At 41.0% G+C, this 144,179-nt stretch overlaps 6 protein-coding genes and 1 non-coding gene across 7 annotated transcripts in view; 3 read left to right on the top strand and 4 right to left on the bottom strand.

Moving 5' to 3' along the window:
* Positions 1-20,064, bottom strand: part of LOC138962246 (small subunit processome component 20 homolog) — a 74,413-nt gene extending 54,349 nt beyond the window's left edge. Inside the window, exons 1-23 of the mRNA XM_070333990.1 lie at positions 19,939-20,064; positions 18,795-18,878; positions 17,670-17,736; positions 15,246-15,310; positions 14,789-14,859; positions 13,549-13,743; positions 12,636-12,720; positions 11,563-11,622; positions 11,005-11,082; positions 10,392-10,553; positions 7,988-8,152; positions 7,557-7,700; positions 6,821-6,898; positions 6,193-6,377; positions 5,010-5,141; positions 4,439-4,530; positions 4,059-4,167; positions 3,009-3,159; positions 2,657-2,731; positions 2,034-2,186; positions 1,558-1,714; positions 911-1,109; positions 248-475 (exon numbers count right to left, since the gene is read on the bottom strand). Coding sequence (XP_070190091.1) covers positions 248-475; positions 911-1,109; positions 1,558-1,714; positions 2,034-2,186; positions 2,657-2,731; positions 3,009-3,159; positions 4,059-4,167; positions 4,439-4,530; positions 5,010-5,141; positions 6,193-6,377; positions 6,821-6,898; positions 7,557-7,700; positions 7,988-8,152; positions 10,392-10,553; positions 11,005-11,082; positions 11,563-11,622; positions 12,636-12,720; positions 13,549-13,743; positions 14,789-14,859; positions 15,246-15,310; positions 17,670-17,736; positions 18,795-18,878; positions 19,939-19,974 — 2,771 coding nt within the window. The 5' untranslated portion in view covers positions 19,975-20,064. The remainder of the gene's footprint in view (positions 1-247; positions 476-910; positions 1,110-1,557; positions 1,715-2,033; positions 2,187-2,656; positions 2,732-3,008; positions 3,160-4,058; positions 4,168-4,438; positions 4,531-5,009; positions 5,142-6,192; positions 6,378-6,820; positions 6,899-7,556; positions 7,701-7,987; positions 8,153-10,391; positions 10,554-11,004; positions 11,083-11,562; positions 11,623-12,635; positions 12,721-13,548; positions 13,744-14,788; positions 14,860-15,245; positions 15,311-17,669; positions 17,737-18,794; positions 18,879-19,938) is intronic.
* Positions 20,065-24,164: 4,100 nt separating this feature from the next.
* LOC138962244 (telomerase protein component 1-like) lies at positions 24,165-48,548 on the top strand. The gene is made up of 19 exons (XM_070333988.1): positions 24,165-24,306; positions 26,310-26,356; positions 27,410-27,658; positions 28,568-28,749; positions 29,502-29,612; positions 30,014-30,131; positions 30,365-30,460; positions 30,798-30,915; positions 32,305-32,427; positions 32,855-32,875; positions 34,060-34,175; positions 35,116-35,221; positions 35,541-35,662; positions 39,103-39,309; positions 40,191-40,403; positions 43,258-43,461; positions 44,072-44,220; positions 44,717-44,789; positions 44,893-48,548. The coding sequence occupies exons 2-19, from the start codon at positions 26,318-26,320 to the stop codon at positions 45,265-45,267; spliced, it is 2,622 nt and encodes an 873-aa protein (XP_070190089.1). The 5' UTR covers positions 24,165-24,306; positions 26,310-26,317; the 3' UTR covers positions 45,268-48,548.
* Positions 48,549-48,697: 149 nt separating this feature from the next.
* Positions 48,698-67,326, bottom strand: LOC138962245 (sialate O-acetylesterase-like). The gene is made up of 10 exons (XM_070333989.1): positions 67,150-67,326; positions 65,187-65,359; positions 64,407-64,604; positions 63,707-63,845; positions 63,033-63,231; positions 62,195-62,328; positions 54,521-54,660; positions 53,709-53,866; positions 53,391-53,577; positions 48,698-52,997 (listed from the first exon to the last, which is right to left on the bottom strand). The coding sequence occupies exons 1-10, from the start codon at positions 67,250-67,252 to the stop codon at positions 52,686-52,688; spliced, it is 1,743 nt and encodes a 580-aa protein (XP_070190090.1). The 5' UTR covers positions 67,253-67,326; the 3' UTR covers positions 48,698-52,685.
* Positions 60,746-60,864, bottom strand: LOC138963332 (5S ribosomal RNA). The gene has a single exon (XR_011454797.1). It is a non-coding gene; the product is annotated as a 5S ribosomal RNA (ribosomal RNA).
* A 2,871-nt stretch (positions 67,327-70,197) lies between the features above and the next one.
* On the top strand, positions 70,198-100,708 carry LOC138962242 (cytochrome b-245 heavy chain-like). Its single transcript, XM_070333985.1, has 16 exons — positions 70,198-71,049; positions 71,883-71,978; positions 72,479-72,589; positions 73,163-73,247; positions 74,266-74,405; positions 74,783-74,883; positions 75,141-75,221; positions 75,634-75,754; positions 76,156-76,248; positions 76,854-76,988; positions 77,593-77,711; positions 93,217-93,253; positions 93,709-93,791; positions 94,048-94,240; positions 95,638-95,765; positions 96,697-100,708. Exons 1-16 carry the CDS (start codon positions 71,005-71,007, stop codon positions 96,815-96,817), a joined length of 1,689 nt encoding a protein of 562 aa, XP_070190086.1. The 5' UTR covers positions 70,198-71,004; the 3' UTR covers positions 96,818-100,708.
* Positions 100,709-101,338: 630 nt separating this feature from the next.
* Positions 101,339-106,112, bottom strand: LOC138962243 (protein starmaker-like). The gene has a single exon (XM_070333986.1). It carries the CDS (start codon positions 105,979-105,981, stop codon positions 104,509-104,511), a length of 1,473 nt encoding a protein of 490 aa, XP_070190087.1. The 5' UTR covers positions 105,982-106,112; the 3' UTR covers positions 101,339-104,508.
* An 89-nt stretch (positions 106,113-106,201) lies between these two features.
* On the top strand, positions 106,202-132,236 carry LOC138962241 (uncharacterized). Its single transcript, XM_070333984.1, has 15 exons — positions 106,202-106,460; positions 107,081-107,177; positions 109,543-109,695; positions 110,269-110,394; positions 110,766-110,896; positions 111,443-111,668; positions 112,807-112,946; positions 113,650-113,796; positions 115,943-116,094; positions 116,971-117,019; positions 117,517-117,989; positions 121,236-121,378; positions 126,702-126,863; positions 128,161-128,317; positions 129,290-132,236. Exons 1-15 carry the CDS (start codon positions 106,317-106,319, stop codon positions 129,411-129,413), a joined length of 2,424 nt encoding a protein of 807 aa, XP_070190085.1. The 5' UTR covers positions 106,202-106,316; the 3' UTR covers positions 129,414-132,236.
* Positions 132,237-144,179: the final 11,943 nt, after the last annotated feature.

Raw genomic sequence — 144,179 nt, 5'->3', positions numbered from 1 at the left:
CCTGTCTTCTCAAGAATTCCCTTGTGTGGGACAATAAACATCATAGCGTAACATCTTGCCGACACATGTGCACAGACACATACACACAGAAAACAGCAGCTTTTTTATACATGCACACACACACACACACACACACAGACAGAGACAGACACACACATTTACCAAGAAGAAACAAGACAGAAAAAAACATTCCCACTTCTCCAGCACTTCAACACTAAAGATTTAGCATCAAAAGCGTAAGACTCACTGCAATCCATATTTCCTGCCAGCTTTTCCTGCAACCTTCTTTGGAGAAGAATGTGCCCTCTTCCTTGGTGTGTTCTCCCCCCTGTTCTCTTCCTGGTTGTCTTCCTGGTTGTCTTCATGGTTCTCTTCCTCTTCATCCTGATCATCTTCATCTTCCTCATCCCCTGTGTTGTCTACTTTGATGCTCTGCGAAGGAGCTAATGAGACGTCAACCAGGTAGTATTCTTTCCTGAAAGAAGTTCACGGTCTGAATCAGCAAGCATTCCATAAACACACAGGGACAATTCTGTGTGACTGTTTGTTTTATAACTAGAAAAAAAAGAGAGCGTAGGCAATGTAGGATCAATGTCTACAGAAAACACTGTCACACAGCAGCAATATCCCACTGCTGTGCTGTTCGTTTGTTTCTTTTCTTTCTAGGCAATTTTCCCCCACAAATGAACATCAAAAAGATCAAAGCGTGTTTTGGATATCTCAATGGTAACTGCAAGATATGGTAACATCCGGGTTCGCTGAGCAACCACTTCAAATCCAAAAGAAGTATTATTTACTGAGTTTTATACTGTCAGATCTGCTTTGCACATTCTAGGGAGCAGAGCTTTCAGAAAACAGTCATTTCCAAAAAATAAAACAACAACTTTAGAAAGCTTTAAAGTACACTTACTGCAGGAAGGTAAATAAGAGTGGCACAAAGTCTCGTGACTTTGGTTCACACTTGTCAGGAAAGAGGCTCATGGCTTTCCACAAGAAGTTGCGAAAAGATGTGAAGTCTGGAGAACGCTCAGAAGTCTTTTCTTTCAAAACCCACTGCTCCAACAGAGTTGCTGGATCTGCGGCATCTTCATGTGAAACTGGTGTCTCCACTGCAGACAAAAGCACTGAATTCTGTTAACACACTGAAAGCTTGAGAATAGTAGTGACATTTTGTGCTTAATATACTGGAAACACAATGGAAAATGACTGGAGCAAGTGGAAACTCTGACTTCTTTCCCTCGGTTTGTCTGTGGATCTTTTTCATATTGTTTTCTCTGCAGATGATTTACGTATCAGTATACAAATACTTAAAAAAGAGAACACACATTCATGTATGAAAACAAGCACCCATAGATATAAACACAGAGGTGAACATACAGACAAACCTATGTGCACAAACACTCAAAAAAGTGTTTCCTCAAATACACATATGCTTACACACATGAGATATATAGTCAAACACAGAACACACATCAGTATTTGTTTTTACACACACATGACACAAAGGCAGATCCCCCCCCCCCCCCCCCCCCCTCTCCTATCCTATCAAACACATACCTGCTTTGGTGGCCGCCACTGTTAATTGCTGAAAGAACGGTTCCCAGAACTCTTCCCTGTTGAGACCGTGAGCATGACCAGCAATCAACTCGCAGACTGGGTCCCACAACAGTGTCATTGGACACAGCAACGTTCCCATCAGGTACATCATGGGCATCTGTTTAAAAGCAAAAAAAATTAACATACAAATATATACACAGATTCTGGTTGTGGTAGAGATATGGGGCACAAATTCAGAACAAAGAATAAACAGTCGGAATTTTATTTTAGCTAATCAAATTATAAATCACAGTTTGCCTTCATTTATTCATTACTGATTATAGATGTATATCTCTGGCAATTTTACATACAATATCTATCCTCTTGTACAACCTGTGCTAAGCAAGTTCTCTGCCAACGAAAACAAAATAACTGAACAAATATATTGCTGAACAGTGCACAGCATGTCACACTTGAAACAAATCTGTGTGAATTACCTTGCTGAATGGTCCTGCAGGCATGATGGCATGCACAATGTTGTGGTCCAGTTTTCGAAGATACATCAGCCTCTGACGATAGTCTCGCATACTCAATGGGACCTTCTCTGCCGCCAGCGCCACTGTAAAAATAGTCCATGGATCCTCCTCAGCCTGAAAAATATTACATTTGGAGTGAATAAATTACTCAGTGATCACAAAGTATCCATTTATTTTGCTATCTCTAACCTTTTCCCTCAATCTTTGCATCGTTTTGCACTCTCTACCCAACACCCCCCCCCCCCCCCCCCCCCCCAGGTCTTAAAAAGGAGGGAGTCTTAAAATGGGGGTAAATTCAAAGAAGTTATGAACAGAAATCTGAGAAAACATGGTCTTATTTTGGACAGTCTTAAATTGGAAGGGGGTGGGGGGGTGGGAGGGGGGGTGGTGGCAGGGGGTTGTCTTAAAAGGGGGGTTCCACTGTTCTACTTGTTAAAAAAGGTGACTCAGGCTTTCATACTGAATATTTCCTCCAGGCTACAGCTCTTTTTTTTAGATCACAGTCCCATCAGTAGATGATCTTGTAAAAACACCAGGTACAACATCGCAACAGGTTCAAAAACAATTTAGAAGTGAAAACTTACTTTGTTGTCTTGTTGCATAGGCACAGGGATGCTGACAGGGAATAGAGTCAGAAGGTGCAAGGTAGACTGTCGTACCTGGAATCAAATGACTCAACTCAGTATGTTGTTCATACCTTGAACAGAACAAAATTCAGCATGTAAACAACTTCAACAATCTTTCAGGACATCTCCTAAAACTATGGAGGCATGCCTACTCTCATACATACACACATGCAAGCTGATAAACCAACATACACAACACATACAATTTTCTAACAAAACACACAGTAGCAAGATAAAATATCTCCAATCATATAAGACTGCTTGCATTTACATCCTGGTCTTTACTTTACATGATATTCTTGTAACTGACCTTGTGAGACCCGGACACTAGGTTAAGCTCCAGCAGTGGATAGAGTTCCACTAGAAGGTCAGGGGTCAAAAAGTCATCTTTGTCAAGGTCAGACATCAAGGTCAAATAAAGGTCAGCAGCATGGAGAACAAAGAAGTTGCTTGGATGAGATCTGAAAACAGCAGAATTTTGATTAGCCAAAAGAAAAGTTCACCAAGGGAGGCAAATTTCAAACAAAATACCTATTAGTCTACTGGTTTAGCACACCCTTATGTTGTGAATAATACAAGCAAAACATTCTAAACAAACGTGAAATGAACGCATTTCATTGAATATCTTGTACATACTGTTTATCCATGTAAATGGCTTTGTTCTGTAAGGAAGCCCTACACAAATGTGTTATTTTCAGTATTATTAATAATTGTAAATGTTGTACAGTGGAACCCCCTCCCCCCCCCCCCCCCCCCCTTGAAGACCCCCCCCCCCCCCCAATTTAAGACTCTCTTCCTTTTAAGACCATGTTTTCTCAGACTTTTTGTTCATAACCTGTAAATGTACCCCCATTTTGTTTGTTCGTTCATGGGCTGAAACTCCCACGGCTTTAACGTGTATGACCGTTTTTACCCCGCCATTTAGGCAGCCATACGCCGCTTTCGGAGGAAGTATGCTGGGTATTTTCATGTTTCTATAACCCACCGAACTCTGACATGGATTACAGGATCTTTTTCGTGCGCACTTGGTCTTGAGCTTGCGTGTACACACGGGGGTGTTCGGACACCGAGGAGAGTCTGCACACAAAGTTGACTCTGAGAAATAAATCTCTCGCCGAACGTGGGGACGAACTCACGCTGACAGCGGCCAACTGGATACAAATCCAGCGCGCTACCGACTGAGCTACATCCCCGCCAACTGGATACAAATCCAGCGCGCTACCGACTGAGCTACATCCCCGCCCCACCCCCATTTTAAGACTCCCTCCTTTTTAAGACCTGATTTTCTCAGATTATTGAAGGTGTTAAAAGGGGGGTTCCACTGTATTCATGTTCACGTGCTGTGGACTCATGCACTCACTTCAGTAGTGTGATGACATCCACTGCAGGCAGAAGTTCTGGAACGCTCACATCGTTTTTCAAAACCAGCAAAGAAATGATGGCCTGGCGCATTACAAACAGCACCATGTCTGTGTAACAAATACCAAAGCATGCACAAGAAATGGGCAAAAGTAACAGAAATTCCCAAAACAAACAAAATACCAAAAAATTCACTGTCCAAAAAACCTAGTCACTGTGCCTGCGGACTATAAAATCTACTAATATTTCAGTCACTGTTTGCATGCATGGTTATAGGCATTTATCCCACACAGGAACACATCAAAATGCAATATTGAGGAATAATCATTAACTTTGTATGAAGGAATTGTTTGCAAAAAATTCTCAGCAAACGCAGCATACCTCTGTGATCTGGTGAGACCTGTAGCAGGGCCGTTTTCAGCTGATCCCAGGCTGTGACAATGCCTTTGGCGCACACACTACTATCCACAGTGCTGCAAATGCAATCAACAACAGATTTTAAAGCAAATAAACAAATAACAAAACAGAAAGAAGCTAAAAGCACTTGAAATTTAGCAAGGCAGAGACAGATGCCAAGCAAAACATGTCATACTCCTGAAGCTTCTACAACCTCTGAAGCTTTCATAAACTGTTAAACATGAATATAATGATATTCTCTATGCTTGTCCTTTTTGGCACGCAATTTCTTTCGCATCTCATAAATCCTGCATCAGGAATATCTTTCTGAACATTTTCAATCTATGAAGCTTTACCAGACTTTCTCAAATCCACAGCAACGGAAGAAACTATATACCAAAGCATAATCACATTTCTTGACCCCTCTTTGTACACACATGTTTATACACTCACTACACAAAGATATGTTAATCCGCCTTTCACATGGAAAGCAATCAATGCTTGATATAAACTCAATCTTCTCTGTTTGACAATTGTTGCTGTGGAAACTCAGTACCCGACTTGTGGCAGACAGACCAAGGCAGACATCAGTTCGCTCAGTCCTTCCGTTCTTGACAACTGTTCAGCTGCCAGGTTCTTATCAAGATCTAGCAGCAACTGCATGTACTGTATCAGTGTACTCTTGCGTCTGAAACAAATAGTACGAATGCCTGCGGCTAACGTCAAATTTCTTTGTGGTTTTGGTTATCCATTGTTATTGACTTTTCTTCAATACACAACTTAAAAATAAAATTAATGAACAGATTTATTTCATTCTAATCCCTAAAATCAGAGAACGTCTTCAAAAGTGCAGAAGTCACGTAATATTTTGTTTCGATTGTTAATGAGACTGCAAAAATTGCCCTGCACAACAAGGACTCATTATGTGTTGGTCTCTACAAATAAAAATGACTAATTCCCTATTTATCCCATCAAAACGATCCCGGAACAGGCGGAGTCAAAATAAACTCAAAATCAATGTACCGTATTTGACGGATTACAAGACACACCGTTTTATAAGCCGCACCCCCGACTTTAAAAAAAAACATTGGGATGAGCCACGTATAGGCCGCGTCACTATATTAGCCGCCGTCGAAAAAAATATAATCAGATCGTGTCAATCAATCAAAACAACCAGGCAAACAAAAGTACGGTATTTGGCGAAATCGGCTCCGAGAATAAACAAGTGAAACAAAGAAGAAAAGTTAAAAAATTGGAGGAAAAATATCACACACACAATTTGTAACCAACACACACATGTAGTCTCGACCGGAATAAGCTTTTTGGGGATGATTTACGACTTTTGCGCACATTTCGAGCAGACGAAAACACAACATGGCGGCTCTCGCTCCTCCAACTATCGTGAGACACAAAAAAACGAAATCTCGCACGCGCAAGATACTGATACATCCGGTGTTTCTCTGTTCACTATCTTGTCACGACGACTTGTTGACAAACGAAAATTCGCGAAAGAAAGAGAAAAGTGCCGAGTCTTGAGTAAAGAGCTAATAAAGTACCGGTAATCGCTAATCGAGCGAAATGAAAATCCGCGGCGACTTGCATTAGGTGAATGCTATTCAAGTTTAGGTAACGTTTTAGCCGCATCTTTTTGTAAGCCGCAATGCGATTTTTTTTTTAAAAAGTCGCGGCTTGTAGTTCGTCAAATTACAGTAACCATGCTTCAATGCCCAGACGCTTACCCTCTCTGTGCTCGCCCAAAGTCAAGGGGGTACTTCTGCAGGGAGCCAAGCTGGCTTCCGTCTTCAGGTATGGAGGATTTCTGTAGGACTATGTCTGCCAACAAGGCCAGCATCTCTTTTTTCACTGTGTCTTTCACTGTGTCAAAATGATGCGACGTGTACGACAAGAGACCTGGCAGCACATCCTGAAACACACATTTGAAACTTTGTTAATGGACTGATTGACAGACTGGAAGTCAAAGTTCATCTCTAGTTGTCTGCCCATTCCCTGCATCGTGTGTACACACAATAACAACATCAGTCACCGTCACAGATAAAGTAGAAAATTGAGCCTACAGCTAACTGCTGCAGGGACAATCTTGTGCTATGCTAAGCTCCTAGCCTGACTTCTCTACTTCACAGAAAGGGGTGGAATCCTCCAAAGTCAGAATGCAAAAACCTCATGATGATCAAATAATCCAACCCAGTCACATACAAAATTTGTTGTCCCTGTAAAATGCAGCTTAATTCGGGTCCATAGACCAGTTAAACCTCAATAGTTTTCAGCTCATTAACACCAACAAGAACAACATGAGATTTAAATAAAAAGAAAAAGTGACATACTCCTGTGCTACTTCAAGTCAGTTACCTTTTCAAACAGTGGGGACTGCAGCATGGTCAGTGAAAACTGTTTCATTTCTTCCAGAGAGAAGTCCGTAGCAAACACCTGGAAAAGCATGCAAGAGGTCAGTGATATCACAATAAGCACACATATATGCGCTGCTTTCATACAAAGAATATCATGCTACCATTCTGTTCATTCAACCAGAGAAATTGCCACTTAAATGTCATCAACATAGAACAAATGTTATAGGAAGGGCAAAATCAACAGTGCTCATTCTCTCTACAAAAGATTCAATTAAAATAAAATATTGAACTTCATAAAATACATGTACAAATAACGATGCAACTGAAAAAAACAACAGTTGCTTAAGGCTACCTTCTACATCCATATGCATACAATGCATGTGCAAGTTACACAAAATGACAGAAATTTAGGCACAAAAAAAAGGCCTGTTTACAGTAACATAGGCAAAACAAATAAGGTCGGTAGGTCGGTATTTTTTTTTTCTTCCCAAAAAATATATTTTGAAGTTATTTTGCCCCAAAAAACAGACTTTTTTTGTTCTTCCCCCAAACGCAAAAAAAAAAGTTTAGGGTCGCGTGAAAAAATAGGGTCGGTTGGGATACCGTAAACAGACTTTTTTTTGTTGTTGGCCTTAGAATGCACCCCTTTTTTCTCTGTCTTCCATGTAAATCATTCACACACAGTACACCATACCAAATCAACCAGAAAGTAATCAGTACAAGCAAATAGGTCTCACCTGTGACATAAGCCTAGCTGTGGTCTCTACAGAAAGGCAGTCACCACTGTTAAGGAGGAGGCTGGAGGCCATGGTCAAGAGGTCAGAGGCCAAGGTCACAGCCAGGTCTCCCTCAGGCAGCTCTTTCAGCATCGCAGAGATCACCTGTAGACAGATTGCAGATAAAACCTGATTTATTACATATTCCTAGTTCGTTTCTAACTGAATAAAGACAGCGCTATTGTTTGGCGCCAAAAGTTTTTTCAGTACGCCAAAACATATTTCAAATCGCAAAACACTTTGCTGTCATTTTAGCAGAACTGCCAAACTTTTTCACAGTAGGAAAAGGTGACACCAATGGCAATATTTAGGGCTATTTCAGCAAATTTGGTCACAGAACATTTTCATTTTAGACTTTTACAACGCCGGCAAAACAAACCACTTTAACCAACCTTTGCTACAGCAGAAGGGTCAGACACAATCCTGCCCTTGTCATGTTTCAGCCAGATGTCTGTCATGCGCAGAAGTCGACACAAATGGTGGACATGCTCCACTCTTTCTTCTGCCTTTCCGTTTTTGTTGCCAATGCACGACTTGTGGACTTCTGTCACAGTATTCTGAAAAAAAAAGATTTGTTAAGATCAGCACACAGTCTGAATCAACCATCTTTGAAGAACACAATGACATGAAGGTGATGCTGCACTTAAAAGCTGACATAGTCCTATTCAATTAGTTTAATTACTTCCAGGGCTTTTCCCATCGTTGCGGGGATGTATAAATTAAGCTTCCTGCAAAGTTTTAGGTTTGAAGTCCTTTCCAATTACGAGAAATAATTAATTCTTTATTGCATTGTTTAGCAACAGTTCTCCAGGACTTGGGCTATTTTTAGACCGTTGACGTCACTTCGTGACATTTCGTAAACCAAAGATGGCGTTTGAGACTGTTATGTTTACATTCGACACTATCAACACCACTTTGCAATACTGAAATAATTTTTTCTGTGTTCGAAAGCTACAGCCAATCGTTATTATATCCCCTTAGGTACAGTTTTATAACATTATTGGCACATGTAAACAATATAAATTAATTAATGAACGCTACGAATATGGCAGCCTTTAACTCTTTCCAGTTCGGGGGTTTTAGGACATATTTTACAGTGCTGTTGGTGCCTACTTGCCGAGTGGCTATCTGGGGTCATATTCTAAATGAAATATAGAAAGTTATATATCAAATGAAATGAAAATGAATAAGATTTTCATATTTGCAAAGAGAATTGTGCTATCTTTAAAAGTAAAAAAGGCTATGGGGGTGACAACATGATTTTTGTTGAAATTTGTACGCCCATTTTTTGGAACACGTGACAAACACAAAGAAGACATTTTTTTTGTGTTCAGTTTATTTTAGATATGCTGCTAACTAGTCTGTTTTGGCATTTATTTTACATAACATAACAAAGTTTTATTGAGTTTTGCTGATAAACAAAAAAGTTATTGTCACCTGAATACCCCCACCCAAATTTCAAAGTTGGACGTTTCATGACATACGCATGCCTAAGGCCAAAAAAAAAAAAAATAGTCTGTTACGGTATCTCGACCGACCCTATTTTTTCGCGCGACCCCAGACTTTTTTTTGGCATTTGGGGGGGGAAAAAAAGTCCTTTGTTTTTGGGCAAAATAACTTAAAATATGGTTTTTGGGAGAGAAAAAAAAAGTCTTTGTTTTTTGGCAAAATAACGTTAAAATGGTTTTTTTGAGAAAAAAAAAAAAAAAGGCCCGACCTACCGACCCTATTTTTTTGGCCTATATTACCGTTAACAGACTATTTATTTTTTTGGCCTAATAATGCATTCCTATAACTTATAACAAGAACCCAGCTTGTTTCTGTCATAAAGTGTGTCTAACATATGAGTTTATCCACTGTCCAACCCATCCAATGTAAAATAACCAATTTTTTTTCGATAATTAGATAATTGGTCAGTGGAAAACTACAGGGGGTGGGCATCGTAAGCTTGCTTACGATGGGTAAGGGAGTGAACTGGTAAGAGTTAAGAATCCATAACTGACATGGGCAATACAAGTACACATTTTAACTTATCTCTTCAGTAGCATCGTCAGAATCAACCCTGCAAGATGATGATTGGTATTACCCTTTTACCCCTAGAGCACCCATTATCGCCTACTTGAGCTCCCATATTTAGATCACTGAACCACCTGCTATACACAACACTACCTATGACGGATATCTGTTTCCATGTCTACTGACTTCAGCAAGGTTTGAGCATTAACAATTTCGGAAAACTGGCAGTAGTTACTTTGGTACGATTTTTTAAAATTGATGGAGTTACTTTCCATGCCAAGGGGGGGAAAAGGTGAACCCGTCACCTCTGAACAGTGAGACAGCAGGTAAAGCACCTGACCTGTTCGCAAAATGCAGTGACTATCTATGTTACCCGATCACATATACACCCTGTTCATTATCAAACATAGAAGCACCATTTTACAAAAAAAATAACTGTTACCATTTGTCAGACAGGATCACTGACCATATACAAAAGTACCAACCAAGCAATTTTAAACTACGATGGTATCTGCAATGTAAGGACACCCCTTTGGACCAACCAAAAGTGTCCCTCCACTGTTGGTGTCCCGTTGTGACAGGTACACTGTAGTGTAGCCATGTTAACGAACCATCAAACCACATAAGATGTCCTTAATAGGGAGGTGTCCTCTCATTGAAGGAGCATCACTCTGCATGAAACGCTGCATTGTAAAGGCATATTACATTCAAGCTTTCTTCCAAAGATGAGAACACTATCTCTATATAAATTGCGTGTTCAGCCAGAACAAATCATCTTACTAGAAGAGTTGTCCACATTTGCCCTGCGTGCTCCTTGCTGGCATAGTCAGCACAAGCTTGCATCAAGCGACCGACCGTCTCCTCCACAAGGTCAACTGGCAGCTGACCGGTCTCCTCCTTCCACGACTGAGTTCCTAGTTTCATGAGAACCAATCCAAACATCTGCACACACAAAATCACAGATGCAGTGTTGATCAGAAACACCAAGCATTTCAGTTATGCAAACAAACCCTATGACACATAGCGTCAAAAAGAAAAAGAATTACCAAAGACTACAGGTAATTTAAAATGAATCAGCACAGACGAGATGTAGCAGTACACACAGAGGGTGTTGAATTTGCTAGAAGGTAACCACGGTTTCCCTCCAGTGACTTTGTAACAAATTAATTCATAATAAAATTCCCTCTGCACAGAAAACTGTCAGTGTGTTGATTTTTAGTATGTGTCCAAGTCAACATATGTTTCTTTCCGCATGTAAAAGCCTGGACACATTTGTGATATTGCACCCAGTCATTTTAACAGGAAGAAAGGTACATTAATGTATTAATTAATACAATTCTGTACCTTCAAAAAGTTCAATGCTTGAGAGTTTAAAAGCAATCGTCCTCCTTACCTGATCGCTGATGGAGTGAAAGTGTTCCTTCACACCTTTCACCACCTCAAACAGTAGCTGACCCAGGCCCTCCGTTTTCTGTCAAGTAAAAATGTAAACAAATGTTTGAAACTGCAAAGTATTGAAAACTAATGTCAGCATCTTCTGGTTGCCTGTTTTCTATGCCTCAAAATGGATGGACACTAATGTATGAAAGTTTTCTGAATGTTGCTGCAAATCTCTGAACTATTTCTTCTGACAGCTATCAAGTGCAGAATACACAAAAAAAACAATATAAGTGGGCTGTCTTATGACCATTGTTAAATGAGAAAGTAGTCAATTTGCTCTGAACCCCCTTGATTGGTCCCAGAGTGGAGCTTCTGAATCTGCGATTAAACAAACGTACATTCCTAATGCATACTTGACATTACTTTCTCATCAAGAGCAGAAGAGAATGATGTCATACTCCCACTTTCCTAGGTGGCTAAAATGACTTTGTATGGGTTTTCTACGGTGTCTACAATTTTTACAACAAACACAAAAATCAAGCAAAAATTAATTGAAATCAACATTGCTTACCTCTGGGTTTTGTTTTAAGTCCTTGAACAGAAAGGTCAGAAGAGCATCTTGGTCTTTCACCTGCAACAAACAGAAAAAATCACTTACAAATATTTGTCAGCCCACTGTGGTTTGTGTCGCTTTTATTTGACATTGTAGCAGCGATACTGAAATGAAAACGACAATGAACACAGGCAGCCAGATTATTTCTTTCACCCCAGCACACACACATCAAAAACTGAGAAAACAAGAAGAGCAAACGCTCGATCGAGTCACTTTCGCAGTTCTGAATATTATATGAGGCATCAGATGGACAGGAAGAAATTGCTATTCACAACACAATGAGTCACGTTCACATAAAATTTGAGCCCGGTCACTTTTATAGTTTCCGAGAAAAGCCCAACGTTAAGTTGTGTGTTGCCGAACAAAAAAGGCTAGTTATCTCCCTTGTTTTTCTGATAACGTTCGTAAAAGGCTACAGATGTAAATACTTTGATGTAAAGAATAATCCTACAAAGTTTCAATCACATCCGATGAACTTTGTCAAAGATATAAAATGTCTAATTTTTCCTTTGACGCTGACCTGTGACCTTGAAAAAGGTCAAAGGTCAACGAAACCATCGTTAAAGTGTAGAGGTCATTGGAGGTCACGACTAAACAAAATATGAGCCCGATCGCTTTGATAGTTTCCGAGAAAAGATATAAAATGTCTAATTTTTCCTTTGACGCTGACCTGTGACCTTGAAAAAGGTCAAAGGTCAACGAAACCATCGTTAAAGTGTAGAGGTCATTGGAGGTCACGACTAAACAAAATATGAGCCCGATCGCTTTGATAGTTTCCGAGAAAAGTCCAACGTTAAAGTGGTGTCTACGGACGGCCGGCCGGACGGCCGGCCGGCCAGCCGGACAGACTAACACTGACCGATTACATAGAGTCACTTTTTCTCAAGTGACTCAAAAAACAATAACACAAAATGATACCACTAATAATAATAGAACTGCCAGAAGAAGGAAACAAACCATATCAGCATACACGTAAAAAATTATTTACAAGCATGTATTCTTTTTAAATTAAAGCTTAGCATAATACTCACCTTTCTCATGAGAAAAGCAAAACTTTCAGCAGCGAATCTCTGGATGTATTCTTTGTTATCCTCCGTCAGAAGTGAAGAGAAGTACCTGAACAACAAGAATTACAAGCACTGTAGAAAGCTTCAGGTGAACACAGAGAAACTTTTACACACATCAAACACTATTTTACTCATTTTCTAAGACAACTTTTCTGGTCTTATCATGTTAGAGGAAACTTCTCTCATTTAATCTATACGGATTCTCTAATACTAACAAGTGCCTTTAAAAAGTCTTCCTACCAATCCGATGCAACCAGGAGAATTTTTGAATATTCATGTGCCCCCCAATAAAATATTCTGTACCAGTACTGATAACATAAAACAATGCTACCCTGTACAGCACCCCCCCCCCCCCCCCAAAAAAAAAAAGTGTATAAGAGACAGTGACAAAAGGTCAGGTGTCATGTCTACTGTCCCGAATGACACACGATTGCTGACATTTCACCATTGCCAAAAGAATAAACAAATAAGAAATAGGTAGAAAATGAATGTGAACACTGACTTTGATTGTTGATCAGTATTTTCTATGCCACTAACAAATAATCTACTTACACATAGCTGTTTGGCAAATGTATGTTGCATGGGACACACTGACATGAAAGTGAAAGATGTTTTTCCCTCTAGAGAAACTACATATCAAGTTACACTTTTTGTGCTCTTCCATTCCAGTTGGCAATCAATTGTTAACGCATGTTATTAGAAAAAATAGAACGAAAACAGATTAGATAGAATGAAAAATGTACTGGTGATGTCATTTGGGACATACTGACATGAAAACGTCACCTTTTGTCATTGTCTCATAAAGCTTTTCTACTATTCCCCCATCCAAATCAACAACATGCACAAACATGCGATTAAACTTGCAATTGTCACTTACCCGTAGACAGTTTCAATGTTCTGCACAAGGTAGCGCCACAAGAACTTGTAGAGGAAAGCCATGGTGACAAACACTTTCTCCAGTGCATCCGGATCTTTGGCATTCACGTTCAGCAGCTTCACCAAGATCTCAAACAGCTCCTTGAAATGCATGTAGAAATCTGGCCCCATGTCTCGCCCCATTTGCACAACTAAGCTAAAATAAATAAATGAAAGAAAACATAAGATTATGATGGTTTTGATTGTTGAAATTCTCCATATTTATTGAGAACTAGAACATTCATGCTATGAAAATGAGGCTAACTTCAACCTCAAGAATAAAATTAAGATATCATATATATTCCTGTTGCTTCTATTATTCCTCCACGTTTAACACATGCTATGACATTATTACATCATACAAACCTGTCAGAAAAGCCCTGACCACTACAAAAAATATTACTAAGATTTCTAGTGATGGGAAACCTTAGATGATTATAACCACTCTTCGCATAAATATTCTTTGTAAACTAAGACATTTCAGCTTTACTAGGCTTTCACTTTCAGCCTTCAAGTCTCAAGACGGGGCAGGGATATAGCTCAGTTGGTAGCGCGCTGGATTTGTATTCAGTTGGCCGCTGTCAGCGTGAGTTCGATCCCAGGTTCGGCGGAAATTTATTTCACAGAGTCAACTTTGTGTGCAGACTCTCTTCGGTGTCCGAACCTCCCCCCGTGTACACTACATTGGGTGTGCACGTTAAAGATCCCACGATTGACAAAAGGGTCTTTCCTGGCAAAATTGCTTAGGCACAGTTAATAATTGTCTACCTATACCCGTGTGACTTGGAATAATATGCCGTGAAAGGTAAATATGCGCCGAAATGGCTGCAATCTACTGGCCGTATAAAATTTCATCTCACACGGCATCACTGCAGAGCGCCTAGAACTGTACCCACGGAATATGCGCGATATAAGACTCATTGATTGATTGATTGAAGACCAGGGGTGTGTGTGTGTGTGTGTGCACCCTGGTGTGTGTGTGTGTGTGTGTGCACAAAAAAGTGCCTAAATGGGTGTAACCTAAGCCCTGGTTTAAAAGGGTTGAAACCTCAAACAAATCCCAACTTGAACCAATGCAACCCCTTGCTTGGTTCCATCTATATGGGCACTTTCCTGTGCACAACCCCTTGAACCAAAAGTGAGAAGAAAGCTAATTTCAGCCAAGAGAAAGCACATCCATTCAAAGGCATTATCCAACATACTCCAACAGTGGCTCCAGCGCAAGTGTGCCTTTGACCAGCAAGTGTTTCTTCAGGGTGGCCACAATGTCTTCCTGAAACAGAAGAATACAGTGAAAATAGAGAAACAACAAAACAAACACATCACCTTCTGCAAGCATTATTTAATCCCCCCCCCCCCCCCCCCAATCCTAAAATTTGTTTAAAAGGAAGCAACGCCCGTGCATATAATGTCATCAAAACAGAAGTATTTTGGCAGTGTCGGCTCAACATCCTTTATTCTTTTCAAATCATGGAGCTTATTGTTCACAGTGACGCGTTTGGCGTGTTTGCAACCGTTAAACCCAGGCAGAGTATTGTATTTCCAGAAAGCTTCCATAACAGTAACAGTTTGATAAAAAGATAAAAGAAACATCCGCATGCCTGTTAATGGTACAGATCTCTGGTGAAAACAGCCCCCAAAAAGGATTGGTTAACTTACAGCATGGTGAACAAGCTGAACAAAGCTGGTACATGGATATTTGGACATGTCCTCATTGAAGTCAGCTGGAATGGAAAACACGCATTCAGTAAATTTACCCCTGATATCATGAGACTCAGGTCTTAAAAATAGAGGTAAATGACACAAAATACGACTCAATCATCAACATTAACAACAAAGACAATGACATAGAGACTATAACTGCTTTACTCCCATTTACTTTTTACAGTTCACCCTGTTATGTCATGGAAATCTATATACAACTGACATACAAAGGATTGCAATTTTATGTTTACCACTAAGAAGATGATATCATGAATGATAGACAATCTTCAAGAAAACAAAGCAAGAAAGAAGGCGCACAGATCTTCCTTCATCTCTCAACTATTCCTTCTCAGAATGGTAAAAAGAGACTGCAGGTGAGAAGAACAAGATAACAATGAAAATGTACTCGCCAAAACAATGGACAATAAAAACAAGTCGCGTAAGGCGAAAATACAATATTTAGTCAAGTAGCTGTCGAAGTCACAGAATGAAACTGAACGCAACGCAACGCAGCAAGACCGTATACTCGTAGCATCGTCACTCCACCGCCCGTGGCAAAGGCAGTGCCCGTGGAATTGACAAGAAGAGCGGGGTATTCGTTGCGCTAAGAAGGATAGCACGCTTTTCTGTACCTCTCTTCGTTTTAACTTTCTGAGCGTGTTTTTTATCCAAACATATCATATCTACATGTTTTTGGAATCAGGAACCGACAAGGAATAAGATGAAAGTGTTTTTAAATTGATTTCAAAAAAACAATTTTGATCATAATTTTTATATTTTTAATTTTCAGAGCTTGTTTTTAATCCGAATATAACATATTTATATGTTTTTGGAATCAGCAAATGATGGAGAATAAGATAAACGTAAATTTGGATCGTTTTATAAATTTTTATTTTTTTTTTACAATTTTCAGATTTTTAATGACCAAAGTCATTAATTAATTTTTAAGCCATCAAGCTGAAATGCAATACCGAACCCCGGGCTTCGTCGAAGATTACTTGACCAAAATTTCAACCAATTTGGTTGAAAAATGAGGGCGTGACAGTGCCGCCTCAACTTTCACGAAAAGCCGGATATGACGTCATCAAAGACATTTATCAAAAAAATGAAAAAAACGTTCGGGGATTTCATACCCAGGAACTCTCATGTCAAATTTCATAAAGATCGGTCCAGTAGTTTAGTCTGAATCGCTCTACACACACACACACACACACGCACAGACAGACAGACAGACAGACAGACACACATACACCATACCCTCGTTTCGATTCCCCCTCGATGTTAAAATATTTAGTCAAAACTTGACTAAATATAAAAACTACATGGACTGTTCCGTGTTTTATTGTCCATTACTTGTCCATGATTCTGGTGAATACATTTTTTTTATTGTTATCATATTCCTTTTTTGTTCTTTTCATTAAACCTTGCTTTTTATATTTAGTCAAGTTTTGACTAAATATTTTAACATCGAGGGGGAATCGAAACGAGGGTCGTGGTGTATGTGCGTGTGTGTGTGTGTGTGTGTCTGTGTGTGTGTGTGTAGAGCGATTCAGACTAAACTACTGGACCGATCTTTATGAAATTTGACATGAGAGTTCCTGGGTATGAAATCCCCGAACGTTTTTTTCATTTTTTTGATAAATGTCTTTGATGACGTCATATCCGGCTTTTCGTGAAAGTTGAGGCGGCACTGTCACGCCCTCATTTTTCAACCAAATTGGTTGAAATTTTGGTCAAGTACTCTTCGACGAAGCCCGGGGTTCGGTATTGCATTTCAGCTTGGTGGCTTAAAAATTAATTAATGACTTTGGTCATTAAAAATCTGAAAATTGTAAAAAAAAAATAAAAATTTATAAAACGATCCAAATTTACGTTTATCTTATTCTCCATCATTTGCTGATTCCAAAAACATATAAATATGTTATATTCGGATTAAAAACAAGCTCTGAAAATTAAATATATAAAAATTATTATCAAAATTAAATTGTCCAAATCAATTTAAAAACACTTTCATCTTATTCCTTGTCGGTTCCTGATTCCAAAAACATATAGATATGATATGTTTGGATTAAAAACACGCTCAGAAAGTTAAAACAAAGAGAGGTACAGAAAAGCGTGCTATCCTTCTTAGCGCAACTGCTACCCCGCTCTTCTTGTCAATTTCACTGCCTTTGCCATGAGCGGTGGACTGACGATGCTACGAGTATACGGTCTTGCTGAAAAATGGCATTGCGTTCAGTTTCATTCTGTGAGTTCGACAGCTACTTGACTAAATATTGTATTTTCGCCTTACGCGACTTGTTGTTGTTGTTGCTTACTACATTCATCTTTTTTAGTTAATTGAACTTTAATGCTTTCTGCGCCTACTGATCAGCTTACCAAAGTGCTGAGTGCAGTTGAGATCCATCCATTTGGCCAAAGCTTCTCCAAAATATGTAGACTGCTCCTAAAAAGAAACATCAACAAATGAAAATTCACACCCACACACATCTGTAATAAGAAAGAAGAAAAACTCCAGACTGGCAAATTACGTTGGAACAAACTTAATTATCAATAAATTTGACCAACCAAATCCTGGGATGGTGAGAATTAATGGTGAGAATTAAATTGGGCAAGAACAATCTGTTCGGACTTGCAGAACATTAAGCAACCAGATGAGGAAAAAGGTGTAATAAGACTTTGAAGAATTTCGGCTCAAATTTGTGATAACTCCCTTCTTATACATATCCGCTTTCTCTCTCTCTCTCTCTCTCTCTCTCTCTCTCTCTCTCCTCTCTCTCTCTCTCTCTCTCTCTCTCTCTCTCTCTCTCTCTCTCTCTCTCTCTCTCTCTCTCTCTCTCTCTCTCTCTCTCTCTCTCTCTCTCTCTCTCTCTCTCACACACCCCAAGTCACACACACACACACACTATCTCACACAAATCTCATACACACAAAACACACAATCATACGCACAGACAGACGGACACACACACCCTTGCAAACACAGACACACACACTCACTCAATCACGCTCACTAACTAACACGCACTCACTCAAAGTTCATACACACACTCATGTATAGACAGATGGGCACATGAACCTTTACAAACACACACACATACACACACACGCACATACACACACCCACTCTCACACACACACATGCATGCACACATAAATAACCACACACTCTCTCTCTCTTACGCACACACACACACTAACACATGTGCACAAAATGTACACACACACAGCGCGCGAGAGAGAAAGACCGCAGAGAGGGGATGACGTGATGATGCATTGACGTCAAAGCCTTCCGACGTCATCTTCTTACGCGAGCTTAATCCATAGACTTGGAAACTACGGAATTTCTACCCGACCAAAAAGAAATAAGCTGTATGTTAGTGTAAGTGTAAACACAACGGTGTTTACCAAAGATTATTGTCTCTTGCTTTGTTTTCAAAGAGTGTTACAGCTAGTACATGGAATAATTTGTGATCGATACATGATCAACTTTAATCATCCTACCTCCAAGTCATCTTCTTTCCTCTTGCGTACTTGGTGAACAACATCAATGTGCATTAACTTCATGCGCTCTGAGAAATTTTGAAACTGAAACAGAGAATCATGAGAATTAAAGCACTGAAAGTCAACACTCACAACAAAAATATGTCATTTTGGTTCAAATGTGCTAATGACAACAAAAAACAAAAGATTCTTTTTCTTCTTCGTTCATGGGCTAAAACATGGATTGCAGGTTCTTTTCCGTGCGCACTTGGTCTTGTGTGTACACACGAAGGGGGATAAGGCACTAGCAGGTCTGTACATAAGTTGACCTGGGAGATCGGAAAAATCTCCACCCTGAACCCACCAGGCGGTAGCGGCCGGGATTTGAACTCACGACCTTCCCATTAGGAGGCAGATGTCTTACCACTACAACCGTCAAAAACAAAGGATAAAAAAGGGGAAACTTGTTGGGGAAAGGATCTGAAGGCTGAGTGGATTTGGGGGGATTGGGTGTGCGTGTGTGACGGGGGGGGGGGGGGGGGGGGGGTAGGGCTAGAATAGAAAGAAGGAGTGCTAAATTAATAATTTGTCGGTGTCACACAAAACTAATCTGTCTGAAAATCATCCAACTGTTCTTCCCCAGATTAATTGAATTGTAATAGATTTATACCAACTGCAGCATTTTCCCAGTGCACATATTGTCAACAAACCAACCAAACTCATTTTAATTTGTTTGCCTCGTGATATATCTTTCTTTTTTTTATGTTTGTGTCTCCATCTTCTTCAATATCCAGAGGAATGCCCTGTGTGTGTGTCTGTTCACTGTGTGTACGCAAATGTGTTGGTGTTTCTTCTTCTTCTTCTTTCCGGTAATGCACGATCTTGAGCCTGTTGAGGATGATCATTCTGGCATGACAGCTAAATAAGGGTTAACTTAATCACATCAAGCCTCAGTCAACTTAAGTTTGGCCTTTTTCCTTGAAACTGACAACTTCGACATCCTATTTAAAGGATCCTCCTGTCATAAAGCACAAGATCAATCTGTTCCGCTGCCCCACTAACAACAGTACTGATGTACGTGAACATGTGGAACAGAACAGAACAGAACAGAGAAATGCTCCTTCACAAACCTATCAACGACTTCCACAGATTATAAATTACTTACGCGGTATGTGTTGGTCTCCTTGTGTGCCCTCCCCATCTTGTCCTGATGATACTGGTAACAATAGTTTTAGTAATACAAATTCAACAATTGTGCACGACGTATGACCGCCATGTGCTTCTGTGGTTGTTTCGGCTAGCCAACCGGAAGTTGTATTCTGAACCCAAACATGATTGGGTCTGACTACTTACTGCGCGACCAAACGCGATCCCGCCGTGCGACCTCAAACTAAAGCGTTTACATGTCATGCATTTGCTGTTCTAGTATATATTCATAGGTTTTTCTCACGTTTGAATCTATAGAAATAAAAATAAGGGTGTTGTCATGCATTTTCGAAGAGCTGTGAGAAAGTAAAACCCCCCGGATCAGTTTCTGTCACATCCGACTATGTCCGACTTGTTTTTAGTATAGTAGTAGTGGTTAGGGACTGGATTGGTATCCATAAGCCTCACGGCTTTTTTCGCGTCCCATATATCTCATTAACAAAATTGTTGCAGGTCAATCATATTAACATGATCAAAGTCGTATTTACTCAATATCAATTATCGTACAAATAAAGTGACTCAGTCATAAGTTTTTGTATGTCCAGCAGTTTTTTGAAAGTGTTAATAGTTTGTGCATTTTTAACATGTATAGATGTAACATTTTTAGGTGTGAGTTTGACAAAAGTAGTTTTCACACGATGTTTCTAAAAATTGATAGGTTTGAGTGTTGACTGACAAATAAATGGTATTGTATTGCTGGCTGAAATATGAAGTTGAGATGCCATTACCGTGCTACTCATGGCCTGGTTGTGATGATAAGCTTATTTACATCATATCTAGAATTTAGATGATAGTAAGCAGGGGCGGAGCAGTTAAGCCAGAGGGGGGGGGGGGGGTTATAACCTGGAGGCTAGGGGGTAGACCCCTTGTGGAGTACATGGGAAGGCCCCGTTGGGAATTTTAATTGAAGAATTTTAGCTATTTTATGAACAATTTATGGCTTATCCTTGATTTTAAACATGATCAACTGGTGTCAGCAGCCACTCGTTATTTCTTTTAAAGTTAGTATTAATTTTATTTTTTTTGACAGCCGGGGGGGGGGGGGTTCCAGAACCCCTGTAACCCCCCCCCCCCCCCTAATCCGCCCCTGGTATGACAACGTACTACAAAGTTTGTTGTGTTTCAACTTTTCAAGGTTCTCTTATGACTGACAATTAGATTAGGTCATGCTGTGTCCAAATTCAGTTAGGCCTTTAAACTGACAAGCAATTATTCAGGCGCCCGAGTCAGTTGACTTTTGAATACCGTGCACGTTTTTTCAGGTCACGTCAGAGACTGGTCACGTTGTCTCTGTTGCCAGTGGTGAGAAAGCTCTCGTCCAGAAAGGCATGTGTTGAATCAGTTTTCTGTTGCAGTCTGCACGCTTTTTACATTTAGTCAAGTTTTGACTAAATGTTTTAACGTAGAGGGGGGAATCGAGACGAGGGTCATGGTGTATGTGTGTGTGTCTGTGTGTGTGTGTGTGTGTAGAGCGGTTCAGACTAAACTACTGGACCGATCTTTATGAAATTTGACATGAGAGTTCCTGGGTATGATATCCTCACACGTTTTTTTCATTTTTTTGATAAATGTCTTTGATGACGTCATATCCGGCTTTTCGTGAAAGTTGAGGCAGCACTGTCACGCCCTCATTTTTCAACCAAATTGGTTGAAATTTTGGTCAAGTAATCTTCGACGAAACCCGGACTTCGGTATTGCATTTCAGCTTGGTGGCTTAAAAATTAATTAATGACTTTGGTCATTAAAAATCTGAAAATTGTAAAAAAAAAAAAATTTTTTTATAAAACGATTCAAATTTATGTTCATTTTATTCTCCATCATTTTCTGATTCCAAAAACATATAAATATATATGTTATATTTGGATTAACAACAAGCTCTGAAAATTAAATATATAAAAATTATAATCAATTTTTTTTTTCGAAATCAATTTAAAAACACTTTCATCTTATTCCTTGTCGGTTCCTGATTCCAAAAACATATAGATATGATATGTTTGGATTAAAAACACGCTCAGAAAGTTAAAACGAAGAGAGGTACAGAAAAGCGTGCTATCCTTCTCAGCGCAACGAATACCCCGCTCTTCTTGTCAATTTCACTGGCACTGCCTTTGCCACGGGCGGTGGAGTGACGATGCTACGAGTATACGGTCTTGCTGCGTTGCGTTGCGTTCAGTTTCATTCTGTGAGTTCGGCAGCTACTTGACTAAATGTTGTATTTTCGCCTTACGCGACTTGTTTTTCGTTTTGCCGATCTGACGCTGTTTCGATTTGTGTTTGAAAACGACATGATTACACGGGCACGCGCGCGTCAGTGTGTGTGGTGTGTCACTGTGTGTATTGAATACCACGGTGAGTGTGTGTGTCGACGGTGTGCGAGAGTGTGTGCAGGGTGTCAGTGTGTGTCAGTGTGTGTGTGTGTAGCCTATGTGACGGTGTGTGTGTGTGTGTGTGTGTGTGTGTGCTGAGAGTGTTTTAGAATCTATACATATATATAAGAACATGAAGAAGAACTTGACTTGAAGATCTTTGGAAGGCTTTCAACACAAACCTTAAATGACAGTAACTATAAGAGTCAGAGAGAGAGAGAGGGGAGGGGGGGGGGAGATACAGACAGACAGACAGAGCCCTGAAAGTCTGATGTGGACAGTTAGACAGAACCTCACGAAAAGAGGCTCAAGGATTAGCTTTCAATGATTTTCTTTTACACATGATTCAGTCAGTGTTGAACTGAGGTGAACCATATTAGGGGACACACATACTTTGAGATTTTGCTATTTTTTTTTCAAATATGATACGATTCAGTGTTTGTAAAGAAAGTATCATGCAGAAAACAAATCATATGTACCAGGTTTGTGTGCGGCGTCTCTCTCTCTCTCTCTCTCTCTACTGAGTCATCATCTCTCAGTCTCTCTCTCTCTCAGTCTCTCTCTCTCTTTTATAATTTTCAAGCATAGCTAAAGAATCCTAATGCATCTTAAAATGTCTTATTGGTTGCTGACATGTTAATGATTATGGTAAATATGTCATTTGTACTTGTAGTAATTGTACTATTGTTAAACTTATCCTTTATTTCTTCTTGTTTGTTACCCCTCAATGGGCGAGGGCCGGATTAAAACAAGCATGTATACATTGCTTATTCTGTCACCCTCGTAAAATAAATTTCAATTAAAAAAAATTCTCTCTCTCTCTCAGGTCTCTCTCTCTCAACTAGTCTCTCTCAGTCTCTCTTTGCGTCACTCTGGCCGATTTAAATCAATTTAGTTGATTAGTGCAGGGACTTCTTGTCTCATACCAATGTGAAAATTTGATATCCCACGGGCCTTCAACACTGAATATCGATCGTGCGCCGGGTGTCGCTACAGTGACATTTAAGAAAATGGGGAAGGCAACAGCCTATAGTTCGGTACGCAGTCTAATTTGTCGGATAGGTCTTGGACTGGTCTCTCAGAAGCCAACAATACAACTTATGATTGCTTTAGTTTGAGGTCGCGCATGCATGCTCTAAAAACAAGTTTGACATGATCGGTTCAGCACGGCCCGGGTGTGACAGAAATCCGCCGGTGCTTTCCGAGTCGGCGAACCGACTCGATTTCGCTCTCTAGCTCTTTCAAAATGCATCATAACTAAACTCCCTCTGTTTTTTCTATGACTTAAAACTTGGTACAACGTGGGAAATGCCGTGAAGATACCAGATCAACACAAATATGACATGTATGTAAATGCTTTAGTTTGAGGTCGCGCAAGTTCTAAAAATAAGTCGGACATGATCGGTTGTGACAGAAATCCGGTGCTTTCACTTTCGCTTGCTCGCTCTTCGAAAATGCATCATAACTCCCTTTATGTTCTTTTCTATGGCTTAAAACTTGGTACAACGCGAGAAAACACCGTGAAGATACTAGACCAACAACAATATTACATGTAAATGATTTAGTTTGAGGTCGCGTGTGTTCTAAAAACAAGTCGAACATAGTCGGACGTGACAGGAATCCGGTGCTTTCACTTTCGTTCGCGAGCTCTTCGAAAATGTATCACATCTTCCTTATTTTTCATTTCTATGGCTTAAAGTGAGAAAATACTGTGAAGATACTAGAACAACAAAAACATTACATATAAATGCTTTAGTTTGAGGTCGCACGTAGTCCCGCGTGGTCGCGTAGTAGTAAGTCAGACGACATAAATTGGACGCACTTGGGTAAAAAGACACAAAGAGGAATTTTTCTGCTCTTACAATACAGAAGATTTAGAGACTTCATACCAACCAGGAAGACAAACCATGTCTTCTGTGTAGTACTATTGTACTTGCTGCATGAATGAGTAATTTTCAATGGTAATAACTTTGAAATTTTGGTGGCTCTGATCGTGTTTTTCTTTTTTTTAGTTCAATAGTTGTTCTGTCTGCAAGTACAGTCTGTCTCGTTAGTTGTCTGCCTTGACACTTTGAACATTCAGACTAAGAGCATCACCATCAAGAAGACAACAAGAAGTCAATATTATTTATTACGTTCTGGGTCCATCGCAATAATCTAATTCCTGTGTCTATTATTGGTCTCACATCCTTGAACTAAAGGGGCTTAGTACCGTAATCCAGGCTGAGGACTGTGATAGTGTGAAACAAGAGTTTCCAACCTAAAGTGTTGATGTAAATTTAAGTTCCATCCAAAATTATTTTGCAGATAATCTAAACTAACTACTTTAGTTTTAGCGAGTACAACTCAAATGGCGGCCCTTCTGTTATGCAATCATTCAAAACCTCACTCAAAACACACCTCTTCCCTCACTAGTCTGTTAATGACCACCCATCCCCCTCTCCTGCTGGTCCTTAATCTGTCTCCTTCTCTCTCCTTCTTCTTCCCTTTCCAGCTCTATTCTTCTTCTCTCAACTAACTTTATGTATCCAATAATTTATTTATTTATTTATGACTGTTTTTCCGTCTTCAGAATGCATGTGCCTGTAGTTGGTATGAGTGAGTGCGTCGCGTTCTCGCTGTGCGTCTGTCTGCGAGTGTATGAGTCCGAGTGTCTTGGTCCTTGTCGATTTGTGTTTTGTATAATGTTCACTATGTATTGTATATTTTGTAAGCGCCTAGGGCTATATTTAGATTAGGCGCACAAATGTTCATAATAATAATAATAATGATCAAATCACAATCAGTATTCAAAGAGGTTAGGTTATTGACCTCACAATCTTCTAGCTTCTTCCTGTTGTGAATTTTTGTTCCCATCTATGTAGGTAGGTATCATTATCATTGATGATCCATCCATCAGCAAATTGATTTATGACCATATCTATGCATCGATCGAGTTATTAATGACTAACCATGTTTGTAATTTGCTCATGGACCTTTTAAAGGCATGTTTTCTGTTGAGGAGATAACTGCTGCTATACTATCAGGTAGTGTGCTGATGAATAATTCCCCTTGGTTAATTATGTATGCAGACATGCGTATGAAGAAAGTACCTTCCTTTTCCTGCTACACACGATGTCGGCTGTCCTTCTGTATGAATGACTATTATCTGCATCCATCTGGCATGTTACGTAAACGAACCCAGACCAACACGTTACATTTTCCCTTTCAAAAATATGTTTACACTGGCAAGCACATGCAGAATTAAGATTGCTGCAGTGAAGTTCAAATCAAATCAAACCAAATCAAATTAACTTTATTATCTCAATCTGAGAAATACATGCAAGGTTTAAACTGTATGTGGAACACATTTGAATGTTCCATGCAGTTTCTAGCCGTTTGAATTTCTAGTATTGATGATTGTAATTAAGAAGAATCAAAAATGTTCTTTGACTGCATGCCTAGCTTGCAGCTGCCTATATATAGCCCCTGTGATATTTGTCCTGACACCATTTGGCTTGTTGATACTTAGTTTAATTGCTTGCTTCTGTGATTCATTTAATGCTTTACTACGAATCCACAAATGTATGCATGTTCCTTAACAATTTAAATCCCCCCCAACCCCCATGTTTGAGACAATATCTTTCTGCTGATAGATTTTTAAAGGTATAACTATAAATGCAGATTTCATCATGTGGATCGTGGAAGTAGAACAGTATTTGTATTTTGCCCACCAAAAGCAAATTGTTTTTTAAATGGGTATTTGTTTCTGATACAATACCTGACGGAGAATTATATAAATGTACAATATCTATTGTCTGTTGTCATTCAAACCCAACTAAATGTTTGGGAGAATTCAAAGTCTTAGTTGAAATTCCTTCTGTAGGTATATTTGGTTGTATTTTTTATTCATTTAAGGTGAGGATAATACACAAATGTTTGGACATGAATGAAGGTTACTTTTTCTTCATCATTACACTTGCAGGCACAGTCATGTATCGACGATTCAAATCTGGGAACAAGCCTGAGGAGGTAAGAATAGTAAACACTAAATTGTACTTGTATTCACATAAATTGTCAATTTTAATATCATTGTTCCAAATATATTACAATTTACAGCATGTTGAAAATGTTTTCTTATGTGACAGACTCATAAAAGCAGTCTGCTCTGTCCTTTCGTGTGCAAGTCTCACCAGATTTTTTCTGGTGACCTCATGTACAGTAGTACCTGCCATATCCGGTCACCCATTAGTCATTGCAAAGGTGACCGCAAATATCAGGTGGCCGTCCATTACAGGCCCCCTCCTCTTCCAAAAAAACCCCCAAAACACGATCAAGTTTTCATGAAGAAAAGAAAGCGATCATCCATGAGCCGCCGATTCATTGTCTCTGTTAGTTTTGCTTTCGTTATACATCTTAATTATTTGCGTGTTTAACTCGATCGTCCTGGCTAAGCTATTGTTTCGTATGTTTCTATGTGTGTTGTTTGGATTATTATATATGTATTTGAGTGTCAGATAAACAAGTGTTTCAAACTCACATCAGCTGTGATCGATCCGGAAGTGACTGCCGTAAATGTACATGTATGCGCATGTCTGTAGTTACAGTTTGCGCATGCGTAAGTATTCATGTCGTCTGCTCGTGCTGTGCCGTCTGTGCACACACCACACACACACACACACCACAGGCGCTCGCCCGCGAAAGTGACAAGTGGCCGTTAAGTGGCCGCTCCTGTCGAGTAAGAGGGGCACCTTAGGGCAAAAATCAGTGACCGTTGACCGCGTCAGACAGGTTAACGGCCATTAAGAGTCAATTATAGAAGGAAAACTCATTAGTCATGGGAAAGCTGGCCGCTCCGGGCAGGTTCACGCCCACGAAAGGGCCGGAAATGAAAGGGACTACTGTAATACTCTATTGACTATTCTGATCAAAACATCTTCCCCCCCCCCCCCCAAGAAAAAACCCCACCTACACCCCACACTTTTCCATCTCCAACCCTCTCATCCCATCCTATCAGCTCATTCCACTCAAATTCAAAGCCACAGTCTTGTGTAAGTTATAACTTGATGTCAATTATAATTTCAGACACAGCATCATGGCAGCCTTTCACAGGCACAGGATCATCCGTCTGACCCAGAAGTAGAGAGGCAGGTAGCAGGGTGCTGGAGAAACATTCACAAGGTCTGCAGTCAGGCTGCCAGTGAAGAAAATGACAGATTCTGCCAGAAGAAAAGTTCCGCTGACTCAGCTTTGGGAGGGTGGCAGACTGTCCGCATCTTCGTGTCCTCTACATTCACTGACTTTTTCAGTGAACGTGAAGTTCTTGTGAAAAAGGTAGATGTATGAAGACTAAGGGATCTCTTGTGTTCTAGCTGCTTTCCTTCCTGATCCCTCACCTCTTGTTCCCCCACTTTTCCTCCTTCTTCTCCAAAGAAAGAAATAGATGTCATTGAGTGTGTCAGTATTCAGCACTAAGCTTGATTTTTTGTTGACAAGAGATTACAATACATACCTAATTTATCACGTTTTTAACAGCTTTGTACCTAAAATCTTACTTTAGGTATACAATGACATAACTATACAGTTTTAACCAAATGACACAGGGTTCGGTTTACTAGCGTGCCCTGCGCCATTGGCGCATTCAATCTGAAAATGTCCCATTAGAATTCTCTTCAACGCGTCAACGGGCGCACTGAGATTATGTACCACTCTACCACAATGTGCACACTTCGCATCAGAGTACTGCATTCGGAATGAGCAAAGCAAATTTATGTAACTGTGATTGGCTGTTAAATATTTAGTGCATTGTTCGCAGCCAATCCGGCGAACTATTTTTTTATTTTTTTAAAATCAAATGTTCAAAAAATATTGACTGAAGGCTTACCCTTTGCTTTGATTCGAAAGGATAAGTTTTGTGAGGTATGTCCAACATTTTGCCTTAGAGCTTTTTGCCTTCGACTATGTCCCATCAGAATTTGGTGGAGGGGGACAAATGTCCTATTGTCTTTTTCTTCCAGGCTGAACCCTGTGACACCTCTGTTGGTGGAGACAATGAAAGTTTGTGTTTGGTCAAGTCAAAGAAGAAGCGTTTAGGAGTTAGTTGTAATAATGTCCTTTAAAATTAACCAATGGCTTTCTCCCTTGTAAGTTTAGTAGGCATGGATACTAATACCTTTCTCCATAATCTGGTTCACCATACTGGATAACTTGCCAACTAAGTACATTCATGATTTGATCCTGCAGGTGTTTCCAGAGTTACGAGAATGGTGCCATGACAGAAAGTTGAAGCTGGTGGAGTGTGACCTGCGATGGGGCGTGCCAAAAGATGCAACGTCCACCCAAGCTCTTCTCACCTGTCTTGAGGAGATTGACCGGTGCTATGAGGCAAATGGGCAGCCTTTCTTTCTCAACATGCTGGGAGAAAGGTGAGTTTTGTTGTTTTTGTTTTTACAAGAACTGAATGCATAAGGTCACTATAAAGTGTAGAATTGTACATTTTGTGGTAAAGTGGAACCCCCCTTTTAAGACCTACAAAAATCTGAGAAAATCTGGTCTTAAGAAGGAGGAAGTCTTAAAATGGGGGTAATTTTACAGACGTAAAGACCAGAAAGTGTGAGAAAATAAGGTCTTAAAAAGGAGGGAGTTTTAAATTAGGGGGTCTTAAAAGGGGGGTTCCACTGTACTGTCAAACCCGGCTCGATGACCAGCTTTCGATAATGACCACCTGCCCATTACGACCGCCCCAAAGAATCCCCGGCGTGTTGTTTTTTCTACGTAATTCACCTTTCCATGGCCACGTACCACATATAGCTATAACGACCACTTTTGGTCGCTCCCTTGGGTGGTCATTATAGACAGGGTCTATTGCATGGTATACAAAGTAGGGTCTGAGAGAGTATTTATGGGGCTATACATACAAAGTGATGCTTTACCCATGTCATTTACTTTGTTGTACAGACAGATATTGAAGTGAAGGATTCTGAATGTTGCAAGAGTCTTTTTTCTCGTTTATTTGCCTTACTATTTTTTTTTTTAATCATTCAGGATTATTTTCATGAAGTTTCAACTCGGATGCATAAGGACCATGATAAAAGTGAGTGCAAGTTTTGGGAAGAAGGGTGGCAGATTATTTTCGCTCAGTGTCTGTGTTAAATGTCTGTTTTTTATGTTGTTGAAGGTATGGCTGGATCCCAGGAAAGGCAGAGGTTCCAGAAGAAGTGTGTGAAAAATACAACTGGGTGGACGGAACATCCATGACATTTATGGAGATTTTGCATGGAACTCTCAGGTTGGTTGTGTACATACATGTGATTTCAGATATATTTAGTATTTGTTTCTTCAAGGATTTTGAGGTTTTGATGAGTCTTTGGGTTCTCTTTGGGCGTACAGACTCTATTTTTACAGCCGTGTAAGATGCACAAAATTAGTCGCATAATAGATTATTGTTGATGGTAGTAAAGTTGTGTGGAAGACGGAGAATTCGGGTTTTGTACCATTTTGTTATTGTTAAGTTGACACATTTTCTTTTAATGACAAAACAGATTTTTTTAGCCCCTTTGAATGCTTTGCTTGTTTGTTTTGCTTGCATGATCGTTGTTTGCTTGATTTCATGGCTGTGTGTGTTAAGATGATTTTGTGTGTGTCATCGGATCAAAAACATTTAATGCCACTGCTGCTCTGGTTTTGCAGAATGTCTAACCCAAACGCAGCATTCTTTTTGCGAGATCCGGGGTTTATTTCTCAACTACCAGATGATCATGCCAGTCGTTTTCAGTGGGAATCTCCCCTTGCCAGGGAACACATGAGGGTGAGAACTCTTTCCTGAACTCTGCCATTTCAGTTTATCTTCTGTAAATGCACATGTTTTTTCTGGTAATTAGTTTGTCTTCTGCGGAGTGTAGATGTCCAGTCTGTGAAAAGTCTGAATTTGTTTTTGTGTTGTGTGTGCAGATGTATATGTGTCTGTGCTCTGTGTGTATGCATGTGTATGCATGTCTGTGTGTGTTCCTCAGTCTGACAAATGATTATTCACTTTTACAGGAACTGAAGTCACAACTACTCAGCAAGTTTCCCCAGCAGGTGTTTCCATACACAGTGGACTATGGTGGTATCAACACTGCCACTGGCAGGGCATTGGTAAATGGCTTAGCTTGTATCTGTGTTTTTGTGTGTGTTTGTATGCCTCTCTCTTTACATGTGTGTGTGTGTGTGTGTCTGTGTCTGTGTCTGTCTAATGTTTGTATGTGTGTGTCTGAGCATGTGTCTCATGTGTGCTTCTGTGTGTGTGTCCTTGTTTGTGTATGCATGAATATCCACATGAATGTAATTTAGTCATTCTCTGCAGATGTTTTGAGGTGTTTTTTTGGCATTTATCTCTGTGTGTGGAGGTGGGGTTGAGGAGGAGAAAAAGTAGAAATCATGACAGCCACATCCACCCCAATCAACTATATATATGTCATCCTCTTTGTTTCAGGTGGATTTAACTGGTATGGACAAGTTTGCTGATCAAGTGAAAGAGTTTTTCAAGGCAGCCATCGAAAAAGCATACCCCCATCAGAGCAACACCTCTGAACTAACTCCCGAAGAAAAGGGTGAGGGATCTCTTGAACCCTTCCATCTCTAGCGTAGCAATTTAGTGACAGTCCCTAGGGTCCCTTGATTAACTTGTCAAATGAAAGAATGGCTTTTTAGCTTTCATCTAATAAATAAGCAAGTCAATTTGTCTACTGGTTCAAAAGACATAATACGTTTTTTGGGGGGCTGGTAGTCATAAAAGAAGAAAAAGAGAAAGGCTTCTGGAAATCTAGAAGTACAACAGATGGGGCTGAAAGGATTCTTCTCTTCTTTTTCTTCTTCGTTCATGGGCTGAAACTCCCACGTTCACTCATACAAAACATGAGTGGGTTTTTACGTGTATGATGTTTTTACCCCGCCATTCAGGCAGCATACATCTATTTTGGGGGACGCATGCTGGGTATTTTCGTGTTTCTATAACCCACCGAATTCTGACATGGATTACAGGATCTTTTACGTGCGCATTTGGCCTTGTGCTTGTGTGTACACACGAAGGGGGATTAGGCACTATTAGGTCTGTACATAAGTTGACCTGGGAGATCGAAAATATCTCCATCCTTAACCCACCAGGCAGCTGTGGCCAGGATTCGAACTCACGACCTTTCGATTAGGAGGCCGATGTCTTACCACTACGCCACAATGCCCGTCGCTGAAAAGATTAACAAAATCTTATTATCAAAATAGCTGGTTTTTGTGTTCAAGGTGACCCCATGAAAATGCTAATTACTTCTGCATCTGTTTAACGAAATACTTCATTATTATTTGGTGTACATTAATTTCAGCTTATGCATGACAATATCACAAAGTATCCAATTTATAGGTCAAGTGGTCTGAATTTTGTGCTCTTTCAAAAAAAATATCCAAATTCAGGAATTGGCTGAAAAGTAGGAGGTTTGACTTTGAGCACTACCCACTCTTACCCAATTTAAACCTTCAAGACTTTTACATTGGAGAATATCTGAAGGACCAAGTATACAAAAACACCCCAGATTATTGGTGATATGAAAAAAAATCAATAATAGCCAATCTGGAAGGTTGAAATTGTGCGAGTGTGTTTACCGCTCAGTGTTAAACCTACTTTTCAGCCGACTCGTGAAGTAGGATATTTTGTTTGAAAAGGCACAAAAATCAAACCAATTGACCGATATATTTAAAACTTAAAGATTTGTTTGTTTGTTTGTTTGCTTAACGCCCAGCCGACCACGAAGGGCCATATCAGGGCGGTAAACTTAAAGATATAATTATATATAAGCTGAAGTTAATGTGCACCAAATATGAAGTAGTGCGTTGAACAGATGCAAAAGTTATTAGAATTTTATGGGTTGCATTTTTGGGGGGTCACCCTGTACATGAAATAAGAAATTATGCCAGCCCATAAAGGATCCATTTTATTATCTTTTTTGTAGAAACTGAGTTACAGTGGACTTTCATTGAGGACAAGGCGGAGACTCTGATCGGGCGTGACAAGGAGCTTCAGCTGCTTCAAAACTACGCAAAGGGGAAACCTGACAATGACCTGGAGATGATAGGTAAGGCGTTACAATGGTACCTGTGATGTTGGGCCCCTCCCAGTTAAGGACACCTTCTTTGGTTGTCAAGACAAGCCACCTTCAATGTAGGGACACGTTTGGTTTATCCCAAGAGTGTCTGTTTGTACCACTAAATCAACATTGCATTTTTGTGCTTGCGTGGATAAGATAAAAGAAATTTGAAATTGGTTACATTTTCTGTGTCTTGACTGGAAAAAATAAAGTCAATGAACATGGTGAAACTAGATGCCTAGGTAATGCATTAGAAAAAATGTTCTTGTTTACATTTTGATACCAGGTTGGCATTACCTTCTGTCTTCCATTGTAACATGTTTTAACACCTCTGTATTGAAGATATGTTGTTACTGGTTTTTACTTTGAGAGCATATTCTTTTTTTCAATTTCTTTTTGCTATTTGTTGTTGCAGATGGAAAAAAGTCAACAATACGTAAGTTTACTTTCACAGTTCTTGAACAAAACAACAAAACTTTGCACTGGAATTGCATTAATTTATTATACTATTCAAAAAGGTCAGAAATATAGCCTTAATTTTTGGTTTGGAAAAAAGGTCCTAAACTGAAATTTTCATGACAGATTCAAAACGTGATTGCATTGTATTCCCTATCATTTCCTCAATCAAAATTATAAAGATATGTTATCTTTACTATGAAAATATGTGCTCAAAATGACAGAAAATCAGTCCTACATTTGCATGCTTTGCTGAGACCAGCACGACCCGTCTAGTCTTTCGGGTTTCGGCTTACCTAAGGCTACTCTCAGTGATGACTGGTCACAGAATTTAAGTGTTGATTGTTTAGTTTCAGTCTGACAGATTGACTTATTGTTTTGAAATCGCTTCAGGAGACTCATTGAGTCACTTGAGAAAAAGTGACTCTATGTAATCGGTCAGTGTTAGTCTGTCCGGCCGGCCGTCCGGCCGGCCGTCCGGCCGGCCGTCCGGCCGGCCGTCCGTAGACACCACCTTAACGTTGGACTTTTCTCGGAAACTATCAAAGCGATCCGGCTCATATTTTGTTTAGTCGTGACCTCCAATGACCTCTACACTTTAACGATGGTTTCGTTGACCTTTGACCTTTTTCAAGGTCACAGGTCAGCGTCAAAGGAAAAATTAGACATTTTATATCTTTGACAAAGTTCATCGGATGTGATTGAAACTTTGTAGGATTATTCTTTACATCAAAGTATTTACATCTGTAGCCTTTTACGAACGTTATCAGAAAAACAAGGGAGATAACTAGCCTTTTCTGTTCGGCAACACACAACTTAACGTTGGGCTTTTCTCGGAAACTATAAAAGTGACCGGGCTCAAATTTTATGTGAACGTGACTCCCAGTGACCTCTACACTTTGACGTCTGCTTTGGTGACCTTTGACCTTTTTCAAGGTCACAGGTATGTCTTGAAGGAAAAAAATTGAAATATCATATCTCTGAAACTATTCATCGGATTTGATTCAAACTTTATAGGATTATTCTTTACATCAAATTATTTACATCTGTATTGTGTTGTGAATAGCAATTTCTTCCTGTCCATCTGATGCCTCATATAATATTCAGAACTGCGAAAGTGACTCGATCGAGCGTTTGCTCTTCTTGTTTTATCTTTGGTGTCAGGCAAGGCAGAGGACTGGGACATGGAGAAAGGAGACAACCTCCTGTGTCTGGTGACGGCGGAGGGAGGGTGGGGCAAAACTGGACTGCTAGCTGGACTGGCGTGTCAGGCTGTCAAGGTGACCTTGTAAATCTTCTTTTTCTTCGTTCATGTGCTGAAACTTCCATGGTTTGTACGTGTATGACTATTTTTATGCAACGTTCAGGCAGCCATGTGCCATTTGTTAGGGATGCATGCTTGTTTTTGTTGTTATGTTTCTTAAACCCACTGAACTCTGACATGGATTATATGATTTTTTTCCGTGCGCACTTGGTCTTGTGCCTGCGTGTACACATGAAGGGGGATAAGGCACTGGCAGGTCTGCACATTCGTTGACCTGGGAGACTAGGCACAGGCGGGATTCGAACCCACGGCCTCTTATCCACTTGGCCATTGCGCCCATCACCTTGAAAATGTTTAAGCTATTATCCCCCTGAGGTATTCAAGTCTTTGTTGATTATTGCTTGATTTGCAGAACTCCTCTGCCTTGAAATGCAGGGGGTGATTTAAAATTAGCTAATGGCTAGTCTGGTAAAGTTTGACTATTTCCCTTTGTACTGATTCGTTTTCAGTCGGTATATGTAGCACGGAATGTCCGTTTGTCCGTGAACCTATTGAAAAGTTTTAGGGTTGGCAGAGAAAATAGGTTCAGTCGAGTTGTCCTAATCTATTTATTTTTTACATGTTAAACCGAAGTGAGGTGGCCTGAGCACAGCTTTTGTTGATTTTTAAATATTTTCTTGTACTTTAAAAATGTTGAATGACTATACATGTACATTTTACCCTGCAGCTTGTTAAACGCTCTAAGTAAAATGTATGCACGAATGCACGCATGCACGCACGCACACACACACGCACGCACACACACATGCACACACACACACACACACACACACACACAAACACACACACACACACAAACACACACACAAACACACACACACACACTCTTCAGAATTGAATTTGCTGATGTTCTGTTACATATACTGCATTCAGTGAACAGTGATATTTTTCAACAGGATGGAAAAGATGTGTTCTACCACTTCGTGGGTGGTACTGCCAGCAGTAGATACCACACCACACTTGTGCAGAGACTGCTTCTAGCACTTGCTCCTGATCCCGCAGGTATGATCATAAAAATGAAGAACTGGTAGAAAGGAGAGGCAGGCGTGGGATGACAGAGCTAGGGAACTGGAGAGCAGGGATGTGTGGACATTTCTTGCTTGTAAGCTGTCAAGGGCCTATAATTAGTTTTTCAAAACTTGTAGCTGATCACAAGTAATTTATTTCAGCTCAAGCAAAGGCAAGTAGAATTTCCTGAAAACAAAAACTTTTTGGTTGCTTCAGTTTTGAACAAATTCTTGAGTGACTTTTTTCTCCAAACTAATTACTCACTATTAATATTATGAGTATTTCTATATTTATTCATTTGTTATGATCACAGGCCCAGAATTGAATGACCCAGAAGCTGACATGGAGGCGAAGAAGAAACTTCTACGCAAGTTGCTTGCTGGTTGGAGAGAGACTGACAAAGAGAAGCTGATTGTTATTGATGGTGTTAACGAGGTGAGCGCAAGTTTCAAGACTGAGTAAATACACATAAAATTGCAGGGGGGGGGGGGGGGGGGGGTAGCGCAACCAGACTGAGTTATAATTTAAACAAAATATATGTGAAATTGTAACCTGCATATATAGCCAACTAGAGGAATACCCGGCTTCGCCGGGGTGAATCGCGAGACAGAGACAGACAGCGTGGCAGTTCACCACAATCACCTTTGAAGGCGAAGTCCTGTCAAACGGGATTGAGAATTTTAGAGCTTATTTCTTAGCCCTATATTATCTGTTGTGGCTTCTCAAACGCCAGAACATACAGACAGACAAAAGCCGCTAGACCCCATCACAAACAGAACTCTAGAATCCACAGGTTTTGCCCACACACACACACAAACACACACACACACAGAGAAGCCGTATATATATATGTATACTAGAGGAATACCCGGCTTCGCCGGGGTGAATCGCGAGACAGAGACAGACAGCGTGGCGGTTCATCACAATCACCTCTGCAGGCGAAGTCCTGTCAAACGGGATTGAGAATTTTAGAGCTTATTTCTTAGCCCTATATTATCTGTTGTGGCTTCTCAAATGCCAGAACATACAGACAGACAAAAGCCGCTAGACCCCATCACAAACAGAACTCTACAATCCACAGGTTTTTGCCCACACACACACACACAAACACACACACAGAGAAGCCGTATATATATATATATGTATATCTATATCTATAAATATATAGAGATAGGTGAGAGTGTATTTTTCGCGTGGCTATAAATTGATTCGACCTTTTCACTTTGACAGTAAGAACAACTTACGGGTGCAAGGGAAGCGTTCTGGACAGCGCAGTGACATTCTAAAAATAGTTACTCAGAAACGGGAATTTGGGGTGAACGGCGCGAGACAGAGACAGACAGCGTGGCGGTTCACCACAATCACCTTTGAAGGCGAAGTCCTGTCAAACGGGATTGAGAATTTTAGAGCTTATTTCTTGGCCCTATATTATCTGCTGTGGCTTCTCACATGCCAGAACATACAGACAGACAAAAGCCGCTAGACCACATCACAAACAGAACTCTACAATACACAGGTTTTTGCCCACACACACACACAAACACCCACACACACAGAGAAGCCGTATATATATATGCATATCTGTATCTATAAATATATAGAGATAGGTGAGAGTGTATTTTTCGCGTGGATATAAATTGATTCGACCTTTTCACTTTGACAGTAAGAACAACTTACGGGTGCAAGGGAAGCGTTGTGGACAGCGCAGTGGACAGCGCGGTGACATTCTAAAAATAGTAATAGTAACTTAGAACTGAACGGGAAAGCCACACGAAGGAAGGGAGATAAACGCCAAACACTGGAGAAGATAAGGAAGAGTTACTTATAATGGTGAAATGAACACAAAAACGAAAATGAGTTCAGCGCTGCGCGCTGAGAGCACGTGTTGAAATATCTCATCGATGATATTGTGTCCGGGGTGTAGCTGAATACGGTGTCCAAATTTGAAAAAGATCCACCGAGAACTTTGGCGTTGTGATGTGGTGTAGCGGCTATGGTGTGTCGGTATGGGGGCCCGGGTAGCTGAGGTGGAACCAAAATAGCTGAGGTGGAACCAAAATCGGTTCCGCGCTGCGCGCTGAGAGCACGTGTTGAAATATCGACCAGGTTGTGTCGTGTCCCGGGTCTACCTGAATATGCCCACCAAATTTGAAGCAGATCCATCAAGAACTTTGGCCGTGCATCGCGCACAGACAGATACACAGACAGATACACAGACACACAGACACACAGACACTAGTCGTATATATATATAGATGTATATCTATAAATATATAGAGATAGGTGACAGTGTATTTTTCGCGTGGCTATAAATTGTTTCGACCTTTTCACTTTGACAGTAAGAACAACTTACGGGTGCAAGGGAAGCGTTCTGGACAGCGCAGTGACATTCTTAAAATAGTAACGTAGAAACGGGAATATGGATTGAAGCCACACGAAGGAAGGGAGATAAACGGGGTGAATCGCGAGACAGAGACAGACAGCGTGGCGGTTCACCACAATCACCTTTGAAGGCGAAGTCCTGTCAAATGGGATTGAGAATTTTAGAGCTTATTTCTTAGCCCTATAATATCTGTTGTGGCTTCTCAAATGCCAGAACATACAGACAGACAAAAGCCGCTAGACCCCATCACAAACAGAACTCTATAATCCACAGGTGTTGCTTACACACACACACAAACACAAACACACACACACACAGAGAAGCCGTATATATATATGTATATCTATATCTATAAATATATAGAGATAGGTGACAGTGTATTTTTCGCGTGGCTATAAATTGATTCGACCTTTTCACTTTGACAGTAAGAACAACTTACGGGTGCAAGGGAAGCGTTCTGGACAGCGCAGTGACATTCTAAAAATAGTAACGTAGAAACGGGGATATGGATTCTTCGAAGCCACACGAAGGAAGGGAGATAAACGCAAAACACTGGAGAAGATAAGGAAGAGTTACTGGGAATGGTGAAATGAACTGAAAAACCAAAATCGGTTCAGCGCTGCGCGCTGAGAGCACATGTTGAAATATCTCATCGATGATATTGTGTCCGGGGTGTAGCTGAATACGGTGTCCAAATTTGAAAAAGATCCACCGAGAACTTTGGCGTTGTGATGTGGTCTAGCGGCTTTGGTGTGTCGGTATGGGGGCCCGGGTAGCTGAGGTGGAAACAAAATCAGTTCAGCGCTGCGCGCTGAGAGCACGTGTTGAAATATCGACCAGATTGTGTCCTGTCCCGGGTGTACCTGAATATGCCCACCAAATTTGAAGCAGATCCATCGAGAACTTTGGCCGTGCATCTCGCACACACACACACACACACACACAGACAGACAGACAGACAGACAGACACAAGTCGTATATATATATAGAGGCTCAGAATTGGTGTCAACAATTGTGACCCCATGTGATTTACTGAAAATATGACTTTTATATGGCATAGCTCAATGAGAGATGGATACCAAATCAAACAAAACAAGTCCCGAAGAAATTGGACACTTATTTGGTACAAAGTGGACAAAAGAGTGTGCATGTGCTGTTCATGACATTTACACCATGTCGCACGATTAAATTGCTGATTTAGAGAAAACAAATGACGCAGTGTGAAAAATAACAGTTGTAGATGTTGAATACCTTAGAAGACCTCCAACAATCTTAAAAAGGAGAGTCTTAGAATTGAGGTAAATTTACAGAGGCTTTGAACAAAAACTCTCAAAAAGATAATGACTTTATAGGGGGATGCCTTAAATTGAGGGGTTTAACCAGGGGGGGGGGGGGGGGGGGGGAAGGGGGAGGGTCCACTGTAATAATCTGACATGAAAATAAAATAAATTGTGCTGTCATTGTCACACACGTTTATACATTATTCTTTCAGCTTGACAACAGTGGCAGTCTAAACCACCTATCATGGCTGCCTCCATCTCTGCCTGCTGGACTGCGATGTGTGATCAGTACCAACGTCACTCATCTTCCCACCACCGCAAGGCTGTATGAGCACCCAGCGTATTGTCTGAAGCTTTCTGCCTTAGATATGTCTGCCCTGCAAGACATTGCTGCAAAATACTTTGGGGATTATGGCAAGGTGTGTGAGCAATATCAACGTGATTGTGTTGCATTTATTTAAAGTTTATTTGTTTTTAAATGTGTATTGTTGCTGTTATTAAGATTATTATATTTAGATTGATTTAAGGCGCTTACGTTGTGTGTTGTTGCTGTTATTAAAATGATTATATTTCAGATTGTAAGGCGCTTAGAACTATTTTAGGATTTGCGCCCCATAAGTACCTTTATTATTATTATTATTATTATTATTGTTATTAATTCCAAACTTTTAGATGTTGTACTGACTCATATTTGTTTGACAGATGTGGTATGTGTATGGAGATAAACATGCAAAGGTTTATGAGCACTTAAGAACTTTTGTAGTGTGCTACGTAAGATTTGTATGAAACATGTGGAGTGTTAAATGGAAAAAAGCTCCCAAAGGTTTGAAACACCTCTGCTGTTTTTAAGAGTGTGAGGAAAGGGTAGGGTATGAACGTCTCTTGGTGGGGTAGAGGGCTTGCTGGTTAAGATTTGTACAAAAGATGTGGTATGTTAATATAGAAAAACACCCCGTTGTTTTGAACACATCACAGATAGTTTTATATGGTGTTTTTAAGACTGTGGGGAAAGGTTAGGGTATGAGATTCTCTGGGGTGAGGTTGGGGTGTGACGGGAAGTCAATCATTTAAAGAAAGATTAAGGCGACAGCATTAATCTGTATCAGTTGCCGGACATTTCTAGTGTAGCATTGTTAGATAAGAGAATACTTGAGTCTGATGTGTGTATCACTGTCATGTCGTATACTGTACCAGCTTCTACACAATTTTCCTTGATGTGTTTCATCCAGATTATTCATTCTATTATAAAAAGATCAAATGGCAATAATTATATTCTTGGCCTTTATCTTAATTTTCAAAGAAACTGGAGGATACCCAAGTGCAGCGAATGGTACAAATGACCAAGGTGAATAACCCATTGTGGATGATTCTGATGTGTGAAGAGTTACGCATCTTTGGAGATTTTCGCATGATGGACAAGAAATTGGAGGATTTGCCGGATACAATGGATGCTTTTCTGAGCACAGTGGTTCACAGGCTGCTGTCTGAGGATGACTCAGGTTATGTGAAAAAGGTATGGTTCACTGTTGTGATTCATATTTTGATGAAACTTGTTGGATTTTGTAAAAATTGTTTTCTTGGTAGTGTTTGTCTTAATGTTACTCTTGAGGCATTTCACATGAATGTTTGTCCTCCCGTCTCTTTTCCTTTATTGGAGTTTATGTTTGTACCTATGTCTGCATTATTCTTATCATTCAACACAGACACACCTCCAAATGCCCTTCTCCACTGCAACCCCATGCTCACACAAAAAAACCACATACGCTATACCTCGCCTCACTTCCACTTTTTCTTATCAGTATGTATGTTGTCAAATGGTGTGTTTGTATGTGTGTGTGCATGAATTTGTGTGAGTACGAGTGTGTGCGTCTGTCTGTCTGTCTTTGTGTCTGTGCATGGTAGTTGTTGTTTAGATGGAATTCAATGCAGAATAAATAAGAATGTGTTCATTACAACTGGATAACAAGAGATGTTTTAATCATACCTGAACTCTATGTTTCTGTAAGATTGTTGTTCTTTAGACAAAGCTCAGAACAGAGTTATGACACAAAATCTGTTCACCTACACTTAGTTAGGAGATTTTATCATCATAGCTGTACACCATAATAAGAAGGTTTTTATCGTCATAGCTGTACACCATAGTAAAAAGGTTTTTATCATCATAGCTGTACACAATAGTAAGAAGATTTTTATCATCATAGCTGTACACCATAATAAGAAGGTTTTTATCGTCATAGCTGTACACCATAGTAAGAAGGTTTTTATCATCATAGCTGTACACCATAATAAGAAGGGTTTTGTCATCATAGCCGTACACCATAATACGAAGGTTTTTATCATCATAGCTGTACACCATAATAAGAAGGTTTTTATCATCATAGCTGTACACCATAGTAAGAAGGTTTTTATCATCATAGCTGTACACCATAGTAAGAAGGTTTTTATCATCATAGCTGTACACCATAATACAGGCCTGGGAATGATACACCTTTCGTCGTAAATACGACGAAGTCCTTTTCTAATTGTGTAAGAAAAGAGCCTCCGTGTGCCCTTAAAAATGCTTAAAACGCAAAATGTTCCCGTCAGTACGCCCGGTAGCTCAGTTGGTAGAGCACTGGACTTGTGATCGAAAGGTCGCAGGTTCGAATTCGGGCCGGGACGGGACGGACACGGGTCAACTTTATGTGCAGACCCAGAGACGGAAGCCATGTCCCACCCCCGTGTCATCACAATGGCACGTAAAAGACCTTGGTCATTCTGCCATAAGTGCAGGTGGCTGAATACACCTAAACACGCAGACACCTGGGTAGCGTGACTCCGTTGCTGCTAGCTTTCCACTGGGAGGAAGCGACCCGAATTTCCCAGCGATGGGACAATAAAGTAATGAAAATGAAAATGAAAAAAATGAAAACCTCCTTTACTCATTCCCAGGCCTGATAATAAGAAGGTTTTTAATCATCATAGCTGTACACCATAGTAAGAAGGTTTTATCATCATAGCTGTACACGATAGTAAGAAGGTTTTTATCATCATAGCTGTACACCATAATAAGAAGGTTTTTATCATCATAGCCCCGTCCCGATATAACCTTGAACGGTTGAAAACGACGTAAAACACCAAATAAAGAAAGAAAGAAAGTACACCATAATAAGAAGGTTTTTATCATCATAGCTGTACACCATAGTAAGAAGATTTTTATCATCATAGCTGTACACCATAGTAAGAAGGTTTTTATCATCATAGCTGTACACCATAGTAAGAAGGTTTTTATCATCATAGCTATAGCTGTACACCATAGTAAGAAGGTTTTATCATCATAGCTGTACACCATAATAAGGTTTTTATCATCATAGCTGTACACCATAATACGAAGGTTTTTATTATCATAGCCTTACACCATAATAAGAAGGTTTTTATCATCATAGCTGTACACCATAAGAAGGTTTTTATCATCATAGCTGTACACCATAATAAGGTTTTTATCATCATAGCTGTACACCATAGTAAGGTCTTTACCATCATAGCTGTACACCATAATAAGAAGGTTTTTATCATCATAGCTGTACACCATAAAAAGGGTTTTATCATCATTTATGATCATACCTGTACACCATAGTAAGAAGGTTTTATCATCATAGCTGTACACCATAATAATAAGGTTTTTATCATCATAGCTGTACACCATAGTAAGAAGGTTTTTATCATCATAGCTGTACACCATAGTAAGAAGGTTTTTATCATCATATCTGTACACCATAGTAAGAAGGTTTTGTCATCATAGCTCTACACCATAGTAAGAAGGTTTTTATCATCATAGCTGTACACCATAATAAGGTTTTTATCATCATAGCCATACACCATAGTAAGAAGATTTTTAGCATCATAGCTGTACACCATAGTAAGAAGGGTTTTATCACCATAGCTGTACACCATAATGACAAGGTTTTTATCATCATAGCTGTACACCATAGTAAGAAGATTTTTATCATCATAGCTGTACACCATAGTAAGAAGGTTTTTATCATCATAGCTGTACACCATAATAAGAAGGTTTTTATCATCATAGCTGTACACCATAATAAGAAGGTTTTTATCATCATAGCTGTACACCATAGTAAGAAGGTTTTTATCGTCATAGCTGTACACCATAGTAAGAAGGTTTTTATCATCATAACTGTACACCATAGTAAGAAGGTTTTGTCATCATAGCTGTACACCATAGTAAGAAGGGTTTTGTCATCATAGCTGTACACCATAGTAAGAAGCTTTTATCATCATAGCTGTACACCATAGTAAGAAGGTTTTTATCATCATAGCTGTACACCATAGTAAGAAGGTTTTATCATCATAGCTGTACACCATTTCAGGTACTTTTCTTGACAGCTTGCTCAACAAGCGGCCTTCCCACAGATTACATCTTGCGACTGCTGGGCGACATTGAGAATAAGACGGAGTGCCCACCTTTGTATTGGGCGCAAGCACGTCGAATTCTGAAACCTTACAGCCGCACAATTCACGCCTCGGGCGATGCTGAGGAGTACTTCACATTTGTCCATGAGGCTATGTGGAAGGTGAGAAATCTGATGTAGTGGTAGATGTATTCATCGTAAAGTTTATTTTTGGTGACTTTCGCTTCATAGTTTATTTTAACATACCTTGTATGAGTAATTTTTACCAACTCAAAATTGTTTGAGTGTTCTTTATTTCTCTTCCTGCCCCCGACACGTATGCACTTCAATTGCCCTCTGCACTAACCCCTCCCGATCTTGCTCCTACTCTTCTTGTCTTTGTTTTTCCATGAAACTGGGCGTGATTAGTTTGTATGATATGTATGTGTTTTGTTTGAAAACCAGTAGTTACTTTCCGAATGGAAAAAATAACAACACACAACTTCCCTCTCCTATGTCAGGGCTGTGGAATGAAAAAGAGCTTGGTTGTTCTGCCAGACATGCAGGTGGAAGATTACACCTGAACATGCACACACCTGGGTAGTACTACTTTTGTTGCTGCTAGATTTTTAGTGGGAGGAAGCAACCTGAATAAAGTACATTTTATTCAAAATGAAAAAAGTGAATTTAAAAGTGGGCGTCTTTTCCCATTTACATTATAATTTTATTTCCTTCGAGGAGATCTGACAGGCACATCGAGCCTGTCACTAACTTATACATTTACATTTTTCAGGCTGTGAGGCAGTGTATGGAGAGTGCAGAAGAGGATTTCAGGGTCTGGCACAAACAACTGGCCGATCTCTACCAGTACAGCTGTGATAACTTCATTCTGCGTATCAACTATCTCCCTTACCAGCTACAGCAAGCAAGACTTCAGAAACGGTGCGTTTATTTTTCTCTTGCCTTTGTTATCTTTTTATGAGAGGTGGAGGAATGGGGGTTAGCACACAGTTTGAGATTGTGCCAGATTGCACAATTTTGCATCGTTTTATCAAAAGAAATGTAGGGGTGGTTTGGTGGTGGAAAGAGAGAATACTTTATGAGCTACAGGCTAAATATATTGCCTCTTAAGGACAAGATATGGGTTATATGATTCGAGTTTTATGCCCTCACGGCTTTTGACGAGATACACAAGTGTATGCGTGTTTAGGTGGTATCAGCCATCTGCACTTATGGCAGAATGACCAAGATCTTTTACGTGCCATTGTGGTGACACGGGGTTGGGACATGGCTTCCATCTCTAGGTCTGCACATAAAGTTGACAGTGTCCGTCCCAACTTTCGGTGTTTGGTGGTGGGCATGCACTCTACCTTTAAAAAAAAAAAGTGTTTTTGTTTTTAACAATTTCATGATCTCATGCCTGTTGTGGTGTGTGCAGGCTGATTGAATTCCTCAGACGAGACCCAGATGCCGTCAGGATGCCAGCTTTTCAGCGAAGTCGATATCTGAATGTAAGTTTTATTTTTCACGAATGTTCCTCCAAGTCTTCATATTTGTTATGCCTAGACAGTGTTTGATGCTTACACAGTGTTCCTTGCTATTCATTTTTCATAGGACATGCGATGCCGGAACCCCTCAGACCCGGTGGTGCCTAACACCAGAGAGCTCATGATGTGTCAGATGTGTCGGCAACGTCGGGGAGGGTTTAACCCCAGCGTCTTATTTCCCAACAATGACGTCTGCTATCTCTGCAGCAACTTCATCACCTTCTCCAGCAACCCCCACCCTGCTCGAATCTGTTTCGTGCACGCCATGAAGAACAGGATGGGTCCCAACATTTCTCCATGCTGCGTGTGTGGGCAGCATGTGTTTTTGACGCACGTTAGGAAGAACAGTTCTGTCGGCCCCACTGCTGCCTCCTTGTGTCATGTCTGTGGGTTTGGATTAATGGGGAAGAGCTGTTGTGAATTCCGGGACTTTGTTGAGTGAGGTGCGTGTTTGGATTTTGCCAAGAGTCTGTCGCTGGATGTTACGAATGGGTTTTTATAAATTTACTTATGATGTACTCACAAATCACTTTTATTATTTTCTGACCCCCTTCCCACTCCCCGAGGTATTTTAGGTCTATTGCTGCCTCCTTGTGTCATTTTGTTGGGTTTGGAATCAGGGGGAAAAGCTGTTGTGAATTCCAGAATTCAGATGCTGCTCCTGAAGTAGGTTTTTTATCGGCATATACAATTTGTTGGACCTATATCACCTTGTTCAGCCTTTTTTCTTTCAGTTTTACTCTAATGTAGCTGCTCAGATAAATTAGATGCTTCTTTATTGAGCAATCATGATGAACATTTTGTGATACTTTACTGCCATAAAACCTCTGTGGGGATCAAGGTTAACACTTATTGTGAAAGTTGCACATCAATTTGACTTGTTGTTTGACATCGTTGAAGTACAAATGTGCAAGTTAGTGTCAATGTTAGGCGCGTTTGATCGATCTGCGCGATCGCGCTGCGCGTTTGGTGGATCGATCAAACGCGCACACATCGATCGATGTGTGCGCGTTTGATCAATACAAAGAATACAAGAATCGTTAAAACGCGCAGCTCTTATATACTTGCGCATTTGGACGATCCGTCTCACAAATCACCATACTACGCACACACACGTCTGCTGGCAATGACCGGAAGTTATGACCGGAAGTAGGCCTAGCTATAAGTGTCTAAACAACAATCTGTAAGACATTTTAAAAAAGAAGAAAAAATGGGATTATATTGTACCAAACACTTAGACTACCTCAAAGACATCACATCACAGGTATATATGCGTCGAGGTTGCACCTGATCATCCATTTCACATGTGTTAGCTCATTGAGTGTTTAATTGTCCTTTAATAGCAAATGATTTAAAAGTTCAGCTGTTTTCATGAGATGTCAGAGGGATGGACAGAGATGAGGAAGGAGGGATTGGGGGGAGAGACACAGAGACTGAGAGAGAGAGAGAAAGTGTGTGTGTGTGAGAGAGAGAGAGAGAGAGAGAGAGAGAGAGAGAGAGAGAGAAGAGAGAGACAGAGAGCAGAGAGGAGAGAGACAGAGGAGAGAGAGAGAGAGAGAGAGAGAGAGAGAGAGAGACAGACTAAGAGAGAGAGAGAGACAGAGAGAGAGAGAGATCCTGAGAGGATCAGCGACTAAGAGAGAGAGAGAGGGGGGAGAGAGAGAGAGAGACTAAGAGAGAGAGAGACAGAGAGAGAGAAGAGAGAGCGATAGAGAGAGAGAGAGAAGAGAGAGAGACTAAGAGAGAGACAGAGAGAGAGAGAGAGAGAGAGAGAGAGAGAGAGAGAGAGAGAGAGAGAGAGAGAGAGAGAGAGAGAGAGACTGAGAGACTAAGAGAGAGAGAGAGAGAGAAACATTGAAACATAGAACTTTATTACAGGAAAGATAGCATTAGGTCCGTAGGACCTTTCTTCCAGCTAGTCCTGATCTAAGCAAAATGGTTATAATCGAAATGGGAATACATAGGAACAAACTTTTTATGATGAAACGCAGACACACGCAATAATAGTAATATAAGAATAAGATCATAAGAGAGAGAGAGAGAGAGAGAGAGAGAGAGAGAGAGAGAGAGAGAGAGAGAGAGAGAGAGAGAGACTGTTTGAAAGATTGAGAGGCCTGACAACAAACAAATCAAAAACATTGTTGGGGTATATTTCGGAACATTCCTGTATTTGAAACTTTTCACTTCCGGCGTGCGATGTGTGTGTGTGTGGTAGGGACTTACTTTGTGACAGATCGTCCAAATGCGCAAGTATAAGAGCTGCGCGTTTTAACGATTCTTGTATTCTTTGTAGCCTATTCTTTGCATCGATCAAATGCGCACACATCGATCGATGTGTGCGCGTTTGATTGATCCACCAAACGCGCAGCGCGATTGCGCGATCGCGCAGATCGATCAAACGCGCCTAACATCAACATGTTATCTGAGTGTTCCTGACATGAGTTTGTACATCACACTGTGAATTCTGGTGTGATTTTTTCACACAAAATAAAGGTATTGTTTTTTTGTTTTGTTTTGATTATTTTAAACATATCATTGTTTTATGCATTGGAGGAATCAAACTTTTGTATTTTAAAATCAAGGGCATCTTGCTATTCCCTTTTTTTTTAATTCAATACTGTATGTACACTCATAGCTGTGATATTTTTTGTAAAAGATTGTGATACAGAGATATTGTGAATTATTATAAATGTGAGAGAGCAGAGTTTATGTAGTTTGAGATATGGATAATCTCGACCTTTTGAACAAATACACATGAAGATCTGAGAACCACACTCGGGGTCTGTTATACACTTATGTTCTCCTTTTTTTCAGGGGTGTAGACTGATGGAGGAGGTAGAAGTTTAATCTCAAAGTTATCTGCACATAATCAATAGTTTGTGGGTATGGAAGATTGTTTGCAGTTATACAGTTTAACCATGATGTGTTTTGGTTGTCCGGTGTCAGATTGTCATAATTCACTGCGAAATGAATTTGTGCAAAAAGTTTAGGTGTAATGAACTCACTTGTGAATTTTTAAATGGTTTCGAACTCAGGCTCAATGTTTTACACAACAAATCTGTCTTTGAACAGTTCTTTTCATGTTTTAATTCTTAAGTCTCTTAGGCAGCACTTTCGTGTTTCCGATGCATTGTTTTGCATTTATCCATTTTCATGAAACGTACTTCATAGCAGCAATAACTGCATGAGGGTGTATGTGTCTTGCAGGCAACTACCTTTCTTTCATATTGAATTGATTTATTACGATGATGCTAACGACTAATTTTGTAAAGATATGCAAAGTTTTACGCCTTGCCTTATGGTGTAAACATAAAAGGATGCTTACATGTACTAGCAATACCACATTGCACTTTTTTCCCTTTTTAATTTTAATCTCAGTTTCTGCCTTCAACGTTATTCCTTCCACATGGATTTTTATCATAGTTTTTGCCTCCACCTTACAATCGCGGTACAGTAAAAATTAATACTTTTGCCATTGAGTACATGTCTACTATACTTTCAAGTTTATTCACAATTTTTTTTGCGTTTGTTGTTTTCTTCATATTTTTATAAGTAGAGTGAAGCCTTATTTTGCCGGTATAGTTCTCTCATCTTTTACCTTTTTGAGAGTATTTTAGGACCGGTTAATCACACTTTTTTCAGCTTAATGAATAATGGTGTTTAAAAATGCTTTGCACATGCTTTGAAATTCTTTTCTTTTGAGGAAAAATGAGACTGCTGATTTCTACTGTGTTTTCTTAATGAATGAATGAATAATCACAACACATGACTAATCCAGAAGTGTTTGTCCAGAGCTTTACTACTGATGTGATATATTATTCTGAACACATACTGATACAACAACAAAACCAAATAATGTAGCACAGCACAGGTTAATCAAAGCAGATGTTTATTATCAAAACAACAAAACTGCTTGGAATGCAAGCTTAAATATCCTTCAACGAAAAAAATCAAAGAGACCGCCTGAGTACCAGTCAAACAACTTGTGATAATGCATGTTTCAGCTAATAGGTACTACCCTGGCCAAGTTTCCTCTCAAGACATCAAAGAGACCGCCCCATAGGTTAAACTCGGTCACTGACCCCGGTGCAGGAAGTGTTTCCTCTCTCAGATCTATGACAGGGGAACCACCTCTCATAGCAAAAACTGGGAAGAAGGTCAGTGTCTAAACAAGGCAACCCAGCTATCACAATGGACCTGCCTTTGATCTCGCGGCACACACAGAGCACACATATTTCCACTCTGTATTCTTCCTTTGATGTGCGTTTGTTACCGGTATACTTTTTTAATTTTGGTGCGCCCTATCGGCCCCCTGCGCCCAATGGGTGACTGGATTACAATTTTGTTTAAAAAGCCTTATGCGCTGTAGCGCCTTGTAACCCGGAAAATACGGTATATTAACTTGACAAACATGAAACCACCAAATTGCAATGCCATGACTTTAAAATGAATGTAAACATAAATTTCATTCCAGAACAGAGAGAACCCTGCAAAAATTCACATTCTTTTCGGTACATTTGAATACTTAATCAACAAATGTTTGTAATATGCAGAAAAGAACACATACATTTGACTTTGAACAGCACAAAAAAAACAAAATAAGTTTTGTTAAATTCAAACTCTAGAGTTTAAGTAAGCGTAGTGGAATACAGCAAGGAAAACGTTTTTTAAAACAGGAAAGAACAAGAAAACTGGTATGATGCAAACGTTGATTCAGTTGTTGCTTTATTTATCATCCTATTTTCTTGTATTCTCATCCAAGTTCTGTTAAAACAATTCAAATTGAGACTATTAAAGGCAGCATAAAGACAGTGTAAATAAACAGCTTTGAACCATATGTCACTGGTCAATTCACAAATGTATTAGTTCTTGTAAACATATGTCGAGACTAGATAAAAACATTTAACTGCACCAAGGATACATGGTAATTCAAACAAATATTTTTGTCAGTTCAAGACTCCTCAGTTACTAGTGTACATATGATCAAAGACATTTGTAAACTCGTAAAGAACAAACTGACTGGAATCTGTTCTACGTACTGTATTGTACCACATTGCAAGCCCCTGGAGCAATTTTTTTATTAGTGCTTTTGTGAACAATTAACAAGTGGCTCTATCCCATCCCCCCCCCCCCCCCCCCCCCCCTTTCCCCGTCGCGATATAACCTTGAACGGTTGAAAACGAAGAAAAGAAAAGATGTAGTCGGAGTGACGTCCCTTGTTATATTCGGTAGGCACGTCTTCTTACCCAAATGTATCCCTAATGATAGCAAAAACGAGCCCAAACGGTACCCCAAGTAAAACACAGTGTTGTATTTAAATGTTAACACACACACACACATACACACAACACCCAACACAGTGTGTGTGTGTGTGTGTGCGCAGGTTAGACATATATTCTAAAATCTTAACTAAGGTTGGATAAACAGGACGGAAAATAAATTCAGAAGAAATGCACACACAAACACACTGTCTCGCACACACACTTACACACAGATACACTCAAACGCAAGCATTAGCAATGATTGCAGATTATAACAAATAATGTTATGTTTGTATAAAATGTTCTTAGTGCATTATGTAGAATCATAGTTCAATACAATCAGAAGGAACTGTTATTTCATCACCTGCACAGTAGTAGTGCTTACAAGTTTTGCAAGAGAAAAAGCATGAGAAGTTCCTTGAATGATGTTTCATTGATTTGTAATTTAATTATATCAGGAATGAAGAGAATATGCCAGAATATATGAGTGATTGGACTTGTACAGGTCAATTCTTAGGGTTGGGGTAATCAATTTGTTCAATTTGTTCGAATTATTTTTGAGAGAAAGAGAGTGAGAGATAAAGAGTCCGGGTAGAAAGAGACTGAGATAGGTAAAGAGAGAGAGAGAGAAAGAGACAGAGACAGAGAGACAGAGAGACAGAGAGAGAGGAGACTATAGCTGGAGAGTCCGGAGAGTGAGTCATCCTGCAAATATCGCTTCAAAAGAACACACGATGTGAATTGATCATTGCACATTCACACATATTGTAAGTCAAAATTCCTGAGACTTATTTTATTAGACGTATCTCACATTATTTCTTCAATGCTTCAATGCTTTCTAGACGTTCTCGATGCAAACAGATAGTGTCTACATGCAACATGAGTAATTATACAGTCATGATTTGAAGATTTGTCAGCGACAAACTTTTGACACAGGCTCATTTAGCAAAGCTTTGTTGAAATAATTTTCTGATGATAAAAAAAGACAGCAGATGTTTACTTTGTTGTTGATATAAACGAATGGATGGAGACCAAACATGGTCAGTCTTGTCCAGAAATGTTTGTTCTTGGCTGTTTTTCTCATTTTGTATCTTAGCAACCACATACCACAAGAAAACCAAATAATATCAGTTCATCCAGCACGAATAAACTGAAGCTGAAGTAAAAAACAAATTAAAAAAAAAACCCAGTGCAACACAATTACTTGAAACGCAAAAGATTAGGATCCGCTGCAGCAACAGCACAAAGGAATGTAACGAGTTTTGTTTATAGTTAACTTCATTTATGAACCCTTCAGCAAACTACTTGGAATGTACAGATTTTATGTCAACTATTAGTATTAAACTACATGTACTCATTGCAACTGCATGGCTATAAAATGAAGAGAGATAAAACCATTTCCTTGCACAACATAATGAACCCTGTTCTATGATAGCCAAATTCATGCATTCTTTTCAGCACATTTGCATAGTTGATCATCAGCTGTATATACATGTAATAATAGCAGTAAAATAAAACATATATTTAATTTCAAACAGCACAAATATGCCACGCGTTTTTCTTAATTTTCTATTGTTAATTATGAACAGGGAAACAAACTTTACAAGGAATGTACAGATCCTGGTTCTGTCAAATATTAAACTGCTAATTGCAACTGCATGGCGACATTTTCTGGTTAAAAATAAACATTCACTTGCGTCAAGGATACATGGAACATCCAAATAATATTTGTCTGAGTTAAACAACCCTCAATTCCTGGTGATCAGATGGAATAAATATATTTGTGAATTTATACTGAACAAACTCATATGAATCTGTACAGTGCACACTCCAACCGAAACACACACACACACATACACACACACACACACACGGACTGACACCATCATCAGAACAAAAACAAATTTACAATCTTGAATAAAAATGTAATGGTGCTGTGAGAAAAAAAGACAAAGGCCCCGCCTGACACTAGCAAACAACATACATATTACCATCTTTGACTTTGAATCGCCACAGTGGGAGAGAACCAAAAGGTCCAGGACATTTGGTCGAGGGTCAAAAAATAGGTCCAGTGTGACAAAATGTTGACAGCCAAAAGTCGAGGGGACCTTTTGTGCCTCAACATTTTGATCCTCAACCTTTTGTCGCAAACCCACCACAGCACACCACCATGGCAACAGCGCAATTCAATTCTAGAAAAATAACCCAAAATGTAGAAAATTGCACATATACACTCTTGAGCAGAATTTTAAACTGAGCAAAGAAGTGAAATCTCATAGTCAGAATGAACGTATTCCAAACTGGATAACTGTTGTATGTGTCATAAGCAGAATCTACCTTGCATGACAAAAACAACATGTACATCGATCAGCCTCTATCACCACAGTTGATCACTGCACCAAGGCATTTGTGCAAGAAAAAATGTTGTTAGCAACACACAAAAAATACAGAAAAGCAGAATCTCCCTCTCGGCAAAGGAATGAAGTCTTTCAATCATAAGATACTCAGAACTACATAACAACTGAATACGAACAGGCTTTCTCCAGTGGAACATGATTACTGAATACAAACAGGCCTTCTCCAGTCAAACACACCTTAACTACTGAATACGAACAGGCTTTCTCCAGTTTAATGCAAAACTGGAAGTTTCTCCTGAGCTCAAACCGGGAGGGTATGCCACAAAAGGAGGGGCAGGCAAAGCATTCTGCTTGGAGTAGATTGCACACTGCTTGAGCTGGCAAGGGGTGAGCCTCCAGGCGTACCTCAGTCCCAAAATGTTTTGGTCAGCCCCGCAGACACCTGCGTAGAGTTCAACATGTGTTGTGTTGCTTGCAGTGATGGGCGTAGGTATCCACCATGCTTTGCCTCCTGACAGTTGACAGGAGAAACCGCCATTGAGGGAGCAGCATAACTGGAAGGGATGGAGCATAAGACATACTTTAGATTTGAATGTTGAAGTACTGGGGAGTTTTTCCTTTTGTCTATGATGAAACATTCCAATACCTTCCCGTACTTGTTTTTCTACTCAAAATGAATTAAATAGAATAAAATTCCGAACCTCTAACCTGCAAACATTTTGTCCATTTCATGTAATCGACAAAGCACTGTGCATTTCGTGAAATCAGCAGCGCTTGTTTCAAAATTTTAATCTGCTGTAAACAAATCTTTCTCTATCTCTAAATCTGCATTAGTCTGAGGAACAAAAGAACACATGTATAAACCATGTGTAGTCACAATTATGAACTTGCTTCCAATGTGTTAAAACACATACACGCACGCATGCATGTACACATACACACATTACCTCAAACCCCTCTGTCTGCCGCAGTTCCAATGTCCATGTGGTTCCGTAATTGAGAACCAAGGTGTCTGGCAAATGTGTTATGTTGACAGGAAGCGGTCCTTTCCAGAGGGAACTGATGTTGTACGCCACATCCAGTCCACCCAGAAACAGGCGATACGCTATATCCTCCTTGTCACGAGTGTGCACACTGCCACACAAAAAAAGGACATAAAATGAATGCATTCACTTAATGGAAGTGATTTTGCCTATCATATGGAAGGTTTGGGGTTGGAATCTTGGTAAACAGAAAGAAACAAACAAAAGAAAGGGTGAACTCACGGTCCAAATGGAGAATTGAAATCAGTGATGTCCAAGCTGACTGCCATGAAGACATTTGTCATCTTAGGGTTAGGCACATAACCATAATCAGCTGTCTGGTGCCAGCGTATGTCCGGGTAACCATGGCTGATTGTTGCATCTTGCCTGTTTGCTCCAATCTTTAAGGAAAAAACACAAGAGAGGTCAAGAGAAAAATGAAGACAGAAAATGTTCATGAGCTGACTCATTAGGTCTGGTGCTGTCTTTGTGTGCACATACTGATTGTTGTGCAAGGTAAAGATCCCATATCAGGAGCAGCAGGTTGTGGATGGTGGTATGGATACACAACTCACACTTTGTATGCACCATTCCTTATGGATGGCCCGTGGCTACCCACGTGGTTGGGATGGACAAACAACTACATTTGACAAAACGGCAAACGCAATAGGAAACAAAAAAGAATGGGTACTTTTGGCTGCTTCCGCGGGCATCTTCCCATAACAGGGGCGGATCAGTTGCTTTGTAAGGGGGGGGGCACTTTGAATCGAAAGTGAATGTGATGGGTGCAAAGCGCCCGAATTTGCTAGGGGGGTCCGGGGGCATGCTCCCCCGGAAAAAAATGTTGCCCAAAGAAGCAAAATGGTGCCATTTGGTGCCATTTGAACTTAGAAATGGTCATAGAATCAGCATAGAAAAATCTTTTTTTTTCTTCTTCTTTTTTTTCTTTTTTTTTTTCGGGGGGGGGGGGGGGGCACGTGCCCCCTGTGCCCCCCCCCTCGTCCGCCCCTGCATAATATTTAACATGATGTGTACGGGAATTAAGTGACACTTGCCTGAACAAACCCAAAAGGAAAGTCTGTCCTGGTTTGTCCGTGAGAAGCCTGTGAGAATTTGCTTCGCCAGTCAGCAATCATGGTGGGGAAGGTACAGTTGTAGTTGTCACGATAACTCGGTGGAGCTGCATCATTCTCTCCTGGAAAAAAGGAAACAATATCAGCTGTAGATACTGTGCAAAGTGTGTTTTTAAGTTTACTCTAAAATACAGTTTAGTTGTAGTCTGCTCTTTATTCATACCTTTACAATACTGTAAAAAAAAAAAAGGAAAAAAATGTAAGGCTTCTTTTTAAGCCTACTGTCTATATGATACTTACCGAGACAGTACTATTATTGCACATTATCTATTATAGGCCGAAAAAATTGGACAAAACGCTGAGTGGGTACAATTATCTCCCATAACCATGCGCCACCGTGGATCCCAAGCACTGTCCGAGTGCTTCCCCCTTACAGGATGTAGGTGGCGCGTCCTCTTTCTTTATGAGCTGCAGACCCTCAAAAAGCCCATAACATATCAAGAGGGGAGGCGGGAGGGAAACTCTAATAGTACTGTCTCGGTAAGTATCATATAGACAGTAGGCTTAAAAAGAAGCCTTACAGTCAATATAACACTTACCTCGACAGTACTATTATTGCACAGAATACCAGAGTGGTGTGAGGGTGATATGTAGAGTATTAAACTCCTTAATCAAAATCACTTAAATCCAAGGATTAAGATACCCAGGCAATTTTCGAACAGTACTACCGTAAAAGAAAATATACCCAAGAAACATACCTTAGACTGACGTGACCATGCTAGCAACCACTGCTGTGTGGTGAACTCAATGTCAAAGTCCAGGCCACTCAAAGCTTGAATACCACTGAGTCTACGGCAAGTGGCTAAAGCGATGAGGAACAATTAGTCTTAAAAATCAGCAACTTGATACTGATGCCTGCCAGGGGTTCAAACTCATTGCTACGCAGGAGTTTGAGGACCAGAAAGACATCCCCCTTGGGAAATGAAACCCGAGGTTTAGACACCGCTGCATTGCTAATACCCGAAAGGACATTAGCGATGAGGGAGGACCTGATCAAGTGTTCAGTTCTGCGACCAGTAGCGGCCGCAATCGTGGAAGCGATGGCAGATCTGTATCCAAGAAGAGTCTTAGAAGAAAGACTCTTCTTTTGATACACTTCCACCAGGAAGTTGGCCAAGTCCTGTGTTGAGGGATAAAGCGGCTTTATCCCCTTGGACAAGGCGAAGGTGGCCCAAGCTCTCCAGCGTAAGTCGTAGAGCTGATTAGTTGATCGCCTCTAGCGTTCAAGGAAAACTCTACTGAACTCTTGTGCAATCCTAGTGCAAGCAGTTTGGAGCGCACAAGAGCCATGCGGTCAAGCACAGACTCTCTGGACGTGGATGAGGGAGGCATGATCGAGGCTGGAGCAGACCTCCCCCGTCCAGATCCAGAGGTAGAGGGTCTACGTGGGTGAGACCGCGAAGATCTGGAAACCACGGAGCTGTTGGCCAGTAAGGCGCGACCAAAATCAGTCTTGGTCGTTCCTGCAGATATTTTGCCAGCACCCTCGGAATCAGAGATGTCGGGGGATAGGCGTAAGCATCGAGGAGCCTCCACAAGAGAGTGAATGCGTCCAAGTGGAACGCATTCATGTCTCGAAAGGGGCTGACGTACCTGGGAAGCCGAGCGCTGAATCGAGTTACGAAAAGATCGATCAGAGGACGGTCCCACCTTGCCCACAGACGCTGTAGAACGTTGTGAGCGATGGTCCATTCTGTGGAGAGAACCTGATCGCCCCGACTGAGAATGTCGGCCAGGGCGTTCAGTTTCCCCGGAACGAACTGGACTGACATCCGGACCTGATTGGTCTGGCACCAGAGCAGAATCTCCTCCGCCAACAGGGAGAGGGACCGAGAATTGGTGCCCCCCTGGTGGCGAAGGTAAGCTAAGCATGTGGTGTTGTTGTCCCCGTTGAAAATCAGAGGGGCCAAGGACAGGCCGAATGGGAGGGCCCGAAACTCGAACACCGTGCCCTCCCAAACGAACCGGAGCAGATGTCGGTACCCCGGGGCCACCAGGATGTGGAAGTAAGCATCCTGGAGGTCCCAGACATGGCCCAATCGTTTGGCCGGATGGCCAACCGGACCGACGAAGGGGTTTCCATCTTGAACTTGCACCTGTGAAGGTACAAGTTCAAGGTGGAGAGGTCCAACACCGGCCTGAACCGGCCGTCCTTTTTGGGGACGGTGAACAGGCGGGAGCAGAACCCCAGAGAAGGCTGAGAAAGGGGGTAGACCGCCTTCTTCTCGACCAACGAGTTCACCTCGTCCTGAAGAGCCTGCCATCTGGCAGGCTCTCGAGGAGGGGGGAACGTCCAAGGTAGAGCGGACAATGGAGGTTGTGACGACAGCGGTAGAGAAAACCCCGACCACACCACCCTCAAGAAAAACTGGTTGGAGACCAGTCTGCCCCACATGCCGCGGGCCCGAAAAAAGGGAACCGCCGGACGAAAGAGGGGCAACTTGAGGGGGCGTCAACGTAGGGCCGGGACTCACTGAAAATTCTGCTGGCGGGCAGGCGCAGGCTTGCGACCACCCCCCCTGGTGGTGCTGCTTCCCCTTACCTGTCTGAGCACCCTTCGTCTTGCTTGGGAACGCAACAGGCGCCTAAGAGGAGGAAGAAGGAGGCAGTGAAACTGGCTTCTTCTTCTTCTTCTGAGGCTGGGAGCTGGAGGTGACTGTAGCACTTCTCTTACTCCCCGCCGCCGTCGCCGAAGCAGCGAGGCCAACCATCAGAGAATCAGTGTTCCTCTGGCGTGTGGACTCCACCACAGAACGAACAGTGTCCGGATGAAAGAGGGAAGAAGGCTGAGGAAACGTGTTCCTCAGACTCTTCCTCATATCCGGAGGCACTATAGAAGTAGGCAGAAAATGATCACGGAACAGGGCCAATAAAGTGGACCCGTGTTCCAATGGCCAATTCTGCCGCAGACGTCACGCACGATCGCACGGCATGCAAAGCCCGATCCACTCGAACCGTGTCAAGGACCCGAGTGGAATCGGACTCTGCCCGATTGGGAGGGTCCAACAGTGTGGACAGCGTGCTCATCCATGTCAAGGCCTGTGATTGGGCCTCGACTGTGGAAGAAACGGTGGCCTCAAGATTGTGGAACGAAGCAGAGCTCAGTTCCACCTTCTTGACCGAAGGCACCTCCCCAACGAACACATCACCGTCAGCCCCACCCTAAACACTCGAAGTCTGGAAAGGGAGAGTTCGAGAGTCAAAGGGAAAAGGGAGGGACGAAACAGATTGGACACGAGGAAACAGTGGAGGTGCGCCTCCCGAAGGAAAGCATGGCACTGAACCCGCGTCCTCCCGAGGAACATAGGTCGCGTTTGCACGTGAATCTGTACTCCTCAGGCGATGTGCTGCCGCTTCCACCGTGGCACTTAGACTAGGGTGGAACGCGAATTGCCGGCGGCCGGATCGTTCATAAAACGAGCCGCCGGCAGACGCGGCGTGAGCCTCCCGCGCCCGGGCCGAAGCGGACTCAAAGGACGAGAGGGCGTCTCAGGGAAGGACGTCCTGAAACTGTTCAAACGTCCTTCTAGCTGTGCGAGGACGAGCCTCCTACCTCTCGTCCTCAGACCCCGGGTCCACGTCCTGTGTGTCAACACTAGACGACAGACGCTTAAGAGAGGCATCCGTGACGTCAAGACGCCGCGTGATGTCTGTCATGTACTGTTGGAAAGTACGAAGCATAGCTTCGGAAGTTCCATCAGAAACCGGCAAGGGTAGAGGTTCAGTGTTAACCTCAGGGCGACCCTGATCCTCCTCCCTATCGTCCTCCGACTCACTCTCCTCTTCACTTCCCGACAACTCCTCAAAAGCAGGAGTGTAGGGAGCTTGAGGGGGAAGAGCCGAAAGCGATGAAGCAGGCTGTGAAGAAACGCCCACAGAAGCAAGAGGCCGCGAAGACCCCTGCCCCAAAGACGAAACGTCTCCAGCAGCCGAAGGGGGAGAAAAACAACAACCCTGCGACTGTTGGGTCAGCCCAGCCAACGAACCCCCGCCATTTATAGACTGAACAGGAACCCATCGGGTCTGATCAGAAAAGAAATGGTCCGGTCCGGTCGGGGGTGCCGATCCGGTCCGGCAGGGTGGTCCGGTCCGGTGCCGTACCATCCGGAGGTCCCGTTCAGCACCGAACCATCGTACCCACAGAAGTGTTCGGGTGGTTAGGTCCGGACGTGGACATACCGTACCATCCGGACCCGTAGGTCCGGTGGTCCGGTATGGTCCGGTTCGGTGCCAGACCATCCAGACCAACAGAGGTGGTCGGGTGGTCCCGCACCGGACCATCCGGACCCGTAGGTCCGGAACCGTAGGTCCGGTACCATCCGGAGGTCCTGTTCGGCACCGAACCATCCGTACGCACAGAAGTGTTCGGGTGGTTCGGTCCGGGCGTGGACGTACCGTACCATCCGGACCCGTAGGTCCGGTTCGGTGCCAGACCATCCGGACCAACAGAGGTGGTCGGGTGGTCCGGACCGGTCCGGTAGGGTGGTCCGGTGTTCCGGTCCGGTGTTCCGGTCCGGTCCCGTACCATCCGGAGGTCCCGTTCGGTACCGAACCATCCGTACCCACAGAAGTGTTCGGGTGGCTCGGTCCGGACGTGGACACACCGTACCATCCGGACCCGTAAGTCCGGTATGGTCCGGTTCGGTGCCAGACCATCCGGACCAACAGAGGTGGTCGGGTGGTCCGGTCCGGACCGGACCACCGGTCCAGCACCGGACCATCCGGACCCGTAGGTCCGGTCCGGTCCCGCACCATCCGGAGGTCCCGTTCGGCACCGAACCACCCGTACCCACAGAAGTGTTCGGGTGGCTCGGTCCGGACGTGGACATACCGTACCATCCGGACCCGTAGGTCCGGTTCGGTGCCAGACCATCCGGACCAACAGAGGTGGTCGGGTGGTCCGGACCGATCCGGTAGGGTGGTCCGGTGTTCCGGTCCTGTGGTCCGGTCCCATACCATCCGGAGGTCCCGTACGGCACCGAACCATCCGTACCCACTGAAGTGTTCGGTCCGGACGTGGACCTACCGTACCATCCGGACCCGTAGGTCCGGTATGGTCCGGTATGGTCCGGTTCGGTGACAGACCATCCGGACCAACAGAGGTGGTCGGGTGGTCCGGTACCGGACCATCCGAACCCGTAGATTCGGTCCGGTCCCGTACCATCCGGAGGTCCCGTTCGGTACCGAACCATCCGTACCCACAGAAGTGTTCGGGTGGCTCGGTCCGGACGTGGACATACCGTACCATCCGGACCCGTAGGTCCGGCATGGTCCGGTTCGGTGCCAGACCACCCGGACCAACAGAGGTGGTCGAGTGGTCCGGTCCCGACCGGACCACTGGTCCGGTACCGTACCCTCCGGACCCGTAGGTCCGGTGTGTTCCGGTTCGGTGCCAGACCACCCAGACCAACAGAGGTGGTCGGGTGGTCCGGTCCCGACCGAAACACTGGTCCCGTACCGTACCATCCGGACCCGTAGGTCCGGGGGGTCCGGCAAGGGCCAGAGGTACTGTCCCGCACCGGACCCTAAGGTCCGGTACGGTCCCGTACCATGGGTCCCGTCCGGACCAAACCCGGAGGTCAAGTCCAGTCGGGACCCGTGGGTCCGGTTCGATCCCGACCCGTAAGCCTGGAACGTTCCGGACCCTTGGTCCGGACCATCCGTCACCCGAACACCAGACGCTAAGGAATGGTGTGGGGTCAAGACGGTCCGGTCGGAGGTGTCGGTCTGAGCAACAGAAACAATGTTCCCGTCGCCCTGACCATTCGACAGAAGTACCACGTTCTGTCGAACACCTCCACGTCCAGTAACTAGTCGGCCGGAGCGTTTCAAGAGGGACAGCCACCAGTCACACGGACGTCAGAGGGAACCGTAGTAGCAGTGGTCGTAGGCACGAAGCCTGAAACCCCTGCCCCCACAGGACCGCCCTGAACGGGGTCAATTCGCATCCCAACCCCAGCGGGGAGGGAATTCAGAGACCCCGTCATCTCCTCCGATCTCCCCCCCCAGGAGGCCGAAACTACTGTCAAAACAGCAGCAGACGACCCAGCGAGGGAGTTCAGAGGAGGACCCGTGTCCCTCCTGGCTTCCACAGCGGTGGAAACCGAGGAGGGCACAGGAGAGGCACCGGAAAAAGAAAGATTTTAATGCCAACTGCACCCGGTGTTCCCAGGCGGTCACCCATCCAAGTACTAACCGGGCCCGACGTTGCTTAACTTCGGTGGTCGGACGAGAACCGGTGTTTTCAACGTGGTATGGCCGTTGGCTGTCAAAACCTGAGTCTCTCCAGTAGCCCCTAGATCGGATTCACCAACCCCCAAAGAGGGTTGGGAATCGACCTGCCCCCGGATTCGAGCCAGGGGGGAGAAGGAAACCTTCCCCCCAGGCTTGAAACCGGGAGGAGCTGAAGCCTGAGACTGAGGGCCGGACAACGGCGTCGAAGGGGGGGAAGCCTGTTCCACTGAAGGAGAAGGAGAAAGAAGCTTTTTCTTTCCCCTCGACCTTCCCCGAACCTTCGACGGCGCAGCCCCGCCCGAAGTCCCAGGCTCAAGCCCAGCCTGTTTGAGCAAGCTCGCATTGAGCTTGCTCAAACAGGCTTTCTCCGCCCTCCCTCGCCGCAAACGCAAAGCGTTTGGGGAGGGAGAGTCGGAGCGCCGAAAGATCCCCTTCTCCGTGCGTAAAACATGACGCTGGGCGCCCGGAGAAGGGTTGCCCCCCGGCGGCAGACTCTGGTTCCGTAGAACCAGAGCCCAAAACAGGACGAGACATCCTACCTCGCCCTGTACGTACCCTTAAAGACCGAGAATTAACAAAATTCAAAGAAAATTTAGGTCAATACTCAAGTGAATGCGGCGAAACGAGAAGCAGACGACCGGTCACCACGAAGTAGGACGGGAGGCACGCCGAGTCCGCCACACAAAAACGGAGGCACAAGTTGAAGGAAACACAACGTAGCCTCAAGCCAGAAGTGGAATAACACACAATAATCCAACAGGTGATAGTCCACACAGAAAAGGAGCCTCTTAGTCCAAAATAATCCGGGAGCGTAGCAGAAACACAGCCGGTCTGACACGCGCGAAAAAAGAAAGAGGACGCGCCACCTACATCCTGTAAGGGGGAAGCACTCGGACAGTGCTTGGGATCCACGGTGGCGCATGGTTATGGGAGATAATTGTACCCACTCAGCGTTTTGTCCAATTTTTTCGGCCTATAATAGATAATGTGCAATAATAGTACTGTCGAGGTAAGTGTTATATTGACAAGTGGCTTTTGAGATTATTTTGTTTCAAATTTCTCAGAAAAGTACAACATAACCTAAAGGTGTCCTACATTAGCAGCACATGTGTCTTTTTAAAAAATGAAATTTCTCCCTTTATGAATTATTTTTAACAACTGTGAGCATGTGTGCTCATGTGTGATTATAGACTTGTGGATGTGAGTGACTGAACAAGTAAATAGGTATATGTACTTGTGCATGAATTAATGCTCTAAAATAACAAAATGACAATCTTCTTTGCATAGCTTGACAGTATCAATCATTTACTTCAGAGGTCAAGATTCACTGTATTGTCTACTACAGACACCTGCCTTACTGACCTTGATCCCAGATAACACCATATATGGTCATGGGCAGGAATGGATGGACCATGGCATTCCAGAGTTGTCCCAAGTCCTGTTCTATCCTGCCAGATGCTACTTTATCATTCACCACATCTGCCGTCAATGCCTCACTGCAAAGAGTAAAAACAGAATCACACACCAATTAAGCTGGCGAATTGTTTGAGATGTGCTTTAATGTTGACCATTTACTTTACTTTGTTTAAACCAGATGTTCTTCATTTCTCTTTCTTAGATCTTATTATGATATGTTGGGGATGCATCAAAAGCTGACCTGTGTAAAACACAGTATGTGTACTAACACAGAGTTGTTCTCAGTCTTCCGTCAATAACAAATACTTTTATTCTGACCCCTTACTAGATAACTGTTCTGTGTTCGATAACTTTGTCATAAAAAGGTCTTCTGACCATCAATTTTCCCATTCAGAGGACAAAGCCAGAACAATCCAGGTCCAACTGAGTCTGGGAACAAAACGGCTACTATAATAGATTTGCTCTCAGGTCAAAAGACATCACCACGTAAAGTAAGAATTTTATCAATTTCCAAACCAAAGGATTTGTCTCTCTCTCTCTCTCTCTCTCTCTCCTATTCACATCTTCACATCCTTCTTCTTTTTCTCATTGACATTCTTGGTATAAATGCATATGCTCATTTTGTGTACCTGTTGGTTATTATGAGAAGCATTTAGTTCTAATAAGAGTTCATCATAGCATCTTCCCCAATCCCCATTCCTGCCGCTCCTACAAAAACAACAACACAAATTAACCAACACACACACAAAACAAAAACACTTGTTATGTATAGCTCTCCACTCACATAACTGCATTTGCCGATTCCTTGCCCTGAGGAGCGTCTCCACACTTTTTCAAGGCGTCAGCTGACATCCACTGTTCGATGGGCGTACCTCCCCACGTTGTGTCGACCAGCCCGATAGGATAGCCCAGTTTCTGGTACAGGTACTTGCCATACAGCCAACAGATGGCAGAAAAATACTGAGACGTGTGACCTAAGGTAGCTGAAACATGTAGATATGCAATGCTGTACAGGACAAATTTGGTACCCTAGTACAGAACATAATGCAAGACAGCATAGTATAATTTGACACACAAACACATGATGTAATTTGAGATAAAATAATGTAATACTACACTTTTTCATATATTCATGGAAATCACAAGACAGCAACTCCATTTTATTAGCATAAAAGAACACAATACATGTACAATATATTCACAAATAAACTTGTTGACATGGTAACAGGCAACATGCGTTCTCAGTCTAGTAACTTGTAAGTAAGGTATAATAGTCAAGTTGAGGTGATGTATTGAAAGAAATGATACACAACTCAACATGTTGTTTATCTAGTACATAGATAATTACAAGACAGCAACTCTGTCTCACCTGCAGATTACTGATGCCCTGCAACTCCGACTTAAACATAAATACAGAGACAGACAGGCAAACAGACAAACACAAACAAAGAACCGTACCATTGCTAGGAAGGGACCACTTTTCCAGAACAGACTCCAAGTCAGACAGTGGTTGTGCAGAGCGCTTTCTGTCTACAGCAAACACTCTGATGTCTTGATAATTCTTCGCCTCCTCCATTTCTTCACTGCCATTGAATGCCTTAGAACATAAAGTGCAGTATGTACCAGTACATGTTTTAATAATAAGATGATCTTATAACTTTTGTACATGCATCACTTAGGAGCTGTCCTAATAAATTCTATTCTTCTTCATCTTCTGTGTTTGTGGGCAGCGTCTCCCATGTACACTCGTATAAGCATGATATGCAAGTGTATGGCCATTTTTTCCTCATGTAAGCAGTCATACTATGATTCCAGGGAATAAACACTGTCTAATATTGAATTGAGAGTATTGGTTTAGTCTATAGATGGTTGTTGCTTGTACTAGACGTGTACCTAAATTCACTAACCAAAGTCAGTCTAGTATCAAATGTGAAATAAGTGGGAGACGAGCAGCTATTAAAAATAGATCAGTACACACAAAAATGAAATAAAAAATAAAAACTTTGAAGAGCTTAAACAAAATTGTGAAAGTACAAATGTCTTTTTCTCCATGTATACATAAAAAAAATATATCAAAGATTTTTCCATTTAAATAAAAGTTATTTTCTCACAAAATAAATAAGTACACAACACACACACACACACACAAAGAACTAACCATATCTAAAGTGAAAGCCATGTTAGACTGTCCAGAGCACAGCCACACGTCGCCAAACAGAATGTCGTTAAGGTGAATGGTCTGTGTCTCTATCATTGCAGTGATGCTGAACGGACCAGCGCTGGACTCTGCCTCCAGCAAAACTTTCCATACGCCCAGCTCATCAACAACTGCATTGTAAACCTTGCGCCCTTTCACCTGATTAAAGTTGAGTGAAATAAACAGTCATTAAGTTAAAGCTTAAATCATGCCAGCCAAGAATGCTACTACACTGAGAACTGAAAAGAAATAGCATTATTTACTGCTTGATACTGGCAAAAAAGTTACTGTCCTTTTTGCAAGCATGCACATTTAAATGAAGTTGACAATGACTCACAAAACAACTACAAACACATGCAGGCAAACTACAAGGGACATAGTGGGCACATCTCCACACGTGTCAGTGATCTGTACCCTGCATGCAATCAAATCGGTAATGCTGATAGTCAGCTCCAATGTGCATACTTTCTAAATGAAAAAAAGCGTTATATTGAGCAGACAATGCAGAAAGCACCGATTGGAACTAATTTTCACTGAGATGCCTGTTGTTCGCATGGTTTCACTAGCACAATCCGCCGACCACCTGTGGAGACACACAACTCACTAGTGATTGGCCTACAATGTCACATGTGGTTTGTCTCAGTGTTTTCAAGGAAAAGTACCTGTGCCACTATTGACTACTCATAAAAACTTGAGTTATTTCTGAACAAATCTACTAGAAGTATACATTTTGCGAAGTACCTGAACAATCACTCGAGCTCCTGGGTCAGGATGGTAGCCCCAAATGGTTGCTTGTTGGGGAGCCTTCTGCAGAACCATGTGGTCTCCATAATATGATGCAAAGGAGAACGCTTTCTGCACAGGCTTCTGTGCTGTGGTGGCTGGGTTGTTCAGCTCTTCACCTCGCTCAAAATCTGTATGGGTGTGAAAAAAAAAGAGATTGTGAGAAATATGCTATTTAAACTACAAGCAGCAGAAAAGTCACTGGTTTTCAAATTTGACTAAAATTAAATCAAGCAATTTTTAAGTCGTTGCACATCACATGCACAATGATTTCTCAAACAATATTCATACAAAATAGCAGGCAAAAGGCTGTCAAAGCCTAAAAAGCTACTTAATTTGTGTAACCATATTTGCGTGATGTTGACAGTTGAAACTGCTTGCCAAAAAGGACAGTATCTTTTTTTCCCAGGGACCCAGTATCAACTTTTGAGGTTTTGGAACTGAAACAATATCAGGCTCCCTTATTTTTGTGTCCATGTGGTGAGAAAAGCTTGTATCTCCAGCTGTTTATAAAAAGAAAAAAGTTTTTGAGAAGAAGACTCCTATCTTCATTTGTTTCCAAAAAAATAAACACAGCTTAAAGTTAAACTAACAAGGTTTTAGTATATATATATTCTATTTCTGGATGACTCCTTTGGATAAAAAGCTATATCTCAATATTTTCTCAGTTGTATTGAAAACAAGAGGCGAAGCCTTCAAGGCTCACGTAAGAAATCGACAAACAGTAACACAAACTCAATCACTCCGTCACACATACACACACACACACACACACACACACACAGTAAGCATAGGTGACACTGTGCAAGAAAGCGAGACACTAGATCTAGATCTAGCCTACTTAAGCCTGTCCTTAATTGAGCCCGTAGTCGACTACACAAAGCTTCGCAAAGTCTTAACACCAAAAACCCGCAGCTACGGCGTGGTACTTTGACCCCAACATCGCTTCTCAAGTTTTGACATGCGAAACTTCGCCGTAGCTCGCAACGAAGTTTGGTGTTTTTTTGTAAGAAGAGTGCTTTTTGATTCAAGATGGACGACGAAATCAGACTCAATACCATAGTGAAGAATGCACTTATCGACTTTGGTCGATATCGACTAACCTCCTACCTGTATTATTTCATACTGCGATGCATTGACATGTCGAATGAAACTCGAAATCCCAGCGCTCACGCCAACCGGCCGTGCTCAGTCAACGAAATAGAACACATACAATTAACTTACGTCATCATCAAGTACGTAAAGTACAATTTGTGACGTAAAGTACTCAGAAAGAAGCACACCACGCGCTGGTCGAGACTACGTGCAATGCGCTTTCTGACTAATAAGATTTGAGACGCCAAGACATGAAAAGATAACTCTCTTTTCCGCCATAGTGCCTTCCAACTAGTCTCGGCCCGCTCAAAATAATGAGCCAAAATGACCGAGACTTTCAGTAATTCCTTCGCGTGACGTCTAACCCTCTTACGCCATAATGTGACGTCTTCAAATGACGAAATGTTAAAGTTTCTACCACAGACATACACACGCACACACGCACACACACACGCACAGACAGACAAAGTTACGATCGCATAGGCTACACTTATGTGAGCCAATGATTAACAACTGACATTAACACAAATTTAGATTGCAATTGCACTGTTAAGTGTTATAAAGAAACTATCAACCCATGAATAATTGAATTAAAGTTAACTTATATTTGATGCATAGATAGAAATTTCAAAACAGTTGTTTTTTAGTTTTTCTCAAAACAGCAGAAATTGAGATAAGAGTTTTGTGAATTATAGCGACGATTTGTGTTCTGCAACACCACTAACGTTTCCACAACAGATTCCTCTACAAGGTACTGAGGAAATCCTTATACAGGGAAACTAATCCTCATTGGTTGGTGCGCCCTTGTTGTTACCTAATAACGTACCGTCTTCTTCGTTCCACTGTTGTGACATGTGAATAACATTCTGTCGGTGCGCAGTGATCCATCGGCACACAACAAGCAACAACAGACAGAAAGTTTTAGCCATCTTGATGGTGAAGGCAACGCGCTCCGCCTTTTGGCTTGTCAACAACAAGTCTGTAGATAGAGTGACGGCCCTTGACATTGTTACTTTTGGTCGGCACGTCTTCTTACCACATTTAACACGAAGTTCACCCAAATAATAACCCAACTGATCCCAAAAGGATACCCAAAGCAAATCATTCTGAAAGTTATTCAAATGTGATAAAACGTTTTTATTCTTCGTTATGTTATACTGACATTACAAGAGAGCCCCACAATGTAGCACAACTGCTAACTCTGAGTGTAATAAGTACCACTGATATAGCCCCCCCCCCCCCCCCCCCTTCCCCTCGTGCCACCCACTGACCACCGAGTACTCGAGGGAACTGAATTAATCCTATGTCCCAGCGTGCATAGGTAACAGTAGTCTTATCTTCTATCCCACAGTAAAAGAAGTATATGTGAAAACACTATGATAACATTTATCAAACGGAAATGGAATGAAAAAAGGATTAAATAGAAAGGGGCTGTTGAGGAATAAAAGTCGGTACAAGAGATGAGGGTTTGGAGTACAATTGTAGAAGATGAACTACAGTACAATGAGAAGGGGCGCTCCAGTGAGGAGGGAGGGGGGGGTAAATATAGCAGTAGGTGTGCCTGATACAAAAAGCTGGTGGTGGTGGTAGGCGGGGGTAGGGTAAGTGTACCTGTTTGTTTACTACACCCGTACGAATGAGCTGACATAATAATACGAATATTTATAAGGCGCCGGTCCATATTAGACATACCGGTATATGACATACCGGGACATACTTTTGTCCCTCAAATAGTTGTACATGTACCTGTTTATAGCCTCATGTAGAGAAAGAGCAACTGGTGATTGCCAGTTCCCGAGCTAGCTAGGGGCTCTGTCATCAGTGAACACGCGGCCAGTACCGTGTAACTGGCCTTGAGACCGATCGATTCAAGGGGGGCAATCTCAGTCATCTGAAAGAGGGAAATCCAAACGCAATCCGCCTTGTTCGATTTTATGGGCTTGGACGATAGAGAAAAATAAGAAAACCAAAAGCTGGAGTCCAGTCTGGACGAAACTGCTATCAAGAACGCAGAATTGATTTTTTCTGAGTTTTTTTTAGCCGTAAGCGCCATGTTTATCGGAGCAGGAAACTCTTCCAGAGTGAGGCCCCTTTGTTGGTTTCACTGCAGCCGCCAGCAGTTATGAGAAATTCGAAATGAGAAATGGCGCTTACGGCTAAAAAAAAAACCTCAGAAAAAATCAATTCTGCGTTCTTGATAGCAGTTTCGTCCAGACTGGACTCCGGCTTTTGGTTTTCTTATTTTTCTCTATCGTCCAAGCCCATAAAATCGAACAAGGCGGATTGCGTTTGGATTTCCCTCTTTCAGATGACTGAGATTGCCCCCCTTGAATCGATCGGTCTCAAGGCCAGTTACACGGTACTGGCCGCGTGTTCAAGATGGAGGCTCTGTATCCGACTTAATTGTCAGTTCCACCGCCAGCCACGTAGGGGAAGGGCTCCTAATATGGACCGGCTCCTAATATGGACCACCTCTTGACTCGCTGACAAACTAACGGCGCTAGAGCGCTAAAAACAATTTCATTCGCTGTATTCACCCTCTCTGGATAACTTGCACATGTCAAAACAGTTGCAGAAACACAAACCTCAAAACCGTTAGCCTTTTTCTCTTTTTATATTTAGTCAAGTTTTGACTAAATATTTTAACATCGAGGGGGAATCGAAACGAGGGTCGTGGTGTATGTGCGTGTGTCTGTGTGTCTGTGTGTGTGTGTGTGTGTGTGTGTGTGTGTGTGTGTAGAGCGATTCAGACTAAACTACTGGACCGATCTTTATGAAATTTGACATGTGAGTTTCTGGGTATGAAATCCCCGAACGTTTTTTTTAATTTTTTTGATAAATGTCTTTGATGACGTCATATCCGGCTTTTCGTGAAAGTTGAGGCGGCACTGTCACGCCCTCATTTTTCAACCAAATTGGTTGACATTTTGTTCAAGTAATCTTCGACGAAGCCCGGACTTCGGTATTGCATTTCAGCTTGGTGGCTTAAAAATTAATTAATGACTTTGGTCATTAAAAATCTGAAAATTGTAAAAAAAAATAAAAATTTATAAAACGATCCAAATTTACGTTTATCTTATTCTCCATCATTTGCTGATTCCAAAAACATATAAATATGTTATATTCGGATTAAAAACAAGCTCTGAAAATTAAATATATAAAAATTATTATCAAAATTAAATTGTCGTAATCAATTTAAAAACACTTTCATCTTATTCCTTGTCGGTTCCTGATTCCAAAAACATATAGATATGATATGTTTGGATTAAAAACACGCTCAGAAAGTTAAAACAAAGAGAGGTACAGAAAAGCGTGCTATCCTTCTTAGCGCAACTAATACCCCGCTCTTCTTGTCAATTTCACTGCCTTTGCCATGAGCGGTGGACTGACGATGCTACGAGTATACGGTCTTGCTGAAAAATGGCATTGCGTTCAGTTTCATTCTGTGAGTTCGACAGCTACTTGACTAAATATTGTATTTTCGCCTTACGCGACTTGTTTTCACTTTTGGCAGCGTTCACTCTAAATTTGACGCCTAAAACAGACTCGTTTCTGTCCACAGCCAAAGCTTTTATCACACAACAATTGCTATATATATGACAGCTAAGACAGTATTTGTTACATTTTAGCAGTTTTGACCCCGAGTTTCTACTGCAAACAAAAAATAATAGCAAAATCTCAAAGTATGTGTGAGTCCCCTAATATGGACCACCTTCAGCAAATCAAAGAAAATAAAAGCTAACGGCTATTTTTATTAATTGATTAAGAAGCTTGCTGAAAATAACTTATAACTAGCCCTCAAGCTTTCAAAAAAATATATCAAATTGTCTTTTTTTTGTGGAAGTTGATAATTTCACCTATTTTTACTCTGTTTTTGATATGCTTCTTTAGTTTCCTGGTGTGCTTCAAATAATGCTCTCATCAACCCGAAACAGATAAATCTAAAGCATATTTGAATTAGTCTGACATGCACACCAAGTTGTATCATGTTATTTTGAAGTATAGGGGGCTTTTGACAGTGATTTGTGAAGGCCGCTTCACTGGTCCATATTAGGAGCCTGGGCGCCTAATATGGACCATTTGTGATTTTTTCTGTATTTAATTTTTGCTGAATGTCTATCAAAGCTATTTCACTCTAATTAGGCCTAACGGTTCACCTAAGAGAGAAGGACTACCAAACACAAAATGAAACTTCTTCGCAAAAAAACAAGCTAGTTATTAGCATGAAACAAAAAGTGGTCCATATTAGGAGCCCTTCCCCTACTACCCGTTGTTTCAAGAGCTACTCGTGCTATACTTCTTTGAATGAATTACTAGCAAAACATTTCGACAGCGACATGATACAAATTTACGTTATTCATTGGAAAAAAAAGTCCACACGTTCCGTTGTCTTCGACAAATGTATTCTTCTCATCAAAAGACAAGTTTGAAACGGACCCCCACAAGGGATACACGAAAAGAAAAAAAAAGTAGTCACGTGGTAGAAAACTTTTGCTGGTTCAGGGGAGGTGACTCCTTACGCCGCAGAAATGTAGACAACTCTGTAGTTTTGCTTTTGACTCAGAGTTGAGGAAGCTCTCGAACTACGCCACACCAACGAACGGTTCAGAATTCCCCTTTGTTGACATCTTCATATAAGTGTTGGTGTACATCTCTCTGGGCATGTGAACAGCCGATCGAGATGGTTGATTTCACAGTGAACGAAGGACCAAAGTGGGTGGTTGTGGTGAGTTTATAGACTTCCCTCTTATCTCTCACCAAGTGTGTAGCTTTCTTTAATTTAGGAGTAGGAATATTTTCTATACTTTTTACTTGTTTCTACCTTCTGTCAGTATGCCGCCGCCCCCCCCCCCCCCACCCACCCCTCTATCTACCATTCACGGGAATTCTTACTTTCCCAGGACGATCGTAGACTATAACCATCTAGCAGGATCTGTGGAGACCTTTAAATCTCATCTCCACCCAGTCAAGGACTTATTTACATGCGCTCCTCCCTTCCGTTGATCAAATGCCAGAAGTGTTTTTTCAACGTATTACTACAGACAGATTCTCTCTCCCATTTGGTACATTATGAGGGACCCTAAATACGGGTCAAATGTGATACTCGAGCTTCGGGATTGTTAAAACAAAAATTATACCTTTTTTAATTGCAAATGATGGTGATAAAATGCTTTCATTGTTACCTTGAGGTCTTCGGTTGTTTTCTTGTTGGTTTTTTTTTCTACATGGGTGAGGGCAGATTGTAAAAAAAAAAAAGAGCAGCAACTGCTTTTAGTTTTATCATAATCCTTGTAAATAAAACATTTATTTAATCTTCTCTCTCTCTCTCTCTCTCTCTCTCTCTCTCTCTCTCTCTCTCTCTCTCTCTCTCTCTCTCTCTCTCTCTCTCTCTCTCTATATATATATATATATATATATATATACTTATCTTCAAATTATATGTGTTGTACTGAAATCTTTAAGAGTGAAAGGGCACTGATTAACAATGGGGGAGGCAAGAAAAGGTGCACTGTGCTGATGTAAACTATTCAATTTTTGATATATATGTGTCTGTTGCAGGGAGCATGGCTAATCATCAACATTGGTCTGTTCGTGGGGATATTTTATCAGTACAAGAATAACGACGAATACTTCTATCTCAGGGAGCTAGTGGGGGTAAGACTAGAGAACATCAGGTGCCAGCTAAGTGTGTGTTTGTGTGTGTGTGTGTGTGTGTGTGTGTGTGTGTGTGTGTGTGTGTGAAGAAAGCCATGAAATAAAACTGTACATCATATATGTGTGTATTTGTGTTCATTCCTTTGGGGCAATATTCAGAGGAAGCAGTTGAAATGCTACATATTTTGAGAGATACTGGTTATGGGTGAACGGCAATAGATCATTTTTGAAAATAACTCTGTCGGGTTTGTATGGGATTTGAGAGAGTGAAACCTGGCCTTTGCTTTACTTTGGACAAATAAATTCACACGTGCTCCTGTCAACGTGTTTTCGACATACCCCTTGCTAGTGATGGGCCCCTCCAATGTTTGTCCGAGTAAAAGCAACAGTATTTTCTCTTTTACAACCCTACCAATTGATGATTAAAGGATATACTTATTCAATTAAAATATTTATTTCTGAATTTTTGTTGCTGTATCAAGGATATAATTTTATTTCAGGATGCCTTATGCTGGGCGCGAGCAAGTGCAGCATGTCTCAACTTCAACTGTATGCTGGTTCTCCTGCCTGTGTGTCGAAACCTCCTGTCATACATTAGAGGAGCCTGCTCAGTACGTAATATCATTATAGTAATCAGTTTGATAATTGATTGTATTGGTGTGCCTTGGAAGTTCATTTCTGAATTGATGAATTGTTTAAAGTTGTGTTCATGTAAGCAGAAAGTGAGTTTTGAGTGTGTGTGTGTGTACTTTGCATTTGATACTTTTTTAGGCTGTGTTCAGATAACTTCGGCACAGCCATATGTCACTGTCAGGAAAGATGTGTGCTATACTTTTTGTGTGTATACATGACAGAAATGTCCTAGTTTTCTGACAGATTTTTTTAAGCATGTGAATATCAATCTGAGTGTTGTTCCCAGGGCTCGGTCTTCAGTTATTGATGCATACTTTTGTTTTAACTGGAGCATTGGTCTGACCCCTGGCCAGTCAACCATCTGATAGTTTTAACATGTAGGTGGTCTTCCGACCATCAAATTTTCTACCAAGCAGGCAAAGCCAGGAAATTTCGACCTGTACATAATTTCCATCCAGGTCCAACTGACCTTTTGTCCTCTGTGGCTGGGGTATGTGTTGCAATCTTAGTGGGATTTTTAGTATAATCTCATTTGCTTTGTGTTATTTTAGTGCTGCCATCAGCATGTGCGACGTACCATGGACAAGAACATCACGTACCACAAATACATTGCCTACATGATCTGCCTGCAAACTGGTGAGTTTTGAAGTATATATATACTGTATATCGTTCCTGTTTTGTTGACTTTAGTTCTGATTCAGGCAAGCTCGATCGAAAGTGGGAAGAGTTATGCCAAACGCTAAGTTTATAAAACATGTTCGATAACAAGTTTGTCGGTTTATTAAATTTCAGTGTGATTCACAAAGGCATAAACATTTTCTGTTCATGCTAACCTTGGCCAAACCTGTATGAGTACATTATGAGCAATGCAGCAGTGAAAATAACTCAAGGACTGCATGACTGTTCTGGAAAATGTTCTAACAGGTTATGATGCTTCCCTTTTTGCTTACACTTGCAAGCAGTTGCATTTTGGTGCATGCTATGTCGATTTTACCATGGATTCAAATACATGTATGGAGTGCAGTATGGGCCTGGACAGATAATGATGTCCCTGCATTGCAGGTGGCCCCTCATGGCCTTTTACATCCATCCCACCCTACCCCCACACAGAATGTGTCCCTGCTTATCACTCTATCCAGTTTTCCCACTGGTGCAGTTATATCCAGTTTTCCAACTGGTGCAGTTATATCCAGTTTTCCAACGGGTGCAGTTAGTTCATTCAAAGAGTGACGTAATGAATAACTTTGCTTACGAAGTGAATTTACCCCTTTCTTTTTGACTTTGGTTAGTTTCTATTTCTTGCAAAATGCTGCCTGCATTGTGTTTAGGGATCCTTCCTTGGTTGTTTAAACATTGTGTCACAGCATTATAGTGGTTCTCACATGTTATGTTCATAAAAACTGCAGACTGAAGGTCTTGAAAGCAAAGTGCCATTATGATTACCTGTGGTACAGTTGTATTCACATCGCTGTCTGCAACATATTGCAGGTGGCCACTCATCAAGCTGTCAATGCTGTTGAAAACGATTCTGTTACAAGTGAATCTTCTTGTACATGACAGGTGGCACCTTATCCCGGGAGCTGGCCACGACAGGAATGGGCTGTACTAACAAATAAGCCCAAAATGTTATGATGCTATATTTGTCTGCTTGCAGTGATCCATATCGGTGCTCACTACTTTGATTTTGAGCATCTGCAGAATGCCCACTCAACAGGGGATGTTCGTGAAATTCTGAGTAGTCTTCCCACATCACCAAATGGAACCTGGGTCAACCCTATTCGCTCTAGTGGCAGTGTAAGCATTTTAAGCTGGTTCTGTGGCTGTTTGTTCCTCTCATATTACTCACATTTAACGGAACAACGGTGTGTCAGTATTAAATACAAAATCCACACAATTAGGCTTATTCGTTCTTTGGAGTAATTTAGCCTAGTCTAAGTGTTTTAAACCAGGTATGGAGAATGTCTGTACATTCTTGCATACAGCCTCCCCCCCCCCCCCCCCCATATGATATAATAGGAAAAAAAGAAAAACAACACCCAAGTACATGTACTATGTTGCACTTTGATCTAAAAAAAAAAAATCTTTGATGTGCAATCTAATTATTGATCTGAAGCAAAAAAGAATGAGATTACACTTCAAACTTTAGCCCCTCGTATGTTGTTGGTTTGTAGGATCCCACACGAGAATTATTCAAGACTGTGGCTGGAGTTTCTGGTGTCATCATCACCATATGCCTTATTCTCATCATCTCTTCATCTACTGAAATTATCAGGTGAGGCTTTGAACATTGTCATTGAAGATGGAGAGTTTCAGTGGTAATGTACGTATATGTACCTCACATTCATTATTGTATGAGTGTGTGGTTTGTTTCTTACCTAATCCAGTGCATGTGATAATATGTGTGTGTGTGTGTGTGCGGTCTGTGTCTGAGAGAGAGAGAGAGTTTAGTTTGTACATCGGGTCCAGGCTTTATGTTTTTCACACATTTTTCCTTTTTAAATATTTTTTTTTTATCTCTGTGTCTTCCAGGAGGTCCTACTTTGAGTTATTCTGGTACACCCATCATCTCTTCATCGTCTTCTTCATTGGTTTTGTAGTCCATGGTGTTGAGTAAGTTGTTGAAACCTTTAAGTATGTAGCCCGACTTTTGTTTGTTTGAAATTTTTAGTCCCTCAAATTATTGTTGATACTAGTCTGTACAATTGTTAATTAACTTGAAAATGATAGCCAATGACCCTCCAGCATCATAAGATGTGTTAGAAATAAGTTTCCTTCTATGGCTGATCTTATTTACACTTACCATAGCTGGTAATTTTACATTGCGCCTTCATCTTGATCCCATGATCACTTAAAAGCTATGTGAACAAAACTTGGATGGTATGTGTAAGGTTGGTGTGACTACAGAATTCATGCTTAGCTATGTGTGGGCAAGTGTTTAAGTGTTTGAGTGCTTGTAAGAATAGGGGAAGGTTACAATATTAATTTAGTAAATTTCAGCTCACAATTTGATGCTTTTTTTCAGGAGAATAATCCATTATCAAACCAACATAAAGGAACACAATCCTGAGAGCTGTATTACACAAACCGACAAATGGGGAGTGTCTCCCTGTCCTGATCCACAGTTTGAGGGTGCAGGCCCTCTTGTGAGTTTCAGAGTCTAGTCAATATAAAACTAAACTGAATAAAGTTGAACCTGCCCAGGCCATCTCCACCCTCTCAATCACGACCTCCTGCCCTTGGGTGGTTGTTATAGACAGGTTTAACTGTACATGAAACTTTTTTTTTTTCTTTTTTTGTTGTACTGCTAAATGTGTTAAGTCAATACTTGGGGGGTTTAGAAGCTCAACAAACTTTGTTTTTTTGCCATTGTTGGTGTTAAACGTCACACTTTTTTGAGTATGTGTGACTTCCTATTTTCAGCAAGCAAAAATTCTGTTTGCTGAGAGAAATGATATTTGTACAATTAGTGTTTTTGATGAACTTGACTTCTGTCACATTAAACATTCAAACATGGTGATGCTGAATTTGCTATTTCTTGTTGCAGAGTTGGGCTTGGGTGCTTGGTCCATTTATCCTGTACAGTATTGAACGCATCATCCGCTTCATCAGAAGTCTTCAGCGTGTTGTGATAACAAAGGTAATACTTCTCGAAAGGACTTTCTGGTGTTTATTGATAGATTTACTTTTACTGTCATTGCTGTTCAGGCCTACATTTGCCTTTTACGTTTTATCACTGTTGCATACACCTGCATCAAAGATACAAGATACTGAAGAACATTGTCAACATGTTGCTGCCAAAACTTTACAGCTTTTGCGTTTCCAGAGGGTAGTTGGTGGTTGGTTGGAGCTACTTAGAGGAAAGAAAGGTTGTTTATATAGTCTTATACTGTACACATAACTGGGTGATTTTATCTGAATATCTTGAATATTCTAATTCTGACAAAAAGAGAGATAGGGAACAACAGACACTCATTGAGACAAAGCATAAAGGCAAGAGTATAAATGCATGTCAACAAAGGCTATTACATAATAATCTAAGCTATTACATATTAATCTTTTGGCAAAGTCCATCATGGTTTAGACTGCTGGACATAGCTTTTTTTTCTTACTGTCATACTGTATTCTTTACCACAGTTTTTATTTGACAGATTTGTAACACAAACATGTTTTTTTCTAGGTGGAAATGGCTACAATAGAAAACTGCTGACAGATCTTTGTTATTTTTCCTTATAATTGTTTTAGGTTGTGAACCATCCGTCCCATGTGTTTGAACTACAAATGAAGAGAAAGGGATTCTGGGCTAGCCCAGGACAGTACGTCTTTCTGCACTGTCCCAGTATTTCACGATTAGAGTGGCATCCATTCACCCTTACATCAGTAAGTCACAGAGTTGTTGAATAGTGTTTATGCTGTGTTTAATATACTGGACTGCTTTTGTTCTTGAATGATTTAATGGCAAGGGTTGCAACGTGCATGCAGTTTCTGATTGACAGTACACATGTAGAATGTGAAACAAGTAGAGCGCCAAACAAAGGAAGAATAAGCAAGCACTCTGCAAAAGACCAGACAAATATCATTTTTTACTTTTTTTAAATTTGTTCTCGTATTTGACTAGAGACAACGAGCAGGCTGGTAATTTGTAACATTGTACATGGACAAGCTGATCAAAAATAGATCTGGCCAGCTCCTAACTTTCAAACACTTCTCTTCTTCTGCGTTCCTGTAAAACTAACTTTTATGCACAATATTGCATGCACAATCATATTGGCATGTCAAAACTTCACTTTACAGCGTAGCAGAGAACACTACTTTTTTCCCCCACAAAAGAACAACAATTTTCAAGATACAATGTAAATATAATCTTTTCTAGCTTTTACTAATAAAATCTACAGTCTAACAATTTAGTTGTTATAGGAATAAATGTTTCGTCTTTATTCTGTAACTAAGAAAGCTAATCAAGCTATTTGAGTTTGTGTCTCAGGCCCCTCATGAGGACCATTTCAGTGTCCACATACGAAGAGTTGGTGACTGGACAGAAGCCTTGGCCAAAGCTTGCCGAGTTGACGAAGGGGAGTTTCAAGAGGCATGGAAAATGCCCAGGTTTGTGGAGAAAGAAGGGTTTGGGTGAAATTACATGTGAATGTTCCGATTTGTAAATCATGCAGTTTGTGATGCACACGATCTTTTTTTCATTTTCTAATTTATTTCCAGAATGTTGTCTTTGGACCGCAATCAAACAATCACAGCAACAAACTGAACAACACTGCTTTTTTCTATGAGCACATAAGTTTTGATATATTTATGTTGTCTTTAGATCAGAACTGAGCAAACACAGATCAAAACATGCTCTTACCCCCCCCCCCCCCCCCCCCTCTTCATTTAAAAAACACTTGAGAATGGCTCTTCAGTGACTCGTAGCTTGATTGTAAGCGAAATACTGCGTGATGGGGCAAATCGTTGTGTGTGACGGCCCGATCAGGCAGCAGGCATACGTCGTAAGAAGAAGAAGCAGAAGGCAGCAGGCATACTCCGTTTTTTTGGCGGAAAGAATTTACCTTCCTATTTTTCAGAAGCACTTCATCATCATCAATTGTGAATCACCCCTTCTCCCCAAACCATCATCATGGTTGTACACATGACAAAAATCCATACAACAAACACAGTCAGCTTACAACCAAGTTCTGTTACCAGTATCATATATGCAGACCTGTTTACCAGTATGATTTGGGCGTATTTTGTACGCCAAATTATTATCGGTACGCAAATACGCGACACACGCACAAAATACGCCTAAGAAAAAGTCTAGAATACGTTTTCCGGTGTTGGTGTGCTGATTACGGGATGGTACAACTGATACCGGTTTCGGTCGAAGGGAGATAACCATGACAGCGAGTCTTCAGCTGTGGAAACCTTGTTCAGTTGTTGGCACGTGCGATCGTCTGGACAATCGTGGCAAAATGAAGCGGACAAATTTGCCAGTTTCGGATGACTGTACCAAATCTAAACAGCAGAAGCAGCAGATTTTCTTGGAGAAATATAAGAAAGAGCCAGGAATTGTGGAGTCTACTATGGGAAAAAGTCATGCACACTGCAAGTATTGTAAATCAGATTTCTCTGTTGCCCATGCTGGGAAATATGACATCGAACAACACTGTAGTTCCAAATCTCACCTTGACAAGGTTGCTGCAAAGAAATCCGCTGAAAGCTGCCAAGGAATTATGAAGTTCATTCCCGCAAAGCAAATCCTGCCAGAAGAAAAGGCTGTAGTCTGTGCTGAAGCAATGTTTTCTGAGATGATTGTAAAAATGAACTTGCCATTGTCAACCGCAGATGTTATTTCACGAACTTCATCTTTTAATTATCAATCTGTTTGGAAGACACTGGTTATAATGTTATAAACTGACAGGTAAATAAAATTGTTTTATCCCTGTTGTATTGAAAGGAGTTAAATTCTGAAGGTGTTCACAAGACATGCTATTATTACACAAACACGTTTGCACCCACGCGTACATTTTCCCTAGCCCATATGGCGTTGCTTGCAAAGTACACCAACTTTTTGAAAAATACACTCAACTTTTTGGGAAAGTACTCTTGCCTCGGGTTTAGGGTAAACAGGTCTGTATATGTATACAACAGTAACCCTGTACAAGTTTGTAGGATGAACGCACCTGTCTTGTCCATTTTACAGACTTTCAGTTTCAAAGAAACAGGAAAGAGTGGTTTCTGCTGTAAATCATAGCACAGTCAAACTTGCCCTTGCGACCTCTGAATAGCGACCACCTGTCCACAACGACCCCAGACACGCTTTTATTCCTGTAGTTCACTTTTCCATAGCGACAACCTGTCTATAACAACCACTTTGGATCGGTCCGGCCCCTTGGGTGTTCGCCATAGACAGGTTCAATTGTATCACATTTGTTCCAGCTTCCTAGGTCTATCCACTGTTTGTCTGCCTGATGTTCTCTTCCAGTGTTACACTCACATTCACAGTCCTTGTTTCTGCAGCAATGTTCAACTGCCAAGCATTCATTGCCTCAATTCTCAGGCACTTTAGCTTCAGTGATTTGTGTTTTGCTTGCTTTTTGGATAGAGGTGGTCGTGGTGGAGCAGAGATACTGCGTAGAGGCTGGCATGCTGGCCTGAAACAGAGAGAGTGTACTTGTTGTTATTGTATTCCCTTGATCAACAGTGTAGTTGACCACAAGTGATCATAAGAGGGCAGCAATTGACATTGCAGTGGTGTGACCATTTTACATCCCAAGAATTAAAATCAGTGACAAACCAAGAAAGAGTCAGTGAGACTGAAGCTCTCTCTGATCATGCCACAACACTACATGTACTGAAAATACATTGTAACAAAAGTGAAAGCAGAGAAATATAAACAGACTATACATCATTCATCGTTTAGTTTCCAAGACTGAATGCCAAATTTTGTCATCACCACACAAACTGATACAACCGAGCAGCCAACCAAACCTGTCACTGTGAGTATAAAAGCTGTGAGAGACACTAGCTCAAGACTGCCTGTCCCTGGTGACAATGTGTGCTGACATACATATATAATTATATCTTCTTAATTTTGCTTCTGGTAAAAAAACAAGGTTTGTCTTGAAATAAAAAATGAGGTATTAAAGGCACAGTAAGCCTCCCGTAAACCATCACAGATACTGTCAGGCTTTTACACACAGTACAAACACCCTTTCATTTAAACACACCACTTGAGAACATCCTAGGTGCCCTCCGTAAAGAGCGAGCAATTTTCAAAGAATTTATTTTTGCGTGGTTTATCTTACCCCTGAGCCATCATGAACCCGTGTGATCCAGTTTCCCTTTTTCACAATGCAGTCGTCAGTTAGTAATTTGAATGCGACTCGCTGTGAGCTTATCTGCAATAGCACGTTATTATGTACCTCTGACTATGCACGAAACAAACGGTTCTGGTTCACAAGAACTCTCGCGATGGCTTTTGACTGTTCAGAGGAACTGGCGATAGGCATCAACCGTCGTCTGCTACGAGAACCACGACCTTGCGTGACCCTGCTTCCGGGCGTTTCTTTTTTCAAACTTTCAAAACTTCGAATTGTACTGATCTTGTCTTGATGAAAAAAGAATTCTTTTATGATTTAAGAATGTTTGTGTAACAAGCTGTCAATTTATTATTTAGATTTTAAAAGCTAGGTCTAGCGCCAAAACGCACCACAGTCCGATTGTCTCTGAGACAATCCGCAAAATTAATTCTTTGAAAATTGCTCGCTCTTTACATAGGGCACCTAGGATGTTCCCGTTCGGTGAGCGTTCAAATGGAAGGGTGTTTGTACTGTGTGTAAAAGCCTGACAGTATCTGTGATGGTTTACGGGAGGCGCACTGTGCCTTTAAGCAGCACTGGCTCCATATAAATAAATTGTAGCCAAGTGTTTTTCTGTCATCTGTGTCTTGGGTAAGTTTTGCCGAAATTTTATGTTTGTTGTAATGCCAATATCTGTTCTAATGTAACTTCAAGATTTTGGGAGAGAGCTGAGAACTACCTGAGACAGAGAGGATGTACATGTTTGTGTAGCCACCCAGCCATTGCAGGGTTGGCAAGGAGCGGAAAGGAACAGGAATTAAAGAGACATTTGTGACCCTCCACCACGAAATGAGTCGCATGTCACCTTTGCATGATTTTCATATTTTTTACATTTTCCTAAAGAGTTTTTTATGCTCTATCCAGTGGTGAAAACCGTTTTAGAAAAGAGCGACAACTGTTTGAGTTATAAGCCTGTGACTAAGGTGACCCTCACACTGTTACAAGGCACTCCCCGGACTTATATTAAGCCTAGCGCAGAACCGCGCGAGGTGACATGCAACTCATTTCGTGGTGGAGGGTCACATTTGATCCAACATGGTCATGGTTTTCCAGTCGTATCAAGGAATGCGTTGGTCTGTGCTAGTGAAGTGAACTCTTGTTTGCTCAGTGGAAGACACTAAAGAGGTACCCACGTGGTGTTCTCCTTACCTTGCGGTCAACTATTACTAAGTGACATTCACCAGCCACAACTACAACTATCTAAAATCCTTGTCCTTCTTCTACCCCATCACAAAACAATAAATGGTTACAACCCCTGACCTCCCCCCCCCCCTCCCCACACACACCATCAAGTAAAGAAGAAAAACGGAATGGGAGAAAACAACATTTAAAAATTAATTTTTTTACTGACTGTGACACTGCCAGCTCTTCTAGAACTTAACTATGAAGAACCAACTTACTGAAATCTTGTGTTGGTATCCTCTTGTCTTTGTTCAACAAAATCCAAGTATCCCTGCCAGTCTACCTCTTGGCTTGGCAGGAAACACACAGGACACCTGGGCACAGCCTTGAAATCTCCATCCTCTATGATGTGCCTCTGCTTTGTTCCTGACAGAACGCTTCGCACAAACCTCACAGTGTTGAACACTTCTTGTGACCGACATTGTCCACACAAATTGCATGTGATTTTCTTTCTGCTGGCTGACATCATGCCTGAAAAAATAAGTATTTGCTTTTTGAATTGGAAACAAAATGAAAATCACTCTCATGAGATGAAGTGACAGACTCTACAGTCTCAGTGTGCTCTGCTTATATACAGGATTTTTCCTTTAACTGTTTATACTACTTCTACAACAAGCAATGCTGTAAGGGATGAAAAGTAAAAGTGTCAGAGATAATTTGTGTAGTGCTAGAGTGAATAAGAAAAAGTCTATGCCTCTCTAAGTGACCAAATTTTCATGTTAATGGGCAGAGAATGAGAAGTGCTGAAATAATCATCAGATCATGATGTGTTGAGAGGGAGTAATCAAATCACTGCTGTGTCAAATATTCTGCAGAGAATCGGCTTCAATGTTGCTACCCTATTCCAGGTTCTGTATTTGTCTAAAGAGGAAGAGATATAATTGACTGATCTAAAACCACACACCTACAACTCAACAGCACAAAGGCACGGCGCGGCCCCCTTTACCAGTAGATGTACGTATGCGAGTCAGAATCAAGTTTCTAAAGCGGCATTGAATCTAAAAGGAACACAAGCCATTTTAACATGGTGAGCTGACAGTTTTCTGATACTTACATTGATAAAAACTTCTAGAAGGCCGTGCTGTTTCTTTCACCTGCTGCAACACACGTGTTTTTGTCGAATGGAGATACCAAGTGATGTGCCTGTGCGTCCAACCATAACAACACCTGATTGGCTAAAACGGGTCCATCTTATTACCGAAATATTACAAAGACTACCATGCATATCAGGAACGATTGTGAATTGTCAAAATACCTGATCACAGACGAACAAACTGCGCACAAATATGTCAGTAACAACAATATTTTTCACTAATTAACAAAGGTGAATAACCGTCTCCACAAAATATTAATCTGGGAAGACTGGGGGAGATTTGTCAAAGTTCAGTACTGTTAACTTCAATAATTTATTCAATTCTCTCTCTCTCTGTTGCATGTTTTTGTTCATTTGTTTAATGTGATTTTAGTACAAACACAGATGAATAGCCTTCTCCGCAAATCTGAGGGAGTTTAGAATTTGTCAAAAGTTCAGTACTGTTTACTGCAATAAGTTATTCAATTCTCTCTCTCGCTCTCAGTTGCATGTTCTTGTTTGTTTGTTCAAATGTGAATTTAGTTTTGTTTTCCTTTATTTATCCTGTGTGGAATATTTTGTGTTCCTTCTTTCTCATGCACATGCATTCTCTTTCTCATTCAAACAGTCTCGCTCTTTCTCGCACACACCCATATATATAGTTGTTTTAGCCGGCAGAAGCAAAGTAATTGCCATGAACTGTGGATGTGTTTGCTTTCAGTGATGTAAAAAGAGGAAGATAGAGAGAGAAGACATTAACATCAAGAGTTACAAACGGACAGAGAAACTGTAGACGTTCTTTGTTCTGCATTTTTATATATATATTATATTGAAATAAATAATAAGTTAGTAACTAGTCATGCAATTTCAAGCAGAAATGATGAAAGTAAATTGATCTACAAAAACCGAACAAACCCACAAACCCAAAGAGCTACAGGATATAGAGTTCCTTAAGGGGAGGTTCTAGTATAAAATATCACCAAAATCGCTTCAGTTGTGTTCCTATTTAGAATGGGAAATATTAATGGATTTCGGCTCAAATAAAGTCAAATGCATTGCTGACCCATATATTGTGTTAGTTAAAATGTCACGACAACTGCCGTTGAGAAACAATTCAACGGAAAAACATACATTATCTAGAAACCGAAAATAGTGATTTTGGCGTTTCCTTGATAATTTTTCAAGGAGCGCACATTTTTTAAAGAAATTCAAAACATACAATAACATGTAATTGGACTACATTTTGTGGAATCAAAATTACGTTATTTTAATTAAAACGTTGATTTCATCATATTTACATATAACGGTTTTAACTGACAAGCTATATTTTCTTTGATTTTATCCCGACCCACAAACGCCTTCCACAAAGTGTAGTCCTATGAATACTAAAAAGCCATGCTATGTTTTGTTCCAGTCGGTTGAGAACATTTTGAGGTTATCAAGGAAACGGCGAAGCAAGGTGCCGAAAACATCATTCTGAGAAAAAAAGGCTTCAAAGTTTAGATACTTTTTATTCTTGTTGAAATTCACAACATTTCATAAAGATCGGTGAAAAATTAGAAAATAACGGTTTATAACTGACAAAAGCTTGGTTTTCTTCTGAAAAGTACGTATTGAAACTCAGTTATGGACAACGGACCTACTCACAAAATTTCATAAAGATTGGTGAAAAAACGGGATTTAACGGTTTTTTAACTGCCAAAAATCAACTTTTTATTCTTGTTGAAATTCAGTTAGGGACAACCAACCTAACCACAACATTTCATAAAGATCGGTGAAAAATTAGAAAATAACGGTTTATAACGGGTTTTTAACTGCCAATAATTAACTTTTTCTTCTTGAAAAGTTTGTATTGGAGATCAGTTAGGGACAATGGTCCAATTTTGGTGTAAATCCGACGATTAGGGACCAAGAAACAAGGAGCAGAGTGTTTTTTGGCGGTTAAACTGTCATTTTAACGGTTTAATGATTTGGTGAAATTTCTTCCACCACAATACTATACAATGTTTTATCTACCCATTATTGCAAGAACCCCAAAATCACAACTGAAGCGATTTTGGTGATATTTTATACTAGAACCTCCCCTTAAATAAAAAATGCTGTAGACAGGTTTCACAGTCTTCAGAGTCGGGTATGTCCCTGACTTTGATATTAAATAAAATGTTTCGTTTTGTTTAGTCGTGAATTTTCACTGGTCTGTGTCGAATGTCTTCGGAATTTACATATGAAAAATAAACTTTGATCGAATTTAAGTCAAGTTTGTATTCCCCACCAGCGAAAAAGGTAGGTCGGTCGTGAGAAATGAGACAGACACGATTTCCCTTTTTAGCCACATTGCAATAGACAAAGGCACCAGTACAAAAACACACAAAGAAATCCAGTGAAAGTACATTAGAAACCAAAGAACAGAGATAGATGAACACACTTAGTTAAAAAAAACAATGAATGTGTTTATGTTTAGTCGATACAATCGCATGTGAAGTAAACGGTCTTTTTTCTAAATGTGTCTGTCTCAAAAACGTTAATTACAAATCTGTTCAGTTGGAATGGCTGTTAAAAGGTTTGGACGTAACATGCTTTTAATAAGTAGCAATTTCCATCAAATCACGACATGAAAGGGTTTTGAAAGGCTAACTACGGCTTATTCTACTTGCGCTTGGTCATTTTGTCACTCGGGCAAGGTGTCTGTCTCATTTTTTCTCACGACCGCCCTGCAGACAAATCGTCTGCTATAACCGCCATACACAGCAAATTGTCATGATGCAACCAATTTTACACTTCCTATCCGTTGTCAGGGAGATAATCAACTGGCTGACTAAAGAATTTTTCGGCATGTGTTTATTTCAGAGCACGTTATTTACTGTCTAGTAACTCGGGCAAGGTGTCTGTCTCATTTTTTCTCACGACCGCCCTGCAGACAAATCGTCTGCTATAACCGCCATACACAGCAAATTGTCATGATGCAACCAATTTTACACTTCCTATCCGTTGTCAGGCAGATGATCAACTGGCTGACTAAAGAATTTTTCGGCATGTGTTTATTTCAGAGCACGTTATTTACTGTCTAGTCACTCGGGCAAGGTGTCTGTCTCATTTTTTCTCACGACCGTCCTGAAGACAAATCGTCTGCTATGACCGCCATACACAGCAAATTGCCATGATGCGACCAATTTTATACTTCCTATCCGTTGTCAGGCAGATGATCAACTGGCTGACTAAAGAATTTTTCGGCATGTGTTTATTTCAGAGCAGGTTATTTACTGTCTGTCTCTGAAAACCTTGAATTCTCACGACCGCCCGGCACTATTGACGGTAATTTCTTACCAAATGTTAAGCAGATTCATTTGTAAAATAACAACATTCAGTGACTGTGTCTGATCAACGCCAGTGGTTTTTTTTCAATCCTTGAATGCACTGCATTGTGAATGTTGTGGTCAAGTGAGAGTTTTATAGACATCGCCGTACGTTTTTCAACACTTTGATGACGTCAGACAGCAGATTGAAAACGTTCCAACTTGGAAAGAGAGCCAGTCACGATCATATAATCGTAGGGAATCAATAGTTGCTTTGTTTATTAACTTTCAAGTGCTTTTAAAAGTTTGATTTTTGTCATTGTTATTGTTGCATATGTGCGTGCGTACGTGCGCGCGCGCCTGTCAGTGTGGAAGAGTGTAGGGTAAGTGTATCCAATTCCGACCGACTTCGGGGATACCTAAATCCGACCGATTTTACAAGTCACTAATGATGAGGTTCACACGTCATCCCAACAGAAAGAATGCCATTCATACAAGGGCCGTTCATGAACGGTTGATGACGCGACGTCACGAACCAATCGTTTCGTCACGAGAGTTAATTGCGTCATCTGCACCGCGGCGCGAAATGTGCCTTCGCCATACGTTTCTTGCAAAGGGTGAGATAATTTGATGAACAGAGTTGTGTTTCTTTTACATGGATGTTAATAAGTGTTTTTGGAAGAATAATGTTATGGTTCTGCCTAAATCTCATTGTACTTTTTAATCGAAAAGGGGAAAAGCTTATCGGTCGTGATTAGATACCCAGTTTTTGAGAGAGTATTTAAATCCGACAACAACGCAGATAATACAAAACGCTGCACAAAATCCCAGTAAAACCATTCATTGTTTACGTTTAAGACTTGAAAAAAGCATATGAACAAGGAAACATATCAGATGATGTATTATTTAGCTGTGTGTGTGTGTGTGTGTGTGTGTGCGGCCGAGCGCGTTGCGCGCACGTGTTCGTTTGTGTGTGTGTGTGTGTGTGTGTTTGTGTGCGTGCGTGCGTGCGTGCGTACGTGTGTGTGTGTGTGTGTAAGCGTGCGCGCGAGCGTTGTGCGCACGTGTTCGTTTGTGTTAGCTTGTGTGTGTGTGTGTGTGTGTGTGTGTGTGTGTGTGTGTGTGTGTGTGTGTGTGTTGATGCGTGAGTGTTGATGCGTGCGTACTTGCATGTGTGCGTGCGAGAGGGGTTGGGTTTTCTTATGTGTGCAGAGTAGTTGTTGTAGAAAATGCAAGACATTAAGGTTCAGTCTGTAGTGGATATACTGGGACAGCGTCCATGTACTATGCCACAGTTCAGTCTGTAGTGGATATACTGGGACTGCGTCCAGGTACTATGCCACAGTTCAGTCAGTAGTGGATATACTAGGACTGCGTTAAGGTACTCTGCCACAGTCTTTGATGACGTCATTTCCGTTTTTGTGATAGTTGAGGCGGACCTGTTAAGTAATCTTTGATTAAGTCGGGACTTTGATATTGCATTTGAGCCAGGTAGCTTGAAAATAAGTGAATTAGTTCGCTCATTAAAATTGAATCTGTAATGAAATATTCGTTTTTGATGACAAACACTACTGCATTGTACTTCTTATCTTCTCCTGATTTAAAAAATATATATACATATGTTATGTTTACTTTAAAAACGCGTTCAGAATTAAAGAAAACAGGTTGAGTATGCTTCGCGGAGATGAGTGTGATCCGTGACGGTTTTCGGGTATGGTTAGCCGAGACTATCTGAATTTAGTCTCGCCGATCGGACTGTTTTTTTTTTTAGTTTATCCTTCAATTTGATGCCTATAGATTGACTACATGTTTTTATATCGCTTTACGCGACTTGTTTTACATTTCGTCAAGTTATGAAATGTATTATAAAATTTGGTACATAACATTCTAAAAATTGCAAATAACAATAACACTTTTGATTACAGATTCAAAAGTTATTGCATTGTATCCTTTGGATTTCCTGGATCCCAATGTATAAACAGATATGTCATGCTTAGTGTGAAAATCTGCTCAAATGAGAAAAATCGCCCGTTTTGTTCATATGCTTCGCGGAGGCAACCCGTCTCGGTCTTCTGGTTTCGGCTAGCCAAATCTCACTAGCATTGTTAATGACTCGTCCCTGATTCCAATGTTGATCTTTTAGTTTCAAACCAACTTAATGTTTTATTATCGCTTCACATGACTTGTTCTGTATATTTTTTTTCGCTGTCATGATGTCACCATTTAGAGGGTAGGGTTACATTTTCAGGTATTTATTCCCCAAGAATATGCAAAAAAAATTCCAAACTCGTTTTTTTCTATTGGTCAATGATTCTACTTTTTTTTTAAAGTGAGAAATGGAGTGCAATTAACATTGTTACTTTTGAAGGTATGCTCATGACGTGCATCACAGCGAAATAGCAGTTCAGAAGAACGGAATTCCCATAATTAGTCCTTATTTGCTGCTTTTTTCACTGAGCTCGGAAATGATATTTTGCTTGCATTGTTATTGCTTAATTTATTAAAGCCTCTGGACAATATTCTTTGAATAAATCGTTACCCAATTCTGTTTACGTCTATCCCTTTGTTTGATAGAGTACTGTAACAAGCTATCACATTATGTCGACAAGAATGCGTCTCCATACAAGTTTTTGTCTTGATTCCATCCAGGAGGATGTAAGGCTTTAATAAAAACACTATTTCAAAGATCTCTGTCAAGATTGATTTTGTTGAAAAAAAAGGAAGTCTGTGATTGAAGATTGTGAAACCTGCCTGTACATGTTGCAGGTTAAAAGAGGAGGTGATCATAACAATCCATACACATAGCTATGGAACATACTAAAACTGCACCATACACACCAAACAGGTAATAAATTCCGGGATAAAAAATTAACTATGTGAAAATATTCAATGACACTCAAACTCTCTTTTATACAGGTATTTGTAACCTTTCTGTGAGCACAAGACATGTGACTTAGGAAGAACTGTATGCCGGAAGCTAAAAACTATTTACAAAAGCAAATTGCAGAAAAAAATGCTAAAAATGTGCAATGTACAAAATATGCTATAATACTGAGAGAGAATTCAAAACAACAGTTGTACTCAAAATGTGCCCTCGGTATCATGTTTCCTTAAAAGTAGAAGTTGATTATGGGAACCATACATTTAAAAGTAGACATATCATTTAACATTCACCATGAAAGACATCTGCAAATACAGGGTTACCCCCCAAAAAATGTTACCCGCTAAAATGCTGATAACTTTCACATCTGTTCAACAAATTACTTCGTAATTGGTGTTCATTAGCTTTGGATGTTGGATGATAATTTCATAAAGTTTCAAGTATGCAGGTCAAGTGGTTTGATTTTTAGGATTTTTAAAACAAATTTGGAGATTGCCTCAAAATTAGGATGTTTGACACTGAGCAGTGGCATCACACCCTCCAGACTCCCTTTAATTGCTCTTTCAATATTGTCTAAGGATGGTTTTAGTATGCAAAACCCTTCAGAAAAACCAACATGTAAACATCTGGAGGCCTAAAATGGGGTTGATGTGCTTTCCACTCAGTGCCAAACCCCGTACTTTTGAGCCAAATCCCAAAATTGGAGTACAATTTTGAAAGAGCTAAAAGTCAGAATATTCAAGATACAAATTTAACACTATGTGAACTTATCCCATATTTCAAGCCAATGTACACCACATATGAAGTAATTCGTTGATTACATTTAGGAGTTATTAGCACTTTAGAGGGTGGTATTTTTTTTTTTTTGGGGGGGGGGGGGGGTCACCCTGTACATGTACATTTGAACACGCTGGTAAAGACCTCCAACAGTCTGAGAAAATCAGGTTTTGTAGTAAAATGAACAGGAATATGAAAAGGAAGTTCTTAAATGTGTTTGGGGTGGGGAGTGCCATCGTATTTTAAAATATCCATTCATCATCCTGTTTCTTAAGTCTTACACACATCTCAATTAAAAACAGATCATTTTTGTGTTAATACTCATCAGTCAATATCACAAGGCAGTGACTCCAAATTCCACTCAATGTGTTTAGCAACATGCAGTCGTAAATTAAAAGTAACAGAATCTCACAAAAGAGGATTGTCCATAGAATTAGTGGAGTTAATAATACTCTCCATCAATCCAACACAACTCCTCATCCTCTTCTTTGTACTTCTTCCATTTTCTTCGCCATTCTATTGGCACCTCTCGGCCGTTGGCAACCAGTCTTTGCTCCCAGCTATCAAGAGTTACGTTCCTGGCGCGACAGAGAAGCTTAGAGTCATCTTCTGCTCTCTTTGGGGAGAGGGGAGGACTTGAAAGACTGCGTAGGGGTGGGTCAGGCCTGATGAAAAACAAAAAGCATATATTATGAATCACCTGTATGGGAATACACATGCTCGCTTTTAGAAGAGTAGAAAGCAGCGTGGAAGAGTAAAAAGTTGATGCAAGCTATTTATACACCAGCCAAAAAGAGAGGAATTTTCTAAATAGTTTTCTAGTGTATCTATAGTAAAATGATACAAAGAATATATATGTAAGGATCATCTGTGAATTTCAGAGAAAAAGAAATGCAGGAAGGTGATTATTTCTAGTAAACTCATGTTCAATAACTTTTAGGTCATTCCTCGCTCTGTGGTGGACAAAGTAAGGCATGTAAGTAGGGAAAAACACAACACGAAACAAAAAACACGCACCATCTTCCCACAATCTCTAAATTTGAATGCTTATTCTTTCTGCTCCATTTTGAACAGCTTGGTTCTGTTTTTTGTCTTCTCAGTCACAGAAAGTTAGAAGAAAACTAGTAATAGAAAAAAAAGGGGAATAGCTGACAGGAAAAGTAAACAGGAAGAAAACACTCTCAAGCCTGATGTTAACAGAGAGGTACCTGCACTTACTCTGGGGCTTCTGAGGCTTTTCGGAGGTGACGTGATGCGACCAGCTCCAATGGATACCTTTTAGTTTTACCGTTGTTTCCTCCAGTTTGTATTCTGTGAAAAGTTTGTGTGAGGATTGCCCCCATGCTGTGAGTCGCTTCCCCTGAAAGGATAGATAAAGACGAGCTGCGTCTATGAAACGTAGAGCCGTTTCTTGTTGGTGAGTCGACGGACACAACTTGCTGCTGCTCTTCTGTTTGAGGCAGATTCAGCGATAACTTCTGCATGTCATCTGATGATGGAGAAAGGTTTGCATTTTTTAACACCTGAAGTGTGGGTTGTCCTTCACTGTGATGATTCTGGTCAATCTCTTGCTCAGGTGAAGTGGTTGTTCTTTGTGACTTCAGAGGAGAGAGTGAGGAATGTCTTTTTCTGCCCCTGGGTGGAGAAAATGAGGCGCTTCTTTTTTCCCCCCTGTGAGTGAATGATGAAACCATCTTTTCTCTAGATCGTGGAGGAGACAGTGAAGCACTTCTTCCTCTTCCCCGTGCCTGTGCTCTACGTGAAAATAAAGACACTGATGAATATGATGACGAAAATGACGAAGTTTCAGAACAGCTAAAACAATCCAGCAAAAATGAGTCTGTAAACGTCTGAAGAAAGTAAGTGCTCTTTGGGGACTGTGACAAATCCCCTGCTTCTTCCAGTTCCACTTTAGCACCAGAGTCAGAATTACTGTCACTCTGGTCATCAAAAGTTCTCGTCACCAACACAGGCCATTTTTTTTCTGCAACGTTTTTCTGCTCTGAAGACTCTTCCTCTGGTATTGGTAATCCTTCCTTGTCTGGGTTGGTTTCACACTCATAGAGGACATTACACTCTGGGCACCTGACATCATAATTTGTGTCTTCATGCTCAAAGTGAAAGTCTGCTGTCTCGCCAACAGTTTTTCTTGCTGTGTCAAGAACTGTATGGGACCTGGAAGTCCAGCAGGTCTCACAGAAAATGTGTTTCTCCATTGCTGCTGATGTCACACCTGAAGCAAAAAAGTTGTTTTATAAGTTTCTGAACATATAATTACTGTGCTTAAAATTAAATGGATAAAACTATTGTTATGAGAATTTGTCATGATGCAAAAGTGGAAACTTATTGGAGCTAAAGAAGAGAGAGAGAGAGAGAGAGATTGGCACTCGATGTCATTTGTAAGATCTGGGGAAAATCAAAGAAATTATTTGAAAAATTGTGGGGGTGTCATTCTAAAGGATGAAATACTTAAAGAATTATTCCTGACCAACGCAAAAAAGTAATAGAATTAGAAGCTATGTGAATTGCACATTTTCTGTCAAAAAAATCAAAAGTCAACTCAAATATAATTATGCTATAAAAAAAAAAAGTCAAAAAAATACAAAAAGTACCTGTCTTTCTTGGTATATAAGTTACCTTTAGTTGATGTCAAGTCAAAAAATAAGGAATGAACCGGTAAGATGTTAATGACAGAATTAATCACAAAAGGCTCTTGTCGGAACAAAGGCCAAGCCAGGCATGACCCCGTTATGGACGTGCCTAATAGGCCAAGCAAACAAAAACAGAGAATCTGTGACCAGCATGCAAACATTAATGATTGTCTCAAACACACAACAACATGTTCCATTGCAAAGACAGTACATACATTTAAAACTTCCTGCTTTTACCGATAATCAACCGGACCCCCGCTTGTAGTTGTACTTCCCTCGTTTTGAGTACACCTCAGGCGAACACCGGAACCACGTGTGCATCTAAAAATAGACTGTCTTATTACCGAAATCCTTACTAAAACAACGGTCTTTTTTCGTGAGAAATAAACCTGCTTCATCTGTATTAGGGCTTTTTAAAAAGTCAAAAACGATGTCTATGTTTCTATATATTTTAGGTATGTATAGTTGATGTTAACTCTTTCTCTGATGTTTCGAGCACGTTGGAGAGGGTTGCGTGAGGGCTGGTGGTGATGGTGAAGGGGTGATGTGTGTGTGTGCGTTGGTCTCGGAGGGGATGTTTTGAGGGAGGAAAAAGATAGTGTGTGTGTTGTGTGTGTGTGTGTGTGTGTAACATACTTGATTTTGTCAGTTTTTAATACATTAATCTGGTTCATGTTCAATTGTTGTATTGGCTATTGTGGGGGGATGTTTTTCAATCTTATTGATCAGAATGAACTGTAGAATTGTTAGAAATGGATTTTCATTTAACAAAATCTTGATGTAGACATATATATTTTTCTCTCATATAAGCTGCCAAATGTACTTTTGTTTGGGCCCCTCAATTAAAAGTAGCTGTTAGTGAAGATCACATACTTTATCATGTTTTCCTCTTGTCTCTGCAGGTTAGCTCTGGATGGTCCCTTTGGAACCTCTTCTGAGGTATGTACACATATACAATGGGACCTCCCTTTTAAGACCATGAAAACACTGAGAAAATCGGGTCCTAAAAAGGAGGGAGCCTTAAAATGGAGGTACATTTACAGATGTTATGAAAACAATAAGGTCTTTAAGCGGAGAGGGAGGGGGTAAAAAAATAAAAGGGGGGTGCGGGTGTCACGATGGCATATTTTGATGTTCTAAGGAGAAGATACTTCAAATTTGTGTGAGACTGTGTGATTCATTTATTTGTTCACATATACCTGAACAATTAAAGATTTCTAGAATTGTTTGCATGGTTATTATTTGATAATGATATGTGCATGTACGGCACTGCCACTTTAAGCTTGGAGTTTTTTTTAGTTTTGTTTTTACAGATGTTGTGCTTTAATTATGACAGTATATATCAGACTCAGAGTAATACTTTTTTTAATAGATTAAATGTGCTACTGTTGCAGGATTTCATGGAGTACGATGTCGGTGTGCTGATAGGGGCCGGCATTGGTGTGACGCCTTTCGCATCAATATTGAAACACATCTGGTGAGTAAGGCTAAAATTGGTGTGTGTGTGTGTGTCATGAATTGAAAATTTGTCAGGATGCCTGATTTTATTTGTCAGATACCATTAAGACGGTGATTACACTATGTGTTCCAATGGAACCCCCCCCCCCCCCCCCCCCATTTTAAATCCTCCTTAAAATGTAATAAAAGCAGGTTCTAAAGTACAATAGTCAATACGATTATATACAAACATTGTTTTAAGTAATTACTTATGTAGTGTTCACCTGTTTTTCCAGGCACATGCACTGTGGTTCATCCAGGCGAATGACCTTACAGCAGGTATACCTGTACTGGGTGTGCCCAGACATGCACGCCTTCGAGTGGTTCCAGCAACTCTTGCAGTCCCTGGAGGCACAGGTGTCGGAGAGAGGGGACCCTCACTTCTTGCATCACCAGATCTACCTGACGCGAGGATGGGATAACCAGCAGGTGACGTTTTCATTTTGTGAAAGGTCGCAGTGGGATGTATAAGTTCAATGCTGCCGCCTTGTTTGTGTTGCATGATGCTCTTGTTGTTTGTTCCATGCACCAACGGAGAAAGCAGAGAGTGAGAGAGAGAGAATAAGAGAGAGAGTCTGTATGTGTTTGCGTAAGTGCACAATTGCTTGCAAATATATAGGTTGTTGATTGCTTACACTTTTCAATTTAAAAAAAGTGTTTTATTCATCCTTGTAGGGTTTTGATGTTCAGTCATATCCATCACATTCTTTAAATAATAGTGGGTTTTAATAAAAAACAAGAAGAGCAAACGCTCGATCGAGTCACTTTCGCAGTTCTGAATATTATATGAGGCATCAGATGGACAGGAAGAAATTGCTATTCACAACACAATGAGTCACGTTCACATAAAATTTGAGCCCGGTCACTTTTATAGTTTCCGAGAAAAGCCCAACGTTAAGTTGTGTGTTGCCGAACAGAAAAGGCTAGTTATCTCCCTTGTTTTTTTGATAACGTTCGTAAAAGGCTACAGATGTAAATACTTTGATGTAAAGAATAATCCTACAAAGTTTCAATCACATCCGATGAACTTTGTCAAAGATATAAAATGTCTAATTTTTCCTTTGACGCTGACCTGTGACCTTGAAAAAGGTCAAAGGTCAACGAAACCATCGTTAAAGTGTAGAGGTCATTGGAGGTCACGACTAAACAACATATGAGCCCGATCGCTTTGATAGTTTCCGAGAAAAGTCCAACGTTAAGGTGGTGTCTACGGCCGGCCGGCCGGACAGACTAACACTGACCGATTACATAGAGTCACTTTTTCTCAAGTGACTCAAAAAAACAGAACGTTCCAAAGTTCTGAATAAAAAAACAAGAAAGGAGCGTAATTGGTACGTTTGATTATTGAGAAAAAAAAAACGTCACATTTATAGTATGTCGCCCTAGTGGTCTATGAAGCAGACAGACAGGCAAACTCTTATGATACAAATAACCAACTTATCTCAAAATCATCAACAAAATGTGACTCGCTTGCAAGATTGCTGACCACCGGGTCGATGTACTGCAAATGTAACATTTTTTGGTGTCAATATTTAGAGGTTCCAATAATTAACCCCCCTTTCATGGTTTTTGGATTCTCTAGTGGGTTTTGTTAGAGTTAGTTACCACAGCCTTTCAGAGAACCCAGTAAAATCTGTTGCTTTCAACAGCCTAATATCTCATTACTGTCATTGTTGTTATTGTAAGTGATATAATTCACATCAAAATGACAAATACATGTATCTGTGATTTAAGGACTTAAGTTTTAAGTTCTAACGCCATTAACTTTTGTTCTCTCCTCACTAGGTTTTGCTCTAAAATCTCATGTATTCATTTTTTGTGTGCAGGCAAAAAACATAATGCTTCACGACAGAGCGTCAGCAGCAGACCCCATTACAGGCCTGCAGCAGAAGACACACTATGGGCGCCCCCAGTGGGACAGAGTCTTTGAACAACTTGCAGAGGATCATAGAGGGTACAATATTTGTGCATTCATTTGTCTGCTTCTATATATATATACGACTTGTGTCTGTGTGTGTGTGTGTATTCGCGATGCACGGCCAAAGTTCTCTATGGATCTGCTTCAAATTTGGTGGGCATATTCAGGGAGACCCCGGACACAACCTGGTCGATGAGAATTTTCAACACGTGCTCTCAGCGCGCAGCGCTGAACCGATTTTGATTTTTCTGTTCATCTTCCCAGATCCATTCCCAGTAACTCTTCCTTATCTTCTCCAGTGTTTTGCGTTTATCTCCCTTCCTTCGTGTGGCGTCAATCCATATTCCCGTTACTATTTTTAGAAGGTCACTGTCCACAACGCTTTTATCCTGGCGAAGCCGGATATTCCCGTTACTATTTTTAGAAGGTCACTGTCCACAACGCTTTTATCCCGGCAAAGCCGGGTATTCCTCTACTTCTTCCCGGCAAAGCCGGGTACGGCTCTACTTCTTCCCGGCATCATTCTAGTTTTACATATGTATCATATATATGCTTTCTTTTGCCTGTTTAATCTTTGTTGCTCATCCTTGTAATTAATAAAAAGTCTCTTAAATTTGTGTGTAAACTATGAAAACAGCGGTCTTCCTTTGGAAATAATGTTTTGTACATGCAGTACTAGTATACCAAAGGTTGTATGGTAGCTCGAGTCATAAACAGACTTGTTCTGTGCTTTGCTATTGTCCACACTTTTCTCTTGTTCTGCTATTGCCTGTTTCATTCAGCAACCTTTTAGAATCGTATATTATTGTTGCAAATTATCTAAATGTGTCATTTCAACATTTAATGTTTGTTCTTTAAAGCCACATTCTCACAGCCTGAGTGAGCATGTTAAGAAAAACAGCTTTCCCCCTGTAGATTTCACTGCTTTACTGCTACATGCTTGTAAACAGTGTTGTGTGTGTTTCAGGAAAAAAGTGGGTGTGTTTTTCTGTGGCCCTGGAGGATTATCAACCACTCTTCACAAACTGTGCAATCGTCACTCCTCTTCCCAAGGGGCCAAGTTTTACTACAATAAAGAACACTTTTGAAACATTTACTTTTACACAGTTGCTTGTTTTGTAACGCCAAGGTTGAAAACGCTTGGGCCTAAAAGTTACAAGAATCCCCACCAGTGTTTGTGACACCTTCTTCTTCTTCTTCTGCGTTCGTGGGCTGAAACTCCCACGTACACTCGTGTTTTTGCACGAGTGGAATTTTAGACCGTTTTTACCCCGCCATTTAGGCAGCCATACGCCGCTTTCGGAGGAAGCATGCTGGGTATTTTCGTGTTTCTATAACCCACCGAACTCTGACATGGATTACAGGATCTTTTCCGTGCGCACTTGATCTTGTGCTTGCGTGTACACACGAAGGGGGATAAGCCACTAAGCAGGTCTCCACATAAGTTGACCTGGGAGATCGGAAAAATCTCCACACTTAACCCACCAGGCGGCCGCAGCCGGGATTCGAACCCTCGACCTTCCGATTAAGAGGCCGGCGTCTTACCACCCCGCCACAGCGCCCGTCGTTTGTGACACCAAGTGACCAACACATATAGTCAACTATAGCAGTTTCCAGGGGTAGCACTGATCGGACATTTTCTGTAATTTTGCCAATTGAGTATGGAAAATATTTTGGCAAACAGACAGTGCAACAGCTTTATATTTACATGTAATTTGGCTGACTGCACAAGCCAGGAGTCGAACTTTTTAGACGATACAGAATGGTAAAATGAGTTCGTATGTGTTTCTGTGGATATGTCGACTTGATGTTTTTGTTTCAATAATTACCCTCCTTTTACAACTCTTGCTAAAAGTGAACTTTAAAGTCTTTGCTGTGAAGATTCCACTTCACTGTAAAGAAAACATTTGCATCAAGCTGTAAATAGTGCACGTTATTTTTTCTTTGTTAATGCTGACTTTATTCAGTGTTATTGAATTTGTGCATATATTTTTTATATACTTTTGTACACAAAGGTTTTTATTGAAATCACTGAAGTGTGACCATGCCAATTAAAGAATATATGGTACATGTATAGACATTACTTAATTTATTTATTGATTAAAGGTTATTTGCATTCATTGTATATACACAGCATATCACAATCACTGAGGAAAGGAATTCCAATTATCTGTAGTGAATGGGATGAAAAATAGAGTGGATGTTTTGCAAGATTCTTTTTAAGTGATACACATAAACTAATCACTTTGTTGTGGATTGTTCGAATGATAAAAATCATGTGACAAAAGTTTAACCGAATACCTAAGTGACCAAATCCTTCAATTTAGTTTTTTATGCCTGATTGAGATTACACACAAGCCTTTGTTTCGAACCATTCTGAATTGCATTGTTTTTGCTTGCCATTTGCATGAACCATGCAGGTTATAGTGCAAGAACAGGGTTTTTTCGAAACAACATTGATTCTTAGGGGTATAAAGTCTATCAAAGAATGTCCCTTGTCTACTTCGTGGCTGAAAATATACAGTACCTCTATTTGATAACAGAAAAAAGTAGTCTCCGATACAAGATGTTTCCTAGCCTATTTAATGATTGCATCAAGTTTGAATCCAGTTTGAATGAAAAAAACTCTGGTAATTTAGAATTTTAGGGTAATGGTGTAGACAAAGCTAATTACTACATGTATGTTGGAACTATTCAACTGATCTTTGGCCTGAAAAGCTGTTGCTTTGGAACAACCTTGACTTGAATCTGTTATGTACAACTATATATGTACATGAATTCTATTCTCCACAGTACATATAATTAGTATCATCGGTTTAGCAATTGAGTCACGTTTTGTGCCTTTTTGTCTGGGTTATTATTTTGTTTTTCTAATGAATTTATGAACAAATGTTTTATGGCTGTCTTGTTTTTGCGCTTTTTGGACACATGTTGTTTTCTTTTACTTATGTTTCGCCCTTGAGTTGCTGTTTTTTGTTGTGGTAATTTTAGTTTGTGATCATGCGGTTGATCAATTATTCTGCTGGTTTTTTTCCCCACAATTCATTCTATGTGAGCTTTTCACAAGTGAGGTTTTTAAATTTCTGCTAAATTTACAATTTAGCATTGGTTTTGGACAGGGTTGTCCTTGAATTACTTTTTTCTGCTGTTCTATTGTTTTTGTTTGTGTAGGGACTGGTTGGCTCAGCTGGTTAAGTAGTTCTCAGGAATTATTTGGTATAATTTGTTTTTACCCAACATTAAACAGTAGACTCCTACACTAACTCTGGTCCAAGCTTTTTTCTCCACATTACATATGCGCTAATCAGTTGGCAGTAGTACTGAAATGGCTCTCACCCATCACCACCCGTCATACATATATATGCTCTCACCTCCAAAACACAGTTTGAACCCCATGATCCCAATACGCATGCTAAGGAATTTACATGATTCCTACATTGAAATGTGTTCATTCTGCATAGGTTCTGTGAAGTTGTTGTTTTTATTGCTGTTGTTGTCGTGTGTGTGTGTATGTGATGTGTTGTGTTGTTCATGTATGTGTGTCACCCAAACTATGAATCTGCTGAAGACAAGTCATTCAACTTTTTACATCATATTGTTTTATAGTTTTACATCCACTGAGATCCGTGCATTGTTCCTCAGATGCATTTTTTGTCAACATACCAGCAGTTTTAGTAAGTATACATGCACCACAAGGGGAACAGGGTCACCCACTTTGGGGAAATCTTCCTGTTTGTGAACTTTTTGTTCGTTTGTTTTAATTTTTTGGTTCTTTTTTGTGCCCCAAAGAATATTTGCGTTGATCCCGATCTTTTCAACTATTAGTTTTGACTATCCACCAAAGGCTTTTTTCTTTTTGCAGTGCAATCATCAGTTGCCGTAAATTACAGTGGTACCTGTGATGTGAGGCCCCTCTAATGAGAGGACACATCTCACAAATGTACACCTTCTGTTGTTCTTTTTTCTCATTAGCTTTAGAATAATATACCTGTTGTGACAGGCCATCTATATTGTAGGGACACTTTTGGAGGGTCCTTCCATCACCGATACCACTGTACTTGTATTAGGTGCTCAACTTGTGTATGTTTGTGTGTGTGTTAAAAGCATAATTTGTAACACATGAAAGATTATGTACACATATCAGTTTTTACTTGAAAAAAAACAAACCATGGTTAACATATCAGCTATGAGGAGTGTAGTCTTTCCTTTTCCATGAACTATTTTCACCTTGTTAAATTTCTTTCTTTATTTGGTGTTTAACGTCGTTTTCAACCACGAAGGTTATATCGCGATGGGGAAAGGGGGGAGATGTGATAGAGCCACTTGTCAATTGTTTCTTGTTCACAAAAGCACTAATCAAAAATTTGCTCCAGGGGCTTGCAACGTACTAGTCCAATATATGACCTTACTGGGAGAATGCAAGTTTCCAGTACAAAGGACTTAACATTTCTTACATACTGCTTGACTAAAATCTTTACAAAAATTGACAATATTCTATACAAGAAACACTTAACAAGGGTAAAAGGAGAAACAGAATCCTTAGTCGCCTCTTACGACATGCTGGGGAGCATCGGGTAAATTCTTTCTCGTCCCAATCAATATGGGACTCCCCCTAACCCGCGGGGGGTTCCTCAGAGCTGAAAAAGTCGTATGATATTTACCACGTGTTGAGTAACGGTAGTGACGTAGTACACACCAATGGGAGGTAACTCCCCTGGGTTGTGCTCATTACCATGGCTATGTTTACACTTTTTGTGGTGGGGTTGCTTCCCTTTAAAATTGTTTAAGACGGGTAGCCTTTTCAGACCTTAGCATCTCAGACTGCTTCAATGCTTTATGTGATTCTGAGTAAGAATATGTAATTTAATTTTTTTTTTTTTTACCACAGACTAACACTCACAAGGAAATGATGCCTTAGTTATTTTGATTTACTTAACGCTGTGCAAATAAAACACATGAATAAACAATCTTTCAAGGTATTTTCTGTGTACCTTTTATTTTTCATTAAAGCAAGAAAGTATGATGTGTCAAAATCCCAACTTTCTTTCTTTCTTTATTTGGTGTTTAACGTCGTTTTCAACCACGATGGTTATATCGTGACGGGGAAAGGGGGGAGATAGGATAGAGCCACTTGTCAATTGTTTCTTGTTCACAAAAGCACTAATCAAAAATTTGCTCCAGGGGCTTGCAACGTAGTACAATTTATTACCTTACTGGGAGAATGCAAGTTTCCAGTACAAAGGACTTAACATTTCTTACATACATGTACTGCTTGACTAAAATCTTTACAAAAATTGACTATATTCTATACAAGAAACACTTAACAAGGGTAAAAAGAGAAACAGAATCCGTTGGTCACCTCTTACGACATGCTGGGGAGCATCGGGTAAATTGTTCCCCCTAACCCGCGGGGGGGTGTCAAAATCCCAAAAAATTACTCAGCTGTGTGTGTCAGTGTGAACATACAGGCATGTTTTCTTCTAATTTCTGAATGAAGAACTATTGCACATACATGCAATCTGTTTACCTGTAAACATAACAATGCTGAACACAACTTTCCACAAACTTCCATTCAAAGATTCATACAGAAAATCAGTCGCAGACTGTACTCAATTCTGAATTTGTTTAAGTATAAAATTAAAAAAATTCAACATAACCAGATTCTACTCAAACACAATTGCCTTTTAGCATTCATGAACGTTAAAACAAAATAGCAGCCCTTAAAGTTACATTCTTTCTTTATTTGGTGTTTAACGTCGTTTTCAACCACGAAGGTTATATCGCGACGGGGAAAGGGGGGAGAGAGGATGGAGCCACTTGTCAATTGTTTCTTGTTCACAAAAGCACTAATCAAAAATTTGCTCCAGGGGCTTGCAATGTAGTACAATATATTACCTTACTGGGAGAATGCAAGTTTCCAGCACAAAGGACTTAACATTTCGTACATACTGCTTGACTAAAATCTTTATAACAAGAGGCGAAGCTTTCAAGGCTCACGTAAGAAATCGACAAACAGTAACACAAACTCAATCACTCCGTCACACATACACACACACACAGTAAGCCTAGGTGACACGGTGCAAGAGTGCGAGACACTAGATCTAGATCTGTCTGTCTGTAGCCTACTTACGGGGACACGACTGCCAGATGGCCAGATCGACACTGCGCTTTCGACAGCGCTTCCTCGCGCAGACACTGGAAACACGCTGTGCAGATTAACCTGTAGGAAATCTCGTTTGGTATCTTCTTTATCTATTTTTCTGGAGCTACGAAACCGAACAATGTGAAATCATGAGTTGTCTTCTCTGAATCGGCGAACTGCAGCTCGGTGATAACTGTATCTATACCACAATCCTTCACGCGATCTGACCTAATCTTGACCCTGACCTGGTCTACATACCACATACGACACAAACCAGTCAGCTGTTTTTACCCCCCCCCCAAACCCCCCACCACCTGTTTTCTTTGGATACACACTTTAACTACATACGTGCCGACGAAATGTTGATCATTGCTTCAATACTTTGAAGCTGTTGCTTGAATAATAACCAGGTAAAATTAGTATTTCGGTGTTCAGTCAAATGTTAAAGTTTCTACCACAGACATACATACATACGCACGCACGCACAGACAGACAAAAGTTAGCATCGCATAGGCTACACTTACGTGAGCCAAAAATTGACTATATTCTATACAAGAAACACTTAACAAGGGTAAAAGGAGAAACAGTATCCGTTAGTCGCCTCTTACGACATGCTGGGGAGCATCGGGTAAATTCTTCCCCCTAACCCGCGGGGGGGGGCCTTAAAGTTACAATCTTTCTTGGCAAAAGTGATTTGGTCTACAAAATCATAACATTTGCTTCCACTGTTTCAGTTATAACTTATATAACTGATCAGTCCTCTTTGGTTTCAAGCCAAATAAAACATGTGGATTTCAACTGCACACAATCTACAAAATTTTATTACATGAAAAAAACCCATGACATCCTTACTCAGATGGACAAACAAAAGAAGTACTTTGCCACTCACATGGTACATAACCCAGCTGAAAGTGAAAGAAATACAACCACAAGAAAACTGACAGTTTAACACAACAAATTTCAGTTTAACACAAATAATGTTTACAGTTCCTGAGGTAGAGATTTCAGACATAAAGCTGCATTAAAATGAACAAACACAGAAAAACTGGATGTATTTCAGCTTAAAACACAGCTTAAAAAAAAACAAATCGCGTAAGGCGAAATTACTACATTTAGTCAAGCTGTGGAACTCACAGAATGAAACTGAACGTAGTCCGCCGCTAGTGCAAAAGGCAGTGAAAGTGACGAGCCTGTTTGGCGCGGCAGCGGTTGCGCTGTGCTTCATAGCACGCTTTACTGTACCTCTCTTCGTTTTAACTTTCTGATCGTGTTTTTAATCCAAACATATCATATCTATATGTTTTTGGAATCAGGAACCGACAAGGAATAAGATAAAATAGTTTTTAAATCGATTTCGGAAATTTAATTTTGATCATAATTTTTATATTTTTAATTTTCAGGGATTGTTTTTAATCCAAATATAACATATGTATATGTTTTTGGAATCAGAAAATGACGAAGAATAAGATGAAATTATTTTTGGATTGTTTAATAAAAAAATAATTTTAATTACAAGTTTCCGATTTTTAATGACCAAACTCACTCATTAGTTTTTAAGCCACCAAGCTGAAATGCAATACCAAACCCCGGCCTTTGTCGAAGATTGTTTTGCCAAATTTCAATCAATTTAATTGAAAAATGAGGGTGTGACAGTGCCGCCTCAACTTTTACAAAAAGCCGGATATGACGTCATCAAAGGTATTTATGGAAAAAAAGAAAAAAACGTCCGGGGATATCATACCCAGGAACTCTCATGTCAAATTTCATAAAGATCAGCCCAGTAGTTTAGTCTGAATCGCTCTACACACACACACACACACACACACACACACACACACACACATACACCACGACCCTCGTCTCGATTCCCCCCTCTATGTTAAAACATTTAGTCAAAACTTGACTAAATGTAAAAAAAACATCCTCAACATACATCTTGGAAACATATCACTACTAACAATTTCAGTCAACTTTCTTTATCATCTTTGCTCATATGCAAACCCTTATTTAAATGTCAAGTACCATAAAAATTAAAGAATAGCATTCATGAACACACGTTTTGCTGGAAAAACACACACATAAAAATCACTAGTAGTGGCACAATGGTATACTGTCTACTGACTTAAACATTTCTTTAATTTAGCAGCTATGCACCTGTTGTGTTTCACACAAGACCTGGCAGAGGTGGTTCAGTATCAGAATTTGAAGATAATTAAAGGCATAGAAAGCTGATGACTATTCACGCTAATTGCTTTACCCACAGCTGGAGACATGCTAAATTAAGTTCCCTGCAAGATATTGTGGTCTAGGACCCCTTAAATGTTGAGATATTTGAATTTTTATTTTGATCTAGATCGTCCTATTTATAGATTTGCCAACAGAGGTAACGTTGACGCAAGGGAAATAACTCCGCGTCTTTGTTGACATCCTCACTTTTTCAGAGGCTAGAACAAGCTGTAATGCATGTATATGGTCCGCGCATTGCGACATATCGTCATTATATGGCCTTATGATGCATTTGACATCGATTGTGGGCAAACTACACATCGTAAACACGGGAGCGAGTTAGTAAGCCTTTAACTTCTTGTTAGCTTTACTTTTATCATCACCTGTAGATGAATAAAATGTACATCAAAGTCAAACAGGAGATGCCCGACTACTACTGGGCTTATCTCTAGATTGTGAGGGTTTGCTTTCTGACCGAGACTGGTCTCCTTTAGATTCATCTCTGCTAGGAGATTTTTCTTTACTTGATGTGTCCTTACCAGACTTTGAACAATGTTTTCTATGATCAGAACTGTCTTGCTTTTGATCATGTTTGTCAGAGTCTCTGTGTCCTGAGCTTTTTGTTCTACGTGAACGGTGATGCTTTTTTCTATGCCTGTCAGTGTCACTGGTACCATGTGTTGAAGAATCATGGTGCCTATCAGAATGTCTTGACCTGGAAGTATCTTTTCTGTCCTCTTTTTCTCTTGAAGATTTGTGATGGGATGATGAGCTTCCAACCTTTGACTTTTCACTTTTGGATGAATGTGAATCCCTCTTTCTTGAAGGGGAATCTCGAGGATGTCTTTTAGCTGAACGATCCTCAGGCTTTTTACTCTTGTGACTCCCATCTGATTCCTTTTGCCTTGAAGTTGAAGGAGAATGTCTTTCTGCTGAACGGCGTTGGTGGGAGTAATCAGAATGTCTGGAATCCTGGGAATGTCGTTTTGGTGAACCACATCTCCTTGATGGAGAGTCTGTAGAATGATGTTTGGGTGAACTGGCTCTTCCTAACGACGAGTCTTGAGAATGTGGAATTGATGATTCTCTTCTTGTGTGTAACTTTTCCTTGTGTTTTTCATGCACACTTCCGCTTCGACGAACATTGTGAATACTCGCGCTGTCATCACTAGTAGTGCCGCTGGGGGTTGGGGATGACACTCTGTCTGACTCTGACGCTTGGAGCACTGAAATCGACTTTGACGACTTGCGATAAATGTAGTCAGGACGGAGCATGCTCAGAACATTAGCACTGTCATCACTTGTACCTGCAGGAGCTACTGGATGAACCTGCCCGAGTGTACTTTGAGGTGCGCCTCCTCTACCAGTACCACCACCTCTTCCTCCTCTTCCATCACTAGTACCTGCAGGAGCTACTGGATGAACCTGCCCGAGTGTGCCTTGAGGTGCGCCTCCCCTACCACCACCTCTCCCTCCTCCCTGTGCCCTCCCGCGCCCGTACATTCCCTGTGCTCGCCCCCTCCCCAGTCCACGACCACGGCCTCTCCCTCTGCTGACCTTTTTGAACTCGTCCCGCCCCTTAGGCTGAGCAGTGTACATTTTGATGACACCCTGCATCGCGTCAATCATGTTTATATGGTCCGGAATCACAACCATGCGAATCTTCCTGCCTTGCACGAAAAAACGTTGCAGTTTCTTCAAACGGCCTGCGACAATTAATTCGCAGTCCCGCATCGTCACGCTCATGTCACCTCCAACCAGTTCAATGATACCTTTTATGTGAGCTTCATTTCTCAACTCTATCTCTGTCTCCACTCCTTCAAGTGCCTTTAAAAGGGAGCACAAAGTTCTTGTCCAGAAGAACTTGTCCCTCGCGGTCGTCATTTTGGACGATGGTGAGTTAGAGTAGCTTCCCTGTTCTTCGGTTAACTTCGGTGAATCTCCGTAGATGGGCGGAACAGTGCGAAGTGTTGCAACATTGAGATGACAACTTAATATGTATAAAACAAAATCTTATCAGCTATGACATACTCTTCCATTTCAACTAAGGGGCATCAACTTTGTCCTACTTTAAAAAAACATTAATAGTTTTGCGTGTCCGTGTTCTTCGGATAAAGTCGGATAGCAAATCGGAAGTAGACATAAGAAACATGGCGCGCACTTTCTAACCTCATAGAGACTTTACAAACTTGTTGTGGTTTCTGTTCTAAAGTTTACTCATGTTTTCTAATGCCTTGCCACACGAAAATACCACTGGTTTGTTGTTGTACGGGAGTGGAGGTTTTGGTTTACATGATGCTGATATACTAATACTGAATGTGATGCGCAAAGAAACAAACGGAGTTGTCAGCAACTTTCTCGGGGTAAGATACTATTGGTTACAGTAGGCTACTCAGTAGTAGTAGTAGTAGTGGTTAGGGACTGGATTGGTACATGGTATCCATAAGCCTCACGGCTTTTTTTCGCGTCCCATCTCATTATCAAATTTGTTGCAGGTCAATCATATAAGCATGCTCAAAATCGTATTTACTCAATATCAATTATCGTACAAATAAAGTGACTCAGTCATAAAAGTTTTTGTATGTCCAGCAGATTTTTGAAAGTGTTTTAATAGTTTGTGCATTTTTAACAAAATCAGACAGTGTGTTCCATGATGATGCAACTCAGTTAGATAAGGAATGTTTCCGGATATCAGTTTTACCAAATTCAATAAAAAAAAATGTGTCCATATTTTTCCTCGTTACATCAGTGGCAGACTTCTTAAAAAAGACAGTGAAACCCAGCTTTTAAGACCCCCCAATTTAAGACTTCCTCCTTTTTAAGACCTTGTTTTCTCAGACTTTCGGTTCATAACCTCTGTAAAATTACCCCCATTTTAAGTTAATTTAACTTAAGACTCCCTTCTTTTTAAGACCCGATTTTTGGAGGTCTTAAAAGGGGTGTTCTACTGTATTTCTAAATACTAAGGTTTTTCTGTCTCCAGGCATTGGGTTCAAAAGACATCGACCAGAGTAAAACACTTGAATCAGTCCTTAAGCAGTTATGTGCTGAGCTGAACCGATGTTTGATCAAGATCAAAAGTGAGTTGTTACATGGGATTTGTGTGTGTACAGCAGTCCCTGCAAATGTGCAATGTACAGTCCCCGGTCAGAGCAGACACTTGACATGTACAGACAGATTTTCTTGGCCCTGAGTGTTTTTCAACGATAAATGCACCCTCTTAACTTAAGCGGCCACTTGTAAAACAAGGACGCGGACACCCATTTTTGGTATAAAATGCAGGTCATTCCAACAATGTGCAGACAGACGGTCATCAAATTTCACCACATGCAACCAAATCGAATACAGAGGGGTATCTATATCTATATACAGCTTGTGTGTGTGTGTGTCTGTCTGTCTGTCTTTCTGTCACTTCGCGATGCACGGCCAAAGTTCTCGATGGATCTGCTTCAAATTTGGTGGGCATATTCAGGTAGACCCCGGACACAATCTGGTCAATGAAAATTTTCAACACGTGCTCTCAACGTGCAGCGCTGAACCGATTTTGGTTTTTATGGTTTTTCTGTACATCCATTCCAGTAACTCTTCCTTATCTTCTCCAGTGTTTTGCGCGTTTATCTCCCTTCGTGTGGCGTCAATCGCGTACGGTGCGCCGGCAAAGCCGGGTATTCGGCTCTACTTCTTCGCGGCGAAGCCGGGTATTCATCTAGTTTATCATATATGGCTAGTCCGATTTCTGGTAAAGATCAAACTCATAGCAGCAGGGAGAAACAGGAGCGATGTCAGTCTCATATTAGCTTGAGTACACATGTACCCAGTAGGAGGAAGGGTGACAGGAGTCACAAATAAGGTACGGCACTTGGGTTTTGAATCTTTACTTTCTTGCATTCAAGATGCCAACACAAAATTGCCCTATATTCTATGGTTATAAACAACGAAAGCTACAGAGTCCCTCAGAGTAAGTTTAAAAGAGTGGAAATTTGGCCCCAGTTCTGAGCATCGCGTGTCATGTTATGCATACCAATTACCAGCCGATGGAGTGGAGAGTAAAAGCTGACTCAAACTCTGCACAGATCACCCAGGCTGTTGCATGTCTCCAAATAGAGTGGTTGTCTTATCCTGTGGGGCCCAAGGACTGTTATGCCGGGGTGGAAGTAGAGATAAGCGCCTACTTCCCAAGAAATGCTCCAAATGGCTTCGTGTCTCCAAACACCTCTGACAGTCAAATCCAGCTCCTGGCCTTCACGTGGCGGGCCCTGTCTTCGACTAACAGGAGAAGGGATGCAGGCGGGTCACTGGCGCCTTAAAACCAGCTGCTTCGGGCAGATGGGGCTCGTTAACCTTGGATGGTCGCTCATCTAGGAGAAGGACAACTCCGATTTCAAAACCCGCACTGCCTTGTGTGCGCCTTGGGAAAGGCAAAGGCTACAAGAAGGAAAACTTCGACGTCAAACCCGGGTAGAGTGGACTCGACAGCCCAGCAAGGCAGCTACTCTTGGGGAGGAGGCAACCCTGAGTAAGAACCTCAACCACCGAAGACGGAAGACAGCAGCCAACTTGGCGTGGGGAGAAAATCGGCTGTCTACGCTCCCACGATAATATGGCCGTACAACATCGAACGCAGAAGAAGAAGTCTTATCCTGTGTAAAAAAAAAAAAAAAACCTGAGCATATCTTTGACTTAGATAGTGAGCGGAGCGTTATTTTTTGAGTCACTTGAGAAAAAGTGACTCTATGTAATCGGTCAGTGTTAGTCTGTCCGGCCGGCCGGCCGGCCATCCGGCCGGCCGGCCGTAGACACCACCTTAACGTTGGACTTTTCTCGGAAACTATCAAAGCGATCCGGCTCATATTTTGTTTAGTCGTGACCTCCAATGACCTCTACACTTTAACGATGGTTTCGTTGACCTTTGACCTTTTTCAAGGTCACAGGTCAGCGTCAAAGGAAAAATTAGACATTTTATATCTTTGACAAAGTTCATCGGATGTGATTGAAACTTTGTAGGATTATTCTTTACATCAAAGTATTTACATCTGTAGCCTTTTACGAACGTTATCAGAAAAACAAGGGAGATAACTAGCCTTTTCTGTTCGGCAACACACAACTTAACGTTGGGCTTTTCTCGGAAACTATAAAAGTGACCGGGCTCAAATTTTATGTGAACGTGACTCCCAGTGACCTCTACACTTTGACGTCTGCTTTGGTGACCTTTGACCTTTTTCAAGGTCACAGGTATGTCTTGAAGGAAAAAAATTGAAATATCATATCTCTGAAACTATTCATCGGATTTGATTCAAACTTTATAGGATTATTCTTTACATCAAATTATTTACATCTGTATTGTGTTGTGAATAGCAATTTCTTCCTGTCCATCTGATGCCTCATATAATATTCAGAACTGCGAAAGTGACTCGATCGAGCGTTTGCTCTTCTTGTTTCTTTTAGGTTTACCTCCTTCTCCTCCCACGGTGATACTGGAGCTGAGCATTCTGTACAACCTGCTGTATGCCAGTACAGTGAAAGCATGGCTTTGTCAACACAGACCACTGAGAGTTACATCGTCAGTGGCAAGCACTGTGGAGCTGTCACTTAGAAGAGGTACAATGTGTGTGAGTGTAAATAAATAGTTAATAGTTTGCTGGAACAGTTTATTTTTGGGAACAAGACAAGGAGAAATAGCCAGGGTGGTGTCATTTTTAACAATCTGTTTTGATAACCACAATATACGAATTGTATGGGTTGTGGAAGATTGAATACCCTTGCGTTTCCTCTTACAAACATTGGAGGGCCAATCTCTAGCGAGGGGTGTGTCTGAAACACGTGGTCAGAGGAAAGGCAAGGGTATTCATTCTTCCCGACGGGCATTGTTTTAAAACAAATTTCTGTTTTGTATTTGGTGGGTGATACAAAGAAAAGAAAACCAGGGTTGACCAAATCTATTACAGCTGTTCTGTTTCCCATATTTCTCATATTAAACTGTGTGTAGCAAATGCTGCAACTTCTGTCTTTATATATTTATGGAACTCTTTGAGAACCACTGGGATAACGGGGAAAAACAAACAAAAGAAGAAAAAAGAAAAAAAATTAAGTTAACAGAAAGACATTCCATAAAGAGAGGAAAGAGATTAGATATGCTATTCATACTGTATGTTTACATGTTTTTACTTTCAGTTCAACAAATGCTTGGTGGTGCCAATCACACATCAGAGAATGACTACCTGCAAAGAGACAACACACAAGCTGAACAGGTCTCTGCCGCTTTGTCGTCATTCCTGAATATGCTCCATGCTGTTGATGGTGAGTTTATTCCAAATTAATCACACTGATAAAGGTAAATGAACATTAAGTTGATTTGAAAGATTTTACTATTTTAATACTTTTTATTTAAACAACAATAAAAAAAATTAAAAAATGGTGAAAGGAATTTTGTAAGACAACAAAGTTCATGGGTACATTTGGCTATGCTGGAAGGTCAAATTTAGTCAATTAGGTAAGTGTTCTGGCACGCAGAATGAAGTAAAGGCTTAATTTAAAGAGTAGCAGTGATTTCCCATGGTAGTAACACCTGGAAATATAATTCATGAAAACATATTGCATGCACATGCTCTGAAAATCACTCCCCTTTATGCAGCTACACTGTGGCATTTTATTTTCTCGTGTGTGAACAGACAAGGATATCCAGCAATCTGTTGGCCTGCTCACCTGCATGTGGTCGCTAGCTGTTCTGCTGGAGAGTGGTTCACTGTCTTCCTTACCTTGCTTATCCTCTGTATTGAACTGGCCATCTCAGGAAAGTGAGGTACGATTTTAATTCAGCATTTTGCGTGTGTGTGTGTGTGTGTGTGTGTGTGTGTGTGTGTGTGTGTGTGTCAGTGATGGCGCTAGTATTTTTTCAAACCGGTACACAAACTTTTATGATGCAAACTGTCCAGGAAAAAAACGGTAGGCTGGTCATTGGAACCAGTAAGAGTCCAACTCGGAGTTCTGGTTTTGTTGTTTTACCAGCGAAAAAAAACCCGGTAGTTCTATAAATCAACCGGTAGGTCATACCGGCAGCCAATTTTTTTTCCGTTATTTTCTTATTTCAACAGGTAAAATACCGGTAATTTCCGGTTAATGCCAATACTGGTGTGTGTGTGTGTGTGTGTTCTTTTGCTCCCCTCCACGTCTGCTATAATATATGATGTTCGGAAATAACTGTCAGGATTTTTAATCCCTTTGGAAGAGTTATGCCCTTGACAGTGAAGCAAACAAAAACATGCCACCGACCAGTAAGACCAGCGATCGCAGTGAATAAGTAAAGCTACATCTTTATATTAAAGTTATATTCTTTGTCTGCCTATAGGTTGTTCTAAAACATGGGCTACTGATGCAGGAATCGCCACCTTCACCAGCTTGGAAGATCAGGGAAAACTTGAGAGAAAAGACTGCTGGAAATGGAATTGTTCAGAATTTCTCACGTCTTCTGATCGCGGTGTCATTCTTCCACAAGCAGAACTGGACGGAATGCAGGGATCATGCATCAAAAGTTGACCATCCCAAGTGGAAAAGTTTGGCCACTCTATTAACAGGTGCGAGTTCCTGATGATAAAATGTGTGTCACAGCTAACAGCGAGGTTGTTAGGAAATTTGGTAAAACTGGACATACTGGTGGCTGCTTTATCCTGACACTGATAGTTTGTTGTAAAATGTTCAGAGTAGATGATGTTCACAAGTAACTCTGTTGGGGTTTGTATTGGCTGAGGGAAGACTTGTGCTCCTGACAGTGAGGCAAGAAATGATGCGCCGCCTACCAGTGAAGATAAGCAAACAAAACGGTTGATTGGCTCTAATGTGCAGGGATGTTGCTACAAATTCATACCTATAGGACAAATGTCCTGAGTTCTTCAGCATCAATAGGACATTTGACCGCTTTCAGAAAGTTTAATAGGACATTATGAATTTGCGCCAAACAGCTTATAACATTCCATGGAATTGTTCCAAAGTCATGCGCCCACACACACACGCACACCCACACACACCCACGCACGCGCGCTGTAGAACACACACATAATATAGTAAATACATCAACAAAGTGTGCGTATAATGTTGTATTTGTTTTGTTTCAAAGAAACCACAAAAAAGAAACCAACATGAACAACTTCAGAGCCGCTGGAGTTGTCTCCCGTACTCCTGCAGCATGCACTGATGTATTCTAAAAGTACCCAAACGGCGCATACCGCAAACGGTTCGTGAACTCCCGACAAAAGAAAAGATCCGCATGCGGCACGGGAAAATTCAGTGTCAGCTGAACACGAGAGCGTTTGGTCTTTTAGAAGATTTGTATCTTGAAATGAAAATTAACGAATATCGCGCTGTCCGAAGGAATGGAGTACATATCGGACAATGACCACGCTCAGGCTAAAACGATAGGACATCTGACCGACATGCGGCAATGTGAATCGGACATTTGGGGATTTTCATCAATAAATGTCCGATGTCCGACGCCTAACGACATCCCTGAATGTGTATGTTATTAAGGGAAGGTAATCAGCATGGCTATTCATTCTATTTACTGGAAGACTACAGCCTAAACTTAGGCCAAAAAGTTACAATTAAGTGGCAAGCTTTGTGCGCAATAATGGTATGCCTGTGCTGTTTTGAAATCCCCAAAACGTGATTCCAGTGAAAACCAAAATGTGAGAGATTTGTTCTTTGTTCATTATTCAGCGCGCGCACTGCTGGATGGTGGCAGTTGTCTGGAGGCTGTTGGAGTTCTTCACACGGCACTGAGCGGCGACACAGATGCTGTGAATCCTGCTGTAGTGTGTCACATCTACAGGCTCCTTGCTTCGTGCTACTCTGCTCAGGTATGAACGGTTGTACAGTCATACCTGTCTATAATCACCACCTAAGAAACCGACTGTATGTGGTCGTTATAGACACGTGGTCACTATGGGAAGGTGAATTATATAGAAGAAAAACTCATCTGAGATCTTTTGAGATGGTCGTTGAGAGGTGGCCGCAAGGGCAGGTTCAACTGTACTACATTGGTATTCCTCTTTCAAGACTTTCAGAAATCAAGTCTCAAAATGGAACTGTCCAGTCCTAAAATCAAGGTTAATTTACTGATGTTAGGTACAGAAGATATGAAAAAGCATGGGCATTGAGAGGGAGGGAGGGGGGGGGGAGGGGGGGGGTTGGTCAGTCTTTAAAGTACGGGGTCTCAAAAGGGGGGGGTTCAATCATACTACCAGACTAATGACGCATTTGACTGTGTGATTTTTGAGTACTAAATAGGAAAGAAAGTAGGCAAACAAGTTGGATGTAGAGAATATGATGTCTCTTTGTTGACTGTTTCCTCTGCTGCATGCATTGATGTATTAACACAAATATTGATAATTCAGCATATGGATTGTTTAATTATAAAAAAGTTTATAGAAATATACAATTTTTGTTATTTTTGTTTTTGAAATGTAAGCAGTCTATCTGCTGTGGATTGTAGGTTTTTGCCAATCCAGCAGATTTTCCACAGGAATATTGATTATCCCAGTGACACATAATGTTTTTCAGAACCTGCCACGTCTGGCTGTAGAAATGCTGCGTCGCTGCCTGCAGATGGAGCCTGGGTCTACTGCATCTCTCGTCATGCTGGCCAAACAGTTCCAGACACTGGCGCAAGGTGACGCTGAACTGGAGTGTCTCAAGGCATTAGTCAAGGTGAAATCGTTGTGTTTTGTTTGCTTATCATTCATTTCTTTTTCTGCATTTCTGTAAAGTTAAAAGGCCAGTAGTTGACCAAGGATGCTGTAAGTGAGTTTCTCAAGGTATTAGTCAAGGTGAAATCGTTGTGTTTTGTTTGCTTATCATTCATTTCTTTTTCTGCATTTCTGTAGAGTTAAAAGGCCAGTAGTTGACCAAGGATGCTGTAAGTGAGTTTCTCAAGGTATTAGTCAAGGTGAAATCGTTGTGTTTTGTTTGCTTATCATTCATTTCTTTTTCTGCATTTCTGTAGAGTTAAAAGGCCAGTAGTTGACCAAGGATGCTGTAAGTGAGTTTCTCAAGGTATTAGTCAAGGTGAAATCGTTTTGTTTTGTTTGCTTATCATTCATTTCTTTTTCTGCATTTCTGTAAAGTTAAAAGGCCAGTAGTTGACCAAGGATGCTGTAAGTGAGTTTCTCAAGGTATTAGTCAAGGTGAAATCGTTGTGTTTTGTTTGCTTATCATTCATTTCTTTTTCTGCATTTCTGTAAAGTTAAAAGGCCAGTAGTTGACCAAGGATGCCGCAAGTGAGTTTCTCAAGGTATTTAGCCAAGATGAAACAGTCGTTTCTTGTTTATCATTGGTTTTAGTTTATTTTTCTGTATATTTCTAAATTTTAAAGTTGAAAGAATTACTGGAAATCATTGCTGATGCTGAAATTGAGTACTCAAGGCATTTAGTTAATGTAAAGCAGTTGTTTCTTGTTTGTTTATTTTGATTTTTGACATTCTTGTAAATTTAAAAGTTTAAAGAGCAGTACTTGAAATGGCATTGTTGTAGCTGTATTGATACCAGAGGGCAAGTCTTGATTGAAATGAGAGCATGGGGAGGGTGCTACGTTTATTGAAGGTTGCACCATTTTGATTGTTTACAAGTAAACACAAAATAATTATCAACCTGAGAATTAGTTTACTGCAGAATTACCTCCCTTGGCTTGTTAAGCCATTAGTCGTGCATTTCTGGCACATTAGCATTTAAAGTCACGAGTATTTCTAGCAGTTCAGTCACACAATGAATTGCTGATGTGTGGTTCCAGACTAGAATAGATTGACTTATTTTGAAAGTGACCCATTGATTTTTTGGTGTTGTTTCTGACCTGGGCCTGTGCATATATGTGTACGCATGCGTTTCTTACCGCTGTAACAGCTAAACATTATATCATAAAAATAAATGGTGGTGACTGTTTAATGTTCTTTACATACCACTTACAGGTTTCACTCTGATTGTTAGTCTGCTTGTTTGTTCTTCTGCCTTTACTAAGATCTCTGGTGTTATATGGGTCGTTTCCAAGAGCTGAAATTTTGTGTGTAGCTTGAAAGTGGGGAACACACAGTCGTAGCAAAAAGATAGGTTTTTACCTGTAGTTTTTATTGAGTCACTTGAGAAAAAGTGACTCTATGTAATCGGTCAGTGTTAGTCTGTCCGGCCGGCCGGCCGTCCGTAGACACCACCTTAACGTTGGACTTTTCTCGGAAACTATCAAAGCGATCCGGCTCATATTTTGTTTAGTCGTGACCTCCAATGACCTCTACACTTTAACGATGGTTTCGTTGACCTTTGACCTTTTTCAAGGTCACAGGTCAGCGTCAAAGGAAAAATTAGACATTTTATATCTTTGACAAAGTTCATCGGATGTGATTGAAACTTTGTAGGATTATTCTTTACATCAAAGTATTTACATCTGTAGCCTTTTACGAACGTTATCAGAAAAACAAGGGAGATAACTAGCCTTTTCTGTTCGGCAACACACAACTTAACGTTGGGCTTTTCTCGGAAACTATAAAAGTGACCAGGCTCAAATTTTATGTGAACGTGACTCCCAGTGACCTCTACACTTTGACGTCTGCTTTGGTGACCTTTGACCTTTTTCAAGGTCACAGGTATGTCTTGAAGGAAAAAAATTGAAATATCATATCTCTGAAACTATTCATCGGATTTGATTCAAACTTTATAGGATTATTCTTTACATCAAATTATTTACATCTGTATTGTGTTGTGAATAGCAATTTCTTCCTGTCCATCTGATGCCTCATATAATATTCAGAACTGCGAAAGTGACTCGATCGAGCGTTTGCTCTTCTTGTTCTATTTATATTTCACTCAGGCTGCTGATAAAACCGTGGTTGAGGAGACTTCAAATACCATGCTCCCACCACTCTTGGACGACCTGCTTGTTGATGTCATCGTCCCACATGACGACCTCACCTTGTCTCAGGCACTGTACTGCTTAGCCACTCGTTCAGCAGAACTTAAAAAGTGAGTTTCGTTTTTCAATGAAACAAAGAAAAGAAGAAAAAAATGGATAGCAATATTGCTGTATTTTTGGGGAGTATTTGCATTAAAACTCGAGGCATGTGTCATTACTGTTACAGTTAAGTTAGGGTGTGGTGCAAATAGTGATAGGCATCATGAATGGGTCATACTATTTCACATATATATATATATATATGAGTTATGTGCCAAAGCAAAGACAAGTGCACTTTTAAGCGTCATGTAAATATGTTGACCAGTTATGGCCCTTCCCATGGTGGAGCACTTTCATGCAAAGGGGTCATAATTCACATAGATTATGACAGTGCCATAAAATTAGACTGAGTGTTTGTGTTGGCAAGAGTTCATTAAACCTACCTTTGTTGAGTGGCAGGCACTTGACCCTGCATTCTGTGGGGATAATTTGTTTTCCAGTGTCTAAATGAAAGGGTTGTAAATCATGTGAAAGTGAAAGATTATGACATGTTGGTCTTTATGTCTGCATGCCTGCCCTATGCATTATGTATGCATTAAAGTAGCACAATATCCTGAATAAGAACTGCTGTTTCATTACGATACATTGATTTAGAAGTACAGCCACTGCAAGCACACAGTTGTCTTTGTGCTGGGCTGCAAGGATGTGCTATCAAATTTTTGAGCAGGAAAAGAAACCCATCTAAAAAATTAATTAAGAACAACAACCTCCCAGTTCCGTGTAATGTACAGAGAATTGAGTCTGGCACTGGAAGTAGAACTATTCTTGGACTCGTTTACCCGTTTAGATCTCCTTTTTTTTTTAGTGTCTTTATCACACTTTAAAAGGTGCAGTCTACCTCTCACACTTTCAGGCTCAGCTAACTAATGCTTTTTGTGTGTGTGCAGGTATGAAGAATCATCTCAAGCCTATATGAAACTGATACAGGTTTTTGAGGTATGAGCAGATTCTCTTCACTATATATTCAACACTATTTGCGCTAAACCCAAGCTTTGAAACAGGAAAAAAAAATCCCATACAATATAAGGATGATAATGCAATATATTTTTTTTTCGCAAAGGAGATCGAAGTTTACTAGAAGTTAGAGTCACAGGCCCTATTTTCAGTCAGGCATCATAAATTTATCATAAGGCATTGTTATGCAATTATTGACATTCATTTGTATGTTTATTTATTTCTGTCTTCTTTTTTTTCTCTCTCCAGTATTGGTAATTGGAAGACTTTAGCTAGCTGATACAGTGCACCCCCCCTTTTAAGAGCCCCTAATTTAAGGCCTCCCCTTTTCAAAACCTTTTTTTCAGATTTTCTGTTCATAACCTGTAAATTTACCCCCATTTTAAGACTCCTTCCTTTGGTTTTCTCAGATTTTTGGAGGTCCTAAAATGGGTGTTCCACTGTTGTAGTACTTGTACAAAACTTGATCTCATTTTCAGAAAAAGGTGAGTGCCCAACTCCGGCAACAGCCATCAGAAATCGTTCTTCCTGACCTGCTGACAGTGTGTCGTGAGGCGGCACAAGTTCTCCTAAGGATCCCCCAGTACAAACAATGCCTTCGCCTTTGTGACAGAGTCCTCAGTGCCGTTTCTTCAACCACATGTCCATCCAACCCATCGTCAGATTCAGTCTTTCCAGTTTTCTCCAGTCCAGAGCAGAAAGGAACTCAACCTGATGAAAGCTTTACCGTTTCACAGGCAGACCTCTCAGCTGAGGAGAAACACCTTGTGTTCAAGTTCAAGAGTGGAAGAAAAAGGTGTCTGAGCTCTGCAGGAGAGGGCGGGTTTTGCGCTGAAAGGAAAGAGGAAATCGTGTGGAAGGATGAAGAGAATCGGACTTTGCTGATGGTGTGCAAAGCAGAATGTTTAGTGGCCATAGAGGATCATGAAGCTGCAGTCAAAGTTCTCACCAGGTGAGTGTGTGTGTGTGTGGGGGGGGGGGGGGGGGGGATGCAGCCCTGAAAGTAAAGTCCAAAAAATTTTCCACAAGCCTTTGGCTAATGCTTCTCAAAATTTACTAGCCAGAGAGCAAACTTTACTGGCCAAACCAACCATTTGTTTCAGCAACTTTACTCGCATTTGGCGAGTAGATGAAAATTTCTACTCGCCAGTTACATGTTTCTACTCACCATGGCGAGTAAGATACTCGCCACTTTCAGGGCTGGAATGCATCTCTGGGTTTTGCTGAACAGAGCTCCTCTCTTCAGTGAGGCGAATTTTCTCAGTGTTTGCTGGCGTTGGCAATCTGTTTTCAGATGCTTCTGTTTCTGATGTCATCATTAATTTATCATTAATCAGAGTCGAGAGGAATACTGTGGAATTTTTTTTATATAGCAGTTGCTGATATTGTACACATACTTTAGTATTAAAAAAGAATAGAGTGAGATGGGGGTGGGGGGGGGGGGGGGGGTTGATGGTAACCATAGAGCAGTCTATATGACAGGTTGCAGAAGGCATGTAGTGGGAGTGTAATGGCATCCATTTGTCAGCCTATTTCTGATACACTCATTACACAGAAAGCAACAGTTTCCCGTGGTAGGCACCACATCACTGACAACTGTGCACACACTTGACACACACTCAGCATCCCACGCTCTGTGCCGTTCACACCGCTGCATAACAGTGACAACAAAAGTTAGCGTTTTAACAAGGCGGGCTCAGCGCGGCACGGAAGGGGGCTCTGTGCAGAGTGGAGATAAATCTCTAAACAAACAAAAGCCTGTGGCTCCCTGGCTGTAAATAGCCCCCCCTTGCCTCCCAACAATGCCTTGCTGCTATGCCTAGTATTTCCACCTCTTGTTGGCTTGTCTATTTGCTGCTGTGGAAAAGTCACCAGCTTTTGTTGTCTTTGTGTGTGTGTGTATGGGGGGGGGGGGGGGGGGGAGGTATGGATGGAGGTGTGGCATAAGTTTTTCAGAGGGTTCGATAGTAAACTCATCAAGGTTTAACAAAGTGGAATCAATGATGTTTAGTGTTTGCTGTGTATAGTGGAATTGTTGAGGGTTAAGTGTTTACTGTGTATTTGTTTTGTGGGATGCTTGTCTTGTAGGATGCCTGTTGACCGGTGTTTGAAAAGTCACCATCCCTCAACTATTTCTTCGTTTTTTGACTTTTGGGGAGGGGTAATAAATAATAGTAGACTCACCAGGGTTTAACATAATTTACTTTCTATTTGTTTTTGGGGATGCCTGGGAAACTGTATTGGAATATTCTGTTCTTTTTTAGCATGACTGGCATGAGACTTTCAGGGAGGGGTAATGATAGACTCATGAAGGTTTTAGCAAACATTGTTTGTTTTGAGGGGGTGGCTGTGTGGAATAGTATTGGTAAAAAAACAATAGCAATTTTTTTTTTTTACTGAGACTTTAGGGGGGAGTAGTATTAGTAATTGAGGTTTAGCTTCATTTACTGTGTATTCTGTGCGATGCCTATGGAAGCTGGAACAGAATTGGAAAAGTGACAAGCCTTCCTCTTATGTGTGGGTTCAGTCATCAAGGTTTTACTTTTAGCACGGACTATTTATTTTTCTTGTTTGATGCGCGAGGAACAGTGATAGGAGTGTTTCTGAGATTGGTTTCAGAATTGAGTTTGAGTTACAGAGGAGGAATGAAGGTGTTGCGATAGATACTTTTGATCATACATTAGTAGACTGCAGTTTCTGTCAAAGATTTCAGTATAAATTTATATTAAGTGAAGGCTTGTTGATGCAGTGGACCCCCCCCCCCCCTCCAACACACACAAAAACTCTCTCACCTTGCCTCCAACAACCCCCCATCCCCCAACACACATTCACCCCTCCATTTTTAAACTCTCACCACACCCCTATCCACACACACACACGTACACACACACTAACACACACACACCCTGTTCTCAGCACACCTCAACCCCTTCACCCCTCTGTGATTTATAACCTTACCCTATTTTGAAGACCTTAATTTTTCAGATTTCATAACATTTGTAAATTTGACCGCCACTTTAAGAATCTTTTCCTATGGATACAGTACCTGATTTCTCAGAGTTTTGCTGATCTAGGTTAAAAAAAAAGAAAAAAAAGGTTTTTTTCGATGTAATAAATCTGTGTGTAGAGTTGCAGCCTTAGTGGTCTCATTGAAGGACATAGCTAGCTGCAACTCCCTGTGGTCACAGGGTATGTTTCTTTCTGTATGCAGTGACATGTATTTTTTCATGCTAATTTTACTAAAAGAGAGTGAACTGCAAGCTTTTGTAATTCAGGACATTGTTTTTTAAACAGTTGTCATTTCATGTACTTGTTGATGATGGGGGGTTTAAGTGGGTTACCAGTACAGTGGAACTCCCCATTTTAAGACCCCCAACCCCACCCCTGATTTGAGACTTTGTCCTATTCAGGACCTTACTTATTTAGATTCTCTCGTAGGGCGGGGATGTAGCTCAGTCGGTAGCGCGCTGGATTTGTATCCAGTTGGCCGCTGTCAGCGTGAGTTCGTCCCCACGTTCGGTGAGAGATTTATTTCTCAGAGTCAACTTTGTGTGCAGACTCTCCTCGGTGTCCGAACACCCCCGTGTGCACACGCAAGCACAAGACCAAGTGCGCAACGAAAAAGATCCTGTAATCCATGTCAGAGTTCGGTGGGTTATAGAAACACGAAAATACCCAGCATGCTTCCTCCGAAAACGGCGTATGGCTGCCTAAATGGCGGGGTAAAAAACGGTCATACACGTAAAATTCCACTCGTGCAAAAAACACGTGTGTACTTGGGAGTTTCAGCCCACGAACGCAGAAGAAGAAGAAGATTCTCTCGTCATAACCTGTGTAAATGTCCCTCCGCTTTAAGACTCCCTCCCTTTTAAGACCTGATTTTCTCAGATTTGTGGAGGTCTTAAAAAAGGGTTCCACTGTACTCGGTAGTATTCAGTAGTAGTGGTTACTCTGCCAGCGTCAGTAATAGGCCGGGAGTGTTGAATTGACCGTTGTGTCAACATTAATTTGAATATTTTTCATTTCAAGCGCCTGTGGTTGGTGAAACTGGTTAACTCATAATTTTACCAGAAGCAGCTACCCTGTTCTGGTCGGTAACTGGCGTGGAGAGTTGAATTGACCGCTGTGTCAACATTGACCACTTTTGATCCCGCTTAGCACACACTCACTCTCGCTCATCTTCTTTTCATCTTGTCAGGGCTTTCATGGGACTTGTGGAATGCTGGCAAAAGGTTGAGGGTCAGAGGTCAGGGGAGGCGGAGTCTGATTCAACATGGGAACGACCCCTCACCTCCAACCCCAAACGACCTCGATATTCTCTGGGTCAAGGGATGGGAACAGGTGAGGCTGTTGGAGGGGAGTTGGGAGATATATCTATTTTTGTTGGAAAGTGATTAGTTTTGTTTGGTGGGGTCTTTTTCAGTTGTGCCGGTGTGCATGTTCAAGTTTGCAAACTCATTTTGGTTAGTTCGCATATTTGTGTTTATGTGTCTGTCTGTGTGATTTCTCCGAAATAACTTGGCATATAAATTATAAGTATAAATTATAATTATGTATGCATGCATTATGATTGATGTGTGTGCGTGCATTTATGTTTTTTGAGGTGATGGTTTGTATGCATGTGTGTGTGTGCGTGTGTTTGTGTGTGTGTGTTTTGGTGTGTGTGTTGGTGTGTGTGTGTTTTGGTGTGTGTGTTGGTGTGTGTGTGTGTTTCTCTTCCTCCTTATCCTCCTCCTCCTCCTCCTCCTCTTCTGGAAGTTCTCCTTTCATCCTCTCTTTGGACTAATGGGGGTTTGGCTGCTGTCCTGTTTGTGTACTCATCCCTTGTCCCCTGGCCCTCTGAATTATGCTGTTGCAAACACAGAACTGAATGAGCAAGAGATAGGCATGTGTAAATTGATGGTGTGTGTCAACGGAGGATGGATTTGTTCTTGTTAGGGTAGCAGTGATCTATGTATACAATGTCAGCATACCTGGGGTGACCAGGTAGAAAATGTGGGTCGTGTCTGTTTACCTCAAACATCCACCTGCTGGCATTTCTGTTTTCGTTTTCACTAAAGTAATGAGAGGTCAAATCAGCGTTTTGGTTTGTTTGTTTTGTTTGTGTTTTTATGCTGAGGATTTTGCTGTGTGTGTGTGTGTGTGTGTGTGTGTGTGTGTGTGTGTGTGTGTGTGTGTGTGTGTGTGTGTGTGTGTGTGTGTGTGTGTGTGTGTGTGTGTGTGTGTGTGTGTGTGTGTGTGTGTGTGTGTGTGTGAGTGAGAGAGAAACTGAGAGGGAGAGATATTTATTTTTATTTTTTTGTTATTTTTATTTTACTGCATGCTATTAAAAAGGGACAATGAGAGAGTGAGATGGCTTACAGTTAGACAGCTGTGATAAATCGACCTTTTTTTTGCTTTGCGCGTCTTTTGTGTTTGTTCCCCTTTTCTTATACTTTACACTCATTACTTTTCTCTCAACAGTGCCTTTTTCCATTAGTATGCATTACAGTGTGATTGGGCATTCTTTGTTGTTTTTACTTGTTGTTTATTATTGAAAGCATGAACTATGAACCATTGTTATTATATAAGATAAAAAAAAAATTCTTTCAGCCTTCATTGGGTGTTTACATTCTAATTTCTATTGGTCTTTATCAACAACTTTTTTCTGGCAGTGTTAAGGGAAAAAATGTGTGTTCAATAAAATAATGGGGCCTCTTATTTTGCTCTAAGGCATTTATGTATATGTTCTTGTTTGTGTTTTGCTTTTATTGATGTTTTATGTCAGAGACAAATACTATTACTAACCTGTGGTGTCTTGTGTGTTACACGTGTGTGAAGTGACCATTGAAAATGCCCTTGTTTTCCATCTTGCTAGCACTATTTAATGTCAAATTCTTTAAAATTGTAAGTACACAAATTCGGCTAACGGTCTGGTATCCCCCAAAAATTGAGAAAGGGTTTTCCTTTTGTGTTTGTTTTTTCCTTCTTGTTTTTCTCTGTGTTTTCCATCAGTGTCCATGTTCCTCTTCAGGTTTCCTCAGCATCCTTACTTACCTTCAGAACATGGCACTTACCTTCAGCACCCCTCTGCAAGCAGCAGTGGCTTAGGCCAAAAAAAAAAGAGGTGTGGTTACGGTAACATAGCCAAAAAAAATAGGGTAGGAAGGAAGACAATCACTTTTTTTTTTTTTTTTACTTTTTTTTCTAATGTGTACAAATTAAACCTACTTGACAGGGAAATAAGTGTGCGACTCGGGCGCTTTCGCTTTCATTGCGTTTTCTGCACTCGTTTTCTTTTCTTTTTTTTTCTTTTTTTTGACAAATGTAATAAAAAGTTATAGGGTCGGCCCCTAATAATAGGGTAGGTCGGGTTACCGTAACCACACCTATTTTTTTTTTAGGCCTTAGGTCGACACACACTGCAATCTGAATGGCATCTATCACCAAGGATAGGCTTGATGTTTATCCTTCAGTGTCACTGATGTTTGCTTAAAAGTTTTCCCGGAGGGTTAGTGAGGCCAGGCCCAATCTCGGTCACGGCTGCTGCTAGTCTATCTTGTGTGAGATGTCTTTTTAACTGGATCTCAGCCTCTTTTATGGGATGGCTGTGGGATTTTAAAGGGCTGTGAAACTGTTTTATAGCGTGTTAAGAAGTGGCTGTGTGCTCTTTGGATCAAGGGTTGGAGAGAGATTTGTCCTTGGGCTGGAAAGGTTGAAATAAAGATGTGATGTCTGCACGGAATATACAATGTAATGTATGTGCTGGGTTGTATGTGATGTAGAACTGAGTGGATTACACTTAGATCAGGCTGCCATTGATCACCGTGTTACTGGATACTGGTGACAGGGGAATGGGAAGGGAATTATACCGGGAGGGCAATGCACTACCAGATCCCCCCCCCTGTTTTCTTTTCTTGATGGAGGGAGTGTGTGTGTGTGTTTGTGTCTTGTCTCTGTGGCTGTGTACATCTTATCAATTTGGAAACGCAACTTGTTATTCTATTTGATTTAATTTTGTTGGAATTTTTATTATTATTTTCAATTACATGTTTAGTTTTTTTTTAACTCCCCCTACCCCCCAGCCATCATCAGTTATTGTATGATAAACTTAAAACAGTTGTGACATGCATCAACATCAACTGACAAATCAAACATGGGATATGATGATTTGAAGTATTCTTGTTGTGTGTGAATATCAAGTTTGCTTCATACGCGGCCTCAGACTGGAGAGTTTTTATGCATAGCCTTATGAGTCCCACTCAAGGTTTTAGAATCATACTTTGCAACGTTGGTTTCAATAAAGGCCTGTAATTCAAACTCATGATCGTACTGACTGAAAAATGACATCTGTTCATCAGAGTTGTGCCTTTGACCCTAATTGTGCATCATATCTGGAAAAGTCATCTCAGCTGTAGATGCTGTACAATGCAAAAGTATCCTGTGTTGATCCCTGCATATTGCATATTCACCAAGCAATCTCGTTTTGGAAAGGGTAAGCCATTGTAAACTGCTGTAGCACTGTCTGGACTTAGCACTGGCTAAGAAGGCTACACTGTTTGCATGAACACTTAGATTTAAGGGCCCTTGAATTTGAAAAGGGGATCAGGGTTGCAGTGTTTGTGGTCACAAATCTCTACATGAGAGTTGTTTTTGCTGAGAGAGAAGTGTCACTTGTAGGCTGTCTGCGACAAGTTTGCATTAGTTAAAAGTTATAGTCCTCTTCAGTGAGCTTATTAGCTCAAACTGTCTTACTCTGTATACAGCGGAACCCCTCTTTTAGGACCGCCTGCTTTACCTTGAGACCCTGCCCCCCCCCCCCCCCCCCCCCCCATCAACCCCCCCTCCCCCCACCCCCCTTTCTCCCCTCGGACCCTAGAATCTGGATCTGGATTCCCACTAGATGTTGGTCATGGGATTACATCACAGGAGCCGGTTTGGGCTATTCCTGAGGAGTGATGTGTGTATCGTCGTTATTGATTAAAAAGGACCTCTTCATACACTGTCATAGATTTTCCAGTCCCATAAAATATGAAAAGGCTGATGTAAAACAACCACACCCGCTTAAAACAGGATTTGGGTTGCTTAGAATATTGGTTTCAACCCACAGGCGTCGGGAGTAGGCAGTCCGACAATGACGTCGGTGAGACTGTTCTATTTTGTATGGTGGTGTTTACATAAAAAGAGCCTCTGTATTGTTTTGTCTTTTAGTGGGGTACTCTGAAGTAGGGGCTGCTGTTTCGGCTAGTGTTCTCGATTTTCTGTTCCTAATTTGTGTAATTGTGCTTGCATTCTTAGACTCGCTCCCTGATTTCCCCAGATTTTCAGAGGTCTTAAAAGGAGGTTCCACTGTCGCTATATTTATCCCGCTTTGCTCCCATATAATCTTACACTTAACACAGAGGTAAAGGAAAAGATGAGTCGGGCTTGTTGGGTAAGTTGTGCGGTAAGTTGCGTTTTTCTTTCCCCACCCCTTTGTTTCCAGGGTCAAGGCAAGGGGGAAGAGATGAATTACAGTTGCGTGTTTGTTTGAGCGTGTAACGTTGCATCACTGTACGTGGGGTTCTCAAGTATGCATGCGCTTGTTGGCTCAATCATCGACAGGCGCAGTGGCGTAGTGGATAAGACACCGGCCTCATAATCGGAAGATCATGAGTTCAAATCCCGGCCGCAGCCGCCTGGTGGGTTAAGGGTGCAGATTTTCCGATCTCCCAGGTCAGCTTATGTGCCTTAGCCCCCTGCACACGCAAGCACATGACCAAGTGCGCACGGAAAAGATCCTGTAATCCATGTCAGAGTTTGATGGGTTATAGAAACACTAAAATACCCAGCATGCTTCCAGGTCATAATGGGCATGTTCGGAATTTATAAGTGTTTAAGCCTATTGTGTTTTTTTCCTGACATTACATTTTGTACTGGTTCCCCTTTCTAGTTGTTGTTTTTCACCAGTGAGTAATGGAAAGATAGTGTAAAACATTTATTGCTGTGATCATGCACCTGCTAGGAATGTTGAGCAGCGCAAGAGTACTTTTTTGTTTTTTTTATCTAGCTACAGTATCTCAACTTTTAAACTGGTGCCCCATTTCATTTTCACTGTTGACAGATTTCTGTGTGTCAGAGTTGGAAAGATAATGTACATGTCATTTTGTACATGTCAAGACAGAAACAAGGGCGGTGAAGTGATATGTGTCCTCAATGCCACGTTTGCATGTTTTACCACATGCGCTGCAAGCATACTTGCAGCTCATTAAATCTAATTGCGTTTTAATGCAGCTTAACACGTCTGTGCTATGCTGCATCAACTAGTAAGTGCATGTAAGGCCTTTCATTGAAATTGGATAGAAACTTTTGTTTTTCTACTTGACAACACCTTACCCTCTCACACAGACACATACACAGACAGAGACACAGACACACACACACACACACACACGTACACACACACACACACACACACACACATATGTACACACACATATGTGCAAACATGTAAGCACATACAATCTACATGTAATTGAATGCATACATTTATTAGTGTGTGTGTTTGTGTGTGTGTGTGTGTGTGTGTGTGTGTGTGTGTGTGTGTGTGTGTGTGTGTGTGTGTACACCTCTGTTAGTGTTATTGGGTCTGTGCATTGTTTTATTTTTATTCCAGAGATTATTACCTTATCTTGTTTGTTTTCAGACATAGAAGAACCAGCAGCCGAAGAAGAACAGACAGAGGGGAACGAAGAATGGAGACAGCTATCCACTCAGGTGTGTCTGTACCTGGCTGATGCCTACTGCAGGTGTGGTCAGCAACAGCAGGCTCTGCACTCTGCTCGCCTGGCCACTCAGATGAAACCAGGTACAGTTGTGTTTTTGAGTCACTTGAGAAAAAGTGACTATGTAATCGGTCAGTGTTAGTCTGTCCGGCCGGCCGTCCGGCCGGCCGTCCGTAGACACCACCTTAACGCTGGACTTTTCTCGGAAACTATCAAAGCGATCGGGCTCATATTTTGTTTAGTCGTGACCTCCAATGACCTCTACACTTTAACGATGGTTTCGTTGACCTTTGACCTTTTTCAAGGTCACAGGTCAGCGTCAAAGGAAAAATTAGACATTTTATATCTTTGACAAAGTTCATCGGATGTGATTGAAACTTTGTAGGATTATTCTTTACATCAAAGTATTTACATCTGTAGCCTTTTACGAACGTTATCAGAAAAACAAGGGAGATAACTAGCCTTTTCTGTTCGGCAACACACAACTTAACGTTGGGCTTTTCTCGGAAACTATAAAAGTGACCGGGCTCAAATTTTATGTGAACGTGACTCATTGTCATTGCAATTTCTTCCTGTCCATCTGATGCCTCATATAATATTCAGAACTGCGAAAGTGACTCGATCGAGCGTTTGCTCTTCTTGTTTGTGTGTGTTCTGGGTGTGTGTGTGTGTGTGATGTTTGTGTGTTTTTGTTGTTGTTGTGGGTGTGTAATATGGAATTTTGATTTTTCCTGTGGTGAAAGATGTTGCATGTTATTTTGGAAGCATGATGTCCAGTGATGCGGCATTCTTTTTTTAACCTCTCGGGGGCTTGAACCCCCATGCATGTTTGCTTTTAGCTACATGAAGAAAAAAAATGTCATTGCTGAACTTCACTGTTCATACTGTGGTGTCGATTAAAATTGATATCAATCAATCAATCAATGAGTCTTATATCGCGCATATTCCGTGGGTACAGTTCTAGGCGCTCTGCAGTGATGCCGTGTGAGATGAAATTTTATACGGCCAGTAGATTGCAGCCATTTCGGCGCATATTTACCTTTCACGGCCTATTATTCCAAGTCACACGGGTATAGGTAGACAATTATTAACTGTGCCTAAGCAATTTTGCCAGGAAAGACCCTTTTGTCAATCGTTGGATCTTTAACGTGCACACCCAATGTAGTGTACACGGGGGGAGGTTCGGACACCGAAGAGAGTCTGCACACAAAGTTGACTCTGTGAAATAAATTTCCGCCGAACCTGGGATCGAACTCACACTGACAGCGGCCAACTGAATACAAATCCAGCGCGCTACCAACTGAGCTATATCCCCGCCATATAATCGATAAAGAAATGTAACCATTTCTGTCTTATTTTCTTCTTCTTTTCTTGGTGCAGAGAATGAGGTCAGCCAGTTCTACCTGACCAGCATTTTAAACCAGCTGGGACGAGGGCGGGACGGATGCCAGACATGGCTGGTTCTGCGAGGGCTGCCTCACAACACAGGCTCTGTCCGTCTGCAGTCTGCCATCCAGCAGAGACAGGACATGATGAGGTAAGTCTACTGTGTCATTGCCAATGATGGCACTCACAGTGAAACCTCTGTTTTAACAACTTCCATTTTGAGACCCCTGGTGTGGTCCACCTTGTTTCCAAACATTTTATTTATTTATTTATTTATTTATTTATTAAGGAGATTTCTATAGCGCATAACTAAAAGCACTATGCGCTTTACAATATCACTGGATATAAGCACACGCAAACATACTCTGATTAAATAGAACTTAGCCTAACAAGACATACTAAGAACACTAAACATTTGAGTTCATACAAAAATAGAGAATTAAATTAAATACTGGACAAACGATTAAAATAAGCTTAAGGCCTACACCGACTACAATGGACTATTTCAAATACAAAAATTTAGTTAACTATAAAACTCCATAATCCTAAGAAGGATTATTTTCTCTTCATTCGGTCTCTAAATGTACCTTCATCATATGACTCCCTCCTTCATAAGATGTAATTTGTATGGACTTGTGGAGGTCTAACACAGGCTCCACTGTATGTTGCTGAGCAGATGGAACTGTAGAGGGGTCCCTCTGGGTTAGGACCTCTGAGAAAGTTAGGTCCTAAAAGTGAGGGTGTGTTAAAGTGGAGGTAAACTTCAAAACTTTATGAAGTAAATAAATAAAAACAAACATTGAATTTGTGTAAAGCAAGGTCTGAGGAAGGAGGGAGTCTTAAGTCTTTGCTGACGGGTTCCAAAATAACTCGTAAACAATTACTTCATTCAGTAATTTTATTTTACTTCAGTCAGCTGATAATGAGCATCTTAATACTACCAACCTGTTAAGTTTCAGATTAACAATGCACAAGTGCACACATACAGAAGCAGTGTAGCTGTTTGTGGCACTTCTACTTTGGAAGTTAACAATTTTATGCTGTTTGTATAATTTTACTCATTTCTTACCCCCTTAGCTGCCATTTAACACTCGTTCTTGATTCAGTTTTATTTCTGTTTTAGATCTGCTGCAGCAGAGAGTGGCAGCGGTGAGAAAAAAAGACTGGGTACTGTGACGGACAAGGAGAAACTTCAGCTGGACCTGGCTTGTTTACAACTGCTACTGAACACAAGGACAAAAAGATAATGCCAACACAACTTCACAATTTAGGTGAAGAGTAAAACAACTTGTGCTAGGCAGGTATATGTCAGCTGTCATCGGCAGACGATGAAACGCCCCAACTTGTTTCAAATTGCTGAAAGCTTGTCATTTTGTCATTATTGCTCAGCTTTTTCACTACTGGGGGAAAGAAGCAATGTCAAATACTATTTAAAATAAAAATTCACATGATTGTATCTTGTAATGTGAGGCCTTTTGGTCACAGAACTTTATACATGTAGTCAGCATTTCAGTTCAATGTACACCCCCCCTAAAGACAGATACATGTACCAAGCTCCAAAACAGTACATGTATATTTTCATGTTTGACTGATTAAAGGAGCACACTGCTCTTGCAGTCTCTTCCCAAACACTTACAAAAATAAAATTGTTAGTGCACTGGGCTCAGAATGTTTTCGTTTTCTGTTCCCCATTTTTCTCAAAGAAGATGACATTCGTTTTGTTTCATCTAAACATTTCTGCAGTAAAAAAACAAAAAAGCCTCCGATCCTACATGAAGTTTTGGTGTTGAATTGTACCTGGTGTGATTGGTGAACTACGAATTTCGTCAGTACTATGTACTATGAAACTACCCTCTGGAGACCTCCAAAAATCTGACAAAATCAGGTCTGAAAAGGCTGGCTGCTCAGAGTGGAGCTAAGCCATAAGCTTTGAAAATGCAATCTAAAATGCCAGTTCTTGAAAGAGCGAAGTCTGAAATCACGGTTCTGAAGAGGATGGTTCCACTGTATAGCTCAACATCTCTGAGAAGTTAATCATATTTCTGTATATTGCTATTTCATATGTTACGTGGATTTCCATTGGTCAATTGGGCAAAACTGAGCTCATTGTAAAAGTGATATCGACGACATTTCCGTCGATATCAGTTTTGATATCGACAACCTCTTTCTTGCTTCCCCACTTCAAAAACAAAAACACCTAAATTTAAAAACAAACAAATATATATGAAAATGTAATGATCCCAGAATTTAGTTGAGCAAGTGACTAAAGACTTTTTCAAAGAAAAGACATTTTTAAATACTGAAAAGTACAAGAAAAGAGTGAATGAACAAAAAGAAATAATAATCAGAGGGAGGGATATGGAACAGCCAAAACTGAGACAAATACTTTTGTAATTTCTTTACAGTAAATACAAAATGTCCAGAGAATTAGCAATATATCTAACATTGACTGACTGTGTGACAATATCTTCTGCTATTGTTCTGTTTCGACAGTGATATCAAAATCTCGACCTCCGGTCTCGATTTTTATATCACTGTCTCAACAGACCATAGCAGAAGATATCATCACACAGTCCGTCAATATTGGGTAATATTTTCATCTGGTATTTTTTGCTAGAGATATTTTTCTCATGCACCTTTATGGGCTTTTTTTTATCACCAAAGCCAGGCTTTAGTACATGCAATGAAGTGTGTTAAAGCTCCATGACCACCTGAGCACACAATAATCTGAATGTAAAACCAGGTTAATGTGCCCCGGTTGAAAGCTATCACCCTCAATCAGTGTAAACGTTAGCATAAAACCACAGGCACAGGCTGCAGTTAAGCTTCTCCATTTTTAGTTTAAGACAGATTTGTTTGATTTGAATTTGAAGATTCACTATGAAGTCGACAAGCAAAATTGCTGAAAAAAATATAAGAGGGCTCTATAACCAGTCTTGAAGTGTCAGTGCATGGAAAAAAAACTACACATGCAGGGAACATAGGACTCTCTGTATGGATTAACTTCACTGCTTTCTCAACATTCAACTAACTTACACTGGAACCGCCTTTCAACGACCTGACCACCAATCAGTCGAGAGAATCAGAAAACAAGTCGCGTAAGGCGAACATACAACATTTAGTCAAGTAGCTGTCGAACTCACAGAATGAAACTGAACGCAACGCAACGCAGCAAGACCGTATACTCGTAGCATCGTCACTCCACCGCCCGTGGCAAAGGCAGTGCCCGTGGAATTGACAAGAAGAGCGGGGTATTCGTTGCGCTGAGAAGGATACCACGCTTTTCTGTACCTCTCTTCGTTTTAACTTTCTGAGCGTGTTTTTAATCCAAACATATCATATCTATATGTTTTTGGAATCAGGAACCGACAAGGAATAAGATGAAAGTGTTTTTAAATTGATTTCGAAAAAAAAATTTTGATAATAATTTTTATATATTTAATTTTCAGAGCTTGTTTTTAATCCGAATATAACATATTTATATGTTTTTGGAATCAGCAAATGATGGAGAATATGATAAACGTAAATTTGGATCGTTTTATAAATTTTTATTTTTTTTTTACAATTTTCAGATTTTTAATGACCAAAGTCATTAATTAATTTTTAAGCCACCAAGCTGAAATGCAATACCGAAGTCCGGGCTTCGTCGAAGATTACTTGAACAAAATTTCAACCAATTTGGTTGAAAAATGAGGGCGTGACAGTGCCGCCTCAACTTTCACGAAAAGCCGGATATGACGTCATCAAAGACATTTATCAAAAAAATGAAAAAAACGTTCGGGGATTTCATACCCAGGAACTCTCATGTCAAATTTCATAAAGATCGGTCCAGTAGTTTAGTCTGAATCGCTCTACACACACACACAGACACACGCACATACACCACGACCCTCGTCTCGATTCCCCCCTCGATGTTAAAACATTTAGTCATAACTTGACTAAATGTAAAAAGAGGAAAATGAGAAGTGAAAATCATGACTTGAAAATGGAGGTAAATTGAAAGATATTTTTAACAAAAAAATCGGGAAAGAAAGGTCTTAAAACTAGAGGAGTATTTAATTAGGGGGGGGGGAGGGGGTGTGTGTGATGAAGGGGGGGGGGGGGGGTGCTCCACTGTAGTACTCATTTGTTATGCAGAGGTGCAGAATGGTCTTTATAATGTCAAGGCCCAAGACTGATAGTTGATATCACTATCAGTGTAAAGTCTGACACAAAACGTGCATATAGGGGTGGATGCCAAGACTGATAGTTGATATCACTATCAGTGTAAAGTCTGACACAAAACGTGCATATAGGGGTGGGTGTAACTTAAGCTAACATCCAAGTCCGTAAAAAACCCTGATGTCAGCCTGGTTCTCAGGTTGATATGAAACATTTGTCATAGTATTATGCAGAGGGCTGTTTAAATTAGATTACAGGCATTGTGTCAGACTTGAGATTCAGAAAATAAAAACGACATCATTTGCCTTTTCTTCAGCGTCAGCCGTGTGTGTGTGTGAATGTGTGTGCATGCGCTTATGTGCGTGTGTGAAATATTCAAGTACTTTGACCATGTGTGTGTGTGCGTGAAACATTCGAATATTGGTCCGCCTATCTTTGTATTTGTATGTGTGAACAATTCAAACACTTGAATCCTCTATTTGTGTGTGTGTGAAGCATTCAATTCCGTTGACCCTTTGTGTGTATTCGTACATGTGGTTGTGTTTTAAAACATTCAAGTCGTTTGACTCTCCATCTACTCCCTCCATTCGTGCGTGTGTGACAGACGGGCAGACATTACATAACCCCACTTTTTGTCCCCTTATTTGCTTGCTGTGGTAATATACACGCACTGGTACAAATGTATATTTCTCACGCCTCGTCGCATACATTATCCGAAAATATTTGGAGTACCAGTTAGGGACAGTGAAGATGGAGCCACGCAGCATCTTCGAAGGTCGAAAGGCTTCCACGATCATCACCATGACATTGTTTTGTCGTTGCATGGTAGCTGTACAGAGCGTCAACTAAAATCGATGTGCTCCTTTATAGTGATCTATTTTCAATGTTCAGATGCCGTAAATGCTCTTGAATCAATGCTTAGTTGAACAAGAAGACATCTGTTGATGGAGGATTATATATTTTAACTCTTTCAAGACAGGGCACAAATGATGTAATATGTGACGGGACAAATCTCTGGTTATTTTATTTTTTTTTTAAATTGGGGGGGGGGGAGGGGGGGGGAAGAATTTGTAGGACTTTCAAGATGTACATGATGCCTTTGTTCTGCTGAAATCTGCTTTATGTAAGATTGGTTGTTGTGGTAGTTGTTATATCGTGTTCTCCCTCCAAAAAAAACACCCAAACAACAACGTAGTATATAAGCGTATGTGTTGTATGTTGTTTCATCTATGTGTGCTTGTACCGGCACGGTTGGCCTAGTGGTAATGCGTCCGCCCCGTGATCGGGAGGTTGCGGGTTCGAACCCCGGCCGGGTCATACCTAAGACTTTAAAATTGGCAATCTAGTGGCTGCTCCGTCTGGCATTATGGGGTTAGTGCTAGGACTGGTTGGTCCGGTGTCAGAATAATGTGACTGGGTGAGACATGAAGCCTGTGCTGCGACTTCTGTCTTGTGTGTGGCGCACGTTATATGTCAAAGCAGCACCGCCCTGATATGGCCCTTCGTGGTCGGCTGGGCGTTAAGCAAACAAACAAACAAAAAAAATGTGTGCTTGTGATAATTATGGGCTGTTCGGTCAATGTCATTAACATTTCCAGGGACAGGTGTCCAGTGTCTCTGTTATGGTTGTCATGGCTTTACTGTATTTTGTTTATTTTGTTTTCTACTGACAACAAAATGAAAAGAATTTTGACCTCGTACGACTTGAAAACGGGTTCTGCATAGACCCAAGGACAAAGTCATTAGACGTTTCAGGTTGCTGCGCTCACCAAGAATTTCACGACAATGAGTCAGTAAAGTTGCACCCTTTTTATCTGCTTCTTATCGCTGTTTTGTGCAGGATTCACCGTGGACACGTTCGCCCTTGCACTGAATAGCCACAACTGAACATTACGGGTTTGTTCTCGTTATTTTGTTGTTGTTTTCCCCCCTGAACCAGGCACGTAGTGGTAGAGTAGACAAAGAACGCCTGCAGGTTTGTCGTATTTTAGTGTTACCGTGCACGCGCTGTCTCTTTCCCCCTGAGCGAGTTACACGAACGCACGCACGCACACACACACTCACTCACACGCACACACCGTCACACACACCGTCACACACACACACACACACACATTGATTCAGCCCAGCACTGCGTATGTATACTGTGGCTGGATATTTTCAGTTTTCTATTTGTCTGTGTATCTGTCAGCCGTCTACTTGTTCGTCTTGATTCATTGAAACAATATACAGAGTACTGCCATCCAAGGTATCGGCAAAGAAAAAAATGTTGACAAACTTTCCAAAGGAGCTCAAAACTTTAACAACAACAAAACTTGAAGCGACTCAAAGTAACGGTCGCTTCAAAGCCGGAAACACTCACAAACAAAACTTGAAGTGACTCAAAGTAACACGCCCTTACCAACACAAATACACACACACACACCCTATATACACATTCACACACGTTCACATGAAACAAAGGAGCTCCCCATATCTCAGTGCAGCGCAAACGTGGAAAACAAATTAAAGTTGTGAATTTGTGCACGTGTACGCCCACGCATGTTACTTTAATTGCTGTATCTGTTGGTGACATCAGTCGACATGGCTTGACACGGCTGAAGGCAGATGGGATCGCTTGACTGATAAGCGTGGACTCGCATCACTGATTGTTACTGTTCAGGCGCAAAAGGTCTTCATCGCTGTCAATCGTTCCATTGGCGCATGAAGTGTAGTACTTCAGCTCTGTCTGTTTTCATCTCTCTTCGTCCCTGTGTGTGTGTGTGAGTGTGTGTGTATGTGCGTACGTGTGTGTGCGCCTGTGTGTCTGCGTGTGTGTGTGTGTGTATCAAACTTATAGGACTATGCAACCCTGTCAATGCTCTGTCTGTTTTCATCTCTCTTCGTCTCTTTTGTCACAGTGCGTGCGTGCGTGTGTGTGTGTGTGTGTGTGTGTGTGTGTGAGTGTCTATGAAACCTTAGAAAAGGCTGTATCAAACGTATAGTTCTATGCAACCCAGTTCAAATCCTTTATATGATTTATGAAGGAAAAACAATATTTTCAAGTCGTCCGTTTGGTGTTGTTTTCTTATTTTATTTGCGAATTTGTTTGCTTGTTATTTTTTTTCATTTGCTTTTTTGCTTCTATGTTTCTTTGTTTGTTTGTTTTCCAAGTCAAGTCAAGTCAAGTTTTATTCCGATAAAAAACCCGTGAGGGTACATGGAAAATTAAAAAACACAATAAAAACACATTTCATTCAACATCAAATAAAAGGAACTAAAACAAAAAGAAATCAGACTATGTAGAGAAAAGGGAGTTGAGGGGTGAGGGAGAGCAAAAACAATACAAGAAACAATTCAACAATAATAATAATAAATAATAATAATAATAATAATAACAATAAAACACTACAAGTGCAAAGTGATTACATACATTTCTTTACTATGGGAAATGGGGGGAAGGGGGAGGGGGGGGGGGGTGATGGGTGAGTTAACATAAGGACAAAAATACTATTACAAACAACACAAAACAGATAACGGAGTATAAAGCTAAAAGATAATTAAATTTTACTCGCTTCTCAAACAGTCCATGACAAGTGTCATGAACTTTGCGAGTTTTAGCAATAAACTCTTTTTTGTAGTGGAAAAAAGCTCTCTGAATTTAACTGAATTGGGGCGGGCATAATAATAGCGCCGTAACAACTGTTTTCTATAATTGGTAAAAAAAGGACATACAAAAATATAATGGAACTCGTCCCCAAGGTCACCTGATGAACATTTGTGACAGATTCTGTCTTGTCTGGGAATACCAAGAGTCCTACCTTTTTGTATAGGCAATTTATGATTCAGTGTTCTAAATTTTAAAACAGCGTTTGCTAAATTAACCGGCAGGATGGACAAGTACTTTTCAAACTCAAAATTCTCTTTATACATTCTATAATTATAATAAAACTCATTGTTATTTATTTCTGAATGCCAGGTTTGGGCAAATTGGTCTTGTAGCCTATTTTTCATCAGTGCTTTGAAAGTATTAAAATAACCACCATCCGTTACATTATCCGCGGCCATAGTTTTCATCACCTGAACAGGGCTGATCGTCTTGCCTGCGAACGCAAAGAAGAAGAAACAAGTCTCATTTACTTTTCTGTACTTTAATTGAAAACACGCCTGTCTCTTTTAAGATATTTTAACTTTTCTTTTTCTTTTTTGAGGAAAGCGTTTTTCCAAACATCAACTAAACAAAAGCCCAACAATTCAAAAATCTTGCAGAAATATGTCATCACATCTCATCACAGCTCAAGCGCCTGTACACGACATATTTCAAATGTATCAGATGTTTACTGATTGCAGTTCAGTATGCTCTATTTTGCCTGAGGAAGAAAAGCTTTCCCTAGTGTCAAAACTTTTGTGTATGAGCGAATCTGTCAGTATCTCCTCAGTTGAATGCACCTGCGATGTTAGGAGTATTTGTTGGTGGGGGGGGGGGGGGGGTTGCTTCTTGTTTTCTCCTCTCTTGCTTAGTTTCAAGAACAATTAAAAAAAAAATGTTTTAATTATTCCCCTGTCCGGGGCGACGTTTACAACTAGTTTTTGTTGTAAATAGTGCGAGGAACCAGCAACAAATTGATGAAATTTCAAGGCCACAAAAAGGCGTGAAAATAATAGTAAGCAAGAAAAAAGATAAACAAACAAAAAGAAGGAAAAAAGAAAGACCAAAAGAAAGAAAGAAAGACCAAAAGAGAAAAAAACAAGCTAAACAATTACCTGTAATGGACCATGAAATAAAACCTACCATGCAGTTCGTACCAAATAGTTACGAAACCGAACCAGCCTTAGATGTAAATTTTTTATCTGCAGATGCATTCCAATTCATACTTTACATTTTAACCAGCAATTCGTCAAAGGTGACATCACAAAGTGTTACACAAGGATGCCTCGTCATGTTCGTGAGCAGAGTTTGCGTGACTGGAATAGTTTATGCATACAATATCACACAGTCAGGACGTCCCGACAGTATCATAAAAGGTATTGTTTTCAACGGGACGAAGTGTGTCTTAAATGGAAAGTAATGTATTTATTGAATTGTCCATAGAGCAAAATAATCTTAGTGTGTTGGACATGATGTGTAGCTCGTGTCAAAAAGCACATGCGCCGATGAAATTATAACTTTAGTCGTCAAGGTATCGATCGATTCGCTATCTTTACTGATTTCAGACCGGAACTAGTACCCGGGCCAGGGAGAGAGAGACCGAGATGGCTTGTTTTGAGGATATGACTTTTTTCCTTTGCAAAAATTAATTTTCTTCATCACGTTTCTTTTCTTTATCCAGACCGTCTCTTTCGCCGACTCTCGTGCCGAAAAGACTACATCATTTCTCTCCCATTGAAAAAAACCACCCCACCCAAAAACAAAACATTACACACCACACACACAAAAACAAGAAGAAGAAGAGGAGGAGGTTGGTTGGTTGTTGTTTAACGTCCCTTCAAGAGGAGATGGAGAAGAAAGGAAGGGGTAGATGCGTGTGTTTAGAGGATGGGGATACAAAAGTGGAAGAAATGCTGCGAAAGAAAATCCAACTGAAGAAGGGGCAGAAAACAATGGAGGGAGAACAACAACATTTGACTGACTCAGTCCGGAAGAACTGAGCCCAACTCCAACATACCACACTGATTATACCGTGAATAGTCTATTCTTGTCATGATCCTTTTCGCTTTTCTAAAGTTCAGAGGAAAATAGTCGGTGACGTGTTCCGTCCGCACAGTCAATTCAGTGCAGATGCACACTTGCTGGAAAAGGGGGCCGGGTTAATTTTACACCAAATATGGCGACGGGAGCGGAGAGAAGCAGACGACATTTCGGTTGTACAGTGGAACCCTCCTTGTAAGATCCCCAATTTCAGACCCCCCCCCCCCCCTCCCTCCCTTCAAAGACCTTGCTTTTCAAGATATTCTGTTTGTAACCTTTGTATATTTCCCTCTATTTAAGAATCCTTCCCTTTTTTAAGACCCAATTTTCTCACATTGTGGGGGTCTCCACTGTATTGCTGACTGCGCCGGGTTGGTGTGATTCACTGAATGGGAAGGGTGTGAACAATCTGTTTGGCATTATGCGCTACACAATGCCTGCAAAGCTTGTTGTTTGCTGGTGGCTTTTCTGGAGTTTTCTATGTGCTTATCTGCCGTTTTGTGAGGGTGGTTTTTTTTCTTTTGGAGAAAGGTTAAAGGGGATTTGTTTTTGAGCAGAGAAGAGAGCAGGGAAAAGTAAAAGGCTTCATCACTTACCCCACCCCCTCCGTTTCCCATTTGTTTGTTTATTTTTAGCAACCGCATATCCTCTCAGATCTGACCAGGCTCAGTTTACATTGAGTATGGCCACTCCCCTCCCCCCCCCCCCCATTTAAACATGTCGGCCTACAGACCAAACATCGACATCCTGACTGCTTTCTATGCCGCTGCTGAGTGGGAATTTTTGTTAATGAAAAAATTTTGCAGGTTGACAAAAATATTTCATAACGATGTCCCACTCTGCACCGAAAGCACACCGGTGGTTTTGGGTATACGACCAAAAAGTTTTCTTACCCCATGTAAAAAGCCTAGTCAGATCCGAAATGTGGAACATAGTAGGACTTTCAATCAATCAATCAATCAATCAATATGAGGCTTATATCGCGCGTATTCCGTGGGTACAGTTCTAAGCGCAGGTATTTTTTTTTATTTTTTTTATTTTTTATTTTATGCAATCATATCGCGCACATATTCAAGGCGCAGGGATTTATTTATGCCGTCACGTGTGAGATGGAATTTTTTTTACACAATACATCACGCATTCACATCGGCCAGCAGATCGCAGCCATTTCGGCGCATATCCTACTTTTCACGGCCTATTATTCCAAGTCACACGGGTATTTTGGTGGACATTTTTATCTGTGCCTATACATTTTTGCCAGGAAAGACCCTTTTGTCAATCGTGGGATCTTTAACGTGCACACCCCAATGTAGTGTACACGAAGGGACCTCGGTTTTTCGTCTCATCCGAAAGACTAGCACTTGAACCCACCACCTAGGTTAGGAAAGGGGGGAGAAAATTGCTAACGCCCTGACCCAGGGTCGGGCTCGCAACCTCTCGCTTCCGAGCGCAAGTGCGTTACCACTCGGCCACCCAGTCCACTTTGCTGTCGGTGGTTTGGAGGGTGTGGGGGCAGGGTGTGGGGGCGGGGGGAGGGGGCGGCTAGCGGTCTCTGAGAAGTAGGGTGGTGATTTAAGAAAGGAACTCAATGACTAAAAAGGTGACTTAGTGAGGCAATTTGGAACACGTGAAATGTGACAAACTTGGTTTTAATCTGCCTTGCCTTGTGAGTTTACGTATCATTCATGCTCAGCAAGAAACGTTGATTAAAAGACAACGAAAAAAGTCTAAAACATCCGACTCGGTTGCATTTTATTTCACAAGATTTATTGATTTATTAATGTAATTTACTGAACCATTTGCTAAGGTCAATAAACTGTTTCAGTCACGCATAAAAAGTACACACACACACACACACACACACATCTATATATATATACGACTAGTGTCTGTCTGTCTGTCTGTCTGTGTGTCTGTGCGCGATGCGCGGCCAAGGTTCTCGATGGATCTGTTTCAAATTTGGTGATCATATTCAGGTACACCCTGGACACAACCTGGTCGATGAGATATTTCAACACGTGCTCTCAGCGCGCAGCGCGGAACCGATTTTGGTTCCACCTCAGCTATTTTGGTTCCACCTCAGCTTACCCGGGCCCCCATACCGACACACCATAGCCGCTACACCACATCACAACGCCAAAGTTCTCGGTGGATCTTTTTCAAATTTGGACACCGTATTCAGCTACACCCCGGACACAATATCATCGATGAGATATTTCAACACGTGCTCTCAGCGCGCAGCGCTGAACTCATTTTCGTTTTTGGGTTCATTTCACCATTATAAGTAACTCTTCCTTATCTTCTCCAGTGTTTGGCGTTTATCTCCCTTCCTTCGTGTGGCTTTCCCGTTCAGTTGTAAGTTACTACACTGCGCTGTCCACTGCGCTGAGCGTCTTCGGATATTCCCGGCGTTCTGTTACTGTTACCTATTTTTAGAAGGTCAACGCAGTGTACAGAACGTAAATTGGACCCGTAAATTATCCTCACTGTAAAAGTGCAAAGGTCGAATCAATTTATAGCCACGCGAAAAATACACTGTCATCTATCTCTCTATAGATACGGCTTCTCTGTGTTTGTGTGTGTGTGTGTGTAAGTGTGTGTGTCTCTATGTAAGCAACACCTGTGCATTCTTCAGTTCTGTTTGTGATGTGGTCTGGCGGCTTTTGTGTAAATTTATGTACTGGCCTTCCTTTGAGAAGCCATAACTTGCTCAGTCCTGTTTGAGTGGAGTTCGCCTCCAAAGGTGATTAACACGGTTACATTCGTCGACAAGGATGGGACTCGATATGGTCAGGAATGGCATTATGGCCACTGAATCATTTTCGTGCTGTTCCCATTCCACGAATCTGGGAGGGACCTAAGCTTGGCGGGTCCATAGTTCGGACCCGGCGAAGCCGGCGTACGGCTCTAAGTACTTCTTCCCGGCGAAGCCGGCTACCCGGCGAAGCGGGTATTCATTCTAGTAGTATATATATACACACACACACACACCGTCACACACACACACACAGTTGCTCCTATATGGCCTATGTGCAGTATAGCTCGATGCAATATTGAAGTTTATCCAAGCGTGACAATAATATATACATAGCCTACCATGCCCTCTTTAATTTCTAAACTGGGCGGCTCTTTAACTGTTCAACAGTGTTTACTTCATTCATCAGAGAAGAAACTGAAAATGTAAACACACTCTTGCTTCTTTTGCCCTGCCGAGACAGCTCATTCCATTTTGCTTAAAGGCTGACATAGTCCTATTTAATAAGTTTAATTACTTCCAGGGCTTTTCCCATCGTTGCGGGGATGTATAAATTAAGCTTTCTGCAAAGTTTTAGGTTTGAAGTCCTTACCAATTACGAGAAATAATTAATTCTTTATTGCATTGTTTAGCAACAGTTCTCCAGGACTTGGGCTATTTTTAGACCGTTGACGTTGCCCGTCTTTTTTCTGTCTAACTTTTTGTTCGAAAAGAGACAGAGGCTGACATTTTAGCAGGACGGTCTCCATGGGATTTTGATCAAGGTTTAGTGACAATTAGGCCTACCAGTTTTTATCTTTTCATTTCATGTTTAGAATTTGACCCCTACACCCCCCCCACCTACCACACACACACGCACGGCCCCCCCCCCCACACACACAAACTCGCTTTTAAACCAGTTTGTCTGACATGCCGACACGCTCTCTTACTGTACGCAACGCACTCCTTTCGGTGTGGCTGCCAGCGAGTCCATAAATTCAACCATAAATCAGCCTGGCTTCTCTTTAATCAAAGTGCCGGTGAGTGAGTTGACAATCGCCTGACTCGGCCGAGCTTTCTTTATGTGCATGTAGTACCGTGTACAATTGCGTATTTCAGTACTGAGGTGTACGTGAAGAATGAATTCAGTCAGAAACTGATTCAATAGCGACTGTGGTCCAACGACTGACGCAATGCGAGTCAAGTTACACGTATGTTAAAATGTGAATACAGATTTAAAGGCACTTTCCTTCACGCCTTGTTAATCGCATTCCCTGAAAACGGAGTATGGCAGCCTAAATGGCGGGGGAAATATGGAGAGAAAAAAAGCCCAACAAAGTGTAAAACACGAGTGCACGTGGGAGTTGCAGACCATGAACGGAGAAGAAGGAGTTAATCGCGATAGATTCGGCCTTCCGCTAGGACACATACGAAAAATCAGCAGCCAAGCTGCTTTCTGTGCAGACCGGGTATTTTTTGCCGGATTGAATTTAAGTTTTCTTTCACGATTGACACCTATGTCAGTCTGTCAGGTTACACCAACCCCTCCCCGATCAGTGTACACAGGAACCAGTCAGGCTGTTGAATGTTTGGAAAATGTTTAAGTTGATGGTGCTCTTATTCCATGTAAAAGCCTGGGCAAAGCTGTGGTGGTGTCCCCTGTTGTTTACACTGAAAGGAAAGTATATATTATCTCTAAACCACCAACTGAAAGACATTGAAAGAAATGCTGTTGTGGATACCTATAGGCGGTCGACTAGGCCGGGAAGACGCTTTCACTGCAATATTGCATATTTAAAGCAATAGCGGGTTTGTACATGTAGTTCGAGTATGACATTATGCGAGTGACGTCATGCAGTGTGAATAAGTCACAGAAAGAAAGACATTTAGGGACTGAATCTATACATATATACGGCTTGTGTCTGTCTGTGGGTGTGTGTGTTCGCGATGCACAGCAAAGTTCTCGATGGATCTGCTTCAAATTTGGTGGGCATATTCAGGTAGACCCCGGACACAACCTGGTCGATGAGAATTTTCAACATGTGCTCTCAGCGCGCAGCGCTGAACCGATTTTGGTTTTTCTGTTCATCTTCCCAGATCCATTCCCAGTAACTCTTCCTTATCTTCTCCAGTGTTTTGCGTTTATCTCCCTTCCTTCGTGTGGCGTCAATCCATATTCCCGTTACTACGTTACTATTTTTAGAATGTCACTGCACTGTCCAGAACGCTTTCCTTGCACCCGTAAGTTGTCCTCACTGTAAAAGTGCAAAGGTCGAATCAATTTATAGCCACGCGAAAAATACAGTGTCATCTATCTCTATATATTTATAGATATCGATATACATATATATATATATACGGCTTCTGTGTGTGTGTGTGTGTGTGTGTGTGTGTGTGTGTGTGTGTGTGTGTGTGTGTGTGTGTGTGTGTGTGTGTGTGTGTGTGTGTGTGTGTGTGGGCAACGCCTGTGGATTGTAGAGTTCTGTTTGTGATGTGGTGTGGCGGCTTTGGTGTGTCTGTATGTTCGGGCCTTCCTTTGAGAAGCCATAACAGTTATTCTCAATCCCGTTTGAGTGGATTTCGCCTTCAAAGGTGATTGTGGTGTTTCGGCACTCGGTTACATTTGGCGTCGTCGACAGGGATGGGACTCGACATGAAATGTTCAGGCCACTGAATCATTTTCGTACTGTTCCCATTCCACCAACCTGGGAGGGACCTAAGCTTGGCGGGTCCATGGTTCGGAACTTTGGGGACAAAGTTCATTCAAAGGGGGTCGAGTGTGACAGGGAGACTACCGTCGCCCTTCACAGCAGACTCTGCAGAGTTGTTCGCCTTAGAAGTTGTGAGCTATTTATAGCTAGCTCGCCAGGCAACACCTGTGGATTGTAGAGTTCTGTTTGTGATGGGGTCTGGCGGCTTTTGTCTCTCTGTATGTTCTTGCCTTCCTTTGAGTGGGCACAAACTGGTGGATGAAAATGTTCACACGTGCTCTAAGACGGCGAACCGCCACGCTGTCTGTCTCTGTCTCGCGAGTCACCTTCCTATAGTAGGCTATAATTATAAACCTTAGACGGGAAGACGTACTGACTGCAAATAAAGCACGGTTTAAGCAATAACGTTTGTTATTCACAGTTTAACACAATGCCGGCAGGACGTGTCAATGTGAAACCGCTTTTATTACTTGCAGAAGAACGCTGTACTGAGCAGTCGTCCGTTCTCCCCGCAACTAAGTTCTACAGTGTTAGCAGTGTGAGCTGCCTATGTGACCTGAATGAGCATGGAAGACACAACTTGAAAGGCTAACGTCTACAATACATTAACAGATATTGGACAGAATGTGGTGAACGTAGCTAAATTAAAAAAAAAAAGCCCCGTCATTTTCTGATCTCAACTGAAAACCAACAACACAAATCTCAGTTTGGCGGGTCCACAAATCCTGCACTGGTTACA

This window comes from Littorina saxatilis, linkage group LG3 (assembly GCF_037325665.1).
Source record: "Littorina saxatilis isolate snail1 linkage group LG3, US_GU_Lsax_2.0, whole genome shotgun sequence".
NCBI classification, from domain to species: Eukaryota; Metazoa; Mollusca; class Gastropoda; order Littorinimorpha; family Littorinidae; genus Littorina; species Littorina saxatilis.
Note: the sequence above shows the minus strand (reverse complement) of the source record. Positions and strands in the feature narration are given on the sequence as shown.

Coding starts and splice junctions, on each gene's coding strand:
- LOC138962244 (XM_070333988.1), top strand. CDS start 26,318: ATGTATCGACGATTCAAATCTGGGAACAAGCCTGAGGAG. Junction 30,916..32,304: donor ACTAACTCCCGAAGAAAAGG/GTGAGGGATCTC, acceptor TCTTTTTTGTAG/AAACTGAGTTACAGTGGACT. Junction 39,310..40,190: donor ACTTTGGGGATTATGGCAAG/GTGTGTGAGCAA, acceptor TAATTTTCAAAG/AAACTGGAGGATACCCAAGT.
- LOC138962245 (XM_070333989.1), bottom strand. CDS start 67,252: ATGGCTAAAACTTTCTGTCTGTTGTTGCTTGTTGTGTGCCGATGGATC. Junction 65,360..67,149: donor ACAGTGGAACGAAGAAGACG/GTACGTTATTAG, acceptor ACACCCATACAG/ATTTTGAGCGAGGTGAAGAG. Junction 63,232..63,706: donor GTGGTCCCTTCCTAGCAATG/GTACGGTTCTTT, acceptor TACATGTTTCAG/CTACCTTAGGTCACACGTCT.
- LOC138962242 (XM_070333985.1), top strand. CDS start 71,005: ATGGTTGATTTCACAGTGAACGAAGGACCAAAGTGGGTGGTTGTG. Junction 72,590..73,162: donor ACATTAGAGGAGCCTGCTCA/GTACGTAATATC, acceptor GTGTTATTTTAG/TGCTGCCATCAGCATGTGCG. Junction 76,249..76,853: donor AGCGTGTTGTGATAACAAAG/GTAATACTTCTC, acceptor TAATTGTTTTAG/GTTGTGAACCATCCGTCCCA.
- LOC138962243 (XM_070333986.1), bottom strand. CDS start 105,981: ATGACGACCGCGAGGGACAAGTTCTTCTGGACAAGAACTTTGTGCTCC.
- LOC138962241 (XM_070333984.1), top strand. CDS start 106,317: ATGTTTTCTAATGCCTTGCCACACGAAAATACCACTGGTTTGTTGTTG. Junction 106,461..107,080: donor TTGTCAGCAACTTTCTCGGG/GTAAGATACTAT, acceptor TTCTGTCTCCAG/GCATTGGGTTCAAAAGACAT. Junction 112,947..113,649: donor CTTCGTGCTACTCTGCTCAG/GTATGAACGGTT, acceptor AATGTTTTTCAG/AACCTGCCACGTCTGGCTGT.